At 40.5% G+C, this 106326-nt stretch overlaps 4 protein-coding genes, 1 long non-coding RNA gene and 9 pseudogenes across 11 annotated transcripts; 7 read left to right on the top strand and 7 right to left on the bottom strand.

Moving 5' to 3' along the window:
- The first annotated feature begins 1623 nt into the window (after positions 1-1623).
- On the top strand, positions 1624-3926 carry LOC148297610 (protein FAR1-RELATED SEQUENCE 5-like). Its single transcript, XM_088247747.1, has 2 exons — positions 1624-1778; positions 1914-3926. Exon 2 carries the CDS (start codon positions 1938-1940, stop codon positions 3924-3926), a length of 1989 nt encoding a protein of 662 aa, XP_088103873.1. The 5' UTR covers positions 1624-1778; positions 1914-1937.
- Positions 3927-13716: 9790 nt separating this feature from the next.
- LOC148297611 (uncharacterized) lies at positions 13717-15937 on the bottom strand. The gene is made up of 2 exons (XR_015836698.1): positions 15706-15937; positions 13717-15267 (listed from the first exon to the last, which is right to left on the bottom strand). It is a non-coding gene; the product is annotated as an uncharacterized LOC148297611 (long non-coding RNA).
- A 475-nt stretch (positions 15938-16412) lies between these two features.
- Positions 16413-18769, bottom strand: LOC110746422 (uncharacterized; annotated as a pseudogene).
- A 578-nt stretch (positions 18770-19347) lies between these two features.
- Positions 19348-21165, top strand: LOC110746424 (uncharacterized; annotated as a pseudogene). 4 transcript variants are annotated; one of them, XR_015835414.1, is made up of 2 exons: positions 19348-19623; positions 19731-21165. The product of XR_015835414.1 is annotated as an uncharacterized LOC110746424, transcript variant X2 (transcript). The 4 variants fall into 4 exon arrangements; XR_015835416.1 differs by having other exon boundaries at positions 19758-21165; XR_015835408.1 differs by having other exon boundaries at positions 19792-21165.
- Positions 21166-21701: 536 nt separating this feature from the next.
- LOC148297612 (receptor-like protein 51 pseudogene) lies at positions 21702-22573 on the bottom strand (annotated as a pseudogene).
- A 1812-nt stretch (positions 22574-24385) lies between these two features.
- On the bottom strand, positions 24386-25372 carry LOC110771175 (cyclin-U4-1-like). Its single transcript, XM_021975433.1, has 2 exons — positions 25038-25372; positions 24386-24662 (listed from the first exon to the last, which is right to left on the bottom strand). Exons 1-2 carry the CDS (start codon positions 25370-25372, stop codon positions 24386-24388), a joined length of 612 nt encoding a protein of 203 aa, XP_021831125.1.
- Positions 25373-36825: 11453 nt separating this feature from the next.
- Positions 36826-57808, top strand: LOC148297613 (uncharacterized; annotated as a pseudogene).
- Positions 56821-63153, top strand: LOC148297614 (pentatricopeptide repeat-containing protein At2g13600 pseudogene; annotated as a pseudogene). Its single transcript, XR_015832993.1, has 7 exons — positions 56821-57048; positions 57185-57299; positions 57749-57804; positions 58118-60884; positions 61124-61227; positions 61323-61388; positions 62757-63153. The product of XR_015832993.1 is annotated as a pentatricopeptide repeat-containing protein At2g13600 pseudogene (transcript).
- A 6742-nt stretch (positions 63154-69895) lies between these two features.
- On the bottom strand, positions 69896-71039 carry LOC110744244 (uncharacterized; annotated as a pseudogene).
- Positions 71040-77823: 6784 nt separating this feature from the next.
- LOC110748611 (cyclin-U4-1-like) lies at positions 77824-78810 on the top strand. Its single transcript, XM_021948570.1, has 2 exons — positions 77824-78158; positions 78534-78810. Exons 1-2 carry the CDS (start codon positions 77824-77826, stop codon positions 78808-78810), a joined length of 612 nt encoding a protein of 203 aa, XP_021804262.1.
- Positions 78811-80615: 1805 nt separating this feature from the next.
- Positions 80616-81496, top strand: LOC110771178 (receptor-like protein 51 pseudogene; annotated as a pseudogene).
- A 535-nt stretch (positions 81497-82031) lies between these two features.
- On the bottom strand, positions 82032-83385 carry LOC110771179 (uncharacterized; annotated as a pseudogene).
- A 10592-nt stretch (positions 83386-93977) lies between these two features.
- Positions 93978-98436, bottom strand: LOC148297615 (uncharacterized). Of its 2 annotated transcripts, XM_088255603.1 has the most exons (3): positions 97785-98436; positions 94658-95511; positions 93978-94562 (listed from the first exon to the last, which is right to left on the bottom strand). In XM_088255603.1, exons 2-3 carry the CDS (start codon positions 95499-95501, stop codon positions 94546-94548), a joined length of 861 nt encoding a protein of 286 aa, XP_088111729.1. In that variant the 5' UTR covers positions 95502-95511; positions 97785-98436; the 3' UTR covers positions 93978-94545. The 2 variants fall into 2 exon arrangements, with proteins under 2 accessions (XP_088111729.1, XP_088111731.1); XM_088255605.1 differs by lacking the exon at positions 97785-98436 and having other exon boundaries at positions 94658-96474.
- Positions 98437-99884: 1448 nt separating this feature from the next.
- Positions 99885-102243, top strand: LOC110771182 (uncharacterized; annotated as a pseudogene).
- The last annotated feature ends 4083 nt before the right edge of the window (positions 102244-106326 follow it).

Raw genomic sequence — 106326 nt, forward strand, 5'->3', positions numbered from 1 at the left:
ATATGGCTGGAAAGAAGACATTCTGAACTTCAATTTTGAGTGCTTAAAGTCCTAATTTGATTAAGAGAAGCCCAAGTTGTAAGCCCTTGAAGTTGCTGGTCATGCTGACCTCAGCATGTGCTGGTTGGATGCTTGGTCATGGTGAGCTAGGTATGAGCTATCATTTATGGTTGGAAGCTTGGTCATGGTGACATGAAGATGAGCTAGGGCTGCTGGTGGGATCTATTGGTGAAGTGCATCAACCAATTCAAGATTTTCTAATACAAGTGCATCACCCAATTTAGATTTTCTAATACAAGTGCATCAACCATTTCAGATTTTATAAAACAAGTGTTGTATGCATTAGCCATATTGAATTCAGATTTTCACTTCCCCTAGGCCTATAAATAGGGAAGTTCTCTAAGCTTGTAAACACACCCCAAGGGGGGGAGCTCTCAAACACTTCTCTAGAGCTCCCTTCCCTTCTCTCCCTCAAATTCTCTTAGTTTCATTTTCTAGTTTTCAATTGTTGTAATGAAATATTTGTGCTGAAATTTTCCTTAAGTTTTTCCTTAGTTCCACTTTACTTTTCATTATGTAAATTCTTTTCTTTAGTCTCAAGTTTGATTAGTTTCCAAGTTTCAATTATGGTTCATGTTCTTATTCATTATGCTTATAAGTTAATATGCTAGTTTGAATGATTGATCACCATTAAGGCTTGCATGTTAGCTATCTTGGTTTGAATTAAGAGTATACACCATGCTTTAATTCGAATTGAACTATGAATAGGAAGAGTATGTATGGACATTCGACAACAGGGATTAGATACATGCTTGGTTGTTTAAATTGTTCTTCTATGCTTAATGGGTTCCTAATGCTTAATTTTAGGTTAGACAACAAATGATCAAATTAGGGAATTAGGAACACAAGGTTATGACCACACACCATGGCTTAATCATACATTAGCTAGAATCAATCCGTTAATCTAATTGAACTTGGGAACTTATCTGCTTGAGTAAGTTATTTTCTTTCTTCCTTGTTTTATTTATTTCCTTTCTTTTTCATTTCTGTTTTGTGTAGGAAAAATGAATTGGATCATTCAATCACCAATCCTCGTGGGATCGACCTCGCACTTACATACGCTATACTACCGAACGGCTCGTGCACTTGCGAGTATCACAAGTTGAGGATGCAACTGAATCCATTTTGGTGCAGCTGTATCTACACAACAGTAAGTCAAACACTCCAAAACCACTTCTCTTTGTTTCTTTGTTTCACTGATTTTGCTTTTAATGTTTTCCAATTTCTTGTAATTATTATTATTTTTTGTTCTCTTTTGTATTTATATTTCATTTGAAAAATTGATTTTTACAATTTTATTTTATTTTCATACATAAATATTCTTTCTTGCGTTTAACCCCTTACTGCTTTGGGTTTTATTATGATGCCTTTAGTATATTGGCTTTAAGCTTTGTTGAATCAATACTTAATAAATAATGAAAATAACAACACGTTAATCTAATGGTGATCTTTATGGGTCTTGCATACATACAGTAAAAATAAGTTCTCTAAAAATATCTTGGGTTTGTCTTACCTCAATTTATTTTATGACTTTTTAATAATTGATAATTTGCTACAGGTTGACACAAGTTTGCATCTTAATTTTCTATATGTGCTCTCATGGAAAAGTTTGATTGAATCAACATGGAGGAGACAATAAAAGGAAAGCAAAAAACGCAAGGATCAATTTTGCTCCATAACATAGGGGAGTTGCATTCAAATTCTTGGATTTGTTGCTGGTAAGTTTTTTTTTAGAAAATCATTATAAATGTCTTTGTTTTCAACTGATGATGGTACAAAATTTAAATTGCTTTCATATTTATTTTGTTTTGTTTTAGCTATTTCTGAAATGTTTGATTCAAATGTTATGGAAGGTATCAATAATCTATGTGAGTAAAATGGTTGGGGACTCAGAGGAGAATGATGATTGTGTAATCATTGATGAAATGATTTACATACCTGAAGTCAGAAACGAGGAAAGACCAAAAGTCGGGATGAAGTTCGATTCACTTGATTCCGTTTATGATTTCTACAATAGATATGCGTTATTGGCTGGCTTTAGTATTCGACGCCATTCCAGCGGGAGGGAAAAATACAGTAAAGAAATTCTAAGAAAAGAATTTGTATGTTGCAAACAAGGTGTGTTTAAAAAAGAAGAGCCTAGGGTGATAAAAAGACACCGAGGGGTAAGTAGATGTGGTTGCAAGGCTAGGGTTGTTGTTGTGAAGGTTTCTGGGTGCAAACAGTATGCTTTCTCTCTCGTTGTAGAGGGACACAATCATACGATGACACCCCAAGAAAGAGTGCATTTTATGAGATCACACCGTCATATTTCAGAACCTGCAAAGCTACTCACAAAACAACTCGGTTCAGCTGATATACCTACTCATAAAAAGATGAGTATTTTGGAGGTGCAATCTGGAGGAATGGAGAAAATTGGTTTTACCAAAAAGGATATTTACAATTTTGAATATTATGAAAGTAGCCTAATGAAGAACCATGATGTTGAACTGGTGACTGAGTATTTTTTAGCTGAACAGAAAAACAATAGATCATTTTATTTCAAGATTGAGGGAGATTCCAATGACAGGCTTACTCGATGTTTTTGGGCAGATGCAACTTCTAGACGAGCATACGGGTTTTATGGAGATGTTGTTGTGCTCGATACCACATTCAACACGAACCGATATGGCTTGCCATTTGCACCAATGTTGGGGGTTAATAACCATGGTCAGACTATTGTTTTAGCTTGTGCATTTTTAAGTAAGGAAACGACTGAGTCATTTATTTGGATGTTTGAGGAGTTTAAGAAAGCCATGCCAGGTGGTGAGCCAAAAATGATCATTACAGATCAAGATGCAGCTATGGCTAGAGCGATTTTTGAAGTATTCCCCACTACATTTCATCGACTTTGCATATGGCACATCACAACCAAGTTCTCTGATAAACTACCACGGATTGCTTATGAGGAATATTGGAAAGAGTTTAAGGAAACCATCTGGGAGATTGACAATATAGATGAATTTGAAGAAAAGTGGCATGCAATCGTTACAAAATCTGGTTTGACTGACCATCCATGGCTAAGTTCAGTTTTTGATTTGCGAAAATCATGGGTTCCAGCCTATGTAAAACATGTTTTTGCTGCTGGAATGTCAAGTAGTCAAAGAGCAGAAGGCTCTCATGCATTTTTCAAGCAATATATATCAAGGAGAAATTCATTAATGGATTTCATAACACGATTTCAAAGGGCACTTTCCCATCAACGTCAAAATGAGTTACTTGCTGATCAGATTGATGCATTTGAAAAGCCTCAATGTGCTCTATTGATGACAATGGATAAACAAATGGCTGAAATATACACAAAGGCAATGTTCCAAAAGTTTGAACAGGAGCTAATGCAAAGTTTACCGTGTTTCATGGAACTGAAAATGGATGATGCTTCCAAAGCTATCTATAAAGTGAGTGAAAGGAAAAGGGGGAAAACAAGAGTGACAGAAGTTGTATATGATAAATATTTCGATCAATGGTCGTGTAGCTGTAAAGGATTTGAATTTATTGGGATTCTTTGCTGCCATGCACTGGCATTGTTAAAAAGAGAGCAAATTGAATATCTGCCCAATAAATACATTTTGAATAGATGGAAGAAAACTGCAAAATCTGGATTTGTGTCAGATTCAAATGGCAATGAAATTAAAGATTGTGAGAACAGTTCTCTCCTAATAAAGCGAAGTAGAATGTCCATACTTGCTTCAGATGTAATTGAGCATGCTTTAATGTCCGAAGAAGGTTGTGAGCTATTGTCGAATAATCTAAACGATACGCGGGTGACATTGAAGTTATTGAATGATGGGGTCAGTCCAAGCAAAGTTGGAGGGTCCCAAACATGATATTTGAAGGACCCTAAGAGAGTAACGCACAAAGGAAGCTCAAAACGAGTAAAGGGAGCAAAGGAAAAAGGAATGGAGCGAGGGATCCGACATTGTCAGCAGTGTGGACAAACTAGTCATGATATAAGACGATGTCCAAGAATGGCGAACACACCGTAAGATTGTACAAATATTTATAAATAATAGCTAAAATTCCAAGTGGTTTATTTTATTGTAATATTATGCTTGGTGTTTATGCAGGACATCCCCGTCAGAGAATGAAGAATCAACTCCGATCAATCTTAGTGACCCGTTATTCGATGAATTTGATAGCATGCACGGACCTACCAAGTGATTTATGTTTCTACTATACGAAGCTCATTTTCCGTCAATATTCGTGAGCATTTTGAAATATGATTCAATAGTAAGAAATCTTATTATTTTGTGTTGTTTCGTTTTGTATCAGCTTTTGTGTTTTTTCCTTGATTGGTTTTGGTTTTCTCTAAAGTTTTTTTGTTTCTCGATTGGTGGTGTTAATTTATTGGAGCCTTGCTTTCTTGCTTTCTTTTGCCTTTGTATTTTTCTGATGTTAGGTGTTTTAGGATTTTTCTTTCCTTTCAATAATCTCTCTCTTGAGATATTTGACTCTTTTTTTTTAATGACAGTTGGACCCAGATTTTTGGCTTATGGAAGATTGTTGTCATTGAGAACCTTCATCAATTTGGCTGTTTTTTATGAGAGTTGGACCTATCAACTCTTAATTTTGACGGTGCACATGTAAGGCTATCACATCCTTTTTTGAGAAAAGATACACATTCGGTGTATATTGCATGTATATTACGTGTATATTGTTTGTCTATTGCTTGTTATTGCAAGCTTATTAACTGTGTATTGATTGTTCATTGTCTTTGTATAGCCATTTATTGCCTTTTATGGTAATACAAAGGCAATTCGGGGTAATACAGTGGCAATATAAAGGCAATTGGGGGCAATGCAGTGGCAAAATGAAGGCAATTGGAGGCTATATAGTGCCAATACTAGAGCAATAGGAGACTATACATTGGCAATACAAAAACTCCAATAGTCCACGATTTTGTAAACATTGCTATCTGAAGGATACATGAAATTTTGTGACAAGGTTATGAGATTATTTTGTACTAGTTATATGTTGTTGTTTGTATTTGTTCATCTGCTACTTTTGTTATCTTTCTTTATACTCTATGTTTGTGGAATCCCTCAAAGTAAACATATACTAAGAAAAAAAAATTAGAGTGAAGATATAATCACTCATATAGACAAGGAAAAATATTCAGTAATATTTTAAAATGCTTATGACTGATGTGTGAGGTTTTTCAGAAAAAGTACGCCATCATTTTATGTGATTGGACATGATAGAGATACTTTACTGATTCCCCATGCAGCGTCATATTCACAACTCATTGAACACCTTTGACGTGTTCAAAGATCTAGACGCACGCACCCATGACGACTTTAAACCATTGTCCAATTGGGCTATTCTCTGGTGGGGACTTGTTTTTGAGAACCTCTATGTGAGAACACCGTTGGATTTAATCTAATGGCTCAGAAAAAGCAATTCTAAGTGAATCTATTGTACTCTGTTGTACTATAATCTGACCCTCATAGGTGTGTCATCAGAGTTTCGGACAGGTGTCAGTATCGCATAATGCGCCACGTGTCATTAGAGCTTCATTCTTGTGTCTTTACCTTAAAAAATTCACAAAAAATGAATACAAAAGCCAAAAAATGTACAAAAAATTTCTAAAAACTCCTTGTTATAAATCTATGGAATGTGGATGACCACCATAACATCCATTACCTCCACCCCTTATTGCTTTTGGTACATTTTTTGGATTTTGTATTCATTTTTTGTGAATTTTTAAAGGGAAAGACACAAGAATGAAGCTCTAATGACGAGTGGCGCGTTACGCGATACTGACACCTATCGGAAACTCTAATGACACACCTATGAAACGCTGCCATGTGTCATTATATTTCATTTATTACTATTTTACAATGCTTTAACTTCCAAAAATCATAATAAATCACAAAATTTCACCAAAAAAAAAAATCATACGAACTCCTTGTGACAGTTACTTCATATTTTAGGCTTTAAATCAATTTTGATGTCAAAACAAATAAACAATTGGATAGATGCGTGGCTGTGGTACGATGGTCAGGTGCAAGGTTTTTAGATTGCCTTTTGGTTTGGCAAAGATGACAACGTTGAATGATTATATTACATCATCTGTTTCAATACTCACAACTCTTTCAGCATATTTCCTTGCCTTCAAAGTTGGAAGTTTTTCCATTTCAATGAAATTTCCTTCCCTTTTATAGAATCTAAAGTTATGATAATATTTTGGTTCTGCACTGGACTTTTGCATAGCCTGCATTCTTTTGTACAAATTTTCTTATTCAATTTCTCATATTTGAATAAGTATTGAAGCCCTAATGAAACGTTTGTGATGCTTTTATGAAACATATTTTGACAAAAGTCAAAATGACATGTTTGGAGCTTTACAAATTATGCAATGTGCTAATATTTTCTTCTATTACCCAAAATGATGCACCAATGACGCTCTAGTGAATTCATTCAGACACTTTTATAAAACTTGTTTTGACAGCGTGACATTAGTAGAATGAATATAAATGATTCACTTCCTCCAATTATTACTTCAAATTTCCCAAACTCAAATTTCCATAAATAGTAATTAAGACTTCTTAGTAAAAATAAAATAAATTTTAGGAAGCTTTAGTAAAGCGATGTTGAAGCTACAGTGAATCCTTTTGAAGCGTTTACGAAACATAGTTTTGTGGCAAACAAGTGATGTTGCAACATTGTGATTCTGAACACAAGGCAACCAAAGCTTTAAACAAGGGCCTGCACAAATTAAATGAACACAATAAAAATAAAATCAAGCTGCTAAAATTCCAATATTAAACCCAAAAAGAAACAAAACAATCCCAATTTAACATTTAGAGGAATACTCAACAGAAAATGCAGCAGTACCAAAAATACATTTAAGCAATTTCTTTATATTTTTCCTTTATGTATTTGATTACATTGTGATTTAGCATATTACTGATATCAGTTTCCAAACACTGCAGAAAAAGCAACATATGCACAGAAAGCGACATAAGGAATATATCAACAACCCCTCAATAATTTATCAATAACCAGTGAATAATTTATCAATAGTCCACCAATATAGTATCCGTCACCCATCAATAGTTTATCAACAACCCGTCACTGCTGTCAATAGTTTATCACTGTCATAGGAAGTTTGAAACCAAAACACAACTAATAATTATGTCTTATTACACAAAAACACCCATATTAATATGTCAGTTGTTTTTTCAATTGAGTACATGTTCACTGGGATGTTGTGGCTCTCGAGAAAGCTAAGACTAGACAAACATCTACCCCTCTAGTAAATACGTCATTTTGTTGGTCTACAAAGATGGAAATGATAATATAAAGCAACATGGCTGATTATCTACCAAATTTCAAGTGCTAAAAAGGCTTTTAATAAGGCATACCTGTAGCAATTGCAATTAGTTCTAGGTATGCCATCGTCGTCTCTCACTTCCTAGAAGAGATTGAGAAGTGAGATTCTCAATCGCCCAAACATTGGGGATTGAGATGCCTACTCTCCTGCGACGACCTTGTTTGGGTTTCGCCGTTTCGAGGGCCGCTTGTTTCACTAGTTTGACTGCGGGCATTTACAGTCGTCAATGGTGCACTTCGCCTCAAAGAAGCGGAACACGTTGACCTCATCGTTGAAGCCTAAGATCGATTATTCCGATTCTTCATATGCAGGAAGGTCGGGTTTGCTCGTTGCACGATTTCAAAGTCGCTTGAGTTCCGATCCGTTGGGATTAGGGGCTGTCGATTGTGGACGATCGTCTTCATCTGTGAGGAGCCACAAATCAGAGTGATAACCAAGAGAATCCAGTTAGAATATGGAGAGGAATAAAAGGGTTTACTTGTCACACAGTGACGACCACGAGATTCCAGTGAAGATTGAGCCTGGGTAAGCGAAGAGAGGAGGAGCGACTGTGACTACAGTTCTGAGATTTTCAACAAATTAAAACAAGTTTTTGGGTATTTGGGTTGTCAGATTTGGGGGTTTGTAGTTAAAATTTAAAAATGAATTAAATAGCGGAAGGAAGGAAAAAAAAGGCGCGATAAGGAAGGAGAAACTGCAGCATACCCAGTTCTAGTGTGAGCTTACTTTTTCTTCCCAGCCGTTGAGATTACTTAAATGGCTGAGATGGAGCCGCAAGAAGAGGTTTGCAAAAAGAAGTTCCCACATGAGCCTACACGTTGTCGAATTATTATATATGTAGATTATTATAACAAAACAGATACTTTTACAACCTTATATATGAAAGGAAACTAATACTTGTGTTATTAAAAATTAGACAATGAATATTAAGGAAATATACTTATAATGTTGGTTATTGCAAAATATATTTTTAAGGTTGAAAGGAAAGTGAGTTATCAAAAAATTCCGAACTTTCACAGGAGATGCTTGTTGATGTAGGTTATTAAAGTTGAAGTTAATAAGTATATATAGCTATGGTTGAGAGGAAAATGAGTTATCAAAAGGCGTTTGAATTTTTTCATTATGAAATGGATGATTTATAGCTTCTCTAAGTTTTATAACATTACAAGAAGGCCGGAGCAATTTTCGGGGCATTTTTTCGATTTTCATACTATTTATTACTATTGTTTCAAGAGTTTTCACATATTTGAGTTCAAGGTAGTTGTTGAATCAAAGAACACGAGTGTTAAGTTACAAAACATCAACTAGTGTTTTATATTGTTTAGAAACAAATTTGAGTTTACATTATCACTTTACATTTTTATAAGTGAAAATTTTACTTTTATAGTTTGAGGGTGTAGAGAATGTCACAAGGAGTTCTTAGGAATATTCGGTGTATTTTTTGAATTTTTAATTAATTAATTATGAATTTTATAAGTAAAATCTAAGAAAAATAATATTAAATAGTATAGGGCAACATGTGGCAGCAGCTGAAGGTGGCGCCCTCAGTGCTTCCAACAGGTGGCGTACCACGATTGCTCCACATGTCATTTTGATTACTTTTTCCAATTTTATATTTAAAAATTCTTTAAAAAATAATTACAAATCAGAAAAATACACCGAAAATTGCTAAAAACTACTCAAGACATCATCCTTGATTATGGAGGTCAAAAATCATGATTCACATATTTGAGTTTAAGGTTATCGTTGGATTAAAGAACATGAGTATTATGTTATAGGACATCAACTAGTGTTTTCAATTACTTAGAAATAAAGTTGAGTTTTTGTTATCACTTGACACTTTTATAAATAAAAATTATATTTTTAGAGCTTGATGACGTAGATAATGTCACAAGAAGTTCATAAGAATTTTCGGTGTATTTTTTGGATTTTTAATTAATTTATTATGAATTTTAGAAATTAAATCCAAGAAAAATACTATTAAATGGTATAGGTCGACAAGTGGCAGCGTTGAAGGTGTCCAAGAGGTGGCATCCTCCGATTGCACCACATATCATTTTTATTACTTTTTTGAAGTTTATCTTTAAAAATTATTTTAAAATAATTAAAAATCAAAAAAATACACCAAAAATTGATACAATCTCCTCACGACATCTTCCTCAATTAAGGAGGTCCAAAATCATGATTTCACATATATGAGTTTAAAGTAATTGTTGGATCAAAGGACATGAGTGTTAAGTTATAGAACATCAACTAATATTTTTACATTGTTTACAAACAAATTTGAGTTTTCGTTATCATTTTATATTTTTATAATTTAAAAATTATACTTTTAGAGCTTGAAGGTGCAAAGAATGTCACAAAGAGTTACTAGGAATTTTCGGTGTATTTTTTGAATTTTTAATAAATTTTTTATGAATTTTAGAAGTTAAATTCAAGATAAATAATATTAAATCATATTGAGCGACACGTGGCAGTAGCTGAAGGTGGCTCCGTCAGTGTTTCTCCCAACAAGTGGCAACCCACGATTGGTCTATACCCTTTAATATTATTTTTCTAGTATTTAACTTTTAAAATACATAATAAATAAATTAAAAATCATAAAAATACACCGAAAATTGCTACAAACTCCTCACGACATCATCCTCAATTATGGAGGTCCAAAATCATGATTTAACATATTGGAGTTCATAGTAATCGTTTGTTCAAATAACTTAAGTGTTATATTATGAAACATCTACTAGTGTTTTAGATTGTTTAGAAACAAAGTTGAGTTTTTGTCATCAATGTATATTTTTATAAGTGGAAGTTATATTTTTAGAGCTTGAGGGCATAGAGAATGCCACAAGGAGTTTATAGGACTTTCTGGTGTATTTTTTAGATATTTAATTTATTTATTATGAATTTTAGAAGTTAAATCCCAAAAAAGTAATATTAAATTATGGGGAATCACATGTGGCAGTCCCAGAAAGGAGAGCTGTCATTGTTTTCGACAGGTGGCGTTCTACGATTGCGCCACATTTCATTGTTATTATATTATTATTTACCCTAAATTATTATTATATTGTTTGAATCTTGAATTATTATTATATTATTATGAATCTTAAATTATTATTATTTTGTTATTTACCCTAAATTATTATTATATTGCATTTTACCCTAAATTATTATTATATTCCTTTTTACCATAAACTATTATTATCTACCCTAAATTATTATTATATTAGTTTTTACCCTAAATTGTTTTTTTATCTCCTTTTATCCTAAATTATTATTATATTGCCCTTCTCTCCTCTGTACCAAAATTTTATTTTATTATTATATTGCTTTTATCTTAAATGACTATTATTTTGCAATGTCACGTGGATTTAAATGAAAAATATATATTTTAAACATAATTTAAATATATAAAAAATTGTATTTGCTAAAAGATTATTCTTAAAAAAACCCTACAACTCTCTCTCTCTTTCTCCCTTTCACCCTTCGCCCACCCCAAACCCCTGCTCGCTCTCTCTACCTTTTCCAAGCCAGAGCACCAACAACCCCGAAGAAAGGAAAAACAAGTGAACCCGCCCCATCCCTTTTTCTTTCTTCTTTTAAATCACAACCCCAGCCCCCTCCCAACCCCCTACCCCAGACAGCCATACTCTTATCAGTACACCCAACCCAAATTGAATCACATGATGCTTGTGCTCTTACTTCTTATGCCTTCAGAAATCTTCCAGATCAACTTGTACTGGCTCAATATGCATCTCTTGGAATATTATCTTGTCCCACCAAAAGAAAAAAATACAAATATGGCTAAGACCCAAACCCAGAAAGAATGCTTTTTCAAATTTCATTAAAAAAAAAAAGAATTATGAGGGAAAAAAAAGAGGGAGGAAATTCATTCATCCCAGCGCAGCCCACTACCTCCCCTCGATTCTAACTACCCTAGCCTGCTAGCCACGCCTCCACCACGACCATCCCACCCCACACCCAGCTCTCTCTCCCTTTTTCCAGCCCCAAAACGCCAGCCAACTTAGAAAAAAAAACCAGCGAAGCCAACCCATCCCCAACCATATTCTCTCTCTCTCTCTCTCTCTCTCTCTCTCTCTCTCTCTCTCTCTCTATACATATATATATATATACAGCATAACGTTCTCAATAACCCAGTTTTTCTATAAAATTTGACAGAGCAACCAGATATCTATAACAAATAGAGCCCCACTGCACAGATGAACACAGAAACAGAGTACCCCCAAATCAAAATCAAAATGCTAACTGTGACATTAAACCAAGAAAAAACATGAAATCTAAACAATACTCATATCTGATCCAAAAAGAAAAAAAAACCCAGATGCTCTCTCTCTCTCTCTCTCTCTCTCCAAAACTTGGATATGGAGTAGGTTGTGGTGGGTTGGGTTTGAGTGCGATGGTTGTGACTGTTGGGTTTTCGCCGGAAGGAGAGGGGGATGGGTGGTGACTGTTGGGTTTTCACAGAAAATCCCTTAAGCCAAGCACCAGCTGCGTAATAAACCACCAGCACTAATAATTCCAGTACTCTGACAATCATCAGTGTTGACCTTGCAAAAGGAGAGAGATGAGAGAGAAGTTCCGGGTTGTAGTTTTTGTGATGGGTAATTTTAACCCGGTTGTAGCATAAAGAGGATATTAATGTTAGCCTTTTGATCAATCTAACGGGCCAGAAAGTAGTCTCCGTAAGTAACCTCCGCACAAAATCTCCGCATTATAGTCCCGCCGTTGAGGGGTATTTGTAGGCTGTATTTGGGCTACCATGATGTATGGTTAATTCCTCTACTAGGTCTGGTTGAGAAAGTTCATTTTGTCTAACAATTTGGGTTATAGTCCCTTCTTTAAGTTGTCATCTAAATACAATCTCTAATTCAATGAAGGGACTTATTTCTTGCCAGAGTAACCATCAAGAGATTCAAAGACTCAACGACCTTCATCAAGCTTGTGAAAAAATTTCGAGCCTCTTTTGCGATCAAGTACAATCTGGGTCCTTTTGAAGTTTAACCCTCAACAATTGCCATGTCAGCACCCAAGCCGACATATTATCATTTGAGCTGCCACATCATCACTCAAGCAGCCACATGCATCACATGCTAAGTTCAAAATAGTGAAGTAAAATTAAACTAAGTTGTCACTAAGGAGATTGTACCGCACTCATATACATGGATTCATTAACAATTAACCACAAATACACCACGGCTTATGGGTTTGTTAATTGTCACATATATACAGTAAACCATGGCCACTAGACCACTAATGTTAGGGCTCTTCATCGGGCCAGGCCTTATCTGGCCTTTACTTTTTTTTTTGGGGGCAGATCAAGGTTTGAAAAGGATTGGCCCGAGTCCATTCACTGGGCCAGACCTAAGTGGGCTTTTCGGGCCGGGGCACCCACGGGCCGCCCATTGCCTGTGTTTTTTTTTTTTTTTTTTGCCTTATTTTCATCCCAACCATTTAAGTAAATGACTTGTCTTTTTTACTTTATTTATTTTTATATTACTCTATTTACTTAAGTTTATAATGTAAATATGGAAGTACCCCATTTGGAATGGAAATATGGCAATATAAGGCAAAAGCAAAAACAAAATATGGTAAATGGGTGGGCCTACTTGGGTTGCATCGGAGGTTTCAAATCCTAAGCCCAAACCCCACCCAACCCTAAAATGGGCTGGGTTGAGCAGTGCTAACCATCAGGTCGGGCCGAGCTTTGGCCCATTGAACTTCGAGCTACCCACTTTGGCTCGCGGGCCAAATGATACTCCCTAACTAATGTACATAGGTGAACCGTGGGTTTTGCCTCTTTTGCTAGTAGTGTGATAAATTTATGAGGTATTTTGTTTATATACTCATTTTTAACACTAGTGATATAGATAAACCATACACCATTTAATTTTTAGAAACAAACCATTTAATTTCTATAAATAAACCCAAAAAAGGACAGCTGACCTATTGAATTGTATTTTGATTATTAAATTACTTTGATGCCATGTTGATTGTTTTGGGTTTTTTTTGTTTTTAATAAGGTTTTGGGGTTGGACTTGTTTTAAGAAATTGATGTCAGTTTTGTAATTTATGGGAAGTTCGAAGCCTCTTTGTTATGTTGTAAATGAGCTTTGAATGTGTTTTTAAAGTCAATTTCATGTAATTTTTTTTTTTTTTTTTTATAACTTGAGCCCATATATTGGGCATAATAGTGAAACTCCCTAAATTTATTTTGTAGGATTGTTTTTTTGTTTGATCAAACTCAAGAAAATTTGCGCACATAGTTAAGAAACCCCAATTTGGACAACCGACAAGGAAATAGTGGCTGCATAATGGCCCTTGACTATAGACACCAAAATCAATGACATTTCCTCCCAAACGTCACCATTAAAAATTGTGGTTAGACCAGAGCAAGTGTGGTTCAACTAAGAGTTCGGAGTTTGTAGCCAGAAGCCGGGTCGGACATATCGGGTCTGACCTTGTACACAGTTCGGTCCTTAGGTCTAGTAGCCAAGAATTTTAGTGGGATGCTTTGGGACCAAGTTGAGCTGTTTCTTCATTTCTTGTCTCGCTTGCTACCCTTGAATTTCATAGGTGGAGGGAGCTAGGTGTCTTGAGCAGATTTTGCAGCTGAGCAGCAACCCGCTCTGCTCGTCACAGTCGGCTAGAAGTAGCTGGACCATGAATATGGTTTTCGGTGGAGATGGATTCCGAGGTGGAGAAGGATGAGAACGACATAAACCTTTCGTGTCGTTTCCCACAGACGGCGACAACTGTTAACGGGTGATTTAGCACGGGTCCTAGAGGGTATATGGTAAATCACACACATTACACAGATTTAGAGTGGTTCACCCATGAATAGGGCTACGTCCACTGTAGAGTTTGGTATTTATTATGGATGAGTATTACATTTTACATAGAGAGGCTTGAGAGCCTGAATACAAGAGGAAGAGGGAGAGCTTGGGTGTCTCCGGATATGCGCATGGAGAGGAGAATTGGAGCCCTTTGCTGGAGAGGGGTCTGTTCCCTTATATAGGCAAGAGATGAGGGCCACTTGCCATTGTTTAATGGGCAAGTGGCAAAGGCGTGGGTCATCCTCAGTGAGGTATGAGCTGGGCACGTGGGGAAGGCATGGGCCTGTTTCCCTGGGACCAATGGCTCATCACGTGGCGATCGAGGGTAGTGGCCTGGTGACATGTCAGGATGCACGTGGTGATTTATTATCAAAGGCATGCGTGGTGGTCTGCACATGGCTGAGGTAGTAGGAGTTGGCTAGCACATATTGCTCGGGTATGACATATTGTTCGGGTAAGACATTTTGACTAAGCCATGTTGGCTTAGGCCATATTGAAACGGGTGGGATGTTTCGGGTAGGACATTTCAGCTAGGCCATGTTGGCTGAGGCCATATTGAAACGGGTGGGATGTTTCGGGTAGGACATTTCAGCTAGGCCAAATTGCCTAGGCTATCTCTGGTAGACCATTTATGGTAGGCCATTCATGGTAGGCTATCTCTGGTAGGCCATTTCTGGTAGGACATTTCTAGTACCAACCAAATATGTATAACAACAAGCCCCCAAGTTCTTAGTTGAGAACAAGTTCTTGACTGGGAACTTTCAAGTTCATCACGTTGACCGAGCCGAACATCTGTTGCTGATCAGGTGCAACTAATATCAGCTCTGCTAGGCCAGGTCAGCTGGTGATGACCAGGTTCCTCAGCTGTGCTGGGCAGGTGAGGCCCCTTGGTGCCGACCAGGTACATGCGCTAACATAGTGCATAGCAGCTTCTTGAAATATGAGCAGATACTCTTCATATCCATATAACAAATACGCCGCCTATCACAAATAGTAAACAAGATCAGAAAAGATGAGAGAAAACCAAACCCAAACCTTTCAATATTCAATATGCCTAGGCTAAATTAGAGGACTGGACTCTGGAGGGTGGAGAAAGGGAATGTTTCTCTGCAGAGTCCTGCAGATTGCACATTGAAAAAGGGGATGTTTCTTTAAATGCTTAACTATATTGCTGGGCCTGTGCTTGCAATTTCTTTGGCTTGCCCCGTTGCTCCAACATTTTAATTCCAAACATAATTACTAAAACATATCCAGCGAGCTTTCAATTTCTGAGAAAACCAAAACCACTAGCTTCAGCAATTAGGACTATAAGTAAGTTTTCCCAATCCTTTAGTTCTTTCTTTCTCCCTCAACCAGAATCACTGAAACCCTAATTCCCCTCCCCAAACCAGAAATAACAATCACTAAAAGAACACTCACCAATTCGCAAGATATGAATTCTTATGCTCGAAAATTGTGGAAAAGATACGGTGAAGGCAAGGATGACAAATTGTTGAACCAAGATGGCTGCCCTAGTACGGTTCTTGGAGCTCTCTACAGTCCATTCACCATAGCTTTGGCGTCAGACAATCTATCAATTGAAGATTTTCAGGTTCATTTGGCCGGAGTAGATCACATCTTGAATTGCATTGTAGAAGCGTGAGTGTTGGTTTTTCCTTGCCTACTTGTCCTGTTGTCTTGATTATCAATACAATCGTCTTTATTTAAAATAAAAAAAAATTGTAGAAGCGTGAGTTTCAAAATCCTTTTATATCCTTGGAGATATGATTTGTATGATCTTTCCTTATAGCTATAACTTATAAGAGTTTTCTGGCCCATCCGGCTATACAAAATCTGATAACATTAATGGAATGCTATTGAAAATGCAAACACAGCGTTGGAAAAACGCTATGGAAAAAGGGTCTACGAGAACATTTGTTATGAGACCAATTCCTTCAAGAACTAATTCCTTACTTCCACCGAATTCCATTTTTGAGCTTCTTTTCTATGAGACCAATTCCTCCAAGAACATTTGTTATATCATATATCCGCCTCTTTTGCACCTACATAAAAAGAACACTTATAATTTACAGATCCCTGACAAAGAATACATTACAACAGATGGGAAAGTAGTCACCTCTAAAGTATCAGCAGCATTATTGAGATCCAGAATACCATCTTCCGCATAGCAGAACAGATTTTATAGTTTCAAATATTACAAACGGAGAAAAGAAACTAGCCCGACCTCCAGCAAAGGCCAAGTATAACTAAAAACACAAAAACAGCATTACATTGATTTCACAAATCGATTCCATCTGATGATCATTCCTTAACCAGGGGAAGACAAGGATTAGAAGGAATTTCTGTCTGAATCTTAGAATATAAAACAGTAAAGAGCAAAAAGTTCCTAATCAGAAACCTTTCGCTTCTTCCACATGTAGGCAGCTTCCAATATCTTGAGGTTTTGGGTATGTGCTTCTTCTGGGAAGCTGTAATCAATGTATTCCTCATATCCAGCGGGGCCATCTTCGGTTACTATTGGCCTCCGCTTCTTAAGTTTCTTTGGAAGCTTAGACTGGACTAAGCTAACATCACCGAGATCTCCAAAGCTAGCCTCCACATTCAACATTTCTTCAAGCAAGAGACACCGTTCTTCCTTCAACTCAGGTGCTGAAGTTCTAAAATAGTTAAAAGCTTTCTCAAATATTCTTCGAACACGCTGAACACATTGCTTCGTTTGTTCACAAAGATAATCCTGATCCTGGTCTTCTGAACACATTGCTTCCGCTATAGCAGATGCCTCAAATTTCGCATAACTGATCCACACCTTTAGGTGTTTTGTTCGGTCTAGGAGTCTCTCGTAAAGTTCTCTAGCTCTCTCAAATTCACCCTCTGATAGTTCAAAGTCAATGTATGCCTTCCACAACAATTCAGGCATGTCAAGTGCTGGTTGGGTGATGGCAAGTTCAAAAACCGCCCTAGTCCGTTCTGTCTCACACAAAGATTTCTCTAACTCTGCATACTTGGTCCACGCATAGCAATTTTCTGGGGACCAATGCAGATACTTTTCATACAATTTCCGACATCGATTGAAATTCCCAAGGTTCAGCTCAATCTCAATATACTTCTTAAATATCTTATCTTTAGGTGACTTGCCTATTGCAGTACCAAGGATCTTGCGTGCACCCTCGAGATTCAGCAGTCGTATCTCAAGCAAGGCAGCGAGAAGCCATATTTTTGCAAATGAAAACTTCTTGTGAGGAATCAGTTGAAGGCATTCCCTATATACATCTCGTGCACGTTCCATGTCTCCAGCATCAAGCTCCTCATATAGTGCATAATTGATCCACAAGCAAATGTAGCGCTGCCAATACCGCTTCTCCGGCACAGGAGGAACATTAGCAATAGCTCTCTCATAAACCTCTCTAATTCTGTCCTTATTTCCTGCACTCTCTTCTAGCCTTATATAATCAAACCAGGAATCGTAATTAAGAGGATTCTTCCTAACCTCGTCTTCATATTGAAATCTCCTGTTTCCCACAATCGCATCCTCAATGCCTTGTCTATCTCCATATTGCTTCTCCAAACACACAAACTTTTTATACAAATCCTCAACCCTTTGTTTGGGTATATGATCAAGTGCAAATTTATAAATACGCCTTGCTCTATCAGTTTCTTTGCACCGCTCCTCAAATTCAGCAAAAGCCACAAATAACTGCTCGACCTCCTCATCATCGCCCATGATCTCCACTGCTCTCTCATATACATTTCTTGCCCTCCCAACCTCACCATTCTTCATCTCAAACTTGGCATACCGAATCCAAGCACCAACTTTCGAATGACATTGCACGAAACGCTCGAAAATCGCTCTAGCACGCTCGATCTCATTATAGCGAAGCTCAAACTTGATGAAGGAGAGCCAGCCTTGCTGGTCCGGCATCCAATTCATCCACCTTTCGTATATCTGCCGAGCACCAGCCACATTCCCTATAATATCTTCCATGTGAATATACTTGTTCCAAATCTGATCAACTCTAGGCAAGAGGGTGATGGCACGGTCCCACACATTCCTTGCATGGTTGATGAACTTGTTCTTCATCTCCGCCTCAGCATAGTTGTGCCACAGGGTAGGGTTCCGGTGATCAACCTCAAGGGCACGCTCCCAAACAGAGCGAGCACGTTCGAAGTCCTTATGGGACTCCTCCCACTGCGCATACTTGATCCAGTCTCTGACATTCCCCCTCATGCGCCGGATTTGGTCTTCGAATTCCTTGCGCTTTCGGAGGCGGTAATCTGCAAGCTCGGTGGGATCAATGATCTTCTGCTTGGGAGGTCGGATTTCAGCCTCCTGGCGCTCACGTGCCTCACGGAGGATTTGCTCTGCGGTAATTTGAATAGGGGCTGGGGTTTTGTTCTTAACCCTAGTGGGTCGTGGTAGCATGACGTCGACATCCTTTCGGGTTAAGAATCCCAGGGTTGGGTCTGCGTCCTTGAAGGAAGCCATGGCTGGGGTTTACTCGCTTGGAAAATCTAAAACTTGACAATGTTTTGCAAATTTTCGTATGCATTCATTGATAGCATGCAAATATCTCTATTTATAGAGAACAGTACCCTTCTCCCTATGCCTTAAGAAAATTGCGGTCACTCCCTATGCTCTGAGGAAATTGGTCACTCCTTGTGTTCTAAGGAAATTGATCCCACAAGAATAAGGAAACTTATTTAGAAAGGAATATTAAATTCAAGGTTTCACGTAAAAAATTTCTAACATTATATTATATTATATAATGTCCACGTGGCAATTTGACATATCGGTTGAAGATGCTCTTAGGTTGATTAGATTTTTAGAGATAATTAAATTATGTCCCCTTCAGGCCTCAACTATAAATATTAAGCGTTTGCATTTTACGACATTATTTTGAAAGTAACATTTTCATTTAACCGTTGATCGATAATGATATACTGAAATACGACAAGTTAGCCCTTCCGTTAGTTTGACTATATTTGCTGACGGGTCAAGCGCATTGGACCCACTAAAGTGCTGCGTATTTCTTATACACAAAGGAAGACAAGAAAGGACGGGAAACAGAGTCCTTATTCCGTCCCGATATACCTATTTCCCAATCTCATATGGCTCTCTCTTGAAAGCATTCCTCTTTCTTATCTAATCTCAGCCTGCAACTTGCAAGCCTAAACCTCATCGTTCACAATCCGACCCGGACCCGCTTTTTTTCCCCACCCTCTGTCTGGAGTCTGATCCCTAAACCCTCCTCGGACGGCCCCGTTTTATCATCACCAATTCCCTCGGCTCGGCTCGGCATTCAACCATAACCATTATCGAATCCCTTACGCTTCTCATTGGTAATTTCTTAATTTCGGTTTTCAATTCTAGTTTGATTAGGTTACTTTTTATTTTATTATTATTTATTATTATCAGTTTAATTCTAGTTTGATTAGGTTTCTATTAGGTTTCTTAATCCCAATTGGTTTGGTAGTTTGATATTCGATTCCACCTCCTTTTCCGTCTAGAAAATCAAAGAAGTACACCGGGTCCCTCGCCTCTCTCTAAACCTCCCGTCTCAGAACACGATTCTCTCTTGTCCCAAAAACCCAATTGCCAGAAGCAGGAGCTGCAGTTGTTGATTCTCAGAACTGTATTTAGAAATTGGGAGTTGATTCTCGGGTGGGCGTAGGCCAATGGTTTATGATGTTGAGAGGCAGAATAGGGATTGGAGGAGGCTTCAGTACGAGCATGAGGTTGGGAACAATCCTCTAAATTACGATTCCTGGACTGGTTACATACGGCTAGAAGAAGATAGTGCTCCAGCTCCAGCCAATAAGCACAGAATTAGAGAGCTCTATGCCAGAGCTTTAGCTAATGTTCCTCCGCTTTGCAAGCTGCTTTGGAAGCGCTATGTTGATTTTTGGATCGACTATGCACGGTATGAGGAATTTGTTGCTGCTGGAGGAGATGCCGTGGAACGAACCAGACAAGCGTATAGGCAGTGCCTTGAATTGATTCCTCATACCAAGTTTTCGTTTGCGAAAGCATGGCTTCATGCGGCCCAGTTTGAGATTCGACAGCTGAATCTCGAGGGGGCGCGCAAGATCCTCGGCGCGTCAATAGGCTGTGCACCTAAAGCTGCAATATTTGACAAGTACATAGAGATGGAGCTGAGACTTGGGAATGTAGATCGATGTCGGAAACTGTATGAGAATTATCTGGATTGGTCACCACGGAATAGCAATAATTGGGTCAAGTACGCAGAGCTAGAGAAGACTCTGGGTGAGGAAGAACGAGCAAGGGGGATTTTCGAAATTGCCATTGGGCAGCCGCAACTTGACAAGCCTGGATTGTTGTGGAAGGCTTACATTGACTTTGAGAGATGGGAGGGTGAGGTTGAGAGAGCTAGACAGATTTACGAGAGACTCTTAGACCGGACACAGCACCTAAAGGTGTGGATCAGCTATGCAAAATTTGAGGCACAAGGTCATCAATCCAAGGATTCTCTTGTTGCACAAGGAAGAGAGGAACAATGTGTATGCATTCAGCGTTGTAGAGGGGTTTTCGAGAGAGCTGTCAAGTACTTGGATAAGAATAATAAATTGAAGGTAGAAAGGTTGATGTTGCTAAAAGAATGGTTGATAATGGAGACTAGCTTTGGGGATATGGGTGATGTTAGCCTAGTTAAAGCTAAGTTTCCAATGAATTCAATGCGAAGAGGAAGAGGCCTTGCATCCCCTCTCCCTCTCCGTTGTTCTCATCAATACTTGTCCAGAAAGTAATCATCCTTTAAATTCAATGCTTGTTTACATTTTTGTTTACATTCAATCCTTTATATTGTTATCATCTTGTCACAATGTTCAGATATTCTTGACAATAATATTTATTGTTTATGTCGATGCCCAAGCCCACGCAAAAAGATTAGTTTAGTAGTAAACTTGGCCTAATCATGTAGGGGCCCAAAACAAAAATAATAAGCAATTTTTATATATGTCCCCCCAACGCTGAAATGTAGCATAAGGAAATATTGTCTCCCACTCACCATCGAATGAGAAAAGATAGAGCAGACTGAGAGAATTGTTTTTGCTCTAGTAGTGGACTCCACGGAGAAAAACAAATTAATAAAAAATTCTTTTTTTAAATCAAATATAAAAATTAGCCCAAAAAATAAAAAACAATCCACTAGGGGTGGGCATTTAAACCGAAAAACCGAAGAACTGAGCCGAATCAAACCGGAAAAAATCGTATTGACTAAAATCGAATTGAGTTGACCAAAAACCGGACTGGACTGGTTCAACCCGGTTCCAATTCCAGTTCAACTCGGTTCTTTTTAAATAAATTTTTTTTTAATTAAATAAAATATTAAAATATTAAATTTAAAAAATTAAACTCTCTCTCTCTCTCTCTCTCCCCACTTTGCGCTCTCCCTCTCCCCCGTCGATTTCTTTCATCCCCCATTCCCTATGAACACCACCCGCAAGCTCCAACCCTCAAATCCATCCCACAACCATTGTCCCGACAAACCCAAAACCCCAGCAACTATAGAAAAAGAGAAAAAACAAAACAAAAAATCATCCCAAACTAGCTTCCCCTTCCCCATGACCACCACTCTTGTCACAAGGAAAAATCCCAAGCTTCAATTTTGATGACAAAACAGAGTGGTTATAGCACAAATTGATGTGCCTGCTAATCTTAAACACTGACAATTTGCTTATAAAGCAAAACTCCATCGAAGTCATTGTTTGCAAGATTCAAGTGTTTCAATCTCTTCATATCAAAGAGGAACTCTGGAATTGTACCATTTAGCTTATTAGAGCTCAGATCAACATGAACTAACCCTGGAATTGCAAACATTAACTCTAGTATGGCTACAGACAACGAATTTGAAGCTAAAGACGTGTTCTTTACTGGAATCAGGTCCCCAAATGAAATGGGTATTTCTCCATTGAGGGAATTAGAGGAAAGATCAAGTTTTCCAAGGTTTTCAAGGAGTGTGATTGAAGAGGGTGTCTTCCCCTGTAGCTTATTACCCAAAAAATCGACGTGGGTAAGGTTCAAATTGAAGTGTCTTGGAACACTACCAGTTAGATTGGCATGAGGAGAGATGGTCACAGACCTGAGCTTCTTCATGTTACTATGAATGACAAAGAGTCCAGAGGCATTGACTTGGACATTGGAGACAGTGAAATCAGTGAGGTTTTGGAGGTGCGCGAGCCAGACGCCAGTGAGCCTACAGAGGCTGTTAATGCAGGTGAAGGAGTGGAGAGAGGCAACGAGATAGGCCGAGAAGTGGATAGGGGCAATGGTATTTGAAAATGAGTTGTATAGTATGAGTTTCGGTTATTTATTGATAATACCGTTCGGTAACGTTTTAAGAGGTTGTTTTCATTTTCAAAGAACAAAAATAAGGCAAAAACACGTTCGGTGGCCCAAAAACAGAAAACATTGAGAATGTTTTCATAAAATGAAAACAAGTTCATGTGTACTTGTAGAAAACAGAAAAAAGTTGTTTTTATTCTCGTGGAAAACGTTTTCATAAAAATAACTCACATATTATTATTTCAAATTGTACTACCAGACGCGTTTTTATTGTTTTTGTTTTCTGAAGATGTTTTCTAATTAATCTACCAGACGCATTTTCATTTCCTGAAAATGCAAATTCGTTTTCTTGTTTTCATTCTTTGAAAATATTCTCAGAAAACACTCTCCGAAAACGTTACCAGACGGGCTTAGTATTTGTGGGTGAGCTTGTGCTATTATTTTTGTGTTGCATTGCATTTACTTGTTGTTTTTGTTTTTTATAAGCTTTTATTTATGTATAAAGATGCATTTGAGGGTAATGATTATTACGTCGATTGACTAGGTGTATTTTTCTATGTTTATTAATGAAATTCACTCATATGTCAAGTTTTTCATGTAAGTTTCGTTCGACCGGCTTTCGAATCTTAGATCTGCCACTGATTCCAATGAGGGCATGATAGTGGGATCACTCAAGAGAATTCGTGAATACTTTTGGGACAAACAATAACACGAAGGTTGTTGCGTTTTTGGTTATCACACGACAAAGAGAAATTAGTTTACCCCGATCGGCCCACACAAGTGAGGGAAGAGAGTGTCTAGGGTTTGCTCACTATTTGATTCAATTTATATAGGATTCTAGAACTCTCAAATGAAGATTGTTAGGAAAATAAATCATTGATCTAAGCCACTTTTTAATTTTAACTCAATACTAGTTGGAATTTAATTTCTAAACTTCTCTCTCTTCTCTCTCCCCCCGATCAGTAGGTCTGTAAACGAGTCAGAGATGGAGCGGAGCACCTAAAATCCGACCCGATTTAATCCAAAATATGACAGATCATTAACAATTAGATCTATATTTGATTTTTTGAATTATTCGATATCAGATTTGATAAGCCGATCCAAATTCTTTTATGTAATATATATAAATAATTGAAAAATATTTTTATTTATTTTCAAAATTAACAAGATTGTTACATATGCATATATATATATTAAGTAAGTAAAAATAAAATAAAATGAAATATATGTTATATCAAATAAGATCGAATTATTATCGAATCGGATTAGACAAGATCCAACTTTATTTCGTTAACTTAACAGGTTATCGGATTGGATCAGTGGCCCATGATTGCACATGTTCCTTGTTCCCAGCTCAAGATCAATAACTGTCAACCAAAACCAACTTGCAACACCAAATATGACTACAATAAAATAAAAGAGTGCTTTGCCCATGTCACCAAATAAGGTTTTATACTCGCCACTCAAATTCCTTCCAAATTCTGACCAAGTATGACCAAATTGCCATGCATGCATGGCAACCTAAGAGTCAAGAGAGAACCCTAACATTTATGGATAAGAACAAGTATATATCAACCAAACAGGCTATTTAGAGGCATTGCTTTGCTTCTCCAGACTGGAAATTCAAGACTCATCTGTACACAACTTCAATTACAAAAACCAAAAAAGAAAAGAAAAGAAAACGCTGACAAAAATATCTAATGTTCATTTTGCCAGCCAAATATAGTACTTTTAGAAGTACTAAAAATCACTACCTCAACCACTACTGTTTTTGGGGGAAACCCTTCCAAGAGCTTTTAATTAAACAGCTAGCTGCTGTTGCTGATGGAAGGTTTCACCCTCATCAAAGCACAAGTGGAGCTTTAGTGATTTGCCTAAACTAAGAGAAGAATCTGCAGAATCTAGAGGAGGCTGCAGTAAGAGCATCTCTCTCTGGAGGTAGGAAAAGTAGGTGGTGAAGGTTGAGGGGGTCACATTTAAGTTGAAGTTCAAACCAAAAAGGAAATCCACCTCAAGAAAATTCATCTCTATTGTGCTGATGCCTCCAACTTTTGCATAATAGGCATTGTTGTAGTACCTGAATATTACATGGAGATTAGTTCATTCTGACATTGCACAAAATTTTCTGTGAGTGATGACCATATGAGCCAGAATATTCCAAAATATTCCAGTAAATTCAGTTTCAGTTTCCATCTACATTCATGCATGAAACAGAATATTCCAAAACTTCTATATTTAGATGAACACAATGCAAAATGGCCACATAAACAAATACAAAATCTTTGAATGATCTCCCTTTGAATTTCCCAGGCTTAATTCACTTATGTAACTAAAACTAAATAACTTGAATAAAAAATCATCTAAGTAACTCAAACACCAAAAGTTCAAAGCCAAAGATATTTTCCAAACTCTGTTCATCATGAGCTAATAAAATTCAACTTTCAACACTTACATGTCATCCATGAACTTTGCAGCCACCATGACACTAGTAATCAGCAACTGGTGAACGTTGTACGAATTGATAGGCAAATCGGGTTGCCTCTGAGAAAACCGATCCAGATAAACATATGCAACAATTAAGCAAGATGGGCTACAATCGGCGTACTTGAAAATTCTCTCTAAAGAGCTCTGTATTGATATGGGGGGCCTGGTTTGGCCATGGAAGACAGAGATTTTCTGGGGTTGGAATTCACAATTGATGTCATTTGATTCAGCCACCCTTTGAACCAGGGAAGAGAGGAATGTGATGACCTTTGTCATCACTATTGGGTTCTCTAGCTCTGCCATTGATGATGAGAACAAGTTTTGGTTTGGTTCTCAAGTGTTTTGAATTTCTGTTGGTGCTTAGTGCTTATGTTGGGCTATATATAAAGGGTCGTTAGGAATTAGTGTTTTGTATTTTTGGGTTTTGGTTTTTAGTTAAAGAAAAGAGGGAGCATGAGAAATGATAGAGGTCAAAGAAGAGAAAGCAATGGAAAATTTATAAAACTAAAAACTAAAATTATTTAAAACTGTATTTAGTTTTTTTAGGTTTATCTTTTATTTGTTTGTTCCACATTGTTCTATGTATTTTCACATGGAATATTTTCTTACCACAATCATTTTTCTCTTGCTCTCCCTTTTTCTTTTTATTTCGATTATAAAAATTAAATTAAAAAAACGGAAAACAAAAACAGTTTAAACAAAAAGGTAGTTAACATTAATGGGTAGGTTCTTATTACCAGAATAGCCTCAACAATTGGAATTAGAACTTTACATATCCTTACTGGTTTAGTGGGGTTTTCACTTGTCTCATTTTCAAATAAAAAAGATTGAATCTTGAGTTGGGTAAAGGATTTTTTTTCTTTTTCTTATTAATAGCCTCTCCGTACATGCTTCCGCGCCTGCGAGAGGCTTTTTTTTTTTTTTTTTTTTTTTTTATAAAAAAATTTAAATTTATTTTAGAATTAAAAAAGATAATGAGTAGTCATGTTCCATAAAAATAGGATCAATTATCTGATTTTTCTTTTTCTTTTAATTTTTTTTAATATGAAAAGTTGTGAATTTACCATATTATCCTCATTTAATTAATAATTTCAATTCTTAATGTTTGCATTAACTAAGGGTATTTTTTGGTATTTTGAATGTTTTACCATTCTTTGCCTTTTGCTTTATATATATAGATTTCAAACCTTTTAAGAGAGGGAGAAAGGATGGATTAATAGTGTCTTTTTCTTCAAATGAATGTGGGATTTTTTGGTGATTCGCTGTGACAATTGTGGTAGCATGCAGTACCAATCATGTGACATGTTGGAAAATTTGTGATTGTAATGTGGGGCCCCACGTTCTAAGAGATCTTGCATCTTTGCATTGCATGTGTTGTGATTCCCATACAATTGGGTGGCATAACATGGAATTGCTTTGTTTGTCTAGGGCATTTATATATGCTGCTTTTGTTACACTGAAAATTAAAGTTGCAAATTTAGAGCATCCGCAATCATGCTCCCTATTTCTTAGCTAAATTTTAGCTAAAACACCCAAAAGCTATTTTATGAGCTCTCTAAAAAATTTCAACTCCAACCATACTCCATAATTTGGAAAGTCATAAATGCTTTATTTCTTACGAGTCTTACAAAGAAACTCGCATTCTTCTGGTAGACTCTTCCAAATTCTAAGATTATTGTGTGTTTCCAACAAGACTGTCTACAGTAGGCAGAAAAAGATAAATAAAAAATAAATAAATGCATGAAATAAAAATAGGCCAACTAACTCTTTCTTCTTGGTCAACAATATCAGCCAACTTGAAAAGATTGCTTTCAAGGTTAACAACTTCTCTTTGTTATTTGATTTTGGATTAGTGGTCAACTAACCCTAAACTATAAGTTGACGAATACCACGCATGAAAATAATGCATTATTTTAGTGTAACGGAACACCCACACACAGAAATGTATTAAAAATAGTTGGTTGGATTTAGTATTTAAATGATGTAATTAGAGGTCGACGGCAAGCCCTATGGGAATAAAAGCACGTCAAGGAAAGACTTTGGAATCTCTATATCAACTTCCAGCCAGCTTCTTGCTTCACCAGAACGTGAGTTTTACCCAAAAAGACAAAAAAGAAAAAAGAAACGTGGGCTTGAACCAACATGCCCAGCCTTGAGAATAAAAGTAATATAAAATGATAACACGTTGATTTTTTAAAATTAGTTTTTATTCTTCTTTTGTACTTGTGCTGTTTGGCCCACCAAGCTAAGGTTAGAGGCCGATTGGTATACACGTAACTGTTAGAAAAAATTTATGTGAAACCTTGAATTTAATATTCCTTTCCTTATTCTTCCTGGATTAGTCAATTTCCTTAGAACATAAGGAGTGACCAATTTCCTTATAGCATAGGGAGTGACCGCAATTTTGTTAAGGCAGGCATAGGGAGAAGGGTACTGTTCTTTATAAATAGAGATATTCGCATGCTATCGATGAATGTGTTGTAAAATTGGCTCACATTTAGGATGCTTGTGGACCAGGGGGCGACCAGTCGCAAGTTTTGGGCGACCGGTCGTTTTTACACAAAGTCGAAGAAGTTTGAGAAAAGCTGGAGCAATCGGTTGCAAGGTATCTGCGACTGGTCGCAAGGTATCCAAAAAGTGTCCGCGACCGGTCGCAAGGTATCCGCGACCGGTGGCCCAGAGTTGCTATTTCGGATTTCCTCGAGTTTCTAACTCTATTTTCAATGGCTATCACTTTCCACCGAATTGCAAGGACCCTAGGGGTCACCTATGAGTCAAATAGGGGTTGGCAATCAGTTGGGAAGTTTGAGGGAGCATTGAAGGATGTTTGTTGACTTGCTTCAAGGAGTACCTACCCTATGGCTCTATATATGGTGGCTGAACATGCAGCTACAAATGACTAGCCTTTGGTCTGCCCAAGTTGTGGTCCATGTCTGGAAACCAAGGGCAGAATGTGGGAGGAAAGAATGAGTCTTTTCTCAAGTCCAAAGGCTTGTGTATTAAAGGGAAGAGGAAGCAAGACAACAAGAAGTGTGGTTAATCTCAAGGTGGTCAAGTAGCTGGGAGCTATTGTGTTAGAGTTCAAGTTAGAGTTGAGTTGTAGTCTTGTAAGTCTAAACACCAAAGGGGGAAACACCAAGGGTTGTGAGAGTGTTCACAATTGCATCAAAGTGTTGAGCAAAGGGGTGAGAGAGAAAAGAGAGCTTGGGAGAGAATAGAGTTCTAAGGGGTACCTACCCTATGGCTCTAGATAGGGTGGCTAAACATGCAGCTACAAATGACTAGCCTTTGGTCTGCCCAAGTTGTGGTCCATGTCTGGAAACCAAGGGGAGAACGTGGGAGAAAAGGATGGAGCCTTCTCCTTGGTCCAAAGGCTTGTGTATTAAAGGGAAGAGGAAGCAAGACACAATGGAGGTGGTTAATCTCAAGGTGGTCAAGTAGTTGGGAGCTATTGTGTCCAAAGGAGGTTTAACTCACCAAGGGAGGAAGAGAGAGAGGGCAATCAGTTCAAGTTGGAACTAAGTTGTGGTCTTGTACGTCTAGACACCAAAGGGGGAAACACCAAGGGTTGTGAGAGTGTTCACAAGTGCATCAAAGTGTTGAGCAAGGGGTGAGAGAGAAAAGAGAGCTTGGGATAGAATAGAGTTCTAAGGGGGTTTTCTTTGTAAACCAAAGTTGTAACTTATTCTTTCATTAGTGAATTTCTCAAGGGGATCACCAAGAGGATGTAGGCAATTGCTGAACCTCTATAAATTCTTGTGTCACTTTGTGCTTGGTTGGTTTCTCAAGTGTGTGTGTGTGTGTGATTCATCCATTGCTGTGTTTGTCACAAACTCCATCAACAACAAGATCATTGGGGGGAGAGTGAAAGTGCAAGTGCCATTTTCACAACAGAACGCATACGGAAATTTGCAAAACATTGTCAAGTTTTAGATTTTCCAGGCGAGTAAACCCCAGCCATGGCTTCCTTCAAGGACGCAGACCCAACCCTAGGGTTCTTAACCCGAAAGGATGCCGACGTCATGCTACCACGACCCATTAGGGTTAAGAACAAAACCCCGACCCCTGTTCAAATTACCGCAGAGCAAATCCTCCGTGAGGCACGTGAGTGCCAGGAGGCTGAAATCTGACCTCCCAAGCAGAAGATCACTGATCCCATCGAGCTCGCAGATTACCGCCTCCGAAAGCGCAAGGAATTCGAAGACCAAATCCGGCACGTGAGTGTTACACGTTATTTATACTCATGTAAAAAGAGTGAGGATGCACTATGGACACCAAAACTTTATGTATCAATAAGAGAAATTCATGATCAAATTTTATTGATACAAAAAAGGAAGATACTGAACAAGACTGGTTTCTTCCTTTTGAAAACTTCTTTGTTTGACCAAATAGACTTATGAGTCTTACAAAGAAACTCACATTCTTCTGGTAGACTCTTCCAAATTCTAAGATTATTGTGTGTTTCCAACAAGACTGTCTACAGTAGGCAGAAAAGGATAAATAAAAAATAAATAAATGCATTAAATAAAAATAGGCCAACTAACTCTTTCTTCTTGGTCAACAATATTAGCCAACTTGAAAAGATTGCTTTCAAGGTTAACAACTTCTCTTTGTTATTTGATTTTGGATTAGTGGTCAACTAACCCTAAACTATACGTTGACGAATACCACGCATGGAAATAATGCATTATTTTAGTGTAATGGAACACCCACACACAGAAATGTATTAAAAATAGTTGGTTGGATTTAGTATTTAAATGATGTAATTAGAGGTCGACGGCAAGCCCTATGGGAATAAAAGCACGTCAAGGAAAGACTTTGGAATCTCTATATCAACTTCCAGCCGGCTTCTTGCTTCACCAGAACGTGAGTTTTACCCAAAAAGACAAAAAAGAAAAAAGAAACATGGGCTTGAACCAACATGCCCAGCCTTGAGAATAAAAGTAATATAAAGTGATAACACGTTGATTTTTCAAAATCAGTTTTTATTCTTCTTTTGTACTCGTGCTGTTTGGCCCACCAAGCTAAGGTTAGGGGCCGATTGGTATACACGTAACTGTTAGAAAAAATTTATGTGAAACCTTGAATTTAATATTTCTTTCCTTATTCTTCATGGATTAGTCCATTTCCTTAGAATATAAGGAGTGACCAATTTCCTTATAGCATAGAGAGTGACCGCTATTTTGTTAAGGCAGGCGTAGGGAGAAGGGTACTATTCTCTATAAATAGAGATAGTCGCATGCTATCGATGAATGTGTTGTAAAATTGGCTCACATTTAGGATGCTTATGGAACAGGGGGCGACCAGTCGCAGGTTTTGGGAGACCGGTCGTTTTTACACAGAGTCGAAGAAGTTTGAGAAAAGCTGGAGCGATTGGTCGCAGATTGGTATACACGTAACTGTTAGAAAAAACTTATGTGAAACCTTGAATTTAATATTCCTTTCCTTATTCTTCCTGGATTAGTCCATTTCCTTAGAACATAAGGAGTGACCAATTTCCTTATAGCATAGGGAGTGACCGCAATTTTGTTAAGGCAGAAATAGGGAGAAGGTTACTGTTCTCTATAAATAGAGATATTCGCATGCTATCGATGAATGTGTTGTAAAATTGGCTCATATTTAGGATGCTTGTGGAACAGGGGGCGACCGGTCGTAAGGTATCTGCGACCGCTCATATTTAGGATGCTTTTTACACAGAGTCGAAGAAGTTTGAGAAAAGCTGGAGCGATCGGTTGCAAGGTATCTGCGACCGGTCGCAAAAGGTATCCACGACCGGTGGCCCAGAGTTGCTGTTTCGGATTTCCTCGAGTTTCTAACTCTATTTTCAATGGCTATCACTTTCCACCGAATTGCAAGGACCCTAGGGGTCACCTATGAGTCAAATAGGGGTTGGCAATCAGTTGGGAAGTTTGAGGGAGCATTGAAGGATGTTTTTGACTTGCTTCAAGGAGTATCTACCCTATGGCTCTATATATGGTGGCTGAACATGCAGCTACAAATGACTAGCCTTTGGTCTGCCCAAGTTGTGGTCCATGTCTGGAAACCAAGGGCAGAATGTGGGAGGAAAGAAGGAGTCTTTTCTCAAGTCCAAAGGCTTGTATATTAAAGGGAAGAGGAAGCAAGACAACAAGAAGTGTGGTTAATCTCAAGGTGGTCAAGTAGCTGGGAGCTGTTGTGTTCAAAGGAGGTTAACTCACCAAGGGAGAAAGAGAGAGAGGGCAATCAGTTCAAGTTAGAGCTGAGTTGTAGTCTTGTAAGTCTAGACACCAAAGGGGGAAACATCAAGGGTTGTGAGAGTGTTCACAAGTGCATGAAAGTATTGAGCAAAGGGGTGAGAGAGAAAAGAGAGCTTGGGAGAGAATAGAGTTCTAAGGGGTACCTACCCTATGGCTCTAGATAGGGTGGCTAAACATGCAGCTACAAATGACTAGCCTTTGGTCTGCCCAAGTTGTGGTCCATGTCTGGAAACCAAGGGGAGAACGTGGGAGAAAAGGATGGAGCCTTCTCCTTGGTCCAAAGGCTTGTGTATTAAAGGGAAGAGGAAGCAAGACACAATGGAGGTGGTTAATCTCAAGGTGGTTAAGTAGTTGGGAGCTATTGTGTCCAAAGGAGGTTTAACTCACCAAGGGAGGAAGAGAGAGAGGGCAATCAGTTCAAGTTGGAACTGAGTTGTGGTCTTGTAAGTCTAGACACCAAAGGCAAAGGGGGAAACACCAAGGGTTGTGAGAGTGTTCACAAGTGCATTGTTGTGTGGATACAGCTGCACCAAAATGGATTCAATTGCATCCTCAACTTGTGATACTCGCAAGTGCACGAGCCGTTAGGTAGTATAGCATATGTAAGTGCGAGGTCGATCCCACGAGGATTGGTGATTGAATGATCCAATTCATTTTTCCTACACAAAACAGAAATGAAAAAGAAAGGAAATAAATAAAACAAGGAAGAAAGAAATAACTAACTCAAGCAGATAAGTTCCCAAGTTCAATTAGATTAATGGATTGATTCTAGCTAAAGTATGATTAAGCCATGGTGTGTGGTCATAACCTTGTGTTCCTAATTCCCTAATTTGATCATTTGTTGTCTAACCTAAAATTAAGCATTAGGAACCCATTAAGCATAGAAGAACATTTTAAACAACCAAGTATGTATCTAATCCCTGTTGTCGAATGTCCATACATACTCTTCCTATTCATAGTTCAATTCGAATTAAAGCATGGTGTATACTCTTAATTCAAACCAAGATAGCTAACATGCAAGCCTAAATGGTGATCAATCATTCAAACTAGCATATTAACTTATAAGCATAATGAATAAGAACATGAACCATAATTGAAACTTGGAAACTAATCAAACTTGAAAAACTAAAGAAAAGAATTTACATAACAATGAAAATTAAGTAGAACTTGGAAAAACTTAAGGAGAATTTCAGCACAAAGATCTCATTATAACAATTGAAAACTAGAAAGAGAAACTAAGAGAATTTGAGGGAGAGAAGGGAAGGGAGCTCTAGAGAAGTGTTTGAGAGCTCCCCCCCTTGGGGTGTGTTTACAAGCTTGGGAAACCTCACTATATATAGGCCTAAGGAAGCTGAAAATCTGAATTAAGTATGGCTAATGCATACAACACTTGTTTTATAAAATCTGAAATGGTTGATGCACTTCACTAATGCATACAACACTTCCATTATAAAATCTGAAATGGTTGATGCACTTCACTAATAAATCCCACCAGCAGCCCTAGCTCATCTTCATGTCACCATGACCAAGCTTCCAACCAGAAATAATAGCTCATCCTGAGGTCAGCATGACCAGCAACTTCAAGGGCTTACGAATTGGGCTTCCCTTAAGCAAATTAAGACTTTAAGCACTCAAACTTGAAGTTCAGAATGTCTTCTTTCCAGCCATATATCATTTGGGCCAATCCAAGGTCGGAGGAGGAAGTTAAGGCCAAAACAAATTGCTAACTCATTTTGCGCGCTGATAAAATCCATCCTGAGCATGGCTCTGTGTTTGCTAGGTAACAGACTCCATATTTATCCAATGGGGCTGAATGTTGGATATGTTATATTACACACCCATTGGAACAACTTTCATGAAGAATGTGGCCTCATCCGAGCTATGTAGGTTGCTGAAACAAAGCTTGCAATATGACCTACGAAACTGGGCTGGCAGGGGACTGTAGCCAAAATTGAGTTTGTCTTTAAGCTCTTCATCCATTCATCCAAATTAGGCCTTAACATGCATGGATTGCATCATTTACTATCCAAAGCCCTCATTATTACATAAAGCTCAATGAACTGAAAGATAAACACAAAAAAGATTAAAAGCACAAGTTTAACTCAAAAACATAACCAAATCATAAGCTAGAAGGGTACAAAATGATATGTAAATATGCACCGATCAAATACCCCCAAACCTAGATTTTGCTAGTCCTCGAGCAAAACAAAAGGAAAACAAAGATAAAAACAAACAAGAAGTTAACTAGACCACTTTCGTAGGTAACTCGATTTGCATTGAGCATATGCAACAAGCCTTTAAACCTCTAGGCATCCCTAGTAGGAGGAGTTTTGTCTCCTGAGGGTTTAACAGATACGATACCCACAAACGTTTTACTGACTCTGTAAAACAAGGTAATTAGAAAACTTAAAAGATTGTTAGTCCTTAAGCAAAAAAATAATAATAATAATAATAAATAAAAATAATAATAATTACATTAACAAAAACAGAACAAAACAAAACAAAAAAAATTACAAAAATAAAAAGAACTCAAAACAATCTTTCCGAACATTTTCTGAAGAGAAATGACTCATGCACATGACTCAAAAGTTTTAACAATAAAAGCTCAATTTTAAACATTATTCACAAAGCGGCAAAGTTCAAAACATAATATGCTCAAAGTGTGGTAGTGTGATAGCCAAATGCAACAAATTCCCCAATCTTAGTTTTCACACAATTTCAAAAATCATACAAAGCACAAGTTCAACTTCAAATCTCACCAAAGTTGTCCTCTCACAAATGAATCACTCGGAAGAGGGCTATAATGCAACACTCAGTTATAAACATGAGATTAGAGTTAAACCATAAAGACTTAACTCGAAATAGAAAGATGAAGAACTTGCATTAATATGATCTCAAGAAGGATGCCAAGCACTTAAAAGTAGAAAAATGAATGCAATTCAACCACATGACATTTAAGATCAATTTAGGTCTTTAACATAGGTTGTAATGGGGCCAAGGGTGTAAGGTGAGTAAGAAATGAAGGGTATGGATAAAACAAAGTCCAAGAAACTCAAAATATAAGAGCATAAAACAATTTTGGATATGTTATATTACACACCCATTGGAACAACTTTCATGAAGAATGTGGCCTCATCCGAGCTATGTAGGTTGCTGAAACAAAGCTTGCAATATGACCTACGAAACTGGGCTGGCAGGGGACTGTAGCCAAAATTGAGTTTGTCTTTAAGCTCTTCATCCATTCATCCAAATTAGGCCTTAACATGCATGGATTGCATCATTTACTATCCAAAGCCCTCATTATTACCTAAAGCTCAATGAACTGAAAGATAAACACAAAAAAGATTAAAAGCACAAGTTTAACTCAAAAACATAACCAAATCATAAGCTAGAAGGGTACAAAATGATATGTAAATATGCATGTTGTGTAGATACAGCTGCACCAAAATGGATTAAGCTGCATCCTCAACTTGTGATACTCGCAAGTGCACGAACCGTTGGTAGTTTAGAGTATGTAAGTGCGAGGTCGATTCCACAGGGATTGGTGATTGAATGATCCAATTTAGTTTCCCTACACAAAACAGAAATGAAAAAGAAAGGAAATAAATAAAACAAGGAAGAAAGAAAATAACTAACTCAAGTAGATAAGTTCCCAAGTTCAATTAGATTAACGGATTGATTCTAGCTAATGTATGATTAAGCCATGGTGTTTGGTCATAACCTTGTGTTCCTAATTCCCTAATTTGATCATTTGTTGTCTAACCTAAAATTAAGCATTAGGAACCCATTAAGCATAGAAGAACATTTTAAACAACCAAGCATGTATCTAATCCCTGTTGTCGAATGTCCATACATACTCTTCCTATTCATAGTTCAATTCGAATTAAAGCATGGTGTCTACTCTTAATTCAAACCAAGATAGCTAACATGCAAGCCTAAATGGTGATCAATCATTCAAACTAGCATATTAACTTATAAGCATAATGAATAAGAACAAAAATCATAATTGAAACTTGGAAACTAATCAAACTTGAAACTAAAGAAAAGAATTTACATAACAATGAAAATTAAGTAGAACTTGGAAAAACTTAAGGAGAATTTCAGCACAAAGATCTCATTATAACAATTGAAAACTAGAAAGAGAAACTAAGAGAATTTGAGGGAGAGAAGGGAAGGGAGCTCTAGAGAAGTGTTTGAGAGCTCCCCCCCTTGGGGTGTTATTACAAGCTTAGAGAACTTCCCTATTTATAGGCCTAGGGGAAGTGAAAATCAGAATTCAATAAGACTAATGCATACAACACTTGAATTATAAAATCTGAAATGGTTGATGCACTTGTATTAGAAAATCTGAAATGGGTGATGCACTTGTATTAGAAAATCTTGAATTGGTTGATGCACTTCACCACTAAATCCCACCAGCAGCCCTAGCTCATCTTCATGTCACCATGACCAAGCTTCCAACCAGAAATGATAGCTCATACCTAGCTCACCATGACCAAGCATCCAACCAGCACATGCTGAGGTCAGCATGACCAGCAACTTCAAGGGCTTACAACTTGGGCTTCTCTTAATCAAATTAGGACTTTAAGCACTCTAAATTGAAGTTCAGAATGTCTTCTTTCCAGCCATATATTATTTGGGCCAATCCAAGGTCGGAGGAAGAAGTTAAGGCCGAAACAAATTGCTAACTCATTTTCCGCGCTGATAAGATCCATCCTGAGCATGGTTCTGTGTTTGCTAGGTAACGGACTCCAGATTTATCCAATGGGGCTGAATTTTGGATATGATATAGTACACACCAATTGGAGCAACTTTCATGAAGAATGTGGCCTCATCCGAGCTATGTAGGTTGCTGAAACAAAGCTTGCAATATGACCTACGGAACTGGACTGGCAGGGGGCTGTAGCCATAATGAATTTGTCTTTAAGCTCTTCATCAATTCATCCAAATTAGGCCTTAACATGCTTGAATTGCATGAATTATGTTCTCCAAAGCCATCATTGTTACCTAAAGCTCAATTAACTGAAAGATAAACACAAAAAGGATTAAAAGCACAAGTTTAACTCAAAAACATAACCAAATCATAAGCTAGAAGGGTAAGAAATAATATACAATTATGAACCGATCAATGCACCGATCATGCATCAAAGTGTTGAGCAAGGGGTGAGAGAGAAAAGAGAGCTTGGGAGAGAATAGAGTTCTAAGGGGGTTTTCTTTGTAAACCAAAGTTGTAACTTATTATTTCATTAGTGAATTTCTCAAGGGGATCACCAAGAGGTTGTAGGCAATTGCTGAACCTCTATAAATTCTTGTGTCACTTTGTGCTTGGTTGGTTTCTCAAGTGTGTGTGTGTGTGTGTGTGTGTGATTCATCCATTGCTGTGTTTGTCACAAACTCCATCAACAACAAGATCATTAGGGGGGGAGTGAAAGTGCAAGTGCCATTTTCACAACAGAAAGCATACGGAAATTTGCAAAACATTGTCAAGTTTTAGATTTTCCAGGCGAGTAAACCCCAGCCATGGCTTCCTTCAAGGACGCAAACCCAACCCTAGGGTTCTTAACCCGAAAGGATGCCGACGTCATGCTACCACGACCCATTAGGGTTAAGAACAAAACCCCGACCCCTGTTCAAATTATCGCAGAGCAAATCCTCCGTGAGGCACGTGAGTGCCAGGAGGCTGAAATCCGACCTCCCAAGCAGAAGATCACTAATCCCACCGAGCTCGCAGATTACCGCCTCCGAAAGTGCAAGGAATTCGAAGACCAAATCCGGCGCGTGAGGGGGAATGTCAGAGACTGGATCAAGTATGCGCAGTGGGATGAGTCCCATAAGGACTTCGAACGTGCTCACTGTACCGGAACCCTACCCTGTGGCGCAACTATGCTGAGGCGGAGATGAAGAACAAGTTCATCAACCATGCAAGGAATGTGTGGGACCGTGCCGTCACCCTCTTGCCTAGAGTTGATCAGATTTGGTACAAGTATATTCACATAGAAGAGATTATAGGGAATGTGGCTGGTGCTCGGCAGATATAGGAGAGGTGGATGAATTGGATGCCGGACCAGCAAGGCTGGCTCTCTTTCATCAAGTTTGAGCTTCGCTATACTGAGATCGAGCGTGCTAGAGCGATTTTCGAGCGTTTCGTGCAATGTCATCCGAAATTTGGTGCTTGGATTCGGTATGCCAAGTTTGAGATGAAGAATGGTGAGGTTGCGAGGGCAAGAAATGTATATGAGAGAGCAGTGGAGATCATGGGCGATGATGAGGAGGCCGAGCAGTTATTTGTGGCTTTCTCTGAATTTGAGGAGCGGTGCAAAGAAACTGATAGAGCAAGGCGTATTTATAAATTTGCACTTGATCATATACCCAAACAAAGGGTTGAGGATTTGTATAAAAAGTTTGTGTGTTTGGAGAAGCAATATGGAGATAGACAAGATATTGAGGTTGCGATTGTGGGAAACAAGAGATTTCAATATGAAGACGAGGTTAGGAAGAATCCTCTTAATTACGATTCCTGGTTTGATTATATAAGGCTATAGAAGAGAGTGCAGGAAATAAGGATAGAATTAGAGAGGTTTATGAGAGAGCTATTGCTAATGTTGATGCTCAAAATGTTTTGGCCAAGATTGAGTCCAACTTAGTGATGAGGTGTGGTGGATGATGGGTGAAGGTGAGGACCTTCAGCATGTATGTGAGGACTTGGGCAAGCGATAAATATACGAAAGACAAGATATACGTGGTTCACCCTTAATGAATGGGCTACGTCCACGGAGAAGATGTTCTCATTATGATAATGTTTACATTTGTACAAGGGGATTAGACCCAAAGATAAATGGAAGAAGGCCTAGGGCCTAAGGTACAAAGTTAGGAATCTGAAGCCTAGAGGTCAAGTCCCCATGTCCAGAGACCCAGGACCGGTTTCTACAACACCACAATTGGAAATAACACTGACAGAGTCTATGGACAAGCACTTTGTAGAGGGGATGTGAACTCTACAGTTTGTCAAAATTGCATCTATGAGGCGAGCCAGGAGCTTTTCAAGAGTTGTAATACGAATGATGCAATGATATGGTACGAAGTATGTCAAGTCCGCTATTCCTTCTAGATGTTCTTTTCATTGATGGTTTACGTTGGAAATTATCCAAAGCAGGATAGTCGGGAGAAGAGAGTGTCAAATCCGGGTAGCTTTAGTCATGTTTTGATTTATTTGATGAAAAACCTGTCCGATGAGTGATCGGTTCATAATTGTATATCATTTTGTACCCTTCTAGCTTATGATTTGGTTATGTTTTTGAGTTAAACTTATGCTTTTAATCCTTTTTGTGTTTATCTTTCAGTTCATTGAGCTTTAGGTAATAATTATGGCTTTAGAGAGCATAATTCATGCAATTCAAGCATGTTAAGGCCTAATTTGGATGAATGGATGAAGAGCTTAAAGACAAACTCATTTTGGCTACAGCCCCCTGCTAGTCCAGTTCCGTAGGTCATATTGCAAGCTTTGTTTCAACAACCTACATAGCTCGAATGAGGCCACATTCTTCATGAAAGTTGTTCCAATTGGTGTGTACTATAACATATCCAAATTGCAGCCCCATTGGATAAATCTGGAGTCCGTTACCTAGCAAACACAGAACCATGCTCAGGATGGATCTTATCAGCGCAGAAAATGAGTTAGCAATTTGTTTCGGCCTTAACTTCTTCCTCCGACCTTGGATTGGCCCAAATAACATATTCCTGGAAAGAAGACATTCTGAACTTCAATTTCGAGTGCTTAAAGTCCTAATTTGATTAAGAGAAGCCCAAGTTGTAAGCCCTTGAAGTTGCTGGTCATGCTGACCTCAGCATGTGCTGGTTGGATGCTTGGTCATGGTGAGCTAGGTATGAGCTATCATTTCTGGTTGGAAGCTTGGTCATGGTGACATGAAGATGAGCTAGGGCTGCTGGTGGGATCTATTGGTGAAGTGCATCAACCAATTCAAGATTTTCTAATACAAGTGCATCAACCATTTCAGATTTTATAAAACAAGTGTTGTATGCATTAGCCATATTGAATTCAGATTTTCACTTCCCCTAGGCCTATAAATAGGGAAGTTCTCTAAGCTTGTAAACACACCCCAAGGGGGGGAGCTCTCAAGCACTTCTCTAGAGCTCCCTTCCCTTCTCTCCCTCAAATTCTCTTAGTTTCTCTTTCTAGTTTTCAATTGTTGTAATGAAATCTTTTGTGTTGAAATTTTCCTTAAGTTTTTCTTAGTTCCACTTTACTTTTCATTATGTAAATTCTTTTCTTTAGTCTCAAGTTTGATTAGTTTCCAAGTTTCAATTATGGTTCATGTTCTTATTCATTATGCTTATAAGTTAATATGCTAGTTTGAATGATTGATCACCATTAAGGCTTGCATGTTAGCTATCTTGGTTTGAATTAAGAGTATACACCATGCTTTAATTCAAATTGAACTATGAATAGGAAGAGTATGTATGGACATTCGACAACAGGGATTAGATACATGCTTGGTTGTTTAAATTGTTCTTCTATGCTTAATGGGTTCCTAATGCTTAATTTTAGGTTAGACAACAAATGATCAAATTAGGGAATTAGGAACACAAGGTTATGACCACACACCATGGCTTAATCATACATTAGCTAGAATCAATCCGTTAATCTAATTGAACTTGGGAACTTATCTGCTTGAGTTAGTTATTTTCTTTCTTCCTTGTTTTATTTATTTCCCTTCTTTTTCATTTCTGTTTTGTGTAGGGAAAATGAATTGAATCATTCAATCACCAATCCTCGTGGGATCGACCTCGCACTTACATACGCTATACTACCGAACGGCTCGTGCACTTGCGAGTATCACAAGTTAAGGATGCAACTGAATCCATTTTGGTGCAGCTGTATCTACACAACAATGAGGCTGTCTTTAATCCTTCTAAGCATATGTTTGCAACTGGGGAAGTAAAATTTTCAGGGAAAAAAAATATTTATGGTCTGCAACAGTGCACGAGAGACATCTCTGAAAGTAACTGCAAAACATGTTTGGTTTCTGCTTTAGGGGATCTTTGGGCTTGCTGCTCTTCTAGCCAAGGTGGTGCCGTTGTGGGTAGGAATTGCAACGTGAGGTTTGAGATGTTCCGATTTTTTGACGACATGTCAAGCTCTCTGTTAATTTACCCATATTCCGAAGGTTAGCACATAAAAATTTTGTTTCCTTTTTTTTTTCCGTTCATAATCATCTGTGTGTATAGACTTCTAGGAAGAGCCTTGGTAAGCAACTCTTTCCATTAAAAAGCAGGAGATAAACGGAAGACGTTGAAGGTGGTGCTTATATGTGCATCAACTTTCCTATTAGCATTTCGCATTGTCTGTTGTAATGTCCATCGCCAGCGGAAAAAAGGTTTAGAAGAATTAAAAGGTACATTAGATGGAAACATGTGGCTGATGCTAATGATTGTGAATTAATTTATGTAAGATTGCCAACTAAAATTTATTGTGTGCGGATGAAGAAAACAGCCAGCATGTACTAATACATGATTTGGCAAGCCCGACCAGCGTCACGATCACAGAAGATAGACAATTGACAAGTTCTGAGGAGCTGGCCTTCATGGATCTAGCTACTATTAGGGTAGCTACAGATGACTTTTCAGATTCAAACAAGCTTGGACAAGGTGGGTTTGGCACTATATACAAGGTAATGCACCATCTTTGGGTACAGTACTAATAGATTCCTCGGACCAAAGTCCCGAAACATGCATCTCATCTGATTTAAAAAAATATTATTTCACAGGGTTTGCTATAAAATTGGAAGGAAGTAGCTGTTAAAAGAGTGTCAAGAAAATCATGGCAAGGCTTGGAGGAGTTTAAAAATGAGGTCATACTCATTGCAAAACTTCAACACAAAAACCTTGTGCGGCTCTTGGCATGCGGCTTTGAAGGAGAGGAAAAGCTGCTTTTGTATGAGTTCATACCAAATAAAAGCCTTGATACTTGTTAGATCGAGGAGGTGTGTGATGTGTGTTGCTCTGATACCAAATAAAGACCAACCATGTCAGCTATGGTTGTATTGCTTGGAAGTGAATCAGTTGATCTTCCCGAACCAAAGCAGCCAACAATATTTGCTGTACGTAGATTTCTTCCAATTAATGAGTCTATAATTGATCCTTCTGCAAATGGTCTCACTATATACATAATTGCGCCAAGGTGAATCCGTTCGCTTGCTCGTTTAGCAAGATTGTAAATTGAAAACTGCAGTATTTTAGCATTTGGTTTCTTTAGCATGGGAAAGTGATATATGTGATGCATAAAATTAATTGCATGGAAGGTCAGTCCATGGCATTGCAATGTTATGTTGTAATATAAAAAAACAGTTTCTCCATATTGTAAAGTAGTAGAAGCATCACAGACATGCAATGCATGTAGAGTGCGATGCAAGTAATTGACAAGTAGAAAGAGAAGTCATGAAGGTCCGCATTCTTACGTACTCTCCTTTCAATTATATGTACAACTCAGTTTGGGATTTTCCTATCTGATTGTAAGAGTGAATTTTGCAGCAAGCAATTTCAGCCATTTCTAATTTCTTCTGGTATGATAAAAAAATAATGGTATTTTTTCTTTTGGTTGAAAAGGCTGATATTTCGTAGAAAAACAATCACAAAGAGACATTACAAAGGGTGTGGGAGCAAAGCAGCCCATCTCCCAAAGGAAGCTCGATAGAACAGAAACAGAAATAGACTACTTCAAAACACAGCCCAAAGGTGTATTCAATTTAGATTTTAAATGATTTTAAAAGAGTTATAAAGTTTATGGAGTTTAATTGAGTTTAACTGAATTCTACAAACTCCACATATCTTTTGATTGAATTCGTGTGTAGATTTTAACTGAGTTTGTTAGAGTTTTATTATTGTTTTTAATGGAGTTTATAGCACTCAAAAAACAAAGAGTTTAGGGTTGATGATGGTGGTGGTGATGACAGTGGTGGTAGGTGATCGGTGCATATTTACATATCATTTTGTACCCTTCTAATTTATGATTTGGTTATGTTTTTGAGTTAAACTTGTGCTTTTAATAAGTTTTGTGTTTGTTTCAGTGTTATAAGCTTGAGACTCACTAATTGCATTTTGGAGACAAGTTAGCTCAAAACGGTGTCTGCAGATCAGTCAACTTCACGGATTGGACTGTACTTCCTCAAGAATAACCAGATGATGAGCCATACATCATTGGAAAGATACGGAAGTCTAGTTTCTGTATAATTTTACGGTTCATGATTCCGAGTCTTCTAGAGAAAGTTATACATGTTTTGGCAACTTAAGGTCAAATTCGGCAGCATCTGTGTTACTGGGCCAAAAATCACATTTGAAGGGCTTTCCGATTTTTCCTTGAGCTGGGCTGCATATGCTTGGAAAGATAAGACAAAGAGCTTCAAGATCCATATTTTTCCAGATTTTTCAGATTGGAGCCACAAGCCCAAAACGAGCCCACAAGCTGGCTGCAATGCATTGTCATGCATGACATATGCATGATGAAGTGTTGTTGATTGTGGGAAAGTTTGGTGAAGCATATTCAATACCTATTTTTGAGTGGAATTTTGCAGCAGCCAAATGAATTAATTGAAGTTGAAGTGGGGGTGCAACACTAAGCCTAAAGACAAGAGGAATTATTTTCAAATGCAATTGTGTGTTAGGTTAAGTTGGTGAATTAAGTGTAGTGTGTTAGGTGAAGTTAGTGTGTTTAGATAATTCAATTGTATAATTCAGATTTTCAACTTCCTTAGGCCTATAAATAGTGAGGTTTCCTAAGCTTGTAAACACACCCCAAGGGGGGGAGCTCTCAAACACTTCTCTAGAGCTCCCTTCCCTTCTCTCCCTCAAATTCTCTTAATTTTGCTTTCTAGTTCTCAATTCTAGCTTTCCTTTTGCTTCTTAGTTGTAATTTATTTTTCTTTGTAATGTAAAGTCTTTTCTTAAGTTTTCAAGTTTAATTAGTTTCCAAGTTTCAATTATGGTTTTTGTTCTTATTCATTATGCTTATAAGTTAATATGCTAGTTTGAATGATTGATCACCATTTAGGCTTGCATGTTAGCTATCTTGGTTTGAATTAAGAGTATACACCATGCTTTAATTCGAATTGAACTATGAATAGGAAGAGTATGTATGGACATTCGACAACAGGGATTAGATACATGCTTGGTTGTTTAAATTGTTCTTCTATGCTTAATGGGTTCCTAATGCTTAATTTTAGGTTAGACAACAAATGATCAAATTAGGGAATTAGGAACACAAGGTTATGACCACACACCATGGCTTAATCATACTTTAGCTAGAATCAATCCATTAATCTAATTGAACTTGGGAACTTATTTGCTTGAGTTATTTCCTTTTTTCTTGTTGTATTTATTTCCTTTCTTTTTCATTTCTGTTTTGTGTAGGGAAAATGAATTGAATCATTCAATCACCAATCCTCGTGGGATCGACCTCGCACTTACATATGCTATACTACCAAACGGCTCGTGCACTTGCGAGTATCACAAGTTGAGGATGCAGCTTAATCCATTTTGGTGCAGCTGAAATCCACACAACAGTAGGCCTCATCATTTGGCCCGCGGGTTCATGGGCCTACGGGGGCCCGCCCGGCCCATTGAAAAAAAGCCCGGCCCGGCCCGTTATGGGCTTTGAGAGGGCCCGGCCCGCTTGGGCTTGGGCCGGGCTTGGGTGTTTGAAGCCCGGCCCGGCCCGATTAAGCCCATGAAAGCCCGGCTCGGCCCGCCCACAAAAGCCCGGCCCGTTAGGCCCACATACATATATAATTATGTATAAATAAGGGTTTAGGATTAGGATTACATCACTTGAATGACAAATCTCCCTCTTTAATTTTTTTTTGTGTGTTACTTGTTATAAAAATTGTGTTTGTTTCCATTGAATTCTACTCATTCCTAGTTTATAATTGGATGATTAGCACATTAATTTGTGTCATTTATTAATACAACAATTATATATATATAATAAGACAAACAACATATCATATCACCAAACATAATCATACCACCTGTTGACGCTAAATCTTGAATAGATAGAGATGAGTGCAACTTACAAGTGGGATGGACGATCAAGAGATCGATTGGGTGTTGGATGCCGATTCTTCCTGTCCTTGGATGCTGATCCTGAATAGAAGATAAGCGAAGCTCGTAAAGTCTATGGAACCGGTGTGGAACCAGCCTAAGACCCTCCGATGCTCGAGTAAGATTGTTTTTAAGAGCTCTTGCTGTTGACTATATAGTAGTATAAAAGTCAAGCTGAAAAGTCTTACCCCTGTATTGTAGTGGGAGGGGCATACTTATAGAGGGCATTTAGTATGCTCTTAGCGCTCATTTTCGATGTGGGACTCGTGGGAGGGCCCTATGAGGTTGACACGAGTCCTTAGATATTTCAGGCGGGTGCTTCGAGGTTGATTCTGCAGAATCGGTAGGGGATACCGATTGTAGGCTGTGTTGGGCCCTGTAATGATCTTTTGCTGCTTTGAGACAATATCATCAGTAGCCTATGCCGATTGTCCGAGGCCTTGGGTGCTTGGGCGAGTTTATGAGATCCACGTGTCGTTGTACGAGTGGAGGGTCAGATATGGTACAAACAGTAGTCCCCCAAGTTGCCGATTGAGAAGCTTCTCGGTTGGGGACTTGAATGTGTATTCGGCATTCTGACCCGGACACAATGGTCCCATAATTGCCGATGGTGGTATGTAGTCCCCCAAGTGCCCAAGGGAGTGAGCTTGGATAGGAGACGGCATGATGTGCCGGTTGTTGCAAAGGGGCGAGTGAAAACTCATGAATATGTGGCTGCCGTTCGGCACGAGAGGTGAGTGAGAACTCATCAATGTGCGTCTGCCGTTCGGCACGAGAGGTGAGTGAGAACTCATCAATGTGCGCCTGCCGTTCGGCACGAGAGGTGAGTGAGAACTCATCAATGTGCGCCTGCCGTTCGGCACGAGAGGTGAGTGAGAACTCATCAATGTGCGCCTGTCGTTCGGCACGAGAGGTGAGTGAGAACTCATCAATGTGCGCCTGCCGTTGGTTAGTGGAGTTGTGCTCGAAGGTGGCTAGATCTGCCACGTTCGGGAAGTTGAAGCGTCTCCGAGGATTGGAAGCGTTGCAACTGACGTTTGGTCTCTCCCATGCATGCGTGACACGTGTCGGCATGGCTGTGAAGAGCCGCGTCGTTTCGTATCCCGATGCGTCGCTTCGCTTCCCGATGCTAAATCGGCCTTATAAATGTGAGGAGAAGACGAGAGTACAAATACTTGGAAATTTTGAGAGCAAAGAGAGCTTGTGAGAGGCGATTTCCGGCAACCGTGCTGAGGCTGAGCAGGCGATTTCCGGCAAGTTTGAACAAGGCGGAGGCGATTTCCGACGAACTTGAGCCACCGTGCAAACAAGGTATGTTGCCGTGTTTTCGTATTCCCATGGATCAAAGTGTTGAATTGCAAGAATTTATGTTTGAACAATGTATGAACAAGCATGAACACGCATGAACACGTATGAACGTAGTGTTTTTAGGAGGTAGAATAGGATTTGGATTCTAGCACAGCCCTTAGTGTACGTTCGTGTGTTGTTTGTAGATGTCAGATACCGAATCCGAGCGTAGGCGTAGTCCGAGGGCATACGAGGATGAGTCGTCCTCGGGGAGTTCTGCCGAAGAGAGTGGGAGTTCTGAATCTGCGAGCTCTTCGAGCTGTGAGATAGTGGAGGGGGCAGGAGGGCGTGCCGAGGCTGGGGGTACTTCAACGAGGGTGCCTGGGGGTGATGAGCCTTCGACCTCGGGTCGTGAGGCCGATGGGGGTGGTGTCTCTGTTGCCGTTCCCGGGGAAGGGGTGTTGAGGGTCGTCAGGGGTAGGCAACGGATCCCGATGGCGAAGCCCACGGAACCTGTGTTCGGAGTAGATGACTTAGAGCCGAACACACTGACCGAATCCGAGTTGGCGAAGATTCGGTCGGAGTACAACATTCCGGAATCGGTAGGGATGCGAATTCCGGAGCCCTTAGAGTCGCTAAGTGACAATGACAAGGGGGTGGTCTTCTTCACAGATGTGTTTAAGCATGGCCTTCGGCTGCCGTTAAAGCATTCGGTGCAGAAGATCCTGGCGGCGATCGGTTATGCGCCAGGGCAGTATAACCCAAATTTTTGGATTACGCTGCTCGGGACGATCACGGCGTTCAGCTTGGCCGGTGAGGGGGAGCCAAGCTACGAACAGTTCGCCCAGCTGTACAGTGTGACGAGGGCGAAGAGTGCCGATCATGGAGGGTGGGTTCAGTCCAACTGTCTCTCGGCAGGGCAGCGTGGGCACTTTGTGGTGGGGGTGCCGAGCTCTCAAAAGACGTGGCGCAAGCGTCGAGTGATTGTCTCCGGTGATTGGGAATCGGCACCCGGAGTTATCGTTGAGAGGAGGATTCCTACGTCCTTCCAGACAGTCGGTAGGGTAGAACCTGCCGTTCGGCAGGGTTAATAGTGTTGTTTTTTTTTTTTTTTTTTTTTTTTTTTTTTTTTTTTGGGTACTGACCGTTGGTATTTTGGTTTCAGTGTCCTTGAAACGGCCGGCCGCACCGATCAGAGAGATTGAAGCAATCGAGAGGGTGAGAGCGAAGATTGCCGAAGAAGATCGGTTTTGTAAGGAGCTGCTCTACTTCCGGAATCTGTTCAAGGCAGGCCTGATCGGTAGGGCCGAACACGATCGGAGGGTGAAGGAGGAAGAGGAAGAAGAAAAAAGGCAAAGTAAGAGATGCCGTTCGGCAGGGTCGGTGTTTTTTTCTATGCTGCCGTTTCCTTTTTGACTTCGTGCTTTTCCTGTTTTGCAGTGGCAGGAGGGAGGCCTATGAGCGAGGCGACGAGGAGGCGTCTGGAGGGGCAAGGGGCGCCAAAGACGAAGAAGGTTCAGTCCCCCGGGCCGAAGAAGAGAAAGACGGCAGGGCCAGCGGGAGGGACGTCGGCTGATGAGCAGACGGTGGCTGACCGCCGGAGGGAGAAGAGGGCGGCGGAGGCAGAGGTCGTTCGGGAGGCCCACCTCCAAATGACGGGCAAACGGCAGATCGAGGGTCCCATCGATGTGACGCCGTTGCCGAAACGGCCAAGGGGCCCGAACGAGGGGACATCGGTGTTGATCCCTGATGATGAGGTGGAGGGAGAGGAGGGACCGGTTAACATCGCGTGTCCTCGGAAGGCTGTGCCGTTCATCAACTGTATGATTGACGGTGCTCAGATGGAGCTGGCTGAGCTGGAGCAACTGTCAACGAAGACGTTGCGTGAACAAACCGGTCGGGCCTTCCGTCTCCAAGCAGCGGTAAGTGTAGGATTTGTAGCTTAAGGATACTTTGATTCGGCATGTATTAATGTGTCCGTTGGTGTGGCAGGCTAATATGGACATGTGGCTCTGCGCGAAGCGAGCTGTGAATGCTGCCGAACGGTACCAAAAGAGATTTGAAGAGGGCCGTTCGAAGATCGCTGATGCCGGAAAGATGCTGCAGGAGGCGGACCAGCGTGCCGAGGAGAATGCGGCGAAAATTGCTGAGCTGGCGTCGAAGCTGGCGGCGACCGAGCTGGACGTGATGGCTGCCCATGAGGCGAAGGCAGCGGTAGAGGTGGCGATGGATGCGGCCGAGCGGTCGCATGCCAGGGAGCTAGTAGAGGAGAAGGCGAAGGCCGTTGCGGACTACCGATCGTCGGAGGAGTTTACACGTTTGGTGGATAGAGAGGTCATGGAGCAATGTGACGACTTTCTCTATCGAGTCAAACGGTATAATGCTGACAAGAAGCTGAACCTGAACTTCCTCCGGGATCCACCACCGCTGCCGGAAGGGGTGACCGAAGAGATGGTGGAGGCCTACAAGGGCGAGGATGCCGAGGCCGAGGAAACCGACGACACCGATTCAAGCAGTGGGGAGGAAGGTCATCCCGGGCCGAGGGCTGCCGTTACGTCTACTGCCGAGCCGTCGACTGATCCTGTGCCTGCGTCAGCTGATGTCGATGTTGTAGCGACCGAAGCCGATCCACCCACCTCGTAGACTTTTTGTTTTTAACATTTTTGAGCGTGCCGAACGGCGTATTGTAAAGACAGATGGCCCTTCTGTGGCCCCTTATTTATCAATGTTCAGTTTGTTTCGGGTTAATGTGCCATGTCCCTTAATTCTGTATGTGCGCATGTCGTATGTAGAGTATGTTTGACATAATATTGCTGAATGGTAGTGCCGTATGTATAGAATAGGGAGTTCCAAATTAAACCGATTACAAAAGTTGATGACCGAAGGTGACGACCGAAGGTATGATACAGAGGTGATGACCGAAGGGGCGTTCACTTGTAGTAATATTTGAGATGTTCTATATTCCAAGGGTGGCCGAGGGTTTGACCATCGGTACCACGCAAACGGTAAGTGCCTGGGCGGCAGATGGTGACAACTTCGTAAGGACCTTCCCAAGATGGACCAAGGGTGCCGTCGTTGGAGTCCTTGGTGGCGAGGGAGATTTTGCGTAGTACCCAGTCCCCTACTTTAAACGATCGGCGTCTGACGCGCGAGTCGTAGTAGCGGGAAGTCCGTTGTTTGTAGGCGGCATTCCGAAGCTGAGCCTGGGAACGGTGTTCCTCAATGAGGTCCAGGTTGAGAGTGAGCTGGGCTTCGTTTTGCTCTGGCTCGTAAGATGCCGTTCGGCACGATGGTGCGTTGATCTCGACTGGAACAACGGCTTCGGAACCGAAGGCAAGGGAAAATGGCGTCTCGCCAGTCGACCGTCGATAGGAGGTATTAATGGCCCATAGCGCTTCCGGAAGGAGATCGGGCCAAGCTCCTTTAGCTGTCCCAAGCTTTTTCTTCAGCGTCTTCTTGATGATCTTGTTGATTGCTTCGACTTGGCCGTTCGACTGCGGATGTGCTGGGGAGGCGAAGAACAGGTTGATGCCAAATCGGTGGCATAGGTGCCGGAACTGAGAGGAGTCGAATTGTTTTCCGTTGTCGGTGATTATTGCGTTCGGGAGGCCGAATCGACAAATGATATTCTTCCATACGAAATGTTCAACCCTGGCTGCAGTGATTGTTGCCAAAGCTTCGGCTTCGGTCCACTTGGTAAAGTAGTCGACGGCGACGATGGCGAATTTGACCTGTCCCTTGCCCTGGGGCATAGGGCCGATGAGGTCTAAACCCCATTGGGCAAAGGGCCATGGGCTAACAATCGGAGAGAGTGGTTCGGCAGGCAGCTTTGGAACGGAGCCGAAACGCTGGCATTGATCGCACTTCTGGACCAGGGTGGTGGCATCGGCATGGAGAGTCGGCCAGTAGTACCCTTGCCGAATGGTCTTGAAAGCCAATGATCTAGCCCCAGAATGGTCCCCACAGGCCCCCTCGTGAATCTCTCGTAGGACGTAGTTTCCCTGCTGCGGGGTCATGCACCGAAGCAATGGTAAGGAGTGACCACGCCGATAGAGAATCTGATTCAGAAGGAGGTATCGTGCCGATCGGCGGCGGATAGTCGTTGCTTCAGGTTTGGGGCCAGGCAACGTGCCGTTGGCGAGGTAGGCGTGGATAGGATCCATCCAACTTGGATCCTGCCGAACGGCATGTACTTCGAGGTCGGTGGTACTGCGCCGAGTGAGGACCTCGATCGGCACACGGCGCCCTATGTTGTCGTCGATCGCTGATGCAAGGCGTGATAGAGCATCGGCGTGGCTGTTCTCGGATCTGGGGATCTGTTGAACTTGGTACGCAGTGAAGTGGTGCAGCAATCGGCGAGCGTGTGTCAAGTAGGCAACCATCGAAGTGTCCTTGGCTTCAAATTCAGTCAGTATCTGGTTCACGACAAGTTGTGAGTCGCTACAGATCCTGAGTTGCTGAGCGCCCATTTCTTTAGCGAGCCGAAGGCCGGCCAACAGAGCTTCATATTCGGCTTCGTTGTTGGAAGTCCGGAATTGGAATCGGATGGCATATTCGATGGTTGTCTGGTCAGGGGCCTTGAGTACCAAGCCGGCTCCGCTGCCCTGTCGGTTGGACGAACCGTCCACGTAGAGAGTCCAAAGTGGAATTGACGGATTAAAGATTCCTTCGGTCGGGTGGGCGACTGGTACCGTCGAAGATGAATCGGATGCGGCGTCCTTCGAAACTGGCCCCTCGGACGCGGTTAACTCAGAGATGAAATCGGCTACAGCCTGTCCCTTCTCGGCAGGACGAGGGTGGTAGCGGATGTCGAATTCGCCGAGCTCGATGGCCCATTTGACTAGCCGACCGGATGTCTCCGGTCTCTGGAGTATCTGGCGCAGAGGCTGATTGGTGAGGACGGTAACACTGTGAGCCTGAAAGTATGGCCGAAGCTTGCGTGCTGAAAGGACGAGAGCGTAGGCGAGTTTTTCGAGCTCGGGGTACCGAATCTCAGCGTCTTGCAAAGCATGGCTAATGTAGAAAATGGGGAGTTCGATGCCGTTCGGCTTGCGAATGAGCACAGAGCTAAGTGCCGTTGCCGAAACCGAGAGGTAGAGGATGAGTTCTTCGCCGGGGAGAGGAGTGGATAATAGGGGTGCTCTGCTCATGTAGGCCTTAAGATCTTGGAAGGCGCGATCGCATTCGGCAGTCCAGACAATCTGCCGTTTGCTTCCTTTGAGGGCTTTGAAGAATGGAGCGCACTGATCGGTAGACTTGGAGATGAACCGGGCTAGAGCGGCGACACGCCCAGTCAGACTCTGAATGTCCTTTTGTGTCTTCGGGACCTGCATGTCGAGTAATGCCTTGATTTTTTCAGGGTTGGCCTCGATTCCTCGTTGGCTGATCATGAAGCCGAGAAATTTGCCCGAGGAAACGCCGAAGGCACACTTGCTCGGGTTGAGGCGCATGTTGTACTTTTTTAAGACGCCGAACATGAGCGAAAGGTTGTGGAGATGAGAATCGGCCGTTCTGCTCTTGACCAGCATATCGTCCACGTAGACTTCCATCGAGGTGCCAATGAGGTCGGAAAAAATTTTGTTGACCAATCGCTGGTATGTAGCCCCAGCGTTCTTCAGGCCGAACGGCATGACGTTGTAGCAGTAAAGTCCCTTGTCGGTGATGAATGCCGTGTGTTCGCGATCGGTAGGGCTCATGAATATTTGGTTGTAGCCTGAGTATGCATCCATGAAGCTGAGAAGTTCATGGCCTGCCGTGGCATCCATCATCTGATCGATCCGTGGCAGAGGAAAGCTGTCCTTTGGGCAAGCCTTGTTTAAATCGGTATAGTCTTGACACATTCTCCAGGCGCCGTTTGATTTTTTGACTAAAACCGAATTTGCCAGCCAAATTGGGTAGGTTACTTCGTGGATGAAGCCGATGGTCTTCAGTTTGTCTACTTCGAGCCTCATTGCCTCATACCGTTCGGCATCGTAGGCCCGCCGTTTCTGCCTGATGGGTTTGAAAGTGGAGCAGATGCTGAGCTTGTGGCTGATGACACTCGGGGCGATGCCGGGCATATCGTCGTATGACCAGGCGAAGACTTCTGCATTGGTTTGCAGGAAGGTGATAAAATCGGCCCTGAGTGCCGGACTCAAGGTTGTACCGATTCGAACTTGTCTGTCCGGTTGTGCTTCGGAGAGGGTGACTGGTTCTAAATCTTCGGCGGGTTGCGCTTGCGGGGTTACAGTCTCATCTCGGGGGTCATCTGGTTTGTCCGTCCCCCTGCCGTTCGGTACGCCCAAGCTGGTGGCGACCGAGTATGTTTCGCGAAGCGCAGCCCTTGCCGATTCCTTGGTTGCCGAAACGTAACACGTCCGTGCACTCAATTGGTCCCCTCGCACTTGGCCGACGCCAGCGTGTGTGGGGAACTTGAGGAGGAGCATGTGTGGTGACAGCATGGCCTTCATTTTTGTGAGCGCCGTCCTGCCGATGATAGCGTTGTATGCCGTTGGGCAGTCGACCACTAGAAAATGGGTGTAGAGGACCGTTCGTCTGGGGATGGTACCGACAGCGAACGGGAGCTGGACACTGCCGATTGGTTCAACCACGTCGCCAGAGAAGCTCAGGAGAGGGGTGATATCCTTGTTCAGATGCCGAGGGTCCACGCCGAGGGCGTTGAAAGCGTCGGCGAATAGCACGTTGACCGAACTGCCGGTGTCGATGAGGATTCGGCCTACGTCGAAATCCGATATATCAGCCCGTATGATCATAGGATCAGAGTGGGGGAAGATGATGCCTCGCTCTTCTTCTTCAGAAAAGGTGATAGGTTCCCAACCGTTGCGTTGAATTTTGTCATTGCGTCCTCCCGCCACGCTGAGGATTTGTGGATGCCGTACGGCACGAACGTAGTTTTTAACGGATCGGTTGCTGGCTTCGGCAATAGGCGCCCCTCCACTGATCATATTGATCTGCCGATTCAATGAGTTATCCGTTGCTGGCTTGGTGTTTAAATACTGATCCAGCTTTCCGTCATTGATGAGGCGTTCAACGATTTTGCGCAGCGCGATGCATGATTCCGTATCATGGCCGTTGTATTGGTGGTACCGGCAGAAGACACCGGTGTCTTTTTCGCTCTGGCGAGGGAGTTTCCGATTGTTCGGCTTCGGTATCATATCCCCTTCGGTCAGGAGAACTTGCTCATAAGTGGTGTTGAGCAAAGTGAAGATTTCGTCTGGCCGATTCCCCTTGTGGTTGCCCTTCTTGTTGTTGTCCTGCCGTTCCCGGAAGTTGTCCTTCCGCTTGTTTCGCTGAGTGGAAAAAGCAGGGACAGGGGGTGCCGTTCGGTAGGGGGCCTGGTTTGCCGATCGGTCGACCGGGAATCGGTCGTAGTTCTGCGTTGGAGGCTGATCGGTCAACGCCGTTTTGTTTATTGGGGTCGAAGCCGATCCCTTGGAGTTGAAATGCTCAGCCTTGGCGTGGATAGCCGCCTGTTTCATTAATTCGGAGTAGGTGGTCCAGTTGCTGCTGTGGACCAAATAACGAAACTGAGACGACCGAAGGCCGCTTTTGAAGGCACCGAAGGCCGCCCTGTCGTCAGTTTCCGGACATCTGGAGTACTCATGGCTGAACCTAGCCGCATATTCCCTCAACGGCTCATCGTCTTGCTGCCGAACGGTATATAGATCATCGGCGGAATATAGGCGATCGGTCTGAATCATAAAATGGTTGAGGAAGGTTTGCTTCAACTGATTGAAATTGTCGACCGTGTCTGGCTCCATCCGATAGAACCAATTCAGAGCGGCTCCGGTCAGGGTGGAGGGGAATAGCAAACATTGGCCTTCGTCCGTCAGTCCTTTGCAACCCAGAGCTGATTGGAAGGTATGAATGTGGGTAACGGGATCTTCGACCCCCGAATAAAACGATATGCGGAGTGCTTGGACCTCCTTCTCGTGTCTGAATGTCCGGATTCGATTGGTGAACGGCCCTGGCTGTACCGTTCCCCATGTTGGTGTCCGAGCCTGGTCTTGTTCCTTCTCGATGCGAGTCATCTTCTGTAGGAGGAGACGAATAGTCGGATCGGTAGATGGAAGATCGTCACCAAAGGGTTCGATCGCTCGGTTCCCTGTGCGTTGGTCAGTATTGTGACCTCGCCTTCCTTGGTCTGCCGTTCGGCTGGGGCTTCTCTCGTAATTTCCTTTTCGCCGATCGTTGTCTTGGTTTGATCGGTGGCTGTGGCGTCGTGCAGAGGGCCCTGCCGATGAGATTGTGGTTCCTGGGGATGTTGGAACATAATCTGATTCGTCCGTCTCTTCCAGGCCGATCGCGCCGTACCTCTGGCGTAAGGGGGATTTTGGTCCAAGTACCTCCAGGCGTGGATCGTCTAGCTTCGCCCGGACCTGGATGGGCGATGACTGCCGTTCCCTGCGCCGATCGTTGATCCTCTCGCGGCAATCAGAATAAACGCGATATTCGGGATGGCGTTCCTTCGGAGTGGGCACGAACAGTCTTCGGGAGACAGTTGGTCCGTTCGCGGCCTGCTGCTTCCCTCTATCCTGGAAAGTGGGCTTTCGTACGCTTTTAAACGATTTCTCCTGCCGAAGCTGTGTGGCTGGTTCCCGATCGTTCTGCAACTGGGCGGAGAGTGTTTGTTGTTGATGCAGTTGCCTCTGGGTGTCATCCAGTTTGGAGGCGAGAACATTGTTGTGCTCCTGCATTCTTGCCATATCCTGCTGTAGGGTCTCCATCCGAGCCTCCAGGGTGGTCGGTCGAGCAGGTGTCTGAAGCAAGGGAGTTGGATTCGGCTCGCCAACGAGGCCGAGGATGGGGCCATCGGTAGGGAGGGCCGAAGATGGATTCATTTTTTGGTCTCAGAGTTCTTTGTTTTGAGATATGGGTTGATCGATAAGCGATTCCCACAGACGGCGCCAATCTGTTGACGCTAAATCTTGAATAGATAGAGATGAGTGCAACTTACAAGTGGGATGGACGATCAAGAGATCGATTGGGTGTTGGATGCCGATTCTTCCTGTCCTTGGATGCTGATCCTGAATAGAAGATAAGCGAAGCTCGTAAAGTCTATGGAACCGGTGTGGAACCAGCCTAAGACCCTCCGATGCTCGAGTAAGATTGTTTTTAAGAGCTCTTGCTGTTGACTATATAGTAGTATAAAAGTCAAGCTGAAAAGTCTTACCCCTGTATTGTAGTGGGAGGGGCATACTTATAGAGGGCATTTAGTATGCTCTTAGCGCTCATTTTCGATGTGGGACTCGTGGGAGGGCCCTATGAGGTTGACACGAGTCCTTAGATATTTCAGGCGGGTGCTTCGAGGTTGATTCTGCAGAATCGGTAGGGGATACCGATTGTAGGCTGTGTTGGGCCCTGTAATGATCTTTTGCTGCTTTGAGACAATATCATCAGTAGCCTATGCCGATTGTCCGAGGCCTTGGGTGCTTGGGCGAGTTTATGAGATCCACGTGTCGTTGTACGAGTGGAGGGTCAGATATGGTACAAACACCACCAAATATAATCATACTTTTCTTTAACACATCACCAAACATTTGCATATTTATTCATACCATCCTTATAAATTTTTTTTTTTTTTATAATTTTTTTTACACTTATTATTTTTTAGGCCCATTTCGGCCCGGCCCGGCCCGATGGGCTTTTTCAAGCCCGGCTCATGAGATGGGCTTGGGCTTTGAATTTTCTAAAAAAGCCCAGCCCGGCCCGGCCCGATATTTTCTCTCTCCTCTTTAAAGCCCAGCCCGGCCCAGCCCAAGCCCATTAAATTTGGGCCGGGCTAGCCCGGCCCGGCCCATTGACGAGCCCTAAGTGGTGGTGATGGTGGTGGCGATGATAGTTTGTGGGTGATGGTGGGGAAGGTTGTGGTGGCAGTGATGGTGATGATGCTGACAGTGGTTGTGGTGGTGGTGACGGTGGGGGTGATAGTGGGGGTGGTAATGGTAGTGGCGATGGGAGTAAGGGTGGTGGTGGTGACAGTGGCAGTGATGGTGATGATGCTAGCGGTAGTGGTGGTGACGGTAGGGATGACGGTGGGGCTGGTAGTAGGGTTGGCGGTGAGTGGTGGTGCGGGGGGGTTTTGAATGCACCCAAACTTTTAAGAAGTCTTTTAAAGTCATGATTGAATACACCTAAATTTGAATGGAATTTAAAAAGTCTGAATTGAATACACCAAGAATTATATAGACTTCTATAAGATCGTGAATGAATACACCTGAACTTTTAAACTTCTTTAAAATCTTTTAAAATCTAAATTGAATACACCCCCCTAAGACAGATAATGGAACCAGGGCAGCCTAGCTCAAAGACAATCTTGACAGTGACAGATGTCGAAACTCCCTTAGAGCATTTCCACCCATTTGTCATGGCAAAAGGTAAGGGGAGGTAAGAGTTGTTACTATTCAAACAAATAGTGCATGTCTTAGCAATTTTTTTGCTGGTTTTCCACCTATTGCCATGGCAACCACTATTCACATGAGATATGATCAGAGGAATTTGTATAGAGTTTTGATGTGGGAAGTGAAGAATATGACTAGGTATTTATAAATAAAAAAATTCTGAAATTTTTGTTATTTTTTTTCAATTTTCTTGTTATATAAATTTATTGCTTACTTCATAATGACGTCGTCATCATTAAATCATCTTGCCCAGGCAGCAACCGAAGCAAGTCTTGCCTTGGGCCTTGCCCAGGCTGGTGGAGCCCAGCGCTTGTCCTGATAAGCCTTACCCGCTGGAAATAGGATTAGGGTCCTAGAGGGCCTCTTGCTTGGGCTAACCCCTCCTACTGGAAATGCTCTTAGTGTTCCTCATTCATGACCAAGGGATGGGCATGGAAGGTCATCCCTGCTCAAAACATGCAAAAGTGAGGATGGAGGTCTGGATATCTAGATTTCCAGGGCTCATCCTCGATAGTGCCAGCGAGGCCAAATGGTCCGCCACTTGAAAGTCCTAGGCACCTAATAAATATTTATGTAAATTCCCCTCTCCCAAGTACTTGAAAAAAAAAAATTCACTTGTATAAAATAAAAAAAAATAAAAAAGCCTTTTTTTATTTAAAACCAATTCAGTTCTAATCTTCCTATCTTATACACGACTAGCACCTAACTTTTAACCGTGGTAGCAATGTAACTTCAGATCAACCTTTGCTCTGCTTCTTTTCTAACCCTCGATATCTACCTCTAGTCGAAACTTTGTCCCGCTTTCAATTTTTGCCGGAGAAAACTATGAGTGTCTTTCCTATCTCTCAGTCTTCCTTGTTTTCTCTTTCCTTCCTCTCTTCTTTCATTGTGTCTTCGTCCCTCTCTTTCCATGCACGGCCCCATCCTTCTCCTCTCTCGCCATGTAAGTAACCCCCCAGCGCAGCAATGCACACAGCAATAAACCAATGCACGTCCCCAGTCGCTTTCTCTCTCATTTTCTCTGTTCTGTATGGGGTATTTTAACAACAGCATTTGCTTTCGCCTGTTCTTATTTGCAGAGGCCAGAGCTCAAGAAATCAGAAAGCTTCAGGCTTCGTTTGGTATCTGATTTTCATACAGTTTCAAGTCTTATACATGTGTTGATCCGAGTGTAACCAGCGCCGACGTGATACTGTGAGACCCAATACCCACCCAACATGTACCTTTTCATTCTTTAGAATCTATACCATCTCTTACACTACTTCCTTCTCTCTTTCTTTCACATTCATTTGTTGAGTAGTTGGCCAGAGGTTGAGGGAAATGTTCGGGCCAAAGTGTTGCATATATGGTGTTTGTTGAAACGTCTAAATGAGATCCAAAGTAAACCAAATACGCTTTCATGGTCTTTTAGACTTCAAAAACAATTTTCAGATACAGTACCAAGCATTTCTCAGATTTTGCAGTAACTATACAGCCCAGATTTTTAGATTGTATCCTGTTTTTTTTTTTTGGGTTTTGTTGGGTAACAGATTTATCCTTGTTTTTGAATAGGAAATTTCAGATCATGAACCAAACTAGCCTCAGTTTGTTTTAGCTTTTTTCTAATCATATCTGCTTATGAGTTGCATTTTTGTCTCCTGCAGTCTGGTCACTCTTCTCCGACCCAACTAGCAATCACCAAGGATCTTGGATTTACAATGTAAGAGTTTTGACTCTCATTTTTAATATGTATATATGCATATTTTGTGGTTTTTTTAGTTTTAGTTTCTAGCTGCTATTATCTGGGTCGGTTTTCTCATTTTGATTCTTTATCAAATGTGGGTGCCATGGTTGTAGACAGAGGTCAAAATATTTAGTATATATATTGGCAAAGCGGTAGGATTTGAGTTAGGCAAAGGGCTATAGTCAGGGGTAGTTATCGGTACAAAAGTGATGCTATTTTATGTTTGTACTCCTGTACTGCGTTCTTCTTTTTATTTATGTGTTTAACATCGAGTTAGGCAAACTCACAGAAGTCTCTGAAGCGGAGAAGCCTAATATCTCCAGTGATGGGGATGCTGCCAATTCAACCCCTGAAGTATATCCTTCATCTCTCTCGCCTAAATATTCGTTATATATCATCGACGCAAGAAAATCTCTCAACAAAGCTCATTCTCTGCAACGACCCCTCCCTACAACAATCTTACATGGAATTGTCACAGACATTCTATGAAGCCATGAAAGCTTGTGCATCTCTCAAGTCAATACCCATTGCCAGAAAACTCCATGCCCAACTCATTTCCATAGGATTGGACTCTGCTATTTTCCTCCAGAACCATCTCTTGCACATGTACTCTCAATGTAGCTTGATAGAAGACGCTCGTCGGATTTTTTACAGTATTCAGCATCCTAATGTGTTTAGTTGGAATACTATGATCAATGGATTAGTAGATTTGGGTCGGATAAGGGAAGCAAAGATCTTGTTCAATGAAATGCCTGAGAGAGACTCTGTCTCTTGGACTACAATGATGTCTGGCCATTTTAATAATGGGCAACCAGTGGATGCAATTAAAGTTTTTGCTGCAATGGTTCAGAATTGTGAGAGTTTTTCCGACCCATTTTCCTTCTCTTGCGTAATGAAAGTCTTGGCAACATCAAATTGGCTCTTCAGCTGCATAGTCTTACGGAGAAGTTAGAATTTGGAAACAACATGACTATTCAAAATTCGATTATCGATATGTACATTAAGTGTGGTGCATTGAGTTCTGCTGAGAAAATGTTTTTGAGGATCCGAAGTCCTAGTTTGTTTTGTTGGAACAGTATGATATTTGGTTACTCTAAACTTTATGGGGTTCAAAGGGCTCTTCATATGTTTTTTCAAATGCCTGAACGTGACTGTGTGTCTTGGAACACCATAATTTCAATCTTTTCTCAGCATGGGTTTGGGGTTCAGAGTCTCAGTATGTTTGTTGAGATGTGGAACCAAGGTTTTAGACCAAATTCTATGATATATGCCACCGTACTTAGTGCATGTGCAAGCATATATGATCTGGAATGGGGTACCCATTTGCATGCTCGGATCATCCGTATGGAACCAAGTCTTGATGTCTTCGCAGGTAGTGGACTGATTGATATGTATGTGAAATGTGGACACTTGCATTTTGCACGGCAGGTGTTTAACAACATGACAGAACACAATGCAGTTTCTTGGACTTCTTTGATCAGTGGAGTTGTCCGGTCTGGACTTGAGGACGAAGCTTTAGTACTGTTTAACCAAATGAGAAAGGCTCCTATTTCCTTGGATGAGTTTACTCTCGCAACAGTTCTTGGGGTTTGTTCCGGCCAAAATCATGTTTTAGTTGGGGAACAGCTCCATGGATATACAATCAAGGCTGGAATGATCTCTTCTATTCCTGTAGGGAATGCTCTTGTTACGATGTATGCAAAGTGTCAAAATACTCATAAAGCAAATCAGACATTTGAGTTGATGCCATTCAAAGATATAATATCATGGACAGCAATGATCACGGCATTCTCTCAAGTTGGTAATGTTGAAAAAGCTCGAGAGTATTTTGATAAAATGCCACAGCGAAATGTCATAACTTGGAATTCAATGTTAGCAACATATTTTCAAAATGGTTTTTGGGAAGAAGGCCTAAAATTGTATATTCTAATGCGAAGGGTAGAGGTTAACCCTGATTGGGTCACCTTAGTAACTTCAATCAGTGCATGTGCTGATTTAGCAATATTAAAACTTGGGATCCAAATTATAGCTCAAGCTGAAAAAATAGGGCTTGGTTCTAATGTTTCTGTCACAAATAGCATTGTTACTTTGTATTCACGATGTGGGCGAATTGAAGTAGCAAAAAGAGTGTTTGACTCAATATGTGACAAAAATTTGATTTCTTGGAATGCGATTATGGCAGGATATGCCCAAAATGGTGAAGGTAGGAAAGTGATTGAGATTTTTGAGAATATGTTGAAAACGGACTGCACACCTGATCATATAAGTTATGTATCTGTTCTATCAGGATGTAGCCATTCAGGGCTCGTAATAGAGGGGAAACACTACTTCAGTTCCATGACTGAAGATTTTGGCATCAATCCAACATGTGAGCATTTTGCTTGTACGGTAGATCTACTTGGCCGGGCGGGGTTATTAGAGGAGGCCAAGAATTTGATTGATACAATGCCCTTTAAGCCAAATGCTGATATATGGGGGGCTCTGCTTGGCGCATGTCGGGTTCATCGCAATTTAAAGTTAGCAGAAGTTGCAGTGAGAAATTTGCTTGAATTAGATATAGATGATTCTGGGAGTTATGTCCTTCTGGCTAATACATATTCTGATTGTGGACAATTAGAAGCTTTTGCGGATGTGAGAAAAGAGATGAGAAAGAAAGGAATTGAGAAAAAACCTGGTTGTAGCTGGATAGAGTTTAATAATAGGGTACATGTGTTCACTGTAGATGACACCCATCATCCACAAATGAAGGACATTTATAGAATACTTGAAGAGATAATTAAGAAGATAGAAGATACCGGTTGCTATGTCAATCCAATTAGCTCATTTCTTTCTCAGTGTTATCACAGGGAAAAGCTTGATGTTGTTGTTGAGCTGCTTAGAGTGCCTGCTTGATGCCTATCTGCATAATGTGAAACCTTCAAGTTTCCCATGATTGTCACTTGATAATGAAGCTGATTTCCCTTGATACCTCAAAGGAGCTTATAGTGCTGGATAGATACCAGTTTCATCATTTGAAAGGTGGATTTTGCTCCTATGGAGATTACATGTGATCTCTGGTATGCAATATATTCTCTTACTATCTATGCATTTATCCTCTGTTCATTGTGGCTACTGTTATCACTAGTTGTTTGAGGAAGACCACTTGTTTCGAGTAGATCTATTACTCTGTGACACATTTATTTACACTCATTTATGTATTCATCCACTAATAGTGAGTTTCTCTTTATGGAACTGCACCCTGAGAAAATAATGAGACCAGAAAAATTGATGGTTCATTTACACCTCTGTTTTGCAGAATGTGATTCTCTAGCCTTCACCTTGAAGACACGACATACGTAATGGATAGGTTCATAATTTTATAAGAGTCTGCTGTAAGCTGACAAAGTGATGGCTCATTTGGTAAACAATCCTTTTTATCCTCCTGAAAGTTATGTTCTTTTTTTCCATGTTCCTCTTGAACTATTACTCATGAATCATGATATCTAATATTACAGACGAGTTTCTTTATCAGCTGTGACAGTGGTCCGCATGTTCAGCATTTATTTGATGGCCCATGTAAGGTACTTAAATTTGAAAATTTGCAAGCTTTCTTATCACTTCAACTGGAAATATATTTTGATCTCTTTGCACATTTTCAGTCTTTGTTAGTCTCGTATTTTAACAAGGTTAAACAAATGGTTATACATTAGCGTTTTGGACATAATATTTCTATGGAAAAAAATGTGTACTAATTAACCAAAAGAGTGGGAATAAGCATTTGGACATAAGATGTTTGATGTGTACTATTTAAACATCATTAGATGTCTTTAGAAATCTGCATACGTTGTTGAATGTTACTATTATTAGTTGTAGCGTTATATGATTCATACAAAACTATAGCATATTGGCACTGACATGGCAAGATGTTGGCTGTAGGGTTATTTTTAAAAAGCAGAAATCAAAATCCAAAGATATATTGAACTTGGGTTGTATTTAGATGTGTGGATTTAAAATGATAGATAACGTGACTACTTAAATTTGACTATTTAAGATAGGATGGATTTCAAAACTTTAGAGAAAAAAAAAAATCATTTCAATTTTTCTCCCTGAATCACTTAAATATATAAATTTCTTTTTTTTATTTTTAAATTTCCTGTATTTTTAACATTTGATGCAAGCAATTAAACTAGGTAATCAAATCCAAATCTCCCATTGCAAATCCATATAAGGCAACCTTAGTGTTTCAAACAAAAAGTAAAGAAAGAAAAAATGTTTTTCTTTTTCAATTTAGTTTTGATGCAGGATTCACATTGCTTAATTTTTTCTTTCCCCTTCTCTTTTCTTTTCTTTTTTTTTTCCTTTTTGCAGACCATTGTTTCTTTTCAAACCCTTGTTTCTTAGCTTTCCTAGTTTTGGTTTTTATTTTTCTTCTAAAAAAAATCGTTTCTTTAGGTCACTCTTCTTTGTGTTTCAAGTGATCTATCTTTGACTATACTCAATTGCTTGCTTATTGAATATTAACTGCTTAATTTCAAGCAGCAAACTAGATGGTATTTTGCTGCCGCCCACACCCAACTGCATATCCTTATCTTGCAATCACATAGTTTTAATCCTTGCTTCTTCTGATGCGTTGTTTTGTCCCACGGTATGTGTTGAAATTCAGTAAATATTTTTCATCTAGAACTCAGCATATGAGGTATGCCAGGTATAATGTAATCATGCCTTTGTTGATTTCATATTGCAGAAACCCATGTTCTGGTGCTAGTTGATGCAATTTTGAATAATTAATAGAGCCTCTAGTATCCAGTTCCACCTTCATATGATCCACATGGGCACTGAGCCCTCTGATTTGCTTGACTTATGAATGGAACATTCAGATTTTTCAAGCAACATTTTAAAGTTCCCACCCATTAATGTGAATTTCTCATGGGTTTTTTTTTTCTTTGTAGGTACCAATTTCTGAGTTTGGATGTCATAAGGAATACCAGCCATGGTCATTAAACTCGCCAAAACGAGTTAATTTACAATGCCATGGGACCTTGGTTCTCAATGAGAAGTGAAAAATAGGACTGCTTGCCTTCATAAATATTTTTGCGCAGTCCACGATTGGCTGCCAATAGCTCAATGCAAGCCAGTGGGAGAAGCCAAAGTGTGTTTGTTACAGCCATTTTGAAAAGTAAAGGGGCTTGTAGATCTAGTGGTTAAGATAAAGAAGAATAACCTAACCTTTAGTGGTTGTTAAATGCGCATTAAATCCCTTTTCCCTTCATATAAGCTGACAATCTCAATTAACCTGTAAATTGTGCTTCACCCGATTTTAAAAATACCATTGTTTTTCATAGAAAAGAGGCTAAGGCCAGGGAAAAGGGTGGCGATCGTCTGAACATTGACTTGAGCTTGCTTGAGATGCGGGATAAGTGCTCTATAACTAAAACATGGATTTCAGGGGTAAATGATTTTACCCATTGAAAGTTGTACGCCGGTTAATGTGTACACTATTAAGCCAAAACATCGAATTTCTAATGAATGACTTCAATAAGCAACCAAGGATTGCCAAAACAATGAGAGAACCCAAAATTATTATATGAGCCAATAAATTGTAAGAACACCCACTGCTGCTGCCATAACATGATTGATTAGAGCATAAATTCCAATTACACGTTGGATTTTTAATCTTAGTGTTCTATTGCCCCCTTAAACTCTGTTGAATTTAGCATCAACTCGTCTATTAATATACTAGGAAGATTAGATCCTGGTCCTACATCCATTTTCCTATACAAAAGTTCAATAACCTTTTGTCAACGGAGTCTAACCTAGTGAAAAAGGGTCTTGACTTACAAACCAAAGGTCTGCGTGTGTATCAAAAAACATTATCCTTAGAGTTTAGATTATCGCTTGTACTGAAAAACGGCTCAATAACTTTTATTGTCGAATTAATTTTTTGAACCATTCTCGTCCAAAAAAAAGAAGAAGATAGAAGATAGTTTCTGTTTGGGCTTGGGGCTTCGGGCTTGGGGCCTCAAATTACAAAGGAAAAGAAGCCCAAACAATAAGAAAGAAGAGAGTTTTAGATGTCTTGGCTCATGTTTCCGTACTTATTGTTCTCTTTGTTTTCAACTCCAATTTCAGTTTGAGTTTGGTTCATTTCGTTTTTGGGTCATTGCTTATTTCAGTTTGAGTTTGTTGATCTTTTGCAAATGGTTTGTTTGAATTGGAACGGAATGCCATATAAATTTTCCATTTTGAATGCCCATATCCGGGTTACGTCTATTTTGCATTAATTTCTTCTGTGATTGGTTATTAGATTGTTGTTTCATTTAGGAGAGGGAGCCATAGCATCCCACCGCCTTTTCGTAATTAGCTGTGGGAGGACTTCAGGTGGGCTTAGCCTTGCTCATCTTAGTGAGTGGATCAGTTTTGATAGATTCAGTGTTTATTTTATTTGAATTATTTCCATTATCAGATTTTAGTATGTGATCTTTCACTCAGATTTATAGCATGTTCTTATCATATTGCAAATACATGCATGTCACTTCTAAGGGGGAGGGTGCTCATGTACCGGTTTTGAAACTAGTACTGATGATAAGATATATTTTATTATGTAACACAATTGTTTCATTTAAAATTGTATTTTCATGTAAGCCAAATATGAATCCTACAAGATGATTTTCGAAATGAGAACATTTTTTTGCTTTTTCTTCGCAACGGAAGTTCCGGACAAGTATTGCTTAGATTGTTGATTTTGCCTCAAAAGGACATTAGCATTGCTTAGATTGTTGATTTTTCTTTTTCCACTTTTTAAATGATTTTCCAATGTGAATAAGGTGTGGGACACAGTAGACACCTAGAATGAAATGATCATGCAATTTGTGAGTGTCCACGTATATTTGCACACTTCGCTTGTGATGACTGTTGGAGTAATAACAACACTATGTAGGATAAGGGACTAAATGCTAGTACGTATTTAAAGGACCCTGATAATGTGCACTGTTAGACATGGATAGACAAACTAAAATAATGAAAAGAATTCTATCAGAGCTAGAGAAGCGTCATATATGAGTACTTTGTCAGTGAATTAAACACTCTACTGAGAGGAGCAAGTGTCCTCCATGACATTTGCAATTACCTCAACAATTTTCATTTCCAAGGCAATTTTAGTATTTTCCTATCTTTTTCTACCGTTTCTACAGAAAGAGAACCACTCAGTTTTACATGGCTTTTGACTAATCATCCCCTAGAACTAACATTGAAAGTATGTTTTGGTCAATTGCGTCTAAGAAATTTGAATGAGTATCTAACTTGTTGTATGCTGGCAATGTTCTACGAGCATGGTAGTCATATAATTATGGTATGTTCGTATGATGGGCCAGTAACCTTTAGGGATTTATAATTGTATAAGTTGCTTTCTTAGATTTGGTCACATGTGCATAAAGATTGGTGCCTTGTTTCAGACTTATCATTTGCAATTTTTTGAAGCAGCATATAACTTATACTGTTATTACACTTGCTATCATGTTATGGTTGTAGTTGGTCAAAATTTTAAGAAACAGTGTTTAAGAAGGCTGCTGAGATCATATGGTTTAAACATGCTGTGCGACGTATTTTTAAAATTTTGATCAACTACATCGCACAGCATGTTTAAACCATATGATCTCAGCCGGGCCGGGCCGGGCTTTAAAGAGGAGAGAGAAAATATCGGGCCGGGCTTTTTTAGAAAATTCAAAGCCCAAGCCCATCTCATGAGCCGGGCTTGAAAAAGCCCATCGGGCCGGGCCGGGCCGAAATGGGCCTAAAAAATAATAAGTGTAAAAAAAATAAAAAATAAATAAAAAAAATTTTATAAGGATGGTATGAATAAATATGCAAATGTTTGGTGATGTGTTAAAGAAAAGTATGATTATATTTGGTGGTATGATTATGTTTGGTGATATGATATGTTGTTTGTCTTATTATATATATATAATTGTTGTATTAATAAATGACACAAATTAATGTGCTAATCATCCAATTATAAACTAGGAATGAGTAGAATTCAATGGAAACAAACACAATTTTTATAACAAGTAACACACAAAAAAAAATTAAAGAGGGAGATTTGTCATTCAAGTGATGTAATCCTAATCCTAAACCCTTATTTATACATAATTATATATGTATGTGGGCCTAACGGGCCGGGCTTTTGTGGGCGGGCCGGGCCGGGCTTTCATGGGCTTAATCGGGCCGGGCCGGGCTTCAAACACCCAAGCCCGGCCCAAGCCCAAGCGGGCCGGGCCCTCTCAAAGCCCATAACGGGCCGGGCCGGGCTTTTTTTCAATGGGCCGGGCGGGCCCCCGTAGGCCCATGAACCCGCGGGCCAAATGATGAGGCCTACTGTTGTGTGGATTTCAGCTGCACCAAAATGGATTAAGCTGCATCCTCAACTTGTGATACTCGCAAGTGCACGAGCCGTTTGGTAGTATAGCATATGTAAGTGCGAGGTCGATCCCACGAGGATTGGTGATTGAATGATTCAATTCATTTTCCCTACACAAAACAGAAATGAAAAAGAAAGGAAATAAATACAACAAGAAAAAAGGAAATAACTCAAGCAAATAAGTTCCCAAGTTCAATTAGATTAATGGATTGATTCTAGCTAAAGTATGATTAAGCCATGGTGTGTGGTCATAACCTTGTGTTCCTAATTCCCTAATTTGATCATTTGTTGTCTAACCTAAAATTAAGCATTAGGAACCCATTAAGCATAGAAGAACAATTTAAACAACCAAGCATGTATCTAATCCCTGTTGTCGAATGTCCATACATACTCTTCCTATTCATAGTTCAATTCGAATTAAAGCATGGTGTATACTCTTAATTCAAACCAAGATAGCTAACATGCAAGCCTAAATGGTGATCAATCATTCAAACTAGCATATTAACTTATAAGCATAATGAATAAGAACAAAAACCATAATTGAAACTTGGAAACTAATTAAACTTGAAAACTTAAGAAAAGACTTTACATTACAAAGAAAAATAAATTACAACTAAGAAGCAAAAGGAAAGCTAGAATTGAGAACTAGAAAGCAAAATTAAGAGAATTTGAGGGAGAGAAGGGAAGGGAGCTCTAGAGAAGTGTTTGAGAGCTCCCCCCCTTGGGGTGTGTTTACAAGCTTAGGAAACCTCACTATTTATAGGCCTAAGGAAGTTGAAAATCTGAATTATACAATTGAATTATCTAAACACACTAACTTCACCTAACACACTACACTTAATTCACCAACTTAACCTAACACACAATTGCATTTGAAAATAATTCCTCTTGTCTTTAGGCTTAGTGTTGCACCCCCACTTCAACTTCAATTAATTCATTTGGCTGCTGCAAAATTCCACTCAAAAATAGGTATTGAATATGCTTCACCAAACTTTCCCACAATCAACAACACTTCATCATGCATATGTCATGCATGACAATGCATTGCAGCCAGCTTGTGGGCTCGTTTTGGGCTTGTGGCTCCAATCTGAAAAATCTGGAAAAATATGGATCTTGAAGCTCTTTGTCTTATCTTTCCAAGCATATGCAGCCCAGCTCAAGGAAAAATCGGAAAGCCCTTCAAATGTGATTTTTGGCCCAGTAACACAGATGCTGCCGAATTTGACCTTAAGTTGCCAAAACATGTATAACTTTCTCTAGAAGACTCGGAATCATGAACCGTAAAATTATACAGAAACTAGACTTCCGTATCTTTCCAATGATGTATGGCTCATCATCTGGTTATTCTTGAGGAAGTACAGTCCAATCCGTGAAGTTGACTGATCTGCAGACACCGTTTTGAGCTAACTTGTCTCCAAAATGCAATTAGTGAGTCTCAAGCTTATAACACTGAAACAAACACAAAACTTATTAAAAGCACAAGTTTAACTCAAAAACATAACCAAATCATAAATTAGAAGGGTACAAAATGATATGTAAATATGCACCGATCACCTACCACCACTGTCATCACCACCACCATCATCAACCCTAAACTCTTTGTTTTTTGAGTGCTATAAACTCCATTAAAAACAATAATAAAACTCTAACAAACTCAGTTAAAATCTACACACGAATTCAATCAAAAGATATGTGGAGTTTGTAGAATTCAGTTAAACTCAATTAAACTCCATAAACTTTATAACTCTTTTAAAATCATTTAAAATCTAAATTGAATACACCTTTGGGCTGTGTTTTGAAGTAGTCTATTTCTGTTTCTGTTCTATCGAGCTTCCTTTGGGAGATGGGCTGCTTTGCTCCCACACCCTTTGTAATGTCTCTTTGTGATTGTTTTTCTACGAAATATCAGCCTTTTCAACCAAAAGAAAAAATACCATTATTTTTTTATCATACCAGAAGAAATTAGAAATGGCTGAAATTGCTTGCTGCAAAATTCACTCTTACAATCAGATAGGAAAATCCCAAACTGAGTTGTACATATAATTGAAAGGAGAGTACGTAAGAATGCGGACCTTCATGACTTCTCTTTCTACTTGTCAATTACTTGCATCGCACTCTACATGCATTGCATGTCTGTGATGCTTCTACTACTTTACAATATGGAGAAACTGTTTTTTTATATTACAACATAACATTGCAATGCCATGGACTGACCTTCCATGCAATTAATTTTATGCATCACATATATCACTTTCCCATGCTAAAGAAACCAAATGCTAAAATACTGCAGTTTTCAATTTACAATCTTGCTAAACGAGCAAGCGAACGGATTCACCTTGGCGCAATTATGTATATAGTGAGACCATTTGCAGAAGGATCAATTATAGACTCATTAATTGGAAGAAATCTACGTACAGCAAATATTGTTGGCTGCTTTGGTTCGGGAAGATCAACTGATTCACTTCCAAGCAATACAACCATAGCTGACATGGTTGGTCTTTATTTGGTATCAGAGCAACACACATCACACACCTCCTCGATCTAACAAGTATCAAGGCTTTTATTTGGTATGAACTCATACAAAAGCAGCTTTTCCTCTCCTTCAAAGCCGCATGCCAAGAGCCGCACAAGGTTTTTGTGTTGAAGTTTTGCAATGAGTATGACCTCATTTTTAAACTCCTCCAAGCCTTGCCATGATTTTCTTGACACTCTTTTAACAGCTACTTCCTTCCAATTTTATAGCAAACCCTGTGAAATAATATTTTTTTAAATCAGATGAGATGCATGTTTCGGGACTTTGGTCCGAGGAATCTATTAGTACTGTACCCAAAGATGGTGCATTACCTTGTATATAGTGCCAAACCCACCTTGTCCAAGCTTGTTTGAATCTGAAAAGTCATCTGTAGCTACCCTAATAGTAGCTAGATCCATGAAGGCCAGCTCCTCAGAACTTGTCAATTGTCTATCTTCTGTGATCGTGACGCTGGTCGGGCTTGCCAAATCATGTATTAGTACATGCTGGCTGTTTTCTTCATCCGCACACAATAAATTTTAGTTGGCAATCTTACATAAATTAATTCACAATCATTAGCATCAGCCACATGTTTCCATCTAATGTACCTTTTAATTCTTCTAAACCTTTTTTCCGCTGGCGATGGACATTACAACAGACAATGCGAAATGCTAATAGGAAAGTTGATGCACATATAAGCACCACCTTCAACGTCTTCCGTTTATCTCCTGCTTTTTAATGGAAAGAGTTGCTTACCAAGGCTCTTCCTAGAAGTCTATACACACAGATGATTATGAACGGAAAAAAAAAAGGAAACAAAATTTTTATGTGCTAACCTTCGGAATATGGGTAAATTAACAGAGAGCTTGACATGTCGTCAAAAAATCGGAACATCTCAAACCTCACGTTGCAATTCCTACCCACAACGGCACCACCTTGGCTAGAAGAGCAGCAAGCCCAAAGATCCCCTAAAGCAGAAACCAAACATGTTTTGCAGTTACTTTCAGAGATGTCTCTCGTGCACTGTTGCAGACCATAATGAGAACATCTTCTCCGTGGACGTAGCCCATTCATTAAGGGTGAACCACGTATATCTTGTCTTTCGTATATTTATCGCTTGCCCAAGTCCTCACATACATGCTGAAGGTCCTCACCTTCACCCATCATCCACCACACCTCATCACTAAGTTGGACTCAATCTTGGCCAAAACATTTTGAGCATCAACATTAGCAATAGCTCTCTCATAAACCTCTCTAATTCTATCCTTATTTCCTGCACTCTCTTCTATAGCCTTATATAATCAAACCAGGAATCGTAATTAAGAGGATTCTTCCTAACCTCGTCTTCATATTGAAATCTCTTGTTTCCCACAATCGCAACCTCAATGTCTTGTCTATCTCCATATTGCTTCTCCAAACACACAAACTTTTTATACAAATCCTCAACCCTTTGTTTGGGTATATGATCAAGTGCAAATTTATAAATACGCCTTGCTCTATCAGTTTCTTTGCACCGCTCCTCAAATTCAGAGAAAGCCACAAATAACTGCTCGGCCTCCTCATCATCGCCCATGATCTCCACTGCTCTCTCATATACATTTCTTGCCCTCGCAACCTCACCATTCTTCATCTCAAACTTGGCATACCGAATCCAAGCACCAAATTTCGGATGACATTGCACGAAACGCTCGAAAATCGCTCTAGCACGCTCGATCTCAGTATAGCGAAGCTCAAACTTGATGAAAGAGAGCCAGCCTTGCTGGTCCGGCATCCAATTCATCCACCTCTCCTATATCTGCCGAGCACCAGCCACATTCCCTATAATCTCTTCTATGTGAATATACTTGTACCAAATCTGATCAACTCTAGGCAAGAGGGTGACGGCACGGTCCCACACATTCCTTGCATGGTTGATGAACTTGTTCTTCATCTCCGCCTCAGCATAGTTGCGCCACAGGGTAGGGTTCCGGTACAGTGAGCACGTTCGAAGTCCTTATGGGACTCATCCCACTGCGCATACTTGATCCAGTCTCTGACATTCCCCCTTACGCGCCGGATTTGGTCTTCGAATTCCTTGCACTTTCGGAGGCGGTAATCTGCGAGCTCGGTGGGATTAGTGATCTTCTGCTTGGGAGGTCGGATTTCAGCCTCCTGGCACTCACGTGCCTCACGGAGGATTTGCTCTGCGATAATTTGAACAGGGGTCGGGGTTTTGTTCTTAACCCTAATGGGTCGTGGTAGCATGACGTCGGCATCCTTTCGGGTTAAGAACCCTAGGGTTGGGTTTGCGTCCTTGAAGGAAGCCATGGCTGGGGTTTACTCGCCTGGAAAATCTAAAACTTGACAATGTTTTGCAAATTTCCGTATGCTTTCTGTTGTGAAAATGGCACTTGCACTTTCACTCCCCCCCTAATGATCTTGTTGTTGATGGAGTTTGTGACAAACACAGCAATGGATGAATCACACACACACTTGAGAAACCAACCAAGCACAAAGTGACACAAGAATTTATAGAGGTTCAGCAATTGCCTACAACCTATTGGTGATCCCCTTGAGAAATTCACTAATGAAATAATAAGTTACAACTTTGGTTTACAAAGAAAACCCCCTTAGAACTCTATTCTCTCCCAAGCTCTCTTTTCTCTCTCACCCCTTGCTCAACACTTTGATGCACTTGTGAACACTCTCACAACCCTTGGTGTTTCCCCCTTTGCCTTTGGTGTCTAGACTTACAAGACCACAACTCAGTTCCAACTTGAACTGATTGCCCTCTCTCTCTTCCTCCCTTGGTGAGTTAAACCTCCTTTGGACACAATAGCTCCCAACTACTTAACCACCTTGAGATTAACCACCTCCATTGTGTCTTGCTTCCTCTTCCCTTTAATACACAAGCCTTTGGACCAAGGAGAAGGCTCCATCCTTTTCTCCCACGTTCTCCCCTTGGTTTCCAGACATGGACCACAACTTGGGCAGACCAAAGGCTAGTCATTTGTAGCTGCATGTTTAGCCACCCTATCTAGAGCCATAGGGTAGGTACCCCTTAGAACTCTATTCTCTCCCAAGCTCTCTTTTCTCTCTCACCCCTTTGCTCAATACTTTCATGCACTTGTGAACACTCTCACAACCCTTGATGTTTCCCCCTTTGGTGTCTAGACTTACAAGACTACAACTCAGCTCTAACTTGAACTGATTGCCCTCTCTCTCTTTCTCCCTTGGTGAGTTAACCTCCTTTGAACACAACAGCTCCCAGCTACTTGACCACCTTGAGATTAACCACACTTCTTGTTGTCTTGCTTCCTCTTCCCTTTAATATACAAGCCTTTGGACTTGAGAAAAGACTCCTTCTTTCCTCCCACATTCTGCCCTTGGTTTCCAGACATGGACCACAACTTGGGCAGACCAAAGGCTAGTCATTTGTAGCTGCATGTTCAGCCACCATATATAGAGCCATAGGGTAGATACTCCTTGAAGCAAGTCAAAAACATCCTTCAATGCTCCCTCAAACTTCCCAACTGATTGCCAACCCCTATTTGACTCATAGGTGACCCCTAGGGTCCTTGCAATTCGGTGGAAAGTGATAGCCATTGAAAATAGAGTTAGAAACTCGAGGAAATCCGAAACAGCAACTCTGGGCCACCGGTCGTGGATACCTTTTGGATACCTTGCGACCGGTCGCAGATACCTTGCAACCGATCGCTCCAGCTTTTCTCAAACTTCTTCGACTCTGTGTAAAAACGACCGGTCGCCCCCTGTTCCACAGGCATCCTAAATATGAGCCAATTTTACAACACATTCATCGATAGCATGCGAATATCTCTATTTATAGAGAACAGTAACCTTCTCCCTATTTCTGCCTTAACAAAATTGCGGTCACTCCCTATGCTATAAGGAAATTGGTCACTCCTTATGTTCTAAGGAAATGGACTAATCCAGGAAGAATAAGGAAAGGAATATTAAATTCAAGGTTTCACATAAGTTTTTTCTAACAGTTACGTGTATACCAATCTGCGACCAATCGCTCCAGCTTTTCTCAAACTTCTTCGACTCTGTGTAAAAACGACCGGTCTCCCAAAACCTGCGACTGGTCGCCCCCTGTTCCATAAGCATCCTAAATGTGAGCCAATTTTACAACACATTCATCGATAGCAGGCGACTATCTCTATTTATAGAGAATAGTACCCTTCTCCCTACGCCTGCCTTAACAAAATAGCGGTCACTCTCTATGCTATAAGGAAATTGGTCACTCCTTATATTCTAAGGAAATGGACTAATCCATGAAGAATAAGGAAAGAAATATTAAATTCAAGGTTTCACATAAATTTTTTCTAACAGTTACGTGTATACCAATCGGCCCCTAACCTTAGCTTGGTGGGCCAAACAGCACGAGTACAAAAGAAGAATAAAAACTGATTTTGAAAAATCAACGTGTTATCACTTTATATTACTTTTATTCTCAAGGCTGGGCATGTTGGTTCAAGCCCATGTTTCTTTTTTCTTTTTTGTCTTTTTGGGTAAAACTCACGTTCTGGTGAAGCAAGAAGCCGGCTGGAAGTTGATATAGAGATTCCAAAGTCTTTCCTTGACGTGCTTTTATTCCCATAGGGCTTGCCGTCGACCTCTAATTACATCATTTAAATACTAAATCCAACCAACTATTTTTAATACATTTCTGTGTGTGGGTGTTCCATTACACTAAAATAATGCATTATTTCCATGCGTGGTATTCGTCAACGTATAGTTTAGGGTTAGTTGACCACTAATCCAAAATCAAATAACAAAGAGAAGTTGTTAACCTTGAAAGCAATCTTTTCAAGTTGGCTAATATTGTTGACCAAGAAGAAAGAGTTAGTTGGCCTATTTTTATTTAATGCATTTATTTATTTTTTATTTATCCTTTTCTGCCTACTGTAGACAGTCTTGTTGGAAACACACAATAATCTTAGAATTTGGAAGAGTCTACCAGAAGAATGTGAGTTTCTTTGTAAGACTCATAAGTCTATTTGGTCAAACAAAGAAGTTTTCAAAAGGAAGAAACCAGTCTTGTTCAGTATCTTCCTTTTTTGTATCAATAAAATTTGATCATGAATTTCTCTTATTGATACATAAAGTTTTGGTGTCCATAGTGCATCCTCACTCTTTTTACATGAGTATAAATAACGTGTAACACTCACGTGCCGGATTTGGTCTTCGAATTCCTTGCGCTTTCGGAGGCGGTAATCTGCGAGCTCGATGGGATCAGTGATCTTCTGCTTGGGAGGTCAGATTTCAGCCTCCTGGCACTCACGTGCCTCACGGAGGATTTGCTATGCGGTAATTTGAACAGGGGTCGGGGTTTTGTTCTTAACCCTAATGGGTCGTGGTAGCATGACGTCGGCATCCTTTCGGGTTAAGAACCCTAGGGTTGGGTCTGCGTCCTTGAAGGAAGCCATGGCTGGGGTTTACTCGCCTGGAAAATCTAAAACTTGACAATGTTTTGCAAATTTCCGTATGCGTTCTGTTGTGAAAATGGCACTTGCACTTTCACTCTCCCCCTAATGATCTTGTTGTTGATGGAGTTTGTGACAAACACAGCAATGGATGAATCACACACACACACACACTTGAGAAACCAACCAAGCACAAAGTGACACAAGAATTTATAGAGGTTCAGCAATTGCCTACATCCTCTTGGTGATCCCCTTGAGAAATTCACTAATGAAAGAATAAGTTACAACTTTGGTTTACAAAGAAAACCCCCTTAGAACTCTATTCTATCCCAAGCTCTCTTTTCTCTCTCACCCCTTGCTCAACACTTTGATGCACTTGTGAACACTCTCACAACCCTTGGTGTTTCCCCCTTTGGTGTCTAGACGTACAAGACCACAACTTAGTTCCAACTTGAACTGATTGCCCTCTCTCTCTTCCTCCCTTGGTGAGTTAAACCTCCTTTGGACACAATAGCTCCCAACTACTTGACCACCTTGAGATTAACCACCTCCATTGTGTCTTGCTTCCTCTTCCCTTTAATACACAAGTCTTTGGACCAAGGAGAAGGCTCCATCCTTTTCTCCCACGTTCTCCCCTTGGTTTCCAGACATGGACCACAACTTGGGCAGACCAAAGGCTAGTCATTTGTAGCTGCATGTTTAGCCACCCTATCCAGAGCCATAGGGTAGGTACCCCTTAGAACTCTATTCTCTCCCAAGCTCTCTTTTCTCTCTCACCCCTTTGCTCAACACTTTGATGCAATTGTGAACACTCTCACAACCCTTGGTGTTTCCCCCTTTGGTGTTTAGACTTACAAGACTACAACTCAACTCTAACTTGAACTCTAACACAATAGCTCCCAGCTACTTGACCACCTTGAGATTAACCACACTTCTTGTTGTCTTGCTTCCTCTTCCCTTTAATACACAAGCCTTTGGACTTGAGAAAAGACTCATTCTTTCCTCCCACATTCTGCCCTTGGTTTCCAGACATGGACCACAACTTGGGCAGACCAAAGGCTAGTCATTTGTAGCTGCATGTTCAGCCACCACATATAGAGCCATAGGGTAGGTACTCCTTGAAGCAAGTCAACAAACATCCTTCAATGCTCCCTCAAACTTCCCAACTGATTGCCAACCCCTATTTGACTCATAGGTGACCCCTAGGGTCCTTGCAATTCGGTGGAAAGTGATAGCCATTGAAAATAGAGTTAGAAACTCGAGGAAATCCGAAATAGCAACTCTGGGCCACCGGTCGCGGATACCTTGCGACCGGTCGCGGAAACTTTTTGGATACCTTGCGACCAGTCGCAGATACCTTGCAACCGATTGCTCCAGCTTTTTTCAAACTTCTTCGACTTTGTGTAAAAACGACCGGTCGCCCAAAACTTGCGACTGGTCGCCCCCTGCTCCACAAGCATCCTAAATGTGAGCCAATTTTACAACACATTCATCGATAGCATGCGAATATCTCTATTTATAAAGAACAGTACCCTTCTCCCTATGCCTGCCTTAACAAAATTGCGGTCACTCCCTATGCTATAAGGAAATTGGTCACTCCTTATGTTCTAAGGAAATGGACTAATCCAGGAAGAATAAGGAAAGGAATATTAAATTCAAGGTTTCACATAAATTTTTTCTAACAGTTACGTGTATACCAATCGGCCTCTAACCTTAGCTTGGTGGGCCAAACAGCACAAGTACAAAAGAAGAATAAAAACTAATTTTAAAAAATCAACGTGTTATCATTTTATATTACTTTTATTCTCAAGGCTGGGCATGTTGGTTCAAGCCCACGTTTCTTTTTTCTTTTTTGTCTTTTTGGGTAAAACTCACGTTCTGGTGAAGCAAGAAGCTGGCTGGAAGTTGATATAGAGATTCCAAAGTCTTTCCTTGACGTGCTTTTATTCCCATAGGGCTTGCCGTCGACCTCTAATTACATCATTTAAATACTAAATCCAACCAACTATTTTTAATACATTTCTGTGTGTGGGTGTTCCGTTACACTAAAATAATGCATTATTTTCATGCGTGGTATTCGTCAACTTATAGTTTAGGGTTAGTTGACCACTAATCCAAAATCAAATAACAAAGAGAAGTTGTTAACCTTGAAAGCAATCTTTTCAAGTTGGCTGATATTGTTGACCAAGAAGAAAGAGTTAGTTGGCCTATTTTTATTTCATGCATTTATTTATTTTTTATTTATCTTTTTCTGCCTACTGTAGACAGTCTTGTTGGAAACACACAATAATCTTAGAATTTGGAAGAGTCTACCAGAAGAATGCGAGTTTCTTTGTAAGACTCGTAAGAAATAAAGCATTTATGACTTTCCAAATTATGGAGTATGGTTGGAGTTGAAATTTTTTAGAGAGCTCATAAAATAGCTTTTGGGTGTTTTAGCTAAAATTTAGCTAAGAAATAGGGAGCATGATTGCGGATGCTCTAAATTTGCAACTTTAATTTTCAGTGTAACAAAAGCAGCATATATAAATGCCCTAGACAAACAAAGCAATTCCATGTTATGCCACCCAATTGTATGGGAATCACAACACATGCAATGCAAAGATGCAAGATCTCTTAGAACGTGGGGCCCCACATTACAATCACAAATTTTCCAACATGTCACATGATTGGTACTGCATGCTACCACAATTGTCACAGCAAATCACCAGAAAATCCCACATTCATTTGAAGAAAAAGACACTATTAATCCATCCTTTCTCCCTCTCTTAAAAGGTTTGAAATCTATATATATAAAGCAAAAGGCAAAGAATGGTAAAACATTCAAAATACCAAAAAATACCCTTAGTTAATGCAAACATTAAGAATTGAAATTATTAATTAAATGAGGATAATATGGTAAATTCACAACTTTTCATATTAAAAAAAATTAAAAGAAAAAGAAAAATCAGATAATTGATCCTATTTTTATGGAACATGACTACTCATTATCTTTTTTAATTCTAAAATAAATTTAAATTTATAAAAAATAAAAAATAAAAAATAAAAAATAAAAAAAGCCTCTCGCAGGCGCGGAAGCATGTACGGAGAGGCTATTAATAAGAAAAAGAAAAAAAATCCTTTACCCAACTCAAGATTCAATCTTTTTTATTTGAAAATGAGACAAGTGAAAACCCCACTAAACCAGTAAGGATATGTAAAGTTCTAATTCCAATTGTTGAGGCTATTCTGGTAATAAGAACCTACCCATTAATGTTAACTACCTTTTTGTTTAAACTGTTTTTGTTTTCCGTTTTTTTAATTTAATTTTTATAATCGAAATAAAAAGAAAAAGGGAGAGCAAGAGAAAAATGATTGTGGTAAGAAAATATTCCATGTGAAAATACATAGAACAATGTGGAACAAACAAATAAAAGATAAACCTAAAAAAACTAAATACAGTTTTAAATAATTTTAGTTTTTAGTTTTATAAATTTTCCATTGCTTTCTCTTCTTTGACCTCTATCATTTCTCATGCTCCCTCTTTTCTTTAACTAAAAACCAAAACCCAAAAATACAAAACACTAATTCCTAACGACCCTTTATATATAGCCCAACATAAGCACTAAGCACCAACAGAAATTCAAAACACTTGAGAACCAAACCAAAACTTGTTCTCATCATCAATGGCAGAGCTAGAGAACCCAATAGTGATGACAAAGGTCATCACATTCCTCTCTTCCCTGGTTCAAAGGGTGGCTGAATCAAATGACATCAATTGTGAATTCCAACCCCAGAAAATCTCTGTCTTCCATGGCCAAACCAGGCCCCCCATATCAATACAGAGCTCTTTAGAGAGAATTTTCAAGTACGCCGATTGTAGCCCATCTTGCTTAATTGTTGCATATGTTTATCTGGATCGGTTTTCTCAGAGGCAACCCGATTTGCCTATCAATTCGTACAACGTTCACCAGTTGCTGATTACTAGTGTCATGGTGGCTGCAAAGTTCATGGATGACATGTAAGTGTTGAAAGTTGAATTTTATTAGCTCATGATGAACAGAGTTTGGAAAATATCTTTGGCTTTGAACTTTTGGTGTTTGAGTTACTTAGATGATTTTTTATTCAAGTTATTTAGTTTTAGTTACATAAGTGAATTAAGCCTGGGAAATTCAAAGGGAGATCATTCAAAGATTTTGTATTTGTTTATGTGGCCATTTTGCATTGTGTTCATCTAAATATAGAAGTTTTGGAATATTCTGTTTCATGCATGAATGTAGATGGAAACTGAAACTGAATTTACTGGAATATTTTGGAATATTCTGGCTCATATGGTCATCACTCACAGAAAATTTTGTGCAATGTCAGAATGAACTAATCTCCATGTAATATTCAGGTACTACAACAATGCCTATTATGCAAAAGTTGGAGGCATCAGCACAATAGAGATGAATTTTCTTGAGGTGGATTTCCTTTTTGGTTTGAACTTCAACTTAAATGTGACCCCCTCAACCTTCACCACCTACTTTTCCTACCTCCAGAGAGAGATGCTCTTACTGCAGCCTCCTCTAGATTCTGCAGATTCTTCTCTTAGTTTAGGCAAATCACTAAAGCTCCACTTGTGCTTTGATGAGGGTGAAACCTTCCATCAGCAACAGCAGCTAGCTGTTTAATTAAAAGCTCTTGGAAGGGTTTCCCCCAAAAACAGTAGTGGTTGAGGTAGTGATTTTTAGTACTTCTAAAAGTACTATATTTGGCTGGCAAAATGAACATTAGATATTTTTGTCAGCGTTTTCTTTTCTTTTCTTTTTTGGTTTTTGTAATTGAAGTTGTGTACAGATGAGTCTTGAATTTCCAGTCTGGAGAAGCAAAGCAATGCCTCTAAATAGCCTGTTTGGTTGATATATACTTGTTCTTATCCATAAATGTTAGGGTTCTCTCTTGACTCTTAGGTTGCCATGCATGCATGGCAATTTGGTCATACTTGGTCAGAATTTGGAAGGAATTTGAGTGGCGAGTATAAAACCTTATTTGGTGACATGGGCAAAGCACTCTTTTATTTTATTGTAGTCATATTTGGTGTTGCAAGTTGGTTTTGGTTGACAGTTATTGATCTTGAGCTGGGAACAAGGAACATGTGCAATCATGGGCCACTGATCCAATCCGATAACCTGTTAAGTTAACGAAATAAAGTTGGATCTTGTCTAATCCGATTCGATAATAATTCGATCTTATTTGATATAACATATATTTCATTTTATTTTATTTTTACTTACTTAATATATATATATATGCATATGTAACAATCTTGTTAATTTTGAAAATAAATAAAAATATTTTTCAATTATTTATATATATTACATAAAAGAATTTGGATCGGCTTATCAAATCTGATATCGAATAATTCAAAAAATCAAATATAGATCTAATTGTTAATGATCTGTCATATTTTGGATTAAATCGGGTCGGATTTTAGGTGCTCCGCTCCATCTCTGACTCGTTTACAAACTTACTGATCGGGGGGAGAGAGAAGAGAGAGAAGTTTAGAAATTAAATTCCAACTAGTATTGAGTTAAAATTAAAAAGTGGCTTAGATCAATGATTTATTTTCCTAACAATCTTCATTTGAGAGTTCTAGAATCCTATATAAATTGAATCAAATAGTGAGCAAACCCTAGACACTCTCTTCCCTCACTTGTGTGGGCCGATCGGGGTAAACTAATTTCTCTTTGTCGTGTGATAACCAAAAACGCAACAACCTTCGTGTTATTGTTTGTCCCAAAAGTATTCACGAATTCTCTTGAGTGATCCCACTATCATGCCCTCATTGGAATCAGTGGCAGATCTAAGATTCGAAAGCCGGTCGAACAAAACTTACATGAAAAACTTGACATATGAGTGAATTTCATTAATAAACATAGAAAAATACACCTAGTCAATCGACGTAATAATCATTACCCTCAAATGCATCTTTATACATAAATAAAAGCTTATAAAAAACAAAAACAACAAGTAAATGCAATGCAACACAAAAATAATAGCACAAGCTCACCCACAAATACTAAGCCCGTCTGGTAACGTTTTCGGAGAGTGTTTTCTGAGAATATTTTCAAAGAATGAAAACAAGAAAACGAATTTGCATTTTCAGGAAATGAAAATGCGTCTGGTAGATTAATTAGAAAACATCTTCAGAAAACAAAAACAATAAAAACGCGTCTGGTAGTACAATTTGAAATAATAATATGTGAGTTATTTTTATGAAAACGTTTTCCACGAGAATAAAAACAACTTTTTTCTGTTTTCTACAAGTACACATGAACTTGTTTTCATTTTATGAAAACATTCTCAATGTTTTCTGTTTTTGGGCCACCGAACGTGTTTTTGCCTTATTTTTGTTCTTTGAAAATGAAAACAACCTCTTAAAACGTTACCGAACGGTATTATCAATAAATAACCGAAACTCATACTATACAACTCATTTTCAAATACCATTGCCCCTATCCACTTCTCGGCCTATCTCGTTGCCTCTCTCCACTCCTTCACCTGCATTAACAGCCTCTGTAGGCTCACTGGCGTCTGGCTCGCGCACCTCCAAAACCTCACTGATTTCACTGTCTCCAATGTCCAAGTCAATGCCTCTGGACTCTTTGTCATTCATAGTAACATGAAGAAGCTCAGGTCTGTGACCATCTCTCCTCATGCCAATCTAACTGGTAGTGTTCCAAGACACTTCAATTTGAACCTTACCCACGTCGATTTTTTGGGTAATAAGCTACAGGGGAAGACACCCTCTTCAATCACACTCCTTGAAAACCTTGGAAAACTTGATCTTTCCTCTAATTCCCTCAATGGAGAAATACCCATTTCATTTGGGGACCTGATTCCAGTAAAGAACACGTCTTTAGCTTCAAATTCGTTGTCTGTAGCCATACTAGAGTTAATGTTTGCAATTCCAGGGTTAGTTCATGTTGATCTGAGCTCTAATAAGCTAAATGGTACAATTCCAGAGTTCCTCTTTGATATGAAGAAATTGAAACACTTGAATCTTGCAAACAATGACTTCGATGGAGTTTTGCTTTATAAGCAAATTGTCAGTGTTTAAGATTAGCAGGCACATCAATTTGTGCTATAACCACTCTGTTTTGTCATCAAAATTGAAGCTTGGGATTTCTCCTTGTGACAAGAGTGGTGGTCATGGGGAAGGGGAAGCTAGTTTGGGATGATTTTTTGTTTTGTTTTTTCTCTTTTTCTATAGTTGCTGGGGTTTTGGGTTTGTCGGGACAATGGTTGTGGGATGGATTTGAGGGTTGGAGCTTGCGGGTGGTGTTCATAGGGAATGGGGGATGAAAGAAATCGACGGGGGAGAGGGAGAGCGCAAAGTGGGGAGAGAGAGAGAGAGAGAGTTTAATTTTTTAAATTTAATATTTTAATATTTTATTTAATTAAAAAAAAAATTATTTAAAAAGAACCGAGTTGAACTGGAATTGGAACCGGGTTGAACCAGTCCAGTCCGGTTTTTGGTCAACTCAATTCGATTTTAGTCAATACGATTTTTTCCGGTTTGGTTCGGCTCAGTTCTTCGATTTTTCGGTTTAAATGCCCACCCCTAGTGGATTGTTTTTTATTTTTTGGGCTAATTTTTATATTTGATTTAAAAAAAGAATTTTTTATTAATTTGTTTTTCTCCGTGGAGTCCACTACTAGAGCAAAAACAATTCTCTCAGTCTGCTCTATCTTTTCTCATTCGATGGTGAGTGGGAGACAATATTTCCTTATGCTACATTTCAGCGTTGGGGGGACATATATAAAAATTGCTTATTATTTTTGTTTTGGGCCCCTACATGATTAGGCCAAGTTTACTACTAAACTAATCTTTTTTGCGTGGGCTTGGGCATCGACATAAACAATAAATATTATTGTCAAGAATATCTGAACATTGTGACAAGATGATAACAATATAAAGGATTGAATGTAAACAAAAATGTAAACAAGCATTGAATTTAAAGGATGATTACTTTCTGGACAAGTATTGATGAGAACAACGGAGAGGGAGAGGGGATGCAAGGCCTCTTCCTCTTCGCATTGAATTCATTGGAAACTTAGCTTTAACTAGGCTAACATCACCCATATCCCCAAAGCTAGTCTCCATTATCAACCATTCTTTTAGCAACATCAACCTTTCTACCTTCAATTTATTATTCTTATCCAAGTACTTGACAGCTCTCTCGAAAACCCCTCTACAACGCTGAATGCATACACATTGTTCCTCTCTTCCTTGTGCAACAAGAGAATCCTTGGATTGATGACCTTGTGCCTCAAATTTTGCATAGCTGATCCACACCTTTAGGTGCTGTGTCCGGTCTAAGAGTCTCTCGTAAATCTGTCTAGCTCTCTCAACCTCACCCTCCCATCTCTCAAAGTCAATGTAAGCCTTCCACAACAATCCAGGCTTGTCAAGTTGCGGCTGCCCAATTATTGCTATTCCGTGGTGACCAATCCAGAGTCTTCTCTAGCTCTGCGTACTTGACCCAATTATTGCTATTCCGTGGTGACCAATCCAGATAATTCTCATACAGTTTCCGACATCGATCTACATTCCCAAGTCTCAGCTCCATCTCTATGTACTTGTCAAATATTGCAGCTTTAGGTGCACAGCCTATTGACGCGCCGAGGATCTTGCGCGCCCCCTCGAGATTCAGCTGTCGAATCTCAAACTGGGCCGCATGAAGCCATGCTTTCGCAAACGAAAACTTGGTATGAGGAATCAATTCAAGGCACTGCCTATACGCTTGTCTGGTTCGTTCCACGGCATCTCCTCCAGCAGCAACAAATTCCTCATACCGTGCATAGTCGATCCAAAAATCAACATAGCGCTTCCAAAGCAGCTTGCAAAGCGGAGGAACATTAGCTAAAGCTCTGGCATAGAGCTCTCTAATTCTGTGCTTATTGGCTGGAGCTGGAGCACTATCTTCTTCTAGCCGTATGTAACCAGTCCAGGAATCGTAATTTAGAGGATTGTTCCCAACCTCATGCTCGTACTGAAGCCTCCTCCAATCCCTATTCTGCCTCTCAACATCATAAACCATTGGCCTACGCCCACCCGAGAATCAACTCCCAATTTCTAAATACAGTTCTGAGAATCAACAACTGCTGCTCCTGCTTCTGGCAATTGGGTTTTTGGGACAAGAGAGAATCGTGTTCTGAGACGGGAGGTTTAGAGAGAGGCGAGGGACCCGGTGTACTTCTTTGATTTTTGTTGATGCTCAAAATGGTTGGGCCTTTATTGAGTTCAACTTAGTGATGAGGTGTGATGGATGATGGGTGAAGGTTTGGACCTTCAGCATGTATGTGAGGACTTGGCCAATTTATGAGTATACAAAAGACAAGATATATGTGGTTCACCCTTAATGAATGGGCTACGTCCACAGAGAAGATGTTCTCATTATGATATTGTTTACATTTGTACAAGGGGATTAGACCCAAAGATAACTGGAAGAAGGCCTAGGGCCTAAGGTACAAAGTTAGGAGTCTGGAGCCCAGGTGTCAAGTCCCCGGGTCTGGAGACCCAGGACTCGAAGGCCAGACTAACAGGAGAGTCCTGAAGAGGAAGCCCAGCTCAGTTTCGGATCCTCTCTTAAGTGGAGAGTGGTATGCTTTTATAGGTGAGAGGGAGCCTTCACTTCTTGTTGTTTTCCGATGTGGGACTCCTCTTGCTTTGCTTAGAGTTTCTTCTAGTTGCTTGGTCAGTTATGGTGTCAACAGTAGTCCCCCAAGTTCGCGAGTAAGAAGGTACTTTTTGCTTGGGGATTTGTAATTTTAAGTGCACTGGCCGAGCAACACCGTAGTTTGTCTTCCAAGTCGTATAGTGCACTATCCCCAGTCCCCCAAGTCCCCGGGTAAGAAGGACTTTGGAGGGAGAGAAGTTGCAACAAAAATTGAAGTGGTTTGCAAGTCTAAAAAAAAAAAAAGAATTTCTCTCTTTTTTTTTTTCTTTTTTTTTTTTTTTTTTTTTTTGTGTGTGTGTGTGGCTAGGTCAGCCAAGTAGGCACCTCCACCTTCTGCACCTTATGCATGCTTCCTGCCGTTCGGCAGTCTTTTTTTTTTTTTTTTTTTTTTTTTTTTTTTTTTTGGTGGCTAGGTCAGCCAAGTGCTCCCTCACTTCCCATATTCCTTCTGCATGTTGCCTACCGTTCGGCAGGTGCAAAATTATTATTATTATTATTTTTTTTTTTTTTTTTTTGGTGGCTAAGTCAGCCAAGTATGGTCCTCCCCCAAATTTCCTTCTGCACAATGCCTACCGTTCGGCAGGTAAAATTTTTTTTTTTTTTTTTTTTTTTTTTTTTTTTTTTTTTTTTGTGTGGCTAGGTCAGCCAAGTAGCTAGCCAAGTGGGCACTTTCACTTCCCAAATTCCTTCTGCATGTTGCCTACCGTTCGGCAGGTGCAAAATTTTTTTTTTTTTTTTTTTTTTTTTTTTTTTTTTTGGTGGCTAGGTCAGCCAAGTGCTCCCTCACTTCCCATATTCCTTCTGCATGTTGCCTACCGTTCGGCAGGTGCAAAATTATTTTTTTTTTTTTTTTTTTTTTTTGGGTGGCTAAGTCAGCCATTTGCTTCGGTAAGGGAGCAAAGCTTGAGGGTTTAGCTTCCTTGCCGAACGGTAGGGAGCGTGGAGAGAAAAATAGAGTCCCACACGGGCTTGGCTTTTGAGGCTTCGTCATGGAATTGGAGCCAACATCAAGAGCTGGCCTTTTAATGTTTCGACAAGAGAGCTGGGCATTTTAGGAAGGGCCAGGTCATATGGGTTTAGCCTGGGCATTTAGCAAGGGCTTCGGCAAGGAGTCTAGTTATGGTTTGGGCTGGCACGAGTGTCTAGGGGCTGGGAGATCTAGAAGCTGGGAGTTTTGGAATTTGGAAGGAGGCTAGGCTTCGCAAGGAGCCAAGCTGCAGATTTGGCTAGGCCTGAGTGTTGGGCTAGGCGAGGGACCAAGGTGCCAATCGGTAAGGGCCATCTATGGCTTTTATTGAGCCTGTTTTGCTCAAGATAGGGCTAGGCAAGGGCTAGGCCTAAGTACTCAGCTTGGCCTTAGGAGTTTGTTTTGGAGCTGAGCCTTCGGAAGGGGGCTAGGTCCCTTGGGTACTGACATAATTTTGGAGTTGGGATGGCGAAGGCGATACAAAGCTTTGCATGTTGCAAGGTAATGTTCCTAGGCTCGGGGTGCCGAATGTGGGCTTAGGCATGGGGGGTGCTGAAGGCATGTTGCAAGAGATGGGTTTAGGCACGGGGGTGCCGAAGGCAAAGGGGATGCTAAAGGCACAAGGGTGCCGAAGGCAGAGTGGTTTGCCAAACGCACAAGCTCGCATGTCACAAGGCATTGTGCCTAGGCACGGGGGTGCCGAAGGTGAGCTTAGGCATGGGGGCGCCGAAGGTGAGCTTAGGCACGGGGGTGCCAAAGGTGGGCTTAGGCACGGGGGTACCAAAGGTGGGCTTAGGCAAAGGGGTGCCGAAGGTGAGCTTAGGCATGGGGGCGCCGAAGGTGAGCTTAGGCACGGGGGTGCCAAAGGTGGGCTTAGGCACGGGGGTGCCAAAGGTGGGCTTAGGCACGGGGGTACCAAAGGTGGGCTTAGGCAAAGGGGTGCCGAAGGTGAAGCTAGGCACGAGGGTGCCGAAGGCAAATGAGATGCCAAAGGTGACACAAAGCTTGCATGTGGCAAGGCAATGTGCCTAGGCACGGGGGTGCCGAAGGTGAGCTTAGGCATGGGGGCGCCGAGGGTGAGCTTAGGCACAGGGGTGCCAAAGGTGGGCTTAGGCAAAGGGGTGCCGAAGGTGAGCTTAGGCAAAGGGATGCCAAAGCTTGGATGTTGCAAAGCATGGAGGTGCCAAAGGTGGGCCTAGGCACGGGGGTGCCGAAGGCGAAACAAGCTTGCATGTGGCAAGGGGAAGAGCTAGGCACGAGGATGCCGAAGGCACAAGACTTGCATGTCGCAATATAAAATGCCGAAGGGCATGGGGTGCCGAAGGTGCCAAGCTTGCATGTCGCAAGAGTAAGTGGCTAGGCACGAGGGTACCGAAGGCATGAGACTTGCTTGTCGCAATATAAAATGCCGAAGGGCACGGGGTGCCGAAGGTGGGCTTAGGTAAGAAGATGCCGAAGGCGAAACAAGCTTGCATGTGGCAAGGCATGGAGGTGCCAAAGGTAGGCTTAGGCACGGGGGCGCCGAAGGTGAGCTCAGGTACGGGGGTACCGAAGGTGAGCTTGGGCACTAGGGTGCCGAAGGTGGGCTTAGGCACGGGGTGCCGGAGGTGAGCTTAGGCACGGGGTGCCGAAGGGGAGCTTAGGCACGGGGGTGCCAAAGGTGAGCTTAGGCACTAGGGTGCCAAAGGTGAGCTTGGGCACTGGGGGTGCCGAAGGTGGGCTTAGGCAAGAAGATGCCGAAGGTGAGCTTAGGCACGGGGGTGCCAAAGGTGGGCTTAGGCAAAGGGGTGCCGAAGGTGAGCTTAGGCATGGGGGCGCCGAAGGTGAGCTTAGGCACGGGGGTGCCAAAGGTGGGCTTAGGCACGGGGGTGCCAAAGGTGGGCTTAGGCACGGGGGTGCCAAAGGTGGGCTTAGGCACGGGGGTACCAAAGGTGGGCTTAGGCAAAGGGGTGCCGAAGGTGAAGCTAGGCACGAGGGTGCCGAAGGCAAATGAGATGCCAAAGGTGACACAAAGCTTGCATGTGGCAAGGCAATGTGCCTAGGCACGGGGGTGCCGAAGGTGAGCTTAGGCATGGGGGCGCCGAGGGTGAGCTTAGGCACAGGGGTGCCAAAGGTGGGCTTAGGCAAAGGGGTGCCGAAGGTGAAGCTAGGCACGGGGGTGCCGAAGGCAAATGAGATGCCAAAGGTGACACAAAGCTTGCATGGGGCAAGGCAATGTGCCTGGGCACGAGGGTGCCGAAGAGAAGGAATGCATATGTGCAAATTTTATTATTATTTTAAGAAATTTGGGTACCTTGTGGATATTTGAGCTTGTGGCATGTCCTTGGAGCTGGGCCTTCAGAGCTTCGGCAAGGGCTTGTCCTTCGGCAGGAAGAATGAGAGGCTTGATCCCGCGAGTTTCCAAGTTCTTGGTAGGTGGGCCTCATGAGCTGGGCTTTGGCAAAGGCCTGGGGTTTGTGCTATGTGGAGCTGGGCTTCAGCGGGGGCTGGGGGCTTCCAGATTTGGAAAGGGTGTCTTGGGGGGCACTTTACGAGCTGGGTCCATGGGGGTCCGAGTGTTCGTTTAGTAGAAAGGCCAAGGTGGCGCGAAGGTGTGTTTGAAACTTCAGCAATGGAGTTTTATGCGATGTTGGGCTTGAGCAATGGCCTTGGGGCCGGGTTCCAAAGCTGGGCTTCGGCAAGCCTCCTTGACCCAAGTGGTGGCTAGGGTTTTGAGGGTAGATTCGGATTTTTAGAGGCTGGGTCCTTCCGTTTTTGAAACGTAGCTGGGGCCTTTTTGTAGCTGGGCCCTTGTGCTTTTATAGCTAGGGTTTTTATACCTTCGGTAAGGGAGTCCAAAGATTGGAGATAAGGGCCAGGGTTTGGGGAGAGGAGGTGCAAGTCCCCTATTAGCTTAAGACATGTCGTCACCTTTTAGCTTGAGGGGCTGGGTCAGCCAAAAATTGGTAAGTCACTCCTTCACCTTCTGCATGCTCCCTGCCGTTCGGCAGGGAAGCTAGGCTCCAAAATATATTCGGAGCTGGGTCCGTAGTTCAGCTCGGAGGAGGTGCCGACCGGCAAGAGATATTCGAAGGTATTTTGGTGAGGGGCTGATCTGTCTTCGGCGAGGAGTGGGTCTAAGTGCCTAGTTTTTGCATCGAGTTGGAGCTGGGTCCGTGGTGTCGTTCATCATTTGTTCGTGGAGGGGGGTTCATCCAATCTAGGACCGTCTAGGGTCTGGGTCCTTGACTGACGGCAAGGAAGTGATTGGAGCCTTTCGATCCTTCTGAAGTGTGGGCAAAGTTTTTAGCTAGTCCTTCAAGGCGTTCGCGATTTCTCTTGGCTTCAATTGGTGCCGTGGGGTTTCAAATGCTTTTGCCAGAGCTAGGGTGTCTTTGGCAAGAGCTTTTGAAAGATAGATAGATGGCTGCAAGGGTTTTTGCAAGGAGAAGACTCAAGTTCGTTCGGCAAGCTCCGACTGATAGACCTTCGGAGCTAAGGCTGGGGTCTCTTGTACTGTTGTAAGGAACCTGGGTCAACCAAGCAAGGGTGTCGTGACCATGGCAAGGGTATGGTGGGGTGCCGAAGGCAGCGCACGCCGAATGATGGAGCTTGTGGGACAAGCTCAAGTCCCCATATTTTTACTCTTCAAAGAAGTGTCGGTCGGTACTTTGAACTGAGATGTTGGGTTGCCCTGCAAGCCATGCAAAGTATAGCCACACTGATTGGCTTTTTCTTAAAATATCATCTTCTGCAATTTGTTGACCTGGCATTCAAGGTGGCTCCAGTAAGGCATTGCCTAACGGCAGCCTAGGTGATGTTGATTGTATGGGTGCCGAAGAGCACTGGAGAAGGGGAGAACGACAGAAGCCTTTTGTGTCAATTCCCACAGACGGCGCCAAACTGTTGATGCTCAAAATGGTTGGGCCTTTATTGAGTTCAACTTAGTGATGAGGTGTGATGGATGATGGGTGAAGGTTTGGACCTTCAGCATGTATGTGAGGACTTGGCCAATTTATGAGTATACAAAAGACAAGATATATGTGGTTCACCCTTAATAAATGGGCTACGTCCACAGAGAAGATGTTCTCATTATGATATTGTTTACATTTGTACAAGGGGATTAGACCCAAAGATAACTGGAAGAAGGCCTAGGGCCTAAGGTACAAAGTTAGGAGTCTGGAGCCCAGGTGTCAAGTCCCCGGGTCTGGAGACCCAGGACTCGAAGGCCAGACTAACAGGAGAGTCCTGAAGAGGAAGCCCAGCTCAGTTTCGGATCCTCTCTTAAGTGGAGAGTGGTATGCTTTTATAGGTGAGAGGGAGCCTTCACTTCTTGTTGTTTTCCGATGTGGGACTCCTCTTGCTTTGCTTAGAGTTTCTTCTAGTTGCTTGGTCAGTTATGGTGTCAACAATTTTCTAGACGGAAAAGGAGGTGGAATCGAATATCAAACTACCAAACCAATTGGGATTAAGAAACCTAATAGAAACCTAATCAAACTAGAATTAAACTGATAATAATAAATAATAATAAAATAAAAAGTAACCTAATCAAACTAGAATTGAAAACCGAAATTAAGAAATTACCAATGAGAAGCGTAAGGGATTCGATAATGGTTATGGTTGAATGCCGAGCCGAGCCGAGGGAATTGGTGATGATAAAACGGGGCCGTCCGAGGAGGGTTTAGGGATCAGACTCCAGACAGAGGGTGGGGAAAAAAAGCGGGTCCGGGTCGGATTGTGAACGATGAGGTTTAGGCTTGCAAGTTGCAGGCTGAGATTAGATAAGAAAGAGGAATGCTTTCAAGAGAGAGCCATATGAGATTGGGAAATAGGTATATCGGGACGGAATAAGGACTCTGTTTCCCGTCCTTTCTTGTCTTCCTTTGTGTATAAGAAATACGCAGCACTTTAGTGGGTCCAATGCGCTTGACCCGTCTGTTGGTTTTAAAACATTTTTAAGAAGTTGATTTGAACATTAAACACACAAATTAATCAAATTAATTGCAGCGGAAGAATATGGTGGTTGTTTAAATTCAAAACAAAACTTCTTCCAAGTATCTTAAGCCATGAACATTGATATGTTTTTCATAAATGAAAATTCAAGAGAAAGGATAAGATCTAATTACCCTTGAAGCAATTATATGAACCAAGTTGTGTTTTGGTCTTCTCTTGATGATTTTCCTTTGTTGATCTCCTCTTGATCTTTCTCCTCCTTGTGAGCCACAAAAGTATATGGCCTCTAAGTCTCCACACCAATGAAACCTTGAGATGAGAAGAGGTATCTTGAGAATACAAGGATGCTAGTACAAGATTCTCAAGATTGGTTTCAATCTAAACCCCTTTGAAAGAAGATTGTGTTTCACTCTTGAAAAACTCACAACTATCTCTCTTTGATCTCCCAAACCTCTTTGGTTGATGTTGGATTGTGTTTGTGTGTCAAATGAGCTTATGGAAACAATTCCCATACACATGCACTTAACCATTTTCGGCCAAACCCCATTGGGCTTCCAAAATTGGGCCTTATGACACTTAAACCATAATATTTAGGTGTCTTAAGCCCTTGGGCTTGATACCCAACCATTTGGGCTTCCCTCTAACTATTATCGAGGCCCAAATATATTTTTACACGTAGTAAATCATCCACATCAAATCAATCAAATTGATTTCCTCATTCTCATTTGTATTACTCAAAGTTAACCATTTAAGGTGTGCGATCCATTAGGTTCTAATTTAGCAAGGCAGTGGGAAAACATTAGAACTCTTTCTAACCAACTGGAATTAAAACCCCTTTTTAATTCTTCCTTTATTTTGGATTGATCACAATCAGTCCTAGGACTTCCACAAGCCAAGAGTGACATCTAGCAATATATCATGGCTACCCAAGCTAATTAGAATAGATGAAGAACCTATTCAGTTGGAATTGCAATGTAATACGGTCCTTCTCTTATACAATGTTTCCAATCATATTGTTAGGGTACGGATTGATAATGTCAAACCCCTAATATGATTAAACTCATATGATTCAATAGAACATAATTAAAACACTTTCTAAATCATGTTCAAGTACTTCGGCCGAAGATTCACTGAATCATATCTTGAAACATTCTCCTTTTCTTATCAAAGGTAGAGATTCCTTATTGTACATTCACATGTCTTCATGATGAATTAAGAGATCCCAATAACACATAAGGAAAATCTTTTACGACTTGCCTTTGTGAGCTATCAAAGATCAATAACGCATCACAAGACAACCATGATGCCTCAGGTCTAAGGACTAATTTGCATTATTGCAACTATGAGTTCTCGTTTGACATATAGATAAATACTCCATACGAGAACTCCGGTTGATCGCGTTCAGTGTACTCATTCACTAATGAGCACCCACATACTTGTATTAGTGTCAACTACACAAATGGTTTGAGACCAACCATCCTCATCATTGAGCATACATAGTATGTGCCAATCTTGACGGTTTATCAATGCCCATTTGATAACCTTATGATTAGGAACATTTTGGGATACTACAGTTAGAGATTAAAGGTCTCCCGAATCTAAACTTCTTTAGATTACTTTATCTCTTATTTAGTACACCCTGGACTTTTGTTTCTTTACACGACATAAAAGATAACAAAATAATATTGCCCTTTATTTATCATATACGAAATGTATTCTAAGGAGATTACATCAAATGTATTGGCTCTTAGGGCACATTTCTAACAATCTCCCACTTGCACTAGAGCCATTTAGCCATGTATCTAATACCCATTTTCTCTGTATGTCTATCCAGTTGTGACTGTGACATAGGCTTAGTGAGTGGATCTGCTACGTTGTCTGCTGATGCAACCTTTAGGATGCACACATCACCATTCGAAATGAGTTCTCGAATCTTGTGGAATTTTCTTTCAATGTGTTTGGATCTCTGATGAGACCTTGGTTCCTTGGCTTGAGCTATCGCCCCATTATTGTCACAGTACAAAGGCACTGGTGACATTATGGTTGGAACCACATTTAGTTCGGTAATGAACTTTTTCATCCAAACAGCTTCCTTTGCCGCTTCTGAGGCAGCAATGTACTCAGCTTCAGTGGTGGAGTCAGCCGTAACACTTTGTTTACAGCTTCTCCAACTAACAGCGCCTCCATTCAGAATGAAGACATACCCAGATGTGGATTTACGATCATCAACATCAGATGCGAAATCAGAATCGGTAAACGCTTCCACTTGTAACTCTGATGTTCCTCCATAAATAAGGAACATATCCTTAGTTCTTCGTAAGTATTTAAGGATACACTTAACGGCTCCCCAATGATCTAATCCTGGGTTTGACTGATATCTACTTGTTATACTAACAGCATAACTGATATCCGGTCTTGTACAAACCATGGCATACATGAGACTCCCTATTGCTGATGCATAAGGGATTTTACTCATCTGCTGTGTATCTTCAGGAGTTTTCGGACACATGTTCTTAGAAAGGTGAAGTCCATGTCTAACTGGAAGTAACCCTTTCTTAGATTGTTCCATATGAAATCTCTTTAGCACCTTATCTATATACAAGGATTGAGATAATCCAATTATTCTCTGAGATCTATCACGATAAATCTTTATACCAAGTATATAAGATGCCTCTCCTAAATCTTTCATTGCGAATGATTTAGTGAGCCACAGCTTCACTGAAGATAGCATTCCTATATCGTTTCCAATAATCAGTATGTCATCTACATACAACACTAGGAATACTACCGAACTCCCACTGACCTTTTTGTACACACATTGGTCATCCATGTTTTGCATGAAGTCAAACGATTTGACAACTTCATCAAAGCGGATGTTCCAACTCCTAGAAGCTTGCTTCAACCCATAAATGGATTTATGTAGCTTGCATACCTTATGCTTATCAGCTGTAGAAATAAAGCCTTCAGGTTGATCCATGTATAGTTCTTCCTGAAGGTGGCCATTAAGAAAAGCCGTCTTCACATCCATTTGCCAAATCTCATAATCATGGTATGCAGCTATTGCAAGCAAAATCCGAATAAACTTTGTCATAGCAACAGGAGAGAAGGTTTCTTCATAGTCAATCCCTTCTCTCTGCTTGTAGCCCTTTGCTACTAGCCTTGCCTTGTAGGTTTCTATTTTCCCATCTGAGCCTATCTTCCTCTTAAAGATCCATTTATTTCCTATTGGTACAATACCAGGAGGCGGATCAACTAGAGTCCAGACTTGGTTGGTATACATAGAATCCATTTCGGATTTCATGGCTCCAAGCCATTTCTGTGAGTCAATGTCTGACATTGCCTCATTGTAGTTCGAAGGGTCTTCAATATCCTTACAATCACTTAGGAGATTTAACTCTCCTTCGTTTTCATGAAGGAAACCGTAATACCTCTCAGGCATTCTTCTAACCCTACTTGAACTACGCGGAGTTTGTGTCATATCAGTTTGTGGATCTGGGATTGCATTCAGTTCAGTGTTGATTTCTAGCTCTTTGGACAATTCCTTGAGTTCTATCTCATGTCCCCTTTTCCCATCAAGAGCGTATTCTCTTTCCAGGAAGGTAGCTGACCTTGCGACGAACACCTTTTGCTCGTCGATGTGATAGAAGTAATATCCCATAGTTTCCTTGGGATACCCGATAAATCTACACTTCACTGACCTTGCATCTAGTTTATCCACATCTTGTCTTTTGACATATGCTGGACAACCCCAAATCTTGATATAACCAAGACTTGGTTTCTTCCCAAACCACATTTCGTATGGAGTTTGTGGAACAGACTTGGAAGGCACTCTATTTAACAAATGAATTGCTGTTTCAAGTGCATATCCCCAAAAGGATATAGGTAAATCACTATAGCTCATCATGGAACGAACCATATCCATTAAGGTTCGATTTCTCCTTTCAGAAACCCCATTATGTTGTGGAGTCCCTGGTGGAGTCCATTGTGATAAGATGCCATGTTCCTTGAGGTAATCAAGAAACTCTGTGCTTAAGTATTCACCTCCTCGATCAGATCTAAGGATTTTAATACTCTTGCCTGTTTGGTTTTCAACTTCATTTCTGAATTCCTGAAACTTTTCAAAAGATTCAGACTTATGTTTCATTAAGTATAAGTACCCGAACCGTGAATGATCATCAGTAAAGGTAATGAAGTATGAATAACTTCCCCTTGCGTTTGTAGACAAAGGTCCACAAACATCTGTGTGGATTAACCCCAACAACTCTGTAACTCTTTCTCCTTTTCCTGTAAAAGGAGACTTGGTCATTTTACCTTGTAGACAAGATTCACAAGTAGGCATAGGAGCAGGGTCTAAAGATCCAAGGCATCCATCTTTTGCCATCCGGTGAATCCTATCTTGGCCAATGTGTCCAAGTTTGAGGTGCCACAATTTAGTTGAGTTATCCACTTCTCTAGGCCTTTTCGGTCTAGGTGCATCTTTATCTATACAGTTAATACTACCATTCATTTCTAAATGAAAAAGACCATCAATCAAATTTGCATAAGCAATAATTCGATTATTATGTGAAATAGAACAAAGTAGTTTGTCAAACAAAACAACAAATCCGTCTCTTAAAAGCATAGAGACAGATATTAAGTTCTTTACACAACCAGAAATGAAATAACAATTATTCAAATTCAGGGTCTTCCCGGAAGGTAGATTGAGACGATAGGTGCCTACAGCTTTGGCAGCTACCTTAGTGCCATTACCCACAGTTAGCACCATTTCTCCTTTTCCGAGTCTTCTACTTCCTACTAGTCCCTGCACACAATTGCAAATATGTTGACTAGCTCCTGAATCAACTATCCAGGTAGAAGTATTAACTGTAAAAACTGATTCAAGAACAAGAGTGTTACCTTCCGAAGGCTTGTTCTTTAAGCTTGCGAGGTAATCCTTGCAATTTCTCTTCCAATGTCCATCCTTTCCACAGTGAAAGCAAGTTCCTTTCGGTTCCTTGCCTTTCTTTGTTATTTTTCTTTCCTTGGGTTTTAGAAAACCTTTCTTCTTCTTTCCCTTATCCTTACCTTTCGGTTTGGATTTGGAAGAGGAGGAAGAACTCTTTTCAAACACCGCAACTGTCCCTTTCAGCCCTTTATCCTTTGAGATATTCTTTTCAGCTACTATAGCCATATTGAGTAGCTCAGATAAAGAACTTTCCATCTTTCCCATATTATAGTTCATAACAAATTGGGAAAAATCTGATGAGAGGGACGAAAGAAAAAAATCTTGTTGAACTTCAGCATTAAATGGACAATCCAATTTTTCTAATTTCTCAAGTAATGATATTATCTTGAGACCATGCTGATTAACCGGAGTCCCTCTTGTCATCTTTGTGTTGACAAGTTCACATATTGTATTGAATCGCAAGCTACGAGTAGCTTCACCATAAAGCTCATTAAGGTGAAGCAATATGGAAGCACAATCTTCCATATCTTCATGTTGTTTTAGTAGCTCATCATTCATGGATGCTAGTAAGTAACATTTACCTCTACTATCATCCTTGACATGCTTCTCATAAGCAGTTATTTCTTCCTGAGTAGCTTCTTCGTCAGGAGCAATATGTGGTGGGGCTTGTGTCAACACATAATCAATCTCATCCATTTTAAGGACAAGTTTCATTTTGCGAAGCCAACCCGGATAGTTCGTGCCATCAAGGATGTAATTGTTAAGTATCGATGAGATTGGGTTTTTAACGGCCATTTGAAAAATTCTGCAACAACGTAAACAAATTTTAGTTTAGATTAATCTTCTACCAAAAACTTAGGGTCTTTAAGTCATGATGGTAGCTCCCACTATTTTTGGCAAATTTCATATCCCTCTTGAAATCCGAGAGTTTCCGTTGAAACTCTTAGTGGGGATGGGAGTCTCATTTTCATATAGTTTTCCTCAACCTAACAGTTTGTTGGATTGCTATCTTACTAATGAGAGGATACTCTTATCCAATCACATCATTCATGTGAATACCCATCACTATGGCCTCTAGAGAACTAGACCTCAACCTAACAGTTTGTTGGTTTCGTTCGTCTTAGTTAAGTTATTCCCACCATGCTTGTGGGTATAGGGTTTCAAGCATGACCTCAACCTAACGATTTGTTGGCCACACTCGTTATCTATCCGCACTACATCAAGTATGTGTAATAGGCTTCCCTTGGATGGTTACAAGTACTGGATGTTGCCTCACTGAGGTACAACAAAGTGTAAATGTGCCACCCAATAAGAGACTACCATGGTGGAAGGCCACAAAATAGCATTCAAAATGCCATTTCGCTTATCAACTTAATATTGCTTTGAGGGTAGTTAATTTGGTCTCATTTTAATCCAATTTTAATCCTGTTAAAATTACCTATCTAATCTCATTAAATGGTTCCCAATGCAACATATTAGTAGCACATAATACTCCCACTAAATATTTTAGAAACCATTTGCTTAAGATAGCGAGAATACATGGTGCTACTAATTGGTTAATTATTGTCATTACCGAACATTCAAATTGCATTGGGCTTATAGGATGATTATGGACTTTCTTGTTGATCCAACACGAGCCACCATGTTGGATCATGGTCTTGGAAGGTGATTCATTTTAATTACGCGCGCATAAAAATAAATTAGGCATGAAAGCCATTTCAATATTACATAGCCAAATAAATTAGGCATGAAAGCCATTTCAATATTACATAGCCAATCAAAATGAATACATATCCAATAAGCGGCCAATCACATAGCTCAATTGTTTGGTCTAAGTCCATAACCATCCTTTAATTATTTAAACGCTTTAAACAATTAAACTAGCAATTTTAATACATGCTCTTGGGTTGCATACATATGTGGGTTTAATTCAAGTGGTAACCATATTCAAAATATATTTACCATGGAGTGAAAACGTTTTACTACAATAGCAAAAGTAATTGTGGAAATCTTTTGGACATAGTTACACTTATCATATATTGCAAGTCCAAAATTATTCATCAATTAATAATGGATCCAATGTTGATCCACTAGGGTGTGGGGTTAAAGCATGCATTTGTTTAACACAAAGTGGTGATCATGATTATTCTAACAAGGTGAATAATCATGAATGTGACTAGGTAGGCCAACCACACTCACCAAAGTAATCAAAAAAAAATTTAGTGTGGTAGGCAAATAATTAGTGATATGAATAAATTGATCAACTTTTGCATTTTATATTAAATCACCAACATTTATACCTAGAAAGCCTCACACACTCACCAAAGTAATCTTATTAATTTTAGTGGTGGGTAAAAGTTTATTGAGTGGAAACATTTTTTGAAAAACTTTTAATTTTATAATAAAACACCATCATCATCTTTTGACCTATTTTGGTGGAAAATTCCACTAAACACAATCATCAAGATTAGCCACCTAACTTATGGATCAAAAAGATCCCATAACAAGAACATCAAGAACACCAAGAACATGCATATGAACTTATATGAATGTTCATGCTATTTCCGGAAAAATCCATATTCCATTTTAACCATCTCATGCTCTTAATATCATATATTTCATGAAGTTAAAATCATGGGGTTTTAATGCAACTATGCTCTAATGTTCATACATACATATATGCATTCAAAGAGAGCATCAATCATCAAAACACAAATCCGGAAATTCAAAATCCCAAACAACCCCTTTCACTCCATTTGATTTTTATTCAATCAAATCAAAATAAATCAAGTATAACTATTATACTTTTAAATGAATTCACAACCCACATATGCATCTCTAAACCCAAGAAACATATCAAGTTCATGACCTATGGCTCTGATACCAATTGTTGGTTTTAAAACATTTTTAAGAAGTTGATTTGAACATTAAACACACAAATTAATCAAATTAATTGCAGCGGAAGAATATGGTGGTTGTTTAAATTCAAAACAAAACTTCTTCCAAGTATCTTAAGCCATGAACATTGATATGTTTTTCATAAATGAAAATTCAAGAGAAAGGATAAGATCTAATTACCCTTGAAGCAATTATATGAACCAAGTTGTGTTTTGGTCTTCTCTTGATGATTTTCCTTTGTTGATCTCCTCTTGATCTTTCTCCTCCTTGTGAGCCACAAAAGTATATGGCCTCTAAGTCTCCACACCAATGAAACCTTGAGATGAGAAGAGGTATCTTGAGAATACAAGGATGCTAGTACAAGATTCTCAAGATTGGTTTCAATCTAAACCCCTTTGAAAGAAGATTGTGTTTCACTCTTGAAAAACTCACAACTATCTCTCTTTGATCTCCCAAACCTCTTTGGTTGATGTTGGATTGTGTTTGTGTGTCAAATGAGCTTATGGAAACAATTCCCATACACATGCACTTAACCATTTTCGGCCAAACCCCATTGGGCTTCCAAAATTGGGCCTTATGACACTTAAACCATAATATTTAGGTGTCTTAAGCCCTTGGGCTTGATACCCAACCATTTGGGCTTCCCTCTAACTATTATCGAGGCCCAAATATATTTTTACACGTAGTAAATCATCCACATCAAATCAATCAAATTGATTTCCTCATTCTCATTTGTATTACTCAAAGTTAACCATTTAAGGTGTGCGATCCATTAGGTTCTAATTTAGCAAGGCAGTGGGAAAACATTAGAACTCTTTCTAACCAACTGGAATTAAAACCCCTTTTTAATTCTTCCTTTATTTTGGATTGATCACAATCAGTCCTAGGACTTCCACAAGCCAAGAGTGACATCTAGCAATATATCATGGCTACCCAAGCTAATTAGAATAGATGAAGAACCTATTCAGTTGGAATTGCAATGTAATACGGTCCTTCTCTTATACAATGTTTCCAATCATATTGTTAGGGTACGGATTGATAATGTCAAACCCCTAATATGATTAAACTCATATGATTCAATAGAACATAATTAAAACACTTTCTAAATCATGTTCAAGTACTTCGGCCGAAGATTCACTGAATCATATCTTGAAACATTCTCCTTTTCTTATCAAAGGTAGAGATTCCTTATTGTACATTCACATGTCTTCATGATGAATTAAGAGATCCCAATAACACATAAGGAAAATCTTTTACGACTTGCCTTTGTGAGCTATCAAAGATCAATAACGCATCACAAGACAACCATGATGCCTCAGGTCTAAGGACTAATTTGCATTATTGCAACTATGAGTTCTCGTTTGACATATAGATAAATACTCCATACGAGAACTCCGGTTGATCGCGTTCAGTGTACTCATTCACTAATGAGCACCCACATACTTGTATTAGTGTCAACTACACAAATGGTTTGAGACCAACCATCCTCATCATTGAGCATACATAGTATGTGCCAATCTTGACGGTTTATCAATGCCCATTTGATAACCTTATGATTAGGAACATTTTGGGATACTACAGTTAGAGATTAAAGGTCTCCCGAATCTAAACTTCTTTAGATTACTTTATCTCTTATTTAGTACACCCTGGACTTTTGTTTCTTTACACGACATAAAAGATAACAAAATAATATTGCCCTTTATTTATCATATACGAAATGTATTCTAAGGAGATTACATCAAATGTATTGGCTCTTAGGGCACATTTCTAACACCGTCAGCAAATATAGTCAAACTAACGGAAGGGCTAACTTGTCGTATTTCAGTATATCATTATCGATCAACGGTTAAATGAAAATGTTACTTTCAAAATAATGTCGTAAAATGCAAACGCTTAATATTTATAGTTGAGGCCTGAAGGGGACATAATTTAATTATCTCTAAAAATCTAATCAACCTAAGAGCATCTTCAACCGATATGTCAAATTGCCACGTGGACATTATATAATATAATATAATGTTAGAAATTTTTTACGTGAAACCTTGAATTTAATATTCCTTTCTAAATAAGTTTCCTTATTCTTGTGGGATCAATTTCCTTAGAACACAAGGAGTGACCAATTTCCTCAGAGCATAGGGAGTGACCGCAATTTTCTTAAGGCATAGGGAGAAGGGTACTGTTCTCTATAAATAGAGATATTTGCATGCTATCAATGAATGCATACGAAAATTTGCAAAACATTGTCAAGTTTTAGATTTTCCAAGCGAGTAAACCCCAGCCATGGCTTCCTTCAAGGACGCAGACCCAACCCTGGGATTCTTAACCCGAAAGGATGTCGACGTCATGCTACCACGACCCACTAGGGTTAAGAACAAAACCCCAGCCCCTATTCAAATTACCGCAGAGCAAATCCTCCGTGAGGCACGTGAGCGCCAGGAGGCTGAAATCCGACCTCCCAAGCAGAAGATCATTGATCCCACCGAGCTTGCAGATTACCGCCTCCGAAAGCGCAAGGAATTCGAAGACCAAATCCGGCGCATGAGGGGGAATGTCAGAGACTGGATCAAGTATGCGCAGTGGGAGGAGTCCCATAAGGACTTCGAACGTGCTCGCTCTGTTTGGGAGCGTGCCCTTGAGGTTGATCACCGGAACCCTACCCTGTGGCACAACTATGCTGAGGCGGAGATGAAGAACAAGTTCATCAACCATGCAAGGAATGTGTGGGACCGTGCCATCACCCTCTTGCCTAGAGTTGATCAGATTTGGAACAAGTATATTCACATGGAAGATATTATAGGGAATGTGGCTGGTGCTCGGCAGATATACGAAAGGTGGATGAATTGGATGCCGGACCAGCAAGGCTGGCTCTCCTTCATCAAGTTTGAGCTTCGCTATAATGAGATCGAGCGTGCTAGAGCGATTTTCGAGCGTTTCGTGCAATGTCATTCGAAAGTTGGTGCTTGGATTCGGTATGCCAAGTTTGAGATGAAGAATGGTGAGGTTGGGAGGGCAAGAAATGTATATGAGAGAGCAGTGGAGATCATGGGCGATGATGAGGAGGTCGAGCAGTTATTTGTGGCTTTTGCTGAATTTGAGGAGCGGTGCAAAGAAACTGATAGAGCAAGGCGTATTTATAAATTTGCACTTGATCATATACCCAAACAAAGGGTTGAGGATTTGTATAAAAAGTTTGTGTGTTTGGAGAAGCAATATGGAGATAGACAAGGCATTGAGGATGCGATTGTGGGAAACAGGAGATTTCAATATGAAGACGAGGTTAGGAAGAATCCTCTTAATTACGATTCCTGGTTTGATTATATAAGGCTAGAAGAGAGTGCAGGAAATAAGGACAGAATTAGAGAGGTTTATGAGAGAGCTATTGCTAATGTTCCTCCTGTGCCGGAGAAGCGGTATTGGCAGCGCTACATTTGCTTGTGGATCAATTATGCACTATATGAGGAGCTTGATGCTGGAGACATGGAACGTGCACGAGATGTATATAGGGAATGCCTTCAACTGATTCCTCACAAGAAGTTTTCATTTGCAAAAATATGGCTTCTCGCTGCCTTGCTTGAGATACGACTGCTGAATCTCGAGGGTGCACGCAAGATCCTTGGTACTGCAATAGGCAAGTCACCTAAAGATAAGATATTTAAGAAGTATATTGAGATTGAGCTGAACCTTGGGAATTTCAATCGATGTCGGAAATTGTATGAAAAGTATCTGCATTGGTCCCCAGAAAATTGCTATGCGTGGACCAAGTATGCAGAGTTAGAGAAATCTTTGTGTGAGACAGAACGGACTAGGGCGGTTTTTGAACTTGCCATCACCCAACCAGCACTTGACATGCCTGAATTGTTGTGGAAGGCATACATTGACTTTGAACTATCAGAGGGTGAATTTGAGAGAGCTAGAGAACTTTACGAGAGACTCCTAGACCGAACAAAACACCTAAAGGTGTGGATCAGTTATGCGAAATTTGAGGCATCTGCTATAGCGGAAGCAATGTGTTCAGAAGACCAGGATCAGGATTATCTTTGTGAACAAACGAAGCAATGTGTTCAGCGTGTTCGAAGAATATTTGAGAAAGCTTTTAACTATTTTAGAACTTCAGCACCTGAGTTGAAGGAAGAACGGTGTCTCTTGCTTGAAGAAATGTTGAATGTGGAGGCTAGCTTTGGAGATCTCGGTGATGTTAGCTTAGTCCAGTCTAAGCTTCCAAAGAAACTTAAGAAGCGGAGGCCAATAGTAACCGAAGATGGCCCCGCTGGATATGAGGAATACATTGATTACAGCTTCCCAGAAGAAGCACATACCCAAAACCTCAAGATATTGGAAGCTGCCTACATGTGGAAGAAGCGAAAGGTTTCTGATTAGGAACTTTTTGCTCTTTACTGTTTTATATTCTAAGATTCAGACAGAAATTCCTTCTAATCCTTGTCTTCCCCTGGTTAAGGAATGATCATCAGATGGAATCGATTTGTGAAATCAATGTAATGCTGTTTTTGTGTTTTTAGTTATACTTGGCCTTTGCTGGAGGTCGGGCTAGTTTCTTTTCTCCGTTTGTAATATTTGAAACTATAAAATCTGTTCTGCTATGCGGAAGATGGTATTCTGGATCTCAATAATGCTGCTGATACTTTAGAGGTGACTACTTTCCCATCTGTTGTAATGTATTCTTTGTCAGGGATCTGTAAATTATAAGTGTTCTTTTTATGTAGGTGCAAAAGAGGCGGATATATGATATAACAAATGTTCTTGGAGGAATTGGTCTCATAGAAAAGAAGCTCAAAAATGGAATTCGGTGGAAGTAAGGAATTAGTTCTTGAAGGAATTGGTCTCATAACAAATGTTCTCGTAGACCCTTTTTCCATAGCGTTTTTCCAACGCTGTGTTTGCATTTTCAATAGCATTCCATTAATGTTATCAGATTTTGTATAGCCGGATGGGCCAGAAAACTCTTATAAGTTATAGCTATAAGGAAAGATCATACAAATCATATCTCCAAGGATATAAAATGAACGCCCAAATATTGCTAAAACATAGAGAATATTGAGAGTAGAGAGTGGAAAGTGTAGAGAGAATGAGAGTTGTAGAATATTTTCTGATTTTTCACTTATATTTCATTACTTACAATCAACACATATATATACAAGTTCCTAAGACATTAGTCAAGCCCCCCAAGTTAGGCAACCAACCAAGTTAGGCAACCAAACTAATTAGGCAACCAAACTAGTCAAGCCCCCCAAATATTGTAGGTGCCAAACATTAATTGACTACATAATTAACACATTAATTGACTACATAATTAACACATTAATTTACTACATAATTAACACATTAATTGACTATTGCTAACACTCCCCCTCAAGTTGGTGCATAGATATCATCAATGACCAACTTGCCAAAAGAGAGACTGTCGTTATTAATATTTCCGCATCAAGCTTCTTCTTAATAGAATGTCGATCCACTTCAACATGCCCCCTCACGTGGGACCACTACATGGTGGGCCACACGTGGAGCAAAGGCCACATCGAAGTTAATCATTTCAGTCTGTCAGTGGCAACACCAAATTCAAGTGCAGCCGGTTGGTCGGTAGATCACATAAACCATGCGAACAAGGCAAAGGCAAAGCAAAGAACACAGAAACCCTGTGAACACGGTAAGAACACAGAAACCCTGTGAACACAGCAAAGGTAAGGTATAGGACACAGAAACCCTGTGAACACGGCAAGGACACAGAAACCCTGTGAACACGGCAAAGGTAAGGTAAAGGACACAGAAACCCTGTGAACACGGCAAAGGTAAGGTAAAGGACACAGAAACCCTGTGAACATGGCAAGGACACAAAAACCCTGTGAACACGACAAAGGTAAGGTAAAGGACACAGAAACCCTGTGAACACGGCAAGGACACAGAAACCAAACCCTAAAATAGGGAAAGGCACGTCAAGGTAAAACCAAACCCTAAAAAGAAAGGGTAAGGCAAGGTAAGGCAAATAAAGGCCAAGCAAAGGCAAGGTGGCAAGGCATGGCAAAAAAAAACCCAGATAGGGCAACAAAACCCTAAAGATAAGGTAAGGCATGACAAAGGTAAGGGCAAGGAAAACCAAACCCAAGCAAAGGCAAAGGCAACCAAACCCTAAAAAATAGGGTAAGGCAAGGTAAAGAAAGTCAAGAGCAAAGGCAAGGTCAACGGGCGTGACACAGCGGAAACACACCAGCAAAGGCATAAGCAACAATATTGGCACCATAACAGGCAGGAGCAATACAAGGCACTGGCACCAACAAGAGTAATACAAGGCACTGGCACCAGCAAGGGCAACAAGGCTTGGACATAATAGGCATCATCAACAGCAATACAAGGCACTGGCACTAGCAAGTCAAGGTAGGGCAAACAACTGTGGCAGCAACAACATCAGAGACAACTTCTCTTCACTCCCCCTCTCCCCCTGAAGAGAAGGGGTCGATGGAGCCATATGATCAGTGGCACTGGCACCAGTGAGAGAAATCTAAGACACTGGCACCAGCAAGAGCAATATAACTATCCCCAGCAACACTGTCCCCAACAAGAGTCATAACAGGTAGGAGCAACAATACTGTTAACAGCAAAGGGACACAAAAGGCAGCAGCTGGCAGCAGCAAAGGATATAGTAAGCAGCAACAACAATACTAGCAGCGTCACAAATACTTCCATTATTGCAGACACAACTTCTCTTCACTCCTCATCTCCCCCTGAAGAGAAGGGGTTGTCAGAACCATAAGAGCAGTGGCACTTGAGAAACAGAAGATGACTGAAGCTCAGATGTAGAAGAATCAGTCATGGCAGATAGGTAACTGAATTGCAGGCAGCGGAATAGATGAGTAGCAGTGTCACTCCCCCTCAAATCCGACGACGTATGAGAGTCGAGATTTGGAGAAAGCAACACCGGTAATGACAATAAAGTTGCAGCACCCAAATAAAGTTGCATCTATCTCCCCCTCAAATCTGACACTGGTAGAGGGTCGAGATTTGGAAGAAGAGAAAATGAAATAATAGTAAAGAGACTCAAACATGCCAGTCTCGTGGTAGAAACAAATGCAAGGAAAGGTGGAATGGAGATGGGCATCCGACAACTGGAGAAAAGGAATAAAAGATGGAAAAGAGTCTGCAACCCAAAAAGAAATAAGGATTAAAAATGAATGAAGGTGGATGACGTGTATGCACACATAGAGAGAAAGGGATGAATATTGTATAGATAGGGTAGGTGACGTGGACAAGTGTAAGAGGTGTTGAAACGGAAGAGGCATATGGTGCAAAACAAGTCCAATAAAATAAAGGGAAAAGGAAGCCAAGTTATTGGCGTGGCGTGTGCATGAGAACGAAGAGATGAGGAGAAAACACCCGTGGGTAACACAGAGAAAAGTGAAAGGCAACAAGGGAGAAGAAATATACCAGACAAAAAATTGGATGGAAATAGAGTGGAAGAAATAATTTAAGGAAATAAAAGGGAATAAAATAAGAAGTATGAGATTGGTGGTGAGAAAAGAAACCATAAAAAAGAGAATAGTAGTATTAAGAAAATGGAATGTAACAAGTAAGACACCTATCACGTGGGCACAAGAGGAAATGATGAAGAAAGGCAATATGTGATAAGAAACAAACAAACAAAAAAGGAACCCACCAAAAAAAGAGACAAAGAAAGGGTGCTAAAAAACGAGAAGGAGAAAGAGAGCTCAAGATAGCAGCAAAGAAGATAGAGACCAGCAGAAAAGTCAAAGAAAAAACATAAGGAAGCTCGTTAGAGCTTGAGAGATGATGCAAACACCAGAGTGGCTGTGCAAAGGGAACAACGGCAGTAGTGTAGCTCGGCATGACAGAGACAAGGCCGAGTAGGAAAAGGCTCAGCGAGCGGTGACGAGGCTCGCGGAGGAAAGGAAATGGCTCGGTGAGCGATGATGAGGCTCACGGAGGAAAGAGATCATGGTGATCAAGGAACGTACTGCCCATAGGAAACAAATTAGGCCATCGTGGCCAAGGGACTTATTGCCCATACAAATAAAGAGAGGAAATTTAACAGAAACAAGAGAATTTACAGCAACATGAAAAAAAACGCCAACGACTCTCAATTTGATAGAGGATCTTAAGGATTAGCCATAGGCTCTGATACCATGCTAAAACATAGAGAATATTGAGAGTAGAGAGTGGAAAGTGTAGAGAGAATGAGAGTTGTAGAATATTTTCTGATTTTTCACTTATATTTCATTACTTACAATCAACACATATATATACAAGTTCCTAAGACATTAGTCAAGCCCCCCAAGTTAGGCAACCAACCAAGTTAGGCAACCAAACTAATTAGGCAACCAAACTAGTCAAGCCCCCCAAATATTGTAGGTGCCAAACATTAATTGACTACATAATTAACACATTAATTGACTACATAATTAACACATTAATTGACTACATAATTAACACATTAATTTACTACATAATTAACACATTAATTGACTATTGCTAACAAATATACTCTGACATAATTCAGGGGCAGGATCTTTGGAAAGCACCAATACAATTGGGCATGGGTTGCGACTAAACCCTAAACCCTAAACATTGAGACGACATTCTAAAATGAAATGGAAAAACAAATTGAGTGGCGATCATGTCATTCGGAGCCATTAGATTAGAGTCTAGAGTGTGGTATATTAGGAATAGAAATCTTTATGAACCTTCAAAAGATGAA

This window comes from Prunus avium, chromosome 1 (genome assembly GCF_965620075.1).
Source record: "Prunus avium chromosome 1, drPruAviu1.hap1.1, whole genome shotgun sequence".
In the NCBI taxonomy this organism is placed as follows: domain Eukaryota; kingdom Viridiplantae; phylum Streptophyta; class Magnoliopsida; order Rosales; family Rosaceae; genus Prunus; species Prunus avium.

Excerpts from the sequence above, each read along its gene's own strand:
- LOC110748611 (XM_021948570.1), top strand. The coding sequence starts at position 77,824 with ATGGCAGAGCTAGAGAACCCAATAGTGATGACAAAGGTCATCACATTC. Across the intron at positions 78,159-78,533 it reads GCAAAGTTCATGGATGACAT|GTACTACAACAATGCCTATT; the intron begins GTAAGTGTTGAA and ends TGTAATATTCAG.
- LOC148297615 (XM_088255603.1), bottom strand. The coding sequence starts at position 95,501 with ATGGCCGTTAAAAACCCAATCTCATCGATACTTAACAATTACATCCTT.
- LOC148297610 (XM_088247747.1), top strand. The coding sequence starts at position 1,938 with ATGGTTGGGGACTCAGAGGAGAATGATGATTGTGTAATCATTGATGAA.
- LOC110771175 (XM_021975433.1), bottom strand. The coding sequence starts at position 25,372 with ATGGCAGAGCTAGAGAACCCAATAGTGATGACAAAGGTCATCACATTC. Across the intron at positions 24,663-25,037 it reads GCAAAGTTCATGGATGACAT|GTACTACAACAATGCCTATT; the intron begins GTAAGTGTTGAA and ends TGTAATATTCAG.